The sequence below is a fragment of the Staurois parvus genome, unplaced genomic scaffold (assembly GCF_062004578.1).
Source record: "Staurois parvus isolate SC_StPar_1 unplaced genomic scaffold, SC_StPar_1.0 ptg000458l, whole genome shotgun sequence".
In the NCBI taxonomy this organism is placed as follows: domain Eukaryota; kingdom Metazoa; phylum Chordata; class Amphibia; order Anura; family Ranidae; genus Staurois; species Staurois parvus.
The window spans coordinates 133,688-256,928 of NW_028318254.1; the positions used below are offsets into that span (position 1 = coordinate 133,688).

At 42.3% G+C, this 123,241-nt stretch overlaps 2 protein-coding genes across 2 annotated transcripts; one reads left to right on the forward strand and one right to left on the reverse strand.

Annotated features, from left to right (window-relative positions):
* Positions 1-964: 964 nt before the first annotated feature.
* LOC149452849 (N-acetylaspartylglutamate synthase A-like) lies at positions 965-65,859 on the forward strand. The gene is made up of 5 exons (XM_089688884.1): positions 965-1,398; positions 32,731-32,961; positions 40,646-40,732; positions 55,112-55,315; positions 60,475-65,859. The coding sequence occupies exons 1-5, from the start codon at positions 1,236-1,238 to the stop codon at positions 60,921-60,923; spliced, it is 1,134 nt and encodes a 377-aa protein (XP_089545010.1). The 5' UTR covers positions 965-1,235; the 3' UTR covers positions 60,924-65,859.
* A 12,586-nt stretch (positions 65,860-78,445) lies between these two features.
* Positions 78,446-109,459, reverse strand: ZMYND12 (zinc finger MYND-type containing 12). The gene is made up of 8 exons (XM_089688885.1): positions 109,314-109,459; positions 104,912-105,053; positions 96,715-96,886; positions 91,689-91,858; positions 88,095-88,217; positions 87,451-87,559; positions 85,064-85,209; positions 78,446-80,176 (listed from the first exon to the last, which is right to left on the reverse strand). The coding sequence occupies exons 1-8, from the start codon at positions 109,421-109,423 to the stop codon at positions 80,060-80,062; spliced, it is 1,089 nt and encodes a 362-aa protein (XP_089545011.1). The 5' UTR covers positions 109,424-109,459; the 3' UTR covers positions 78,446-80,059.
* Between the last annotated feature and the right edge of the window lie 13,782 nt (positions 109,460-123,241).

A 123,241-nucleotide genomic window follows, 5' to 3' on the forward strand; every position in this document is an offset into this window, starting at 1 on the left:
GTAGTGATGATCTCCCCCTAGCATTGGTGGTCAGTGGCAGGCTGTAGTGATGATCTCCCCCTAGCATTGGTGGTCAGTGGCAGACTGTAGTGATGATCTCCCCCTAGCATTGGTGGTCAGTGGCAGACTGTAGTGATGATCTCCCCCCAGCATTGGTGGTCAGTGGCAGACTGTAGTGATGATCTCCCTCCAGCATTTGAGGTCAGTGGCAGGCTGTAGTGATGATCTCCCCCCAGCATTGGTGGTCAGTGGCAGACTGTAGTGATGATCTCCCCCCAGCATTGGTGGTCAGTGGCAGACAGTAGTGATGACCTTCCCCCAGTATTGGTGGTCAGTGGCAGACAGTAGTTATGATTTCCCCCTAGCATTGGTGGTCGGTGGTTTACTTACCTGACCACAAGCTCCTGCGTTGCTTCCCCTGTCGGGGTAGGTCCACCTGCCATTCCGTCATTCAGTACCAGGTACACAGACACCCTCCAAGTATTGCAATCCCTCCCCCATCATTACCAGACACCCCACTGCCCCCCTCCTCTGCCCATCTCATTGTGGGGTCATTGCAGAGGAGCGCTCAGCTCTGGTACCCAGCGAGCCTCTCCATCCCCCTCCACTCTCATCCGAGCTCTATGATTGGCTGCCCGCGCAGTCTCAAGACCGCCATCCCTGCAGCCGATTGGCCGCCGCCTTCCCCGAGTCCGCGATTGGCCGCCGCCGCAGCCCGGCTCATCATCAGGAATAACCTTTTCCCTCGTCTGCAGCGCTGGCTTCCCCCGGCTGCAGGTAATCTGCTGATCCCGGTGCTGAGTGCTGGGCGGACGGTGATCCGTGAAGTGCAAACAACTGACAAAGAGCTAGAGCCAGCCAATACACACACAGAGCCTGGGGCTGGGGGGTCACCTCTGTCCCTGCTGCTGGAGTAGGGAGGGGGGGGGGGGGGGGCTGAGATAAATGGGATCTGACATGGATTTTGCAGGGTCCGCCCATATTGATTGCATCAAGGGGTTTGCCCAGTGAATGCTGTATTATGTAGGGGAGTCGATGATCACAGTCCCCTTCTGATGGCGCATGGCTGCTGGAGACTGGTTTAATGCAGCTGATCCTTTATTACAGTGCAAGCAGTTAGCTGCCTGCTGCACCCAGGCCTTCCCAGGTTGGAGGCACCACTGACCTTGTTGTATTTTGCTGCACACTCCTTCTTTTTCTTTTTTTTTTTTTTGTTGCACTTGACTGCTTCCACCATGTGCTCCCAGCTGTGGCTGCTGACAGACAGGAATATCCTGGAGGATTACCCACAGATGCGCATCCTGGAGGCGCTGAGGCAGCGATGTAGAGACCAAGAGGTGGGCTTCAGTCTGGTGTTAATGGATCAGATCGCCCTCACTGTCATTGATGGCAAGCTGGGTAAGACCTGATTTTTTTTTTTTACTAGTTTACTCCCCATCTGCATCCCTGTCATCCTGCCCAGAACACCTTCAACTCACATTCACAGGCAAGTTTGTAGATGAGCAGTCACACTTCAACATCATTTCCAGGGACACTTTTATAATACTGCCTTGGAACACTGAGATGCACAGAGGCAACATCCTTGAATATTAAGCTGAATTATACGTTTTGTAAATTTTAAATGCACTTCTTTAAAAAATACTCAGAAAGGGAACAAAATATAGTCATTGGAGTGGAGCTTTAAAGAAATGAGTTAAAATATATCTAAAAAAAAAAGGGGGGAATTCCCAAAGGCAAACAGTTCTAGGGACAAACCTCTAAGAATTATGGTTGAACTAGGAAATGAGGATAGTTAGTAAACAGGGATAGGTGGAGAATGGGGAATGTTAGGAAATGTGGATATATAAGATATGCATGCTTATAGGAAATGTGAATAGTTAGGAAATGGGGAAAGTTAGGAAATGTGGATATATGTAGATAATGAGGATAGTTGGGAAATGAGGATAGTTAGTAAGTGGGGAAAGTTAGAAAACATGTATATATTTAGATAAGGAGGATATTTGGGAAATGAGGATGGTTAGGAAATGGGAATATACAGGAAATGAGGATGGTTAGGAAATGGGGATAGGTAGAGAATGGGGAATGTTAGGAAATAGGGATATGTAAGAAATGCATACTTATAGGAAATGTGAATAGTTAGGAAATGAGGATATTTAGGAAACGGGGAAAGTTAGGAAACATGGATATATTTAGATAAGGAGGATATCTGGGAAATGAGGATGGCTAGGAAATGGGAATATACAGGAAATGACGATGGTTAGGAAATGGGAATATACATGAAATGAGGATGGCTAGGAAATGGGAATATACAGGAAATGACGATGGTTAGTAAATGGGAATATACAGGAAATGAGGATGGTTAGGAAATGGGAATAGGTAGAGAATGGGGAATGTTAGGAAATGGGGATATATAAGAAATGCATACTTATAGGAAATGTGAATAGTTAGGAAATGGGGAAAGTTAGGAAACATGGATATACTTAGATAATGAGGATAGTTGGGAAATGGGGATATACAGGAAATGAGGATAGGTAGAAAATGAGGATCATCCAGAAATGGGGATACTAGCATATAGAGACAATAACGATAGCTAAGGATTGAGAATAGTTAGGAAATTGGGACAGTTATTGCATAGGGATAGTTAGGGAATTAGCTAAGAAATGATAGTTATCAAATGGAAATAGTTAGGAAATGGGGATAGTTAAGAAATTAGGATGGTTAGGAAACAGGGATAGGTTTGAAAATGGAAATAGTTAGGAAATGGGGATAGTTAAGGAAATATGGTTAGAAAACAGGGATAGGTTGAAAATGGGAACAGTTAGGAAATGTGGAAATATAGGAAATGAGGCTAGTTAGGAAATGGCAAGGAACTCTGTGAAGATGACCTCTAGGAGAGGGATGCACTAGGTGAAACTGCAAATATCAACAGTACTGGTAGAAAGTCTTATATAGAAGGTGTAGTAGATGATTGGAAAGGACTTGCAAATTAAGCGGAAAAATAAACTGCTTTGCACTGCTTGGGTCATCAGTTTGAATCCCAACGACACTAACCGTATAGAGTTTCCATGTTCTCCCTGTGCTTGCATGGGCTTCCTCTAGGTACTCTGATTACCCTCCACACTCCAAAGACATGCTGGTAGCATAATTAGCTCCTGTATAAACTGGCCCCTAGCCAGATGTTAGCTAGGGGTCTTAGATTGTAAGCTCCTTGAGGGCAGGGACTGATGTGAATGTACAAAATATGTAAAGTGCTGCATATATTTTTTGTACTTTAAAAATACCTGTGATAAATCTAAATCCCTTGCTTGATTCAGATTTATTGTTGATGAAACCATTTGTGAAGTATAATAAATATGTGGACTGAATGAATCGTTGGGTCTTTATCTGCAATCAATATTCTAAGCTTAGGTTCTCCACTTTTAACCTTTACAAAACTGTATCCAGATCATCAGAGTCACCCTGTAAGAGAATTTTTATAATGAAAAATAATAATTATTCTGTAGCAAACATAAGGTAAGAAAAGAGCCAGCAAAAGCTATTGGATGTGCTGCAATGTAGCGCTTGTTCCAGGTTAAATGACATAAACAATTACTTTAACAGAAGTGATAACAATGTAGCACTATGTTTCTGTCCTGCCACGAGAAAGCTTAACAGTTTAAAAGCAAACTTAGGTGAGCACCAGAGAATGGAATCGCCAAATTCTCAGCATCTCTCCTGGACTCTGGTAGCGAGATTTCTCCATCTTATTTTGTGTCTCCAGCCCCTCCCACCAGGCCATTATGAAAGTGTCGCCCTTCTGCAGCTAAGCTCTTTTTTTGCTTATTCTACAGTAAAGATAATCCATTTTGGGGAGTGTGAAACCAACATATGGATTTGTGCAGGCTGTACTTGTTGGGCAGGGTCGGGGATATCTTACAACTGTTTGATGTAAGAAGCTCAATGTTTATTCAGCTCACTGATGCATGTTAATAATCTAAAATGTATGTTTTGGGAGGAATTTGCCTTGAAGGGTCAGTCCATTTTATGATTAGTATTTTTATTTTACTTTAATATTGCACCAGTGCTCATTTGTCTCTGGGTTTCTGACATGAAGATCGTAGCACTTGAGATTCCACTTTTACACACCTGCTCCAATTATAACAATGGGATTCCACTCTACATTGTTTAAGAGCCAAACAATATTTGCTGGATCATTCCTTGTGAGATCATAATAGGTGTCAGTCATAGCTCTGTAGACCCTTCATTCATAGCCTTGAGTACCATTCATAGTTCTGTAGAGCATAAATTCATAGCCTTGAGTACCATTCATAGTTCTGTAGAACTACATTCAGAGCCTTGGGTCTCATTCATAGTTCTATAGGCCCTACATTCATAGCTTTGAAGCTTTGAGTACTATTCATAGTTTTGTAGATCCTACATTCCTAGCCTTAGATACTATTCATAGTTCTGGAAACCCTATAATAATAGCCTTAAATACCATTCATAGTCCTGTAAACCCTACATTCATAGCCTTGAGTACCATTCATAGTTCTGTAGACCCTACATTCATAGCCTTGAGTACCATTCATAGTTCTTTAGAGCCTACATTCATAGCCTTGTATAGCATTCATAATTCTCTAGAATCTATATTCATAGCCTTGAGTACCATTCATAGTTCTGAAGAACCTACATTCATAGCCTTGAGTACCATTCATAGTTCTGTAGACCCTGCATTCATAGTCTTGAGTACCTTTCATAGTTCTATAGGCCCTACATTCATAGCCTTTGGTCTCATTCATAGTTCTATAGACCCTACTTTCAGAGTCCTGAGTACCATTTATAGTTCTGTAAACCCTGCATTTAGAGCCTTGAGTACCATTCATAAATCTGTAGACCCTATATTCATAGACTTGGGTCTCATTCATAGTTCTCTAGACCCTACATTCAGAGCTTGGAGTACCCATCATAGTTCTGTAGAACCTACATTCACAGCCTCGGGTACCATATGTAGTTTTGTAAAACCTAAATTCATAGCCTTGTATACCATTCATAGTTCTGTGGGTCTTAACCCAACATGGCAGTTGTCACCTTACCAAGCCTTGCTGATGGAAAAGTTGAAAATAAGCATTTATTGTTTATGGCAATTTGATGAGGTCAGCAAAAGGGGGATCATTTGTGGTTTTAATTTAAAAATATACCTCTCCTTGAAGAAATGCTATCATTGAATCAAGCTCAAGTGAATGTTACAATGTGCTTTATACTTACCTCTTTTCTTCAGTTGAGAGATCCTTGTCCTTCATAGGAAATGTATGCCCTCGGTGCTCCCCACTACAGCCACTAAGAAGTAGTGTGTAGCCATACAGAAGTCTATAGGGATGTCTACTGTAGTACTGTAGTGGGCCAACTGCAGAATAAAGCACAAGGGGTAGGTGTGGCCCAGCACTGCAGCATTCAAGATTTATGGATCCACTACATAGAGGTAAGTGTAAAGCACATCTCATAACCCTGGCTCACTGATCTAGCATTCTTCTTTAATAGGAGACTGTGCCTTGTCCATGCAGGACAAACAGATTCACTTTGATGCTGCATGCTGCAGGTTTTTTACCTTAATGTCGAAAATACATTAAGGTAATAAACCTTCTGCCTTTAGAAACACTTTAAAGCTGATATCCAGAGAAATAGCCAAATATACGTATGTTAAAATACATGTTTTATCTACAAAGGATTTGTATTCCTGTTCATCTAGTTCTGTGATTTACACAGCTCTGCCAGATAGCAAGGGCAGCCTGCAGACCTGACTTTCTTTTAACTGCAGTTAAGCAATGCAGCTTGGTCTTCTCTCCACCCCCAGTCTGTGATTGGACAATGAGGGAACAACAGTACACTGAAAAAGCCATCCTTTTTTTCTCTCCTCCTGGCCCTGTCAGCATACAGTATTTTCTTGTAAACTACCAGAGTCCTTTCCCTTCCTCTCACAGAGTTATTCTGTAAAGATTATTACAGGAATGTAATGCCAAGTCAGATTCAGGTCCTTACGCTAGTAGAGTTTAAAATATTTGTTTTACTGAATAATATTATAACTGCATGAATCTGTGTTTTCTGTTTATCTCCCTGGAGTTCAACTTATGGCCCCATTCATACCTGAGCAACACTGCCATGTTGCGGTTTTTTTTTGCTAGTTTTTGCATGTTTTTGGAGCAGAACCATTCATTTTGAATGGGCCTCCCTCTGCTCCAAAAACAAGTCAAAGAAGAATGCGTTTGGGGTGCTATTAGGAAATAATTGTTTTGCCATAATTGCCATGCAGCTTTCTGCACCCGAAAACATGCCACATTTTCCAAGGCCTGGGGGTGCCTTTAACAATTAATGGTATTCCTTTGTGTCTGCTGAAGAGCACTGTAGCTTGACTGGAGGTGGGGAAACAAATGCAATTATGCACAGTTTCCTGACCCACACAACTGTGAACCTAATGTACATAATCCTATCAACCAGGGTTAATGTTTCCAAACATTGTTTCTGTGTATAGATTGTGCATGTATATGTACACTGGGCCATTTAATTATTTGCTGGTTATACATGCAGGCACTGTGCATCATTGTGATGGGTATAGAGCAGCACCTTGTAACAAAAGATTGTCTCCTTTCAGGGTTTATCTGAGCAGTTTATTAAAGATAATAGGTAACATGTATACCCAACACTTTTTAGGGGAGAAATTGCTTCCCCCTTCTTCAGGGCTGAATATCTTGATGAATTTCAAACAGTGATGAGACTTAAACTGAGCATCTGTGTCTTCTCTCAAAGCACACCAGTAAAGCAACAACACATAAGTTGTCATTCTTGACTTTTTATAGGTGCAGGGCCTGGGCCACTTGTCACTGTTCTGGCTTTCCTTCATAGTAAGCTACTGATCTGAAAGAAACATGTAGCCAAGGAAATCTTAAAAGATCGGAACTCCTACTAAGCATGCTTAGTAGGACAGTGCTCTATGAGGTTGTGCAACAAAGGTCAACACTACAGGCCCAGAGTCTTCACCTATGCTTAATTTATGTAACAGGTTCACTTAAAGCCCAATACCAAGATATTAGGAACCCCCCTTCAGCTAAACGCTAGTCAGGGGTGCTGGGTTGGGCTGTGCCCCCCCAGGTCTCTGATAGTGCATCCATCGATCCCTGGGTCAATCTGATGCAGACAGTTGATATGAGGGGGCACTCTGATGGGGAAATCCATGTAAGAGGGAACTGCGATAGGGACACCTGATGTAAGGGAATAATGGATCATTGTTCATAATGGGCCCAGGGCTCATTGTCTGCAAGATGTTACCAGGTTGCAACTCTCATTATTGCCATACCAGGGGATAGAAGGAACAGGGTGCATACAATAAAGAGACTGGAGAAGAGCACTATGACTGGTCAGGGTGTAGGCTGAGGTAGAGGCGGGCAGAGACCAACAATAGTCAGTTTTCATGCAGGGGTTAAGGCAGGCAACAGGCATGACTAACCAGAAAAGAGCCACCAGCAAAGACAGTAAAAATTCTGAATGAATCCTCTGCACACTACTATACACCCTTTCTACCAAACTTTGCACAAAAACAGGGATTGTTTGTTCAAATACATTGCAATGCTTGTTTAAGCTGGGCAACTGTAGCAAAGTAATCCATCTCTGGTCAGTCCCTACTCTGCTCTGCAAAATGCAAATACTCCAAAGGATTTAGTGCCAATATGGGCATATAGACAGAGGTTGTATAAGAGCTACAAGGTTCAGGTCTGGTCACTGAGCTGCACTGTGAAAGAAATAAGATATGCCTATGCTCAAATCCCCATAGTTTATACACATACTCAGGGCCGGTGCTTTCACTAGGCAAACTAGGCAGCCAACTAGGGCACACTGCCACCTAGGGGTGCCTGGGCGCAGTACAAGCCATCACTCTCTCTCTGTGGCCTATGGACCTCTTGTTTGAATTCTTCATTACTCTGCAGAGTCCCCCTCTCCTTATACATAGGGAATGATGGTATTTTTACTCTGCACAATTGTCTCACAGCCTGTCCACACACATGACCATTTAGTACACGCACACACACACACATATATATATATATTTATATATATATATATCAGTATTCCATGTAGCAGTGACGTGTCAGCTTCCCCTAGGGTGGGAAGTGATGACATTAGCCCAGGTCACTAGGTGGTCAGCAGTCTCTGATCGGAGGATTGGTCCGTACATCTCCAGTACACACACTGGAACACACGATCCTCCAGCTGTAACAGGGAGACGGCATGTCTAGGGCTGGCTCTGCCTTCTTCTACACAGCTGGAGCCAATCAATAGGTGGGGGGTGCTCTGGTTGCAGGGTTAACCCTTTGTGAGTAGGATGATTGGGGCCCGATGTGTATGAGAGGGAAGTGGTGTAGTGCTGGGAGGCCATCTGTCCTCACTGAAAGCCGCAGCCTGGACTCCACACCCCAGCAGGATCTATCAGAGGTGAGCCAAGCCTAGGAGGATGGCGGGTCATGGAGGTGACAAGAGGAGGAGAGGTCAGACAATGGTCGGGGTGAGGAGAGCTGGTGCTGATTGATCATGTGGGATGCCGCCAGATCATGAATGATCCTTCAGCTGAAGGGAGGAAGAAAGGACAGAGGGAGATGCTGGGTGTCTGGGGCCAGTGTAGCAGCTGAGCTGCAGTGCCTTCCAGTGTTCCTCTCAGACTCAGTCCCTTACTGCAAGCTAGCTACTGATCACTGTGGAGTTTTGTTATACTGTCTCCAATTTTTTTTTTTTGTTTCTCTGTCTGCACTTATTTTTGCAAATTAAAAGAAATGTAGCAGTTTCATATTTTGTTGATTTAATATTTTCTACTGTTTTAAAAAAATATATATATTTTTTATGGGGAGGGTGGGGGGCGAAAGTAGCTGGTCTTGCCTAGGGTGCAAAATAGTCTAGCAGTGACCCTGCACATACTGTATATAATCCACCAGGTTCTAAAGGGGTGTGACCACATGTTATCAGAAAAAATTCTGGATGAACCCTCTGCACACTGCTATACATGCTTTGTAGCAAATATTGCACAAAAATGGATATTTAGTTTGCATACATTGCAAATGTTTAAGCTGGCCGACTGCATCAAAGTAATACCTCTCTGGCCAGTCCCTACTCTACTCTGCAAAATACGTACTGTACTTGCCTTTGGCATTCTTCAGTAGATAAGGCTGGCAACAAGGATTGAGCAAAGAAAAAAAAAAAAAAATACTGGTTGTACAGAAGTACAGGCGTTAATTGAGAAATCGACTTCTGTACAGCCAGTCTGCCTACAGATGAATCGAAAATCAGCTAGTCGCTGCTGAACCAGTTAAGTTTCAATCCATCTATGGCCGACTTAAATCTGTAAGAATTCAGCTATTAGGAATAGTCCTATGGTCTACAAAAGAGAAATTGTGATGCCTCCTCGGTGCAATTTCTTCAGCTGTGTTGACATCAGTCCATTCCATCTTCTAATGCAGTGGTCTCCAAACTGCGGCCCTAGGGCAGGATGTGGCCCTTTGCTTGCCTTTATCTGGCCCTTAGGCACTGCTCCTCCCATTGATACAAGACACTGTTCTACCAACTGACACCAACAACGAGGCACCATTTCCCTCTTTGACAGCAGTAATGGGGCACTCTTCCTCCCAATGATAGGACACTCTTCCTCCCTCTAATATCAAATGTGGCAATGTTTACTCCCACTGATGCCAGGATTATTTCCACTCCTGCTGGCCACGGTCCAGCCCCCCTAAAGTTTGAAGGACAATAAACAGGCCCTTTGTTTAGAAAGTATAGAGAGCCTGTTCTAATGCATCAGTGACAGGAGGGAATACACTGGTGTAGAATCCCAGCCATGTCTATTATGTTAGCATGCATTGTTTTTGTTGTCTTTAAAACATTCTGTTCTTTTCTATGGGAGCTTTGGAATTCAGGGCATTAATTCCTCGACCAGAAAATGACACAATGTACCAATCAAATTTCAAGTGGAACAATGTCTTCTAGATACACATAGTTTGAATAGTGATACATGTACGTATCTGAGCTTACTACTGATGCTGGAATTTGTATGAAATGTCTTTAAAAGGAAATAACATTTATTATAATATAAAAAATCATTCAGGCCCTATCTACCACACTGTCATATATACAGTATATGTAATTTAAAATATACCTAAAGACAAAGCTTTTTTTTTTATTAGATAGTGTGGAGAGGGATTACAACACCTGCTAGCTTTTCATTGCTGTCTGTGCCCCTGTTAGATAGATTCACCCTATCTTTTTACCCTGGAGACCATTGTCATTGAGAGTGAAAAACAATACCAAATTTTGAGATGACAACAGAACAGGAATAAAGGGGAAATCTTCAAATGGGGACACTGGTTCTGGTGACAGCCAGGGATTCCCTCACCGTGGGGGGATTTCCTCTGACTTCCTGTTTTGGCTATGGGACAAGAAGTGAAGAGAAATCTCCCTGATGCGATACAGATGGAAAAACAACAACGACCTGACAGTCATTACCCTCCCTTACTCTATCCAAAATAAAAAAAGTTTTAGTCTTTAGTACTAATTTAAAGTGGAACTAAACTCTCAATCATCATCAACTATTTTTAATCATTATGCAGATAGCATTAGTAAATAGATAGCAAGTTATATTAAATACATACTATATTGTTTACATCTCCAGTACCAGAATTCAGGAGGTGTAAATTATCCCACAATGAACCAACAACCAGAGCAAACTTCTGCCATTGCTAGGTCATTTCCAGAAAGTTCCCAGGTATCTCCCTTACGCCTCCAGCTCATGACCCCTGGTAAAGTGAACAGGTGGAACAAGGGCACAGAGTAGCAAGAGTGCCTAAGGCTCCGTTCACACTTGACTTGTCATGTGGCTTTGGACACATAAAGTCACATGACAAAGAGCAGCCTAGTGTTTTCAATGGCACCTGCTCAGATCTATGCAACTTAAAATCTCAGAGACTTTGAAAAGGTTCCTGAACTACTTTGATGTAACTTTGATGTGACTTGAGTGCCAGTGAGTGTAAAGTCGCATCAAAGTCTCACTGGAAATCGTGTGATTTTGGAGTCACACAAGTGTGAGAAGAACGTTGTAGTTCTTACCAAATGCTAGTACAAGAAGAAAGATGTGCTTGGACTGGTCAGAGCTGTGTAGCTTCGCCTCAGGAGATGACGAACAGGAGACTGGAAATAGGAATACAAAACGGGAACACAGGATCAGCGGACATGTGGTAGAGTGATATGTTGGCTGTGGCCTCAGGCAGGTGTGTAGGTAGGAGTGTCACCTGAAACTCAGAGCTGGTGTGAAGTCAGGCAAGAGGGTTGAGAAGTGCTAGCAGAAGCAAGTCGGGGGTTCAGGCCGGAGTCAGTAATGGACAATCAGGGCAGGAACAGAAGTGAGTAGAAGCTTAGTCCAGGTGCAAGCTGGGGTTGGCACAGGCAGATATCAGGAGCAGGTCAAGGCAAGCCAGGCCGGTGACAGGTAGTCAGGCACGAAGTCACAGAACGCAAATAACCATATAGACAAGACCACACTGGCTATCTGCAGCTGACTAGTTTAACCACTTGCTGCCCAAGGACATATTTGTGCATCCTTGAATTTAAGTGGTTATACCAAGACCATGGTGGCAGCTGCAGCCATGACCCTGTTATCAGTCTTTTCAGCTGGCACTGCTGAATAAAGTAAAAATGATCCAATCGGCTAATTAGCCACTGAATCGCTTTTACAGATGGAAGGAGGGGGTCCCCGCTGCCTTCCTGGGCTCTCCTGTCCCACTGGGAAGCCCATAACTGAAACTGGTGGTTCTGGCAACTGACCATAGAGATGACCAAAGACCAGAACATCCCTGATCATCTCTATATCTCATCTATATGTTAGGTATCTATTTACTCAGCATAACATCATCTTTTATATTTTCACAATCAGTGTATTTTCTCAAAAAATTGTGTTTGAAAAAGCACTGCTCAAATACCATGTAACATAAAAAAAATGCAACACCCACCATTTTATTCTCTAGGGCCCATGCTTAAAAAATATATATAACGTTTGGGGGTTCTAGGTAATTTTCGAAGCTGATTTTACATCTATATGAGAAATGTCAGAATAGGCTTGGGAAGTGGTTAAATAGCTGATTGCCTCCAGTATTAGAAACAAACACATGCTTGCACACATTTTCACCATTCTGTGTATTGGCATGAACTTCCTGACATCACCCAAAGCAGATTTCTGCAGTGCCCAGTATCAGCAGGAATAACCAGGACTCATCCAGCTTTGATCATTCACTTTAGATAACATCTGCCACCTGTGTTGTGTGAAGCTCTCCATCCTGACCATCCAACTGATCCTCATGTGTCTTGCTTCACCATTCTTCCTCCTTGGGAGATGACAGAGTTGCCAATTCCCAGCCTGGGCCTGGCCTTTATTAAGGCTTTTATGTCACACAAGACACTCAAAATTAATGACAATAAATAATAGAAGAGCTTTCACTATCTCTGCTAGCTGTGACAAGTACCATGTACTTTCACACATGAACTTTCTTGCAGCATTCATATATTGCTGTAAAATAAAATCTTCTCCATTGTGGCATACACCTCATAAAGTTGGACTCCATGCAGAAGAAAAGGGTAGTATTTAGATGTAATATGGATACTGTTGCTGATCAGGTCTTCTTTTTGGCTTTAGTTGTTCCTGTGCTCCATAAAATGAAAGACAATTTACCTATATTGTACATTCACATCAGTACCTGCCCTCAAGGAGCTTACAATCTAAGCTACTTATTTAGATAGGAGACAATTAACCTACCAGCATGTCTTTGGAGTGTGGGAGGAAACCAGAGTACCCAGAGGAAACCCATACAAGCACAGAGAAAACATGAAAACTCCATGCAGGTAATGTCATTTTTGGATTTGGTGTGCAGGGCAGGTTTTCACTTATCACTCACACAGGCAGGTTTAAAAGTTCCGTGTCCAGGGCTGAGACAAGGGGGGGGGGGGCATGTGCCCCAGGCACAGTAGCTGCATGCCCAAGGTGCCCATGTTTGCCAGGAAGGGGGGGGGGGGGCAGGATATGAAAGAATGTCTGCCTTGGGTGGCATCCACCCCGGCACGGCCCTGGCTACCGTTGTCCCCCTGATCACCCATCCGCCCACAGAGAAGATACAAAGGGATAAATGAAAACCTCACCAGCACGCCACATTCATATCTGCTTGTCAGTGCTCACTAAGAAGGCACTATTGTAACGAGCGATACTGAATAAGTTGAATAAAAAAATTTAAGAAACAGTGTAAAAAAATCATTTAAAAAATTTAAATAATTAAATAATATTTGTAAAGCGCCCCTGTTCTCCCTACCCACAAGCAAATGCGAACACGCACATAGGTCCCGCACACATATGTAAATGGTGATTGCACCACACATGTGAGATATCACTGTGAAGGTCAGAGTGAGAGCAATAATTCTAGCACCAAAGCTCAAGTTCTCCTATAAACTGTTAACTGGGAAAGTCTTTTAAATCATTGCCTATGGAGATTTTTAGGTACTGTAGGCGTGCAAAATTTTAAATCTTGACATGTTTGGTATCTATTTACTCAACACAACCTCAACTTTTATATTTTACAAAAAATGTGTGTATTATATTGAGTTTGTTTGTGATAAAATACATTTAAGTGTGAAATTTTTCATTTGATAAATGACTGCGCAAATATTGTGTATTGTGTTCCCCAGGATCTTTGCTTTCAGAAAATATATAATGTTTTTTGGGTTCTAAGTAAATGTCTAACACAAAAATGCAGATATTTACAAATATGTGAAAAATTTTAAAAACTGCCCTGAGCAGCAAAAATTCTAAGCGCTCCTGTCCCCCCCCCCCCCATGCCAATGCGAATGTGCACATGGTCCCGCATGCACATGGTAATGGTGATCACACCACACATGTGAGGCATGTCAGAACATGAATGTCAGAGTGAGAGTAAAAATTCTTGCACCAGAGCTCATGTTGAGCTCTAAACTGGTAACCTGTAAAGGCTTTTAAAGAATCGTCTATGAAGATTTTTATGTATTGTAGTTTGTCGCCATTTCACGGATGGGTGTGCCAAATTTTAAAATCTTGACAATTGGTATCAATTTATTTGGCACAACATCATCTTTTATATTTTAAAAAAAAGTTGGGCATTATATTGTGTTTGTAGACAGAAATGCAGAAAGTTTGCATTTGATAAGTGGCTGTAAAAATATCATGCAACATAAAAAATTAAAAAATTGCAACATAAAAAATTACAACAACTACTATTTTATTCTCCAAGGCCTCTGCCTTCAAAAAGTATATAATGTTTGGGGGTTCTAAGTAAATGTCTAGTACAAAGTGCTGATTTTTACATATACTACAGTGTGTGAATAATTTCAAAATTGCCCTGGGCAGCAAGCTGTTAAAAGTTGTTAGGGTTCTCTTGTATCAGTAATGCCACCAAGTAAATAATATGCATTGCTTCTAAAAAACAGCCTGTGTTTGTTAAAGCGGAGTTCCACCCAAAACGGAAGTTCCGCTTTAAAGATTTCCCCCCCCCCTCTCCATTAAGGATTGGCACCTATGGTGAGCTGGGGGGGAGCGGGTACCCGAAATTGACAGGTACCCGCTCCCACTTCCGCCGCGATTGCCTAGGTGATCGGAAGTGGAAGTTGTCCTCCTACCCTCCCTCCCCGAAATCTTGTGCGACACGTGACAGGTCCCAGAAGACGACAGGACCATTCAGGAAGCGCAGAGCTACTCGCGCATGCGCAGTGGGCACCCGGCTGTGAAGCTGCAAGCTGTCACAGCTGGGTGCCCACACTGAAGATGCCAGCGCCTGGAATACAGGACGGCCGGTGAAACGGGCTGCGATGGACACACCGCGGGATCGTGGAACAGGTGAATGGCTGTTTTTTAAAGGTCAGCAGCTACAGTTTTTGTAGCTGCTGACTTTTATTTTTTTACAGAGTGAGTGGAACTCCGCTTTAAGATGGAAGAGTGGACTTTGTAACACATTTTTAGGACAAAAGACATTAGTTAAATCACATGACCTACAGTATAATGACCACCTTACAGCTGCTGTAAAATAACATCTACAGGAAAAAGCAACACAAACCTGGTAATAATATTCACAGCACACACATTCAACACAATTAAATTGAAGGAAAGATTATTTGTACAAAAAGATTAGACTCTTAGATTTGAGTCAGAGGTCACACAATGTAGACAGTTTATGGTCTGTCTATGTTTAGAGATATTTTACATATCTTGTTAAGTACACTACACAGAATAACATACAAACCGAAATGACCCCTACAGGGTATATAGCCTCCTGTACGTACAGTATACACTGGAGGTTCCTCAGTGTCACTGTGGATTAGCTTTAAGTATGCTGCGCAGTCATCCCGCACATTGAACTGACAAGTTGCTGCTCAAAGATACATCTAAGCTGCAATGTTTTAAAGTTTTAATGATTTTGCTTGTTCAGTGTTCTTGCATTGATTCCATATGTAAGACAAATGATGTATAATTCATAGACTGATGAGCATTTATATAAAATGCTCTCCTGCAGGTGAGATTACATCATCATGACTGTAACACAATGGCATGTCCACGTTCATTGAGAGGCTTCTGCAGGGGTGTATTTACCACAAGGCAAACAAGACATTTTCCTATGGTGGCATTTTTCAGGGGGGCAGCAGCATTTTTCAGGTGGGCAGAAGGAATGAAAGAAGGGACACATGCAGAACGGGGACCAGGTGGGATCTGAGAGAGGCTGCAGGCTGCTTGACGGTGTATGCAGAGCCCAACTCTTTTTCCTGGGGATGTCCAGAGCTGTGAAGGTGAGTGTCTTATCTCTTGCCAGGGTGTGGGGGGGGTGGGTTGCCAGTGTATGAGGGACGGGGGAAGTGGAAGGCTGTCTTGGGTGGAGGTGGGGGCTGGAGTGTTGTTGGTCAATATCAGGATCTCTTCCTGTGGGAGGGGGTAGTTGGTCGGTGTAAGGGTCCATGGGGGGGGGCAATTTTTGCGTTGCCTAGGGCAGTATGAAACCTAAATACACCACTGAGCTTCTGACTACTCTCCCTTTACATCAGGGGTTTACAAAAGGTTCACCAAGATTAAACATAAAATTGGGGGTGGATGCTTAAGGGCCACATTTAAAGACAGCTAGACACTCTTTGAGCACACTTGCTGCCCTCCCCACTGCCCATTATTGGTACCCTCTTGGAAATAGAAGGGCCCACAGGCACTAGTTTGACTGCTGCAGAATATTTGTTCACAGGAACATAATGACTGTGTAAACATGTGATTCTCACATTCACAGCTTACAGTAATACACATTTGTTAAAAGATGACAGATCTATTGCCTAACTCCTGTATAGTAACTCTACCACTGTTTGTCAAGCTTACGGTATCTAGCAAGTGATAGACATTTGAAGTGTTCTACAACCTAAGAAATAATTGAGAAATCCATTAATTCGATCCATTAAGTAGTATGATTTAATCAACTGCAACTGCGCTTGTTCTATCATTTTCAAACACAATTTTTTACATTCCCAAAAAACAACATTGTAATTCACTAGCTATCTGGAAAGTAATCTCTGGTCTCATGAACTCTTCTACAGCTTAAAAACATTTGCAGCCCCGTGAACTTTTATATAACCTGAAAATTGACAATCCCATCAAGTGTTCTAGAATCTAGAAAGTGACAGTCCCATGAGCTGTTCTATAACTTAAAAAAATTACAGTCACATGAGCTTTTCTAAAACCTGGAATTTGACAGCCATCATGTGTTTAAAAATCTGGAAAGTGACAGTCCTGTGAACTGGCCTAAAATCTGGAAACGGACAGTTCAATTAATTGTTCTAGAATCTGGAAAGTTTCAATATTTTTTATTGGAAATTTCCATTTAAAAAAAGGGCACAGGCCATAACAGGCATAATGGCATTGGACAAAAAGGAAAGCAAGTGATAGTCTGCAAGGCAGTCAAAGTGTGCTACTGATAAACAAATAAGAACAACAAAAATGATATGTAGTCACAATTTTGCATAATCCAACACATGGACGCAGAACAGCGCATGCATAACATATAATGAAGCAAAAGTGAAATGTAAAATGCTACTGCACTCCAGTTGAGGGGAACAACTCCCAAGCAGAAAAAAAGTGCCCACTAAGGCTCAGAAAGCTTGAATGACCTTGTAACCACCAACTAGATGGATGGTTAACATCTTGCAGAAGACGTGTAGAAACACCAACAGAGCAGAAAAGAACAGGAAAGAGAAGAAAAGCAAGTGAAGAAAGAAGAAGGGGGTAAGGGGGGGATGAAAAAGGGGAAGAGAGCTGTAGCCAAGGGGATTGAAGTTAGTTTATCCATGGAGTGCAAACTCTTTCGAATTGCAGTGAGGTATCTCATAGAATGTTAACCAACTTTTCATTGGTCATGATCCAGGTAAGTTTACGCTTTATCACCGACAAGTCAACTCTGTTTTTTCTCCAAGCGGCTGCAATGGCTATCCTATCTAAAGTAAATCTGAGTGTATTTGGGCACCTCTGCTACAGGTTAATTAAGTAAGGCTACTTTGGGATCCTTTACAAGGTATACCATGGTAGCCAAGTATGTTGGGCGTGAACTTGTATCCAGAAACACTTGATGTTACTACAGGACCACCATGTGTGAAACAATTTAGCCACACCCATGAACTGTTCTACAACCTACAACATTTACAATCCCATGAACTTTTCTAAAACCTGGAATTTCACAATCTCATCAAGCGTTTGAGAATCTAGAAAGTGACAGTCCCATGAACTGTTTGACAGCTTAAAAAATGTACAGTCCCATGAACCTGGAAATTGGCAAACACATCAAATGTTTTAGAATCTACAAATTTTAGTTTCATGAACTGTTCTAAAACCTGGAAATTGACAGTCCCATCAAGTGTTCTAAAACCTGGAGATTGACAGTCCCATCAGGTGTTCTAAAACCTGGAAATTGACAGTCCCATCAGGTGTTCTAAAACCTGGAAATTAACAGGTCCATAAAGTATTCTAAAATCTGGAAAGTGATGGTCCCCATAAATTATTCTATGATTTTAAAAAACTTTACAGTCCCGGGAACTTTTCAAAACTCTGGAAATTGATAATCACATCAAGTAATTGATAATCTGCAAAGTGACGGTTCATGAACTGTTCTCTAACTTAAAGTTTTACTAAACCCAGGACCCTGTATTCACTATATCTGTCTCCCACAGGACACACAACATGGAAGTACAATTATTTTAGTAAATATTAACTGCTAAATACATTTTCTCATCAGCAGTTAGAGCAGTCTTGTGACTTTTATCAGTGTCCGGCAGATAACTGGTTAAAGCTTGTAGGAGGAGTCTTCTTTTTTATCTAGGAGGATGCAGAACCCCTGACCTCTTTCTGGACAGTGCTGATTGGCCCTGTGCTGGTCACATGTAGTCTCCCAAGATAAAAAAAACTCTCTAGCAATACCTATCAAACTGAGCATGTGCAGAATTACTCCACACGATATGTCTTACCAGGACAGGGGGGCATTGGAAGACGGGGAGGAGCAGAGAAGTCAGGATCAAACAGCATTTTTAAACAACACAGAGGATTAACCCCTTAGGTTCCACAGTGAGTATAACAAGCATGCTGTACTGCATATGCTGATTTTACTGTTGTGGGTTTAGTAACAATTTAATAAATGTACAATCCCATGAAAGTTTCTAAAACCTGGAAATTAATAGTCCTATCAAGTGCTCTAGAATCTGAAAAATTACAGTCCCATTAACTACTGGTTATCACAACTACACCTGTCCTATAGTTTTCAAACATAATTATTAACATTACTGAACAGGACCATTACAACTGGTTAACTACTCCTAGTTATACAAAGACCTGGATAAATGAAAACGTTTATAGATAGTCCCATTTACTTTTGTACCTCCTGCAAGGTGACAATCCAGTGAAATGTCCTTCAACTTGAAAAGTGACAGCCCCATGAAGTGTTCTACAATTTAAAAAAACAAACAAACAAACCATGAACTTATTAGTCTTGTGAACTGATCTAGAATCTGGAAAGTGACAGTCCTATGATCCTGGAGATTAACTGCCCCATACACTGCAAGGCCCACCTAGCGTTTTTTTTACAGTTTTGACTTCTCTATTGATGTGGGTGGGTGGGAAGTCTGGCAGCATGGATAAATACAGTTGAGCATCTGGAACGCTGTATATTTGCACCCCTCACACTTGGCTGCACATAAGTTCATCTTGAAAGGGAATCCTCCCCCTTGAATAGGATCACCATAACTCCACCAATATGCAGCGCTTGCTGTAATTGACTCTCCTACAACACATACATTCACTTTCATTGCCACTGCTCTGTGCAGTGTACACTTGTCCTTAAAAGTTATATACCGTATTTTCCGGCGTATAAGACGACCCCCTACTTTTCCTGTTAAAATATAGGGTTTGGGCTATACTCGCCGTATAAGACTACCCCTTTTCCAACGCACACCAAATAAAAATTAAAAAACATCAGATTTGATTTCAATATGGTATGGTATTTCAGTATGGTATTCCAATGATGGGGTGCTATTCCTCCCACTGACACCAATGATGGGGCACGATTCCTCCCACTGATACCAATGATGGGACACTATTCCTCCACTGACACCAATGATGGTGCCCCATCATTAGTGTCAGTGTGTGAGGAATAGTGTCCCATCATTAGTGTCAGTGGGAGGAATAGTGCCCCATCATTGGTGTCAGTGGGAGGAATAGTGCCCCATCATTGGTGTCAGTGGGAGGAATAGTGCCCCATCATTGGTATCAGTGGCAGGAATTGCGCCCCATCATTGGTATCAGTGGCAGGAATAGTGCCCCATCATTGGTATCAGTGGCAGGAATAGTGCCCCATCATTGGTATCAGTGGCGAAAATAGTGCCCCATCTTTGGTATCAGTGGCAGGAATAGTGCCCCATCATAGGTATCAGTGGGGGGAATAGTGCCCCATCATTGGTGTCAGTGGGAGGAATAGTACCCCATCATTGGTGTCAGTGGGGGAAGGAATAGTGTTCCATCATTGGTGTCAGTGGGGGGTGGAATACTGCCCCATCAACTTAGTGTCCCTTCCGTTGGAAGGGGGGGACGCGGCACCGCGCCACCCCCCGAAAAAGTGCCGCCCTGACACCGGCTCGCCGTATACCGGCGTATAAGACGACCCCCGACTTTTCAGAAGATTTTCATGGGTTAAAAAGTCGTCTTATACGCCGGAAAATACGGTACTCCTCAGTATGCCTTACCATCCAGTGAGAAACTGGGATGTCTCAGGTGCTTAGCAATGTCTAGACTTTTGTAAAATGGACATTGTCAAAGTGAATGGGACTCTATCAAGCCACAGGTGCTTAGGAATAGGTCAGGTTACTACCACGATAAATTGGAGCATACTGTAAAGTATGGAGAAAATGTGAGGGGAGAGGTAATCTGCTAACAGAGAGGTGTACAATACATTGTACATCAAAAGTCTGCATTCTTCTGGGCTTCCGGGAAACTAAACCTGTGAACCAAAACTTTACCAGTGTGAGTTCTCTGTGCGTTAGAAAACAACATGGCTGTCTGTGCATTCTCCCTAAGGGTGCTGAAGCAGCTGAGGTCAGTCAATTTCACACATCACCTCGAATTTTGCCCTTGCTCTAAGCTTGTGATCTGAGAAAATCTGTGGCCTTGCCTATGTCTGCTGCAGAAGTGCTAGACCTACTCCTAGATGGCTGTGTGCTCCCACTACATTCCGTAGCCCGCAGGTCACAAGCTGCCATCTTGCTGTTGATCTGTTAGACATGCTAGAAGTCTGTGTGTCAGATACACTTGCCATCAGATGCGGCATAGTCTCGCTGTGCTGTTGCAGAGACAGTCTTTGAATGTTATGAAGAATAACAGCTTGGCTGAGAGGGCAGGATGGGGGATAGAGAAGAGCTGAAGTGCCTGAAATACTCACAGTTCTTTCTCAAAGGAGTACTCAACCAAAATAAACTGGCAATAGACACCGCATATCTATATAAAGGCTTTTCTTATTTATTTTTTCTTAGATAGTAATAATTAGAAGAACACATCCCTATTAGCAGCTGAAAGATCATTCCACAATGGAGCACATCAACATGTCTCTTGGGGGTCTCCAGTAGTGGTAGCTCTGTACCAGAGTTCTCTAGCTTCATCCATTTACTATAACCATTTCAAAGAAGCGTAGTTGCCACTTTTCCCACTTTTCATTTTCTGAGATAAAGGGGTACACCTTTTATAAGTACAGTATATAAGCAAATGGACCAACCCCTCCTACATCTTCAGTCATGGACCATGAAGAATTAATATGCAGAAGATCACTGGTTAAAGTAACCACAAGTGCCTTTTTGAACCATCACTTTTCCTTTATATTGGCTTTTCCAAATAATTTAGAGATCGAATGAAAGGTTTATTCTGATAGGAAAATAATACATTTTAATAAGGTTTTACATTAGACCAAAAAGAATGAAAACTGAGGAGGAAAGATTTACAGGAAGACTTAGTTCCAAAGGATGGACAGTTGGGAGCTACTGTATGGCCAAGTATCCATCTTTCTAAAGAACAGTCTAAATTGCCCCCCCCCCCCCATCTGGCAATGGCAGCCTACATATTCTTCTATGCACAGATTTCTTTCAACATAGTAGAGAGGAAAATAGTCATAGTCTGTCATTATAAAAAAGGGCTTTTTTTTACTCTCTTTTAAATCCACATTGCAATGCATGCGGAAAAAGTAACTGTTTGTATAAATCATTAATGTAATATTAAGATAAGATCAAGTTGGGTTTCTGCAAATGAAAATGAATACATTATGCCATTTTTATGCATTTGTAATCTCAATAATCATCAGATTACAAATGATACATACATAAATATACACAAAAAGTGTAAATTTTAATCAGAGTTTTATGTGTTCAATGACCTTGGGGGTGATAGGGAGTTTTCATTATTTTACTTATTTAGTCTTTATTTCTTATATTTATGTTTCTCTCTCTTTTTTTTAAATTCACACTTTTTTCTTCTTGGAAGAGATAAATAAGGTCAAGACAGACCTGATCCAGCAACACCATACACCTCTGCAGGAATGCATCTAGAATGCAGATCTAAGCTTAGCAGCCCTTCCTGACAGTATTTGCATAAATAGTAGTTTTCTTGTAACTTGAAAGACTTTCAGCCAGTGATCGAATGGAAAAGTTAAATGGATCAATGCAAATCACGAACAGCATTTCATTGACTTAATGGTTTCATTAGGAAGTGTTGTTAGCAGGCTACCTTCAACCATTTGGTCATTTGTGCATACCAAAGCAGGCTTAAAGTGGTTGAGAAAATGGATGTGTATGGAAGCTGAAAGTGGAAATGCTGGAAGTGCTCTCACCATTTGACTAACTCTTAAAAAAAAAAACTGGCCTTATGATATGTTTCCTGATAATAGTATTAGTGCCTAGTCCAATTTTTACCAGTCAGCAGGGGTGGACTGACCATTTGGAAAGTCGGGCACTGCCCGAGGGCCCGGGGTCAGTAGGGGGCCCCATGAGATGCCCCTGGTACCTTTCACAGGCTTTTTTGAGTTTGGGCAAGGACACAGAGGCCCCATGATTCCCTATTGGCCGGGCACCCCATGAGTTGTCAGTACACCCCTGCCAGTCAGGCCAATAAAATACCAACCAGGTGGATACCCAGCGTGTGATTGTAGTGGATCACTTGTGAGCTTGTCAGTTTCCTGTTGTGATTTACAGACAGAGAATATAATTCATTTTAGTGGTTGGCTAAAGTGGAACACTGCACACTCATGCTGCTAATGAGACAACTATGAAGAACACATAAATTATATCTGTAACAGAACTTCATGAAGCATGGCTTTTTGAATGACAACATGCACAGAAAAGGGGAAAAATATAAAATTGTCCCAATCAAACCAAATCAGTGGCTGTAATTCAGCTTGTTAAAAACTAAACAAAAAACATTAGCTCTTGAAGAGCAACAGGCAAACTATTCCTGTATACTTGATACAGACAATGTGTACTGTACAATTCTGGATAAGGAAACTTGTGCTGAGGGGTGTGGCTGTTACTCAGCTCTGCCAGCATAGAACACTGAAATGTGAGAAATACTCAGGATGTGGCTGCTTTCTAACTATAAGAATTTGCACATTTTTTGTTTTTATGCACCTAGGATGTATTTAGCTGTGCTTACCAGTGCATGTAGTCCAGGCGCTGTCCTCCTGCAGCCCAATCCTCTCATTGCTCTAGATCCCCGGTGCCGCCATCTTGGATTTGGAAGCTGGCTGTGGCTTTCTGAAGAATTACAGCTTGCTCCCGACTGCACATGAGCAAGATCCTGAGACTGGTTTTGCAGCCTCCTGGGATGTATGATGCTAACTGGGGCCATTGTCATTCTTGCCTAGGCTAGAAATGAGGAAGTGGGTACCTGCTAAAAAAGATACCCACTCCCCATGGGGGTGGGGGTGGAGGTCAATATTGCTTTTAAGCGAAGGTCTTCTATAAGTTATATTGTGCTTTAAAGAATACATTTTTATAAAGCCCATATATTCACTGAGAGAGAAAGAGAACCTGAGGGATTTAGTTCAAAAAGAGGAACAGTCCTCCAAATGAGGGACAAGAGTGAACTATTGGCACACTGGACCTGGGGAAATTGTATGCTCAATTTCTGCACCCAGTGCCTATGCAGCCCTGTAAATGAGCACTCTTTCCTGAGAAAGGACACTGGTGTAGACTTTTGACACACTAGCCTAGTTTGTTATTTCCCTTTTATTGAAGGTGCTAGCGAGAGTGGATGAGTTAGCACATTGGAGGAGCTTTTTACTCTGCATTGTGTGTGCAATGCGCTCTTCTTCTAAGTTATTTAAACTCTTGCAGCTCGGCACATTTCACAAGACATCAGTCATCAATATAAATGCAGCACATTAAACTCCTGAGTGGAAATGGATCCGTGATTATACCTTGTCTCTGCAGTCACTCTGTATGCCTATTATGCTGGTATTTATAGTATGCGAGCCGTAGTGGTTGTTGATGACTGCGCACTGAGCAGTAACAGCTGATGGAAGCATTAAGATTACAGGAGGGAAGTGAGATGGTATGTGTTTGTGTGTAAGGCAGTTCCTCAATGAACACTGCAGAGGAGCCCCTCAGTATAAAAAGGCTAATTCTTATGATTGCATGGCCACTGGATGTCTTATGGTTGCTTGGGCACTGGATGTCTTATGGTTGCTTGGGCACTGGATGTAAACGTGTGGCATGCAATGATCCTGGTCTGGTCAATAGCTTGCAAAATTTTCTCATTTAAGACTAGTGATGGGCCGAACACCCCCCCCCTCCGTTCAGTTCGCGGTTCAACATTCAAACGTAACGAAAGTTCCAACGTGAACTTCGAACAGAGGGGACAATTCACTAAGCGGTAACTGACCGGCAATTAAAACATTTTTCTTTTAAAATGTGCGGGATCCCCTCCCCATCCACACCAAGCCCTACGGGTCTGATATGGATTTTGAGGGGAACCCCCACGCCAAAATTTAGAAAAAAATGGCGTGGGAGTTCCCTCAAAATCCATACCAGAGCAGAACGCAGCCTGCCAGGTCAGGAAAATGAGGGATGAGCGAGTGCCCCCCCCCCCAAACCATACCATGCCACATGTTCTCAACATGGGGGGGTGCTTTGGGTTAGGAGGGGCTCCCCCCCAAATCACCTTGTCCCCATGTTGATGGGGAGAAGGGCTTTTTCCCCACAACCGTGGCCAGTGGTTGTGGGGGTCTGTGGGCAGGGGGCTTATCCGAATCTGGAAGCCCCCTTTAAAAAGGGGGCCTCAAGATCCCCCCCCCCATGTGAATGAGTATAGGGTACTGTAAAAAATGCAAGTAGACTGTCTATGACACGTCCTTTATTAAAAACAAAAATTTAAAAAATGTCCCCTGGAGTAGATCCAATGTCAATCAGGATGCCCGCCGCCACCACTGACCAAAAAAAAAGAAAGAAGAAACCTCTCCACTCTCGATGCTGGCTCCAGCCGTCTGACAGTTACGCTGGGATGACAGTTTTTAAATACTGTGATGATGTCGCAAGGTGGCAGGGCGGGGTGGCCTGCCCCCTTGTGACATCATCATGCGCTGTTGTTGGCCAAAGTATTGTACCTGACCACAGGTCAGGTGCATTGCTTTGGCCAGTCACAATACACTGTGAGGGTGCGGTGGATTGTGGGACGCAGCAGGTGAACAGGCCGCCAAATTCCCTTACTGTTCGTGTGTTAACCAAACACACGAATGGACGACTTTAGGTGCCTCAGAGAGTATCACACAAAACATTTGTAATTAAAATAACAAGGAGGATAACACCCAAAATATACTTTATTTATACAAAAAGTTAAAAACAGCAAGTAAATATATCCACAGTAAAATATCTTAGCAGCAAGTACCACCACATCATATGATTGAATGAAATATCACAGTATTGAGCATTACCTCTTAACAGAATGTAAAGTCCATTCCAGAGTTGGCTGTAATTCCTCAACGTGTTTGGCAGGGAACTATGCCTGCTTCTTCAGGAGGATAGTAGCTGCTACTAAAGAAAAAACAAAAAGAAAGACAGCAAACAAACATCAATACATAAAACATATGCAGTATAGGATATACCGTCAGGTCCATAAATATTGGGACATAGACACAATTCTAACATTTTTGGCTCTATACACCACCACAATGGATTTGAAATGAAATGAACAAGATGTGCTTTAACTGTAGACTGTCAGCTTTAATTTGTCCCATTACTTTTGACCCAATTGTCCCATTACTTTTGATCCCTTAACAAGTGGGAGGCACATATGCAAACTGTGGTAATTCCTACACCGTTCATCTGATTTGTATGTAAATACCCTCAAATTAAAGCTGACAGTCTACAGTTAAAGCACATCTTGTTCGTTCATTTCAAATCCATTCTGGTGGTGTATAGAGCCAAAAATGTTAGAATTGTGTCTATGTCCCAATATTTATGGACCTGACTGTACATGAACAAGGTTACAATATATGGTAGAACCTGATATGAGCTGTATGAAGATGGATGTCACTGCAAGGTGCTCACATGTGGTAAAGATCAAGTTAGGAAAAATGGAAAAGGCTTAAAAGGTCAAGAACCTGAGGGTGCAGGTGTCCCCCATGTGCAGATGTGGGGGGCATACACAAGGACCCTCACTCAGCCCAAAGTTAGCCTACAAAATAATCCAAACAAAATAAAAAAATAACTCCACATTACCATAACATCTTTAAAACAAAAAAAAAATGTACACAGATATTTTATATAATAGTACTGGTGTCCACCTATCTAAATATAGTACACAATATGATATAGGAAGGGGAGAAAAAAAAAGAAAGGAGCAGTTAAGCCGTCAGGTGCTCATCCAAAAGAGGGGAAGGAAGTTTTTTGTACTTCTAGATCATTAGAGGAAGATGACAGCTACTGGATCCTCATCAGATATGTGTTTAAGTAAGCTATCTCTTATGATTAAGTCCCGGATCTGACGAAACGCGTCAGAGAAGTGACGTCGGACACACGAGAGCAGGAACCGGAAGTGGTACGGTGGCCATCTTAGATATTGGAACCGCAGAGATATCCACCTGGGAGCTGCCTGGTAATCCTCAGGAACTTGTGGCACAAGTACTATGTGTTTTTTTTATGTTCTATGTAAGCAGATTGAATTAAAGTTATATATTTTACATGTTGAAATGGAATTACACTATCATCTTTATTTATATATTATCTGGATGGATACCTGGGAGTCCTTGGGAAAAGGCTCACGTGTAACCATGATGGGATGGTAATACAGTGATACGCTTCAGAAGTGGAGGAGAGGAGAGGAAGCGATCTGCTGATTCTTTCTATTGTTACATTAAGGCGTGTTGTCTTGCTATTTTTGGTAAGGGTATATTTGCCTTGCACAGTAGAAGTGTTACACCACTGGAGTTGTTTGCACAGAGTGAAGCACATCACTGATTCTGCACAGTGTTGTTTTCAATTTTTCACGATTTTATATTGTTTTTTTTTTGCACTTTATGTTTTTTTTGCACATTTAAAGTGTCATTGGTATGATTTATATGAGTTATTAAGATAACACACTATTGTGAGTTTCTCTTTACTTTGAGGTACTCTTTGTTTTTGTGGGAGCCACTGGAAGGGCTCAACATCTTAAAGAAATACCGTGTTGGAGTGTGGACACTTATCACTTATTTACTTATATTTTTATATTCTTAATATATTTTTGGACTTGAGAGACACTGGGTTTATTCAAACTTATTTTAAGTGACTTTATATATTTTTAATATTTTTGTGTGGAACTTTTATTTATTTTGAGGGGTATCACGGAATTCTGGATGAATACTGCCTAGGATTCATTTAATTTATTTATTATTGGGTTGGGATATAGTAGTGTGTGGGTTATCTTGATTCATAATAGAATTGTTATATGACTATTAGCACTTTCAAGGGTGAAAGTTTTTTCTATTTTTGATTTTAGTTAACTGTTGAGTTAGATTTAGGAGATACCGTGTTTCATATTTACATAGGTTTAAGTAGGCAGACAAAATCTTCAGGTCTAGAAATTACAGTTGTTCAAGTATATGCCTTCTTGTTATAAAAAGAAAAAAAATGTTCAGAGAAAGTAAACCTTACTGCTGCCTATGAGTCAGAATAGGAAGGTGACCTCCTTCAGTTATGTGTGGACAAAGCTGCTGTCATCCTGGATGGGAAGGGAATCCCTAATATATGCCCCTTCTTGGAGCGTAGCCACCGCTGAACTGTTTATAGCGTGTGATGTCCCTGCCGATCGGGTATTGCAAAAGTGTGCATGAACTTGCGGCCACAATGGCCGCCGTGCAGGTGGGAGATTTGCCAAAATGGCTTTCATTCACATGCTAAAGAGTGCATGTGCGTAGGCCAACAAGATGGCCACCATGCATGTGCCCCGGGGCCACAGGCCCGGACCAAGGAAGAGGACACTAATATGGCCACAGCGCTTGCGCACTGCAATGAGAATGTTCCAAAAATGGAAAAAGGCGTAAGTCAGGTGAGCCACCTGAACGGTAGGCCAAATAAACGCCCCCTGCTCAGCCTGAGAATTAGACATACCAGGGAGGGCCTCCATATGGAAAGAGGATGTCAACAAGGGCCACACATAGGGGCCCAGGTGGACTAAAACATGTACCATCCTTATGGGGGACACCCCAGAACAAAAAACACCTGAACATCCTCAAGGATGAATATGGGGAACCCAAACACCCCCTCAAGTTTGATAACCCACTGTCACGTACCTGACAAAAGTCTGAATTGACAAGGTCGGCCTCTCTTGTATCTCCAGCCCAGGCCCCACTTAAGGTGGAACAGATGATACCAAGGGACAGGAGGAACACAAGTGCCTGCAGATGTTGACTGCAGAACTTGCAGCTGGAGGTGTAAACTTGGTAAATCAGGCAGGGCATCCGGTCAGGAACAGAGGAGATGCAGGAACGTCCAGCTGAGGTTAAAGGAGCACTCCTCCGGAACTGCAAGATCTGGATGCGTGGCTTGCCGGAACTCTAACAAGCGTGACAACTGGAACAGACCATGACAACATATGATAGACAGCCAGGGCAAGCACTCAGCAGGACTGCAGAGCCGAACTGGAGCCAGAAGCATAGTCAGAGTGATATCCAGGGTCAGCTATGAGCAGGCGATGAGATACGAAAACATCAGACAGGAACGTGGTCAGGAGTGAGCCAGGATCAGAACCAATGAGCAGAAGGATAAACAGGATCCAAGAGCAGGTCAATGGCAAGCTCGCTCAGTAACAGATTACACACAGAATACAGCCGGACACAAGGAAATAGCTGAAGACAAGTCAGCACTGTCAGAGAGTAAGAGCCTCCTTTAAATAGTCCGTCTGGTGCCAGAAACCTTGGGCACGGTCCGCATGCATGTGCGCACATTCTTTCACGCATGTGTGAGCCTATGTTCATTTTTGTTAGCAATGCGCCTGCGCTTATTTCTATGCACGATGTTGCGCATAGTCACCATACAGGAATTCCCTTACACCCACCTAGGGGCCAACCAACCACCAGAGTCCGCATTGCCACATAGAGGGGAAAAAAGGGGAGAAAAAAACAGGGAGAGAAAGTAATATTTAATAATTTAAAATATCACTTAAATCAAAACAGTTAAAGCTAGAGGAAAGGTTTTATGAGCGCATTTCATTCAGGCCTGACTTGACTGTAGCTGCCAGTCTCTCAATGCAAAATGTTTCCTTTTGGAGGACCAATTTGTCCCAATCCCCTCCTCTAAGATGCTTCTTAACCCAATACAAATCAATAAATTGCATATATGATTCGTCAAAATTATGTTTCATGCCTATATGGTAGCTGATGGGTGTCAGCATTTTTGCATTTGATGTATAATAGACATGATCTTTGATGTGCTGACAAAAGTGTTGTATGGTTTTGCCAACATAATTGGCTCCACGTTGGCAGACCATCAAATAGACTACCCCCATAGTGTCACATGGGCTACAGAATCTGGAGGTGAAACAGACATTGTTAGATAAATCAAAATTTTGACATTCAAAAACCCATGAGCATTCCGTTTAGCATCCACCCATCGTATGATTATCTTTCCTATTTTAGTGACTATGTACTAATCTATTCTTCATGGACCTAGATCTCCTATAGACAATTTCTCTGTGTGGCTTTATGTGTCTGGAAATAATCTCATCCTCCGTAAGGAGAATACCATCATTTTTGTACTGCATCAAAAATTTGTTGGTGTTGCATAGATTAAATAATAGGTTTCATAGTGTCACTTGTTACAGTTGTTTTGAGGGTATACAAAAGTGATGTTCTAGTCTGCCTTTTGGCCTTTTGATAGGCCTTTTTAAGGCATGCTTTAATGTAGCCCCTCATCACTAGTCTTTCCCTTAGTGCAGTCGGGATGATAAAATCCTCATCAGTGGAACAATTCCTTCGTAAACGTACACATTGTCCATATGGATTACTGTGAACCAGACCCCACAGATGTGAGCTATGGGCGTGGAGGATTGTGTTGAACGAAGAGGACTTACGATATAAGGTTGTGGCCAATGATCCATCCTCCTGGATGTAGATTTCCACATCCAGAAAGGAGGTCCGATAAGGATCTGATTGCATCGTAAACTTAATATTATAGTGATTACATCTATTCTTTTCATTAATTCTTGAAGAAAATCAATTGTTCCATTCCAGGTTATCAGTATATCATCAATATACCGAAACCATCCCAGAATGGATGTCATATATATAGGGCAAAGTGATCATATGTGAATATTTCTTTCTCCAACCTCTCAGGTAGAGGTTGGCATATGAGGGTGCACAACATGTCCCAATTGCCACCCCCTGAATCTGGAGGAAGTGGGTCTCAGAGAAAATGAAATAGTTGTAGATCAAAATAAATCTAAGAATATCCATAATTAATTAATTTAATGGCCAGTTGGCCTGATTTTGTTCACACAGGTAGGTCTCCACCACCCTGATGCCCTGCTCGTGGCGGATGCTGGAGAACAAAGCCTCTACATCAATAACCATGAGTAGGGCACCAGGGGGGACATAGACACCCTCCAGTCGTTTTAGAAGATTAATAGTATCCTTGATGTAAGAAGGCAGTTGACTAACATGCGGTAACAGATAGAAATCCAGAAAGGGGCTAGCCTTTTCAGTAAGAGAGTCAATTCCATATACTATGGGGCGTCCTGTTGGAGAAGTAAGACTTTTATGCATTTTTGGGAGTGAGTAGAAGGTAATTGTCTTTGGAAATTTAACATCTAAATAATCAAAAGTATCTTGGTCAATAAGTGCAATCTCTATGTACAATGTGACCTCTATGTACAATCCCTCTATATTCATCTATGTAATTCTGGATCATGATAGAAGAGAATGTTTCATATTTGCTAGGACTTCAGTGAGTATGAAAGAGTGCCTGGTAACAGATCATCCTCTCTCCATGGTTTAATTTAGAACTTTATTGAAGATGATAAAGGTTACAGATACAGCCAACACATTTCTGGGGATCAGCCTCTCCCTTCATCAGAGCTGTTGATATAACACTTTGTCAAGTGGTCACGCTTCAATAGGTGATTCAATGCTGACAGCAGTACTTGTGGAATGCCAGTGTGTTTTGGATACTAGGCAGCCTTGCATCTAAAACATATCGGCAATCTACAAGCACTGCCGACAGCATTCAGTCACCTCCTATTGAAGTGTGACCACTTGAAAAAGTGTCATATCAAGAGCCCTGATGAAGGGGGAGGCAGTTTCACGGAAATGCGTTGGCTTCATCTGTAACCTTCTTCAATAAAGTTCTAAATGAATTCATCAAAAGAGAGGATCATCTGTTACTGGGTGCCCCAAGATCTCAACTGAGTACACTACCAATGCCTACTATTGGGGATGAATTCCCCAGACATACTCCTACCTCAGTCATTGTTTTGATATCCACCAACAGCCTATTGGTTGGTCACCAGTCCAGCGCAGTCCTCTTTGCACATCAGAGTTTGGAAGGTCTGTTCAGAACCAAAGCCCTCCAATCTACTTTTCTCCTAAGTTGTTCCTCTTTTTGGTCTGATGTATAGCCCTGTATTAAAAATACTCTTTAATACTGATTAATTACCAAAAGAGTTTTCCTGCATTTAAAATGGTTGTAAACATCAGATATGAAATATGAACAAAGCATATCTCTCTGGTTCACACCAATGCGCTTTTAGTGCTTTTTGCAGAGATGCACTGCAGTCCATTTAACATGGTTTCCTATGGGACAGGTTCACATCTATGTTTTTAAGCTGCTGTGTTTTTGGAAAGGGTCAGGGACATTTTTGGTTCAATAGACTTCAATCGAGATGCTGCACAAAATGCATGTAGTGCACTTTTTATGTGATTTTTATGCATTTTTAATGCATTTTGCATTTATAATCTGCCAAGCAAATAGTTGGCCCAAAAAAAAGCATAAAAATGTGTGTGCAAAAAAGCAAAACGTAACAAGCACTGCAGAAAAGGACAAAACGCAAACTGCATTGGTGTGATCCAGGCCTAAGTGTCATTTCTCTCTGTTGCTTCATTCCCCTTATATCAGCATGTCACTTCTAAAATGTTTTCCTGACACCAATAGAAAAAAGGTGACAGGGAAGGGATCTGCAGCAGATTAACAGCTGTGTTCCTGTAAACTGTATGGAGGGGTTGTGTCCCTTCCTTTCAATCAGCAATCAGAGCTCTTCTCACTGATCTCTCCACCCCCTTTTTTCTAAATTCTCAGTAGCTTTATAAAATAAGCACTTTGAATGGATGTAGAGAAAAGAAGACTGCAGATAAGCAGGTACAATTTATGTAGGAGGATTTGTTTCATCTCTGTGTATCACCTGAGGTCAATCACTTGACTGGGTGTATGTAAAGGTTTACTACCACTTTAATCTTTTATCCAACCTCTAATTTACGGCATGCACTATGGCATGGTCATACTAAAAAAAGTTTTGCCTATACATGCTTTTTACATGCATTACTTCCAACAATATTGTCATTTAAATGAAAGCTCACATTAAACAATATTCCATTTTTTTAATTGGATCACGTGTTTTCTTTCATCTGTCCTCTTGTTCTATTTCAGGCTTGCAGATTGATCAGAAGACAGTGACCTCCTACCCTCAGGTGATACTGGTCCGGGTCCCAACTCCTACCGTGCAATCTGATAGTGATATAACTGTTCTGCGACACCTTGAGAAACTGGGCTGTCGTCTAGTGAATCGTCCTCAAGCCATTCTAAATTGCATAAACAAATTCTGGACGTTTCAGGAGTTAGCTGGCAATGGAATTCCGCTGCCTGATACATTTTCTTATGGTGCGTTTCTGCCTCAGCTCCAGATTCTATACACATCTATCACTGGTTTGGACATTTTGGTATGCTGTATGTCACTGTAGAAACAAACACCAATCCCAACCAATTAAAGAACCTACCTGTCTGTGTGTCCACAAAGGGTACCGACAGACATTGGATAGTCATTAATTGCTCTGTCTCCTCCTTATTCCCTAAAAAAACTACATGCTCATGTGTTATAAGCAAACATGCTAGCTCAGGGACAAGTTATAGAAGGAATTATTTGGCAGTCGGAATATCTGACCCTTATATAACTTTTATGGCCATTAGTTTAAGGACAGGATTCTCTGACACTCAAGGCAAAGATGCCAAAATGGGTCCCGCCATTTTGAGATGAGATATATATGTTAGCACTACCCTCTTGAGGGCCGTTGGATTTGTTTTGGGTCTCCCTATGCTTTGTATGGCCAAGCAACATGCATTTTCCACACTTGCACAGTTGTAGTCAGTAAACAATGCTTGAGACGTTTTTTTATTTTTTTTTATTAAGGGGTTAACAACTTGGATGGGGTCTAGTATTTGGGATTCCCAGGGAACTGTAAACTTGAGGACAAACTTCTTAGCAACCTGTACACTGTGCAAAATGATATGAATCCAGAAAATAGCAAATAGAGCACTGTCTCTTTTAGAGAACTCTATGTCCCCTTGGTGTACCCCCTCAGACCCCAAATTAATCTTTCCTTTCTACCCAGCTGCACTGAGGGTAGCCCTGGGCAAGGGATTTCAAGATCTAACAATGAAGCAGTCCCAGATGAGAATTAGTTAGGTATCACACCTGACCACTCTCTCCCTTTATCTGGCCCAGGGGGTTGGTAGCTGCTTTCAGGTCTTTCGCTGGGCTGGCGCCTTCCCTGCTGCTCAAGATGTCCTCCCTAACATCTGGTGGAACAGTAAAGATCCTCCTGTCCAGCAACCAGCCTGTAGGTAGGCTGCACTCCCTGGGGCCCGCTCCCAGGCTCCACACTCCAGCATCTTCCTTCAGTCCATCTTCTACCCTGCTCCCCTGCTGCTCAGGCTCTTCCACATTTAAAGGTTGTCCATGGTCACCATGCCTGGCCTCCTGCCTGGGGATTGGCCAAGTTCCCTTAAAGGAGAAATACAGCCAAAGCTCTTTTGGCTGTACTTCTCCTGTGGATCACAGGAGTGCAGTTGGTTCTGCACTCCTGTGACCTGTTTTCAGCTGACAGCAGGATGAAGTCCGCTGTCAGCTGACATCACTCATACAGTCCAGGCTGGGAAAAGATCCCAACTGTAAAGTCTGGATACACCCCAGAGCCCGGAGCAGCACCTGGCTCAGTAACATGCTGAGAGGCTGAGCCAACCACTCTCTCATCCTCCACAGCCCAGCGCTCAAGTGAGCGTGGGAGGGCAGAGAAGAGAGCGGTAATTGGCAATCACCGCTCTCTGCTTACAGTGGCAGTGAGAACTCAGCAATCAGTGGTTATGTGATCGCTGAGTTCTCACCTTTAGAGCCAGTGGGGGACAGATGCAACATTGGACCAATGCTGCATCCACCTTGGTAAGTATAATTTGGGGAAAAAATCAAACCCACACTTCTCTTTTAAACATGCAGATCTAGGCTTCCACCCATCTTTCACCCCTCTTCCAGGAAGTTCTCTGAGTTTCTAGAAGGGTGGGAGGGTTCCAGAAACACTGACCTGTAGAGCCTCCCAGCCTGTCCTGAGGTGAACTCTTGCCTCACTCCTCAGGCTGACTCATCCCAGGCTGCTACCCAGCCTCTTTCTAACAAAAATCCTACCTAGATAAGCTAGAGGGCGCTACATATAGAACTTGCACATTCATACATACAGTATGGAAAAATGACAGCTGTCAACCAGTCCCAGAGTTACCTCCAAACAAGGATAAGCAAACAAGATGACAGCATTGACAGTGAAGCTCTGGTAATTATATTAGGAGCACCTCTCCCTCAGTGTAATCTGTAGAAATGACCTGTCAGTTTGATGGCTCAGACCTGCACAGACAATCAGTGAACGCAGGTGAGGCTTCCACTCTATGAGGAAACCTGGCCCAAAATCATCATTCCAGTTCATCCCAAAGGTGTTCAGTAAGATGGAGGTCAGGGCTCTGTTTATTCAGATTTATCCATTCCAAACATATAAATCCATATCTTTATTGAGCTGGGCTTGTGCACAGTGACTCAGTCATGATGGAACAGAGAAGGGCCTTCCCAATAGTGCTGCCATATAGTTGAAAGAGAGCAATTGACTAAAATATCTTTGTATTCTGTAGCATTAACAGTACCCGTTGCTGAAAACGAGAAATATTTAGCGCACTGAGAAGAAGAAAAAAAACAGATGTATACTGTGATGGCTAGTATATTAACCACACAAGTAATGTCCTTAAAGTCCAAAGGTGGTTAAGGGATATTCCAACAATGCTTGACTCAGTGGCAGCTGTTTCAAAAAGAACTAGAAGAGACTCAGTGAAGGGTAAAAGAGAGAGAAGCTTGGGAGACTTCTCTGCAGCAGAACCAGCCAGGAGTTGCACAGCGGTTGATACCAGTTTGAAAAACGCTCATTTGACTACTACTATTGTGAGTTGCCAATTTTGTGGAATAAATTATTTGCTTATATTGCTGCACTTAGATGGCGTTGCTTCTCTCTCTTTTACCCTTCACTGTAAACATCTGATTTCGACCAATTCAGGATCTAACAATCTAGAATAGCCATTTTCAACCAAGTTTCCGTGGGACCCTAGGGTTCCTGCAGAGGTTACTAGGGGTTCCTTGAGTTGTTGCTTGTTGACCTCCCATTTGATGGTGCCTGCAGGACACCAATTGTTTTTTTTTAGCTGTCTGTAAAGCTGGGTATTCATGGACTGAAAATCTTTTGGTCCATGTATTCTGCTGTATGTTCAACAGAAGCCGGTCTCATGATGAGCTTCTGTTGAACAGTCATGCTAGAAAACCAGTGTTCGATCAACTCTTGAAGCCAATGGCTGCAAGCACTGATCTGTGTATTCTGGCAGGGGGAGTCCCCCATTCAAAATACAACAGTGCTGCAGGGCCCTGCAGATCCCTGAACCACACATTGTAATTTTTTTTTCTTGTTCAGCATGCTGGTTGAATGAAAAAAACCTGTCTGTGTATACCCTGCTTAAGAGTGGCATTCTGGTCCCCACTGTAAGGGTTGCATTCTTTCCACTTACCACCAATGTAAGGGGCATTTTGCCCATTGATTTTCAATGAATTAGTTTTCCAAAAGGCTTGTTTATATCATGTCTTTTGAGCTGCATTTTTCTGCACACCATTGCACATGTATGGTGTGAATAGAGCACATACAAAACAACTGTTTGTATTTATATTCACCATAGATATGTGGTGCTGTGGACATGGTGGGAAAAGACCCTAAACCTAGCCATATAGTACACGGGTCAGTTGTATGAAAAACATTATCTGATTCCCCAATTCACACATTCGATGTGGATGGGTGAATCCTCCTTACTGTGTCATTGTATTCTGATCGCAGGTAGACTCCTTTACCGTCAGAATATGCAGATCAGCACTAGAACCTATTGTCCGCTTTGCTGATCGAGCAAGAAAACACCGACAGGGCAGTTGAACAGAAGTAGATCAGCAGAATGACTCCTGTTCAACTTCAGTGGCTACACTTGGATTGAAATTCAGAAGGTCCCTGCTGAAATGACTGAATTTGGATTGATGTATGGCCAGCTTAGGGTTCCCCAAGACCTGGAAATTATTTTAAGGGTTCCTCTGGATTAAAAAGGTTGAGAAAGGCTTATGTACTGTAGCTATTTGTATTGATTACCCCAACAAAATTTGTGTTTTCCCTGGAAATTGGCATTAAAGCTGAACTCTAGGAAATACACAGATGAAATACATCTATTGGAGTTGACTTCTGTGCCAAATAATTGGTATCCATGCCTATTCTGTCCTGAAATTTACAGAGCTCCATAACAAAGCACATCCGGGAACATAACAACACTGAGACTGGAAAAGGGATACAATGGTGTCCTCTCTCTGTGGGGCAAGGCGTGGACAGGAGGGGCAGCCGCCCACTTACCTTTCACACTGTGTTGCAATATACCCAATCTCTACCTGATGTGCCCACATCTGATGGAAAAAGGAACAACAGGAGACTGATGAGGTCTTCTTTATGCTCCCTCTGCTCTATCCTTCTGTAACGGAACCGACCCAGACTGCGCTTGAGTACTTCCGTTAGAATACTGCTTCCCCATCCGAACACCGACAACAGACACAACAGCTGACCATACAAGACTAGACGACACCAGTCTTGAAGTAAACCAAGAGGTAGACTAGTTTATTTGAACACAGATACAAGATATATACACTTAGGGGACAATCCCCCCACCCTGCATAATGACACAGGGTGGGGCAATATACATTTAGTAACAAGAGACACACAGATATTCAAACTTCACACCAGCAGACAGTCCCATCAGGAGGGAGGGCTGCTGGAGACACCCCCCCCAAGCTAATACACATAAACATATACATCCCATAATAGTTTGCTCCCAAGCCAAACAACAGAACAATGGGATGCAGCTACATAACATTAAACAACAACAATCCCCTGCCCCCCACCTATCTCCTAAACATGTCTACAGTCTGAAACAAAGCCCACACAATATTAGGACAGATCACCCTGTACCCCTAACAGGCACAGGGTGATTTACACATAAGAGGGATATGGGGAGCTGAGGCAGGGGTCTCCCCACCTCTCCAAAGTGAGCTGGGTTCTATGGGCCCCTCACACAAAGTGACTCCCGTCACACCCTCTATTAACTTGTTCCTTGACAATACATTTGTATGCAGCACACCTGATTGGTTCCAAGCCCTGCCCCTCCCTCTCCCAGTCTGAGTGCTGCTGTATAGGAGATTGCAAGAGCCCGATAACAAGTCAAATTCAGGCTCTTACAATAGTTGCATTTAAAATATTTCTTTAATGTGTCTGTTATACTTGCCTGTAGTTCAGCATCAATGAGCCTTTGTGTGCAGATGACAGGTCCACTTTTATGTAAACATGCTGGTGCAGAAGGAAAATGTCTTCCAAGGTGTCATGTTTTATGTAATGGCTGTATGGCTTGGAGGCAGAGGGGCCAGCGAGGTGGTTTGCATTTCACACTTTGATCTTGTGAGGAGAGCCATCAGATAATGTTTCTAAAGTGCTGAGTGAACAGAAAAATGCATGGAAACACTTACGACCTTTTATACGTTTATTTATTCTGTCTCTGGGCTGTTCTGGGCCTCCCGTCCTTGTCTTTCTCATGAGAACACACAGGCAGGTCCACTCTGCTCTAGTATGTGACAGATCTCCTGAACGTATGGAACCTTCTGAACACAGTTGAAAAGGTACTGGACTGAGCAACCAATGAGATTTCAAGTTCCATCTCCCAGGTGTAGGTTATGCAGTGAAAGATAAAACCTGATTGGTTGCTATGAGCTGTAGTTCAGTGTTCCTATAAATCCATTTGTTGTAATATTTTTGACTTTGCCAACCAGCTGTGCTTACGGCATACTGTACATCTACATTTGCTGAATGACGTCCTGTTGACAGCCACTAATTCACTGAACAACCTACTGTTTAAAGCTAAACACCTGGAACATTACATTGGTCCATCTTAGCACAATGCATATCTTATACTTGATGGGCCACTGGAAATCACTGTAGTAGTCAGGGCTACTACAAGGATAGCCGCGATCATCCTGTGTGAGCAGCTTCCCCTCTGCAGACTGACCACAGGGGGTGCTCACTTGGAATTGCTGCCATTTATAGAGTATTTTTTCCACTGAATACAAGGCGTTTTCTGAATGGACAATGTAGAGATCACTCGCTGCTCCTCCTCTCTACATTATTCAATCAAAGAATACCTTGTAGTCACTGAAAAAACAAACAAAAAACAAGGCGTTCCATAAATGAATGTCAGCAGTGCCGCACAATCAATTCCCTGTGATTGGTGTAGTGTACTGCAGTAGTGCCAACTACTATAGTGGTGGTCAACTTCCAAAGAGCCCCCCTCCAGGTATGAGATATGCATACGTATGCCAAGCTTTCCCAATGTACTGTGACTAGGTAATATAGATCGTACCTTGGGTTTGGCTTTAAAAGGGCGGTGGTAACTAAATGCACATTTTTTTATGGCTCTGATGCCATAAACAGCAATAACGTAGTAGCAGATACAATCCAAGGAGATAATGATTTACCCTAAATACTGAAGGCATGGTGAGATCTATTGTTTTATGGTCTCAAATGCAATCAAATGTGAAAGACTAAAGCTGGCCAGACACTGGTAGAATTTTATTTGAAATTTTTAGTTTTAACATTCATTCAATTTTCTGCTCATTAATGGGGTCAAATCAACGTTCATTTTCGACCACAGTGTTGAGAAAGTTCAGAGGAGCAGGATGAAAAATTTTTCTCGAGCAAATGAATTTATATGAGTGTAGTCATTTTTTTTGTTGCACTATTTCCTACAGTCAGCAGGGGGGAGCTATAGCCAGGAAAGCATATGGACTTCTATGCAGAACGCTGGGGATCATGGGAATTGAAGTCTGCAACATCAACTATAGAATGAGACTCATGGACCCTTACACTACAGTTCGCAGAGGGAGAGGGGGAGTGGTGGAATGGCTGTGTGCACACATCTCTGCAGTAGACCGCACTGGTGGGGACTGGAGCTTTAGGCTTGTTAGCAGTGACACTGGAGCGGTGCTGCTCAGTCTGCAGTGATTAAATCATCACGCCCTTTGTGCCAGGAGACTGGAGTGATCTCTCACTCTCTTCTCCTTCTCCTCTGATAGCTGGAGCCATCTGCGCAGAGGCAAAGGGGCCCATTTCCTACAGTGGGAGACTACAGCTGCACCTCTGGGACTGGCGAGAGGGCACACGGCCCAAAACTTGCACACTGATAGCAGAGACTGAGTCACTGGAAGCAGGACACTTAGTACACAAAACGTACACTGTATGCTCGTTCACCAAGACTGTCCTTAGGCGCACCAATGCTGCTTACAGGCCCCAACAATAGCCAGCAGAGGAACACAGCAAAGGACTGCCCCCTATAAAGACATTCTACAAACCCCCTATCTACTAATTATATAAAGGGCCCCTATGTCTAGTTAGTCCAGGCCTAGCACAGTCACCCTTAATGCACTTTGGCAGAATTGTCTCCTGAATACAGTAAATTTACACACATTACTGTCCATTGCTACACTTATGGTGATCTTACTACTGTTTATGCTGATCCTGATGCATGTGTTATCCAATACCTACTACTGACTACTGATCACACCATATGTTGAATTGTACTATTACTATTTCGAGTCCACTTTTTTGACTTCATTGTTATCAATCATAGTGTGTGACATTATATTAGGACTGGCTTTCACTAATTCGTTTGGTGTCTGTTTCCTGACACAACATCATTATTGTGTACCTGGTATTGCCTTTAGTTTTTTCTGTTATATTGCAAGCTGTGTTCATTTACCTAGTGTGCCATAGGTGAGGAGGTTGAGGCAAAAAACCCATCCTATCCAGCGGCTCCTGCGGGGTAGCGTTACACTAATTTATCTTTCTTTTGTATAGTCATTGATGTGATTTGTTTTTTTAACAAAATTTGTAATACAAATTTTCTTTTTCTGATGTTTTAGGTGGCCATGATGAATTTTCAAAAATGATAGATGCTGCAGAGCCTCTTGGGTACCCTGTGGTTGTGAAGAATACTCGAGGGCATCAAGGTATTTCTGCCTTTTTAATTTAGAATAATGGAGGATCGTTTATTGTACAACTGTAGGGGTATTTAATGCAGACATCCAAATAAAAATAAGACAAAACCAGCATTAGCTGTAGTTTTCAGCTTCAATCGAGATATTTTCCCCTGCAGTCCTTTTTTTTCTGATATTAGATGTTCTCAGCCTGATGGCCAGCATTATTCAACCCACTTCCTCTGAGATCAAGCCATCCTGAACCCAGTAATAACACACTTCTTGTCCTAGGGTGTCTCCACTCTGGATGAAGGAGCAACAGAGACACCTTTGGACAGCAGCATTGTCAGTCTGGGGAGAGTGTTAGATGCACTAGCAGATTTAGATAGACTTGACTAACAAATTAATACTCCAGCCAACACCTTATAAAGTATATGTAGTCTCTCACCTTGTAAAACAACCCATTCAGTTTAAAATAGAAATGAAAGGCAAAACATTTGTGTATGAATATAAAAACATTATAAATACTTTTTCATAATGCATAACGAGAGTTGATGGTATTGATGCCAGGTCGTTAAGGCAATTGTCGATGTAATACCCAAACCCTATAGCTGAAGCCCATTGTCAGAACCCACAATAGGAACCAATTATAAAAAACACAATTGTAAAAAACATCATTTTTTAAAAGAAAATATGCAATATCGTAAATTGAATGGATGGTTGAGTAAAATTGATATGAATTATGAAATAAAAATAAATATGACATAATAATAAATATGAAATATTAAATAAGAAATATGAAATAATAAATATGCAATATGATATATGAATGTACACAGACGCACACACATATGCACGCCCATAGACAATCAACACCTACACACACCTGTTTATAAATGCATACACTCTTATATATATATATGTGTGCATATGCATACACGTATGCACACCACCTGCGCCACAATCATGAAACATATCCAAGGCTGATGAATATCCAATAGACCTATACGCATATATATATATATATATATATATATATATATATATATATATACACATACATACACATACACACATACATGCATAAAAATAACCACACAAACGTACGCATACATGCCCATACGCACATGCACACATATACAAACGTACTAGACCTATCTATATAAATATATGTACACACCACAGTGGCAAGGTCATAGGTACTTGAATGGGACATGAACCCAATAAGATACACTAGATATGTCTGTCGCTAACGGTAAATTAGATGAGTGTATGAATTTCAAGGTCATCATTTAGTCCTCTAGGGGACAAAGTACCCAATGTAAAAATCCAAAAACTCTCCCTTTTGGACAGTTCGTGGTGTCTCCTCCCACTATCCAAATCCCTAGTGATGGCCTCAATCCCAAAAACTCTCATACCAAGATAGTTGCTCGAATGCTTTTCTTTAAAATGGTGGGGGACTGAGTATTTATCTCTCCCTAGTTTGATACTGCTCTTGTGCTCACTGATCCTGATCCTAAGGCAACGTGAGGTACGGCCTACATATAGTAAGCCACATGGACAAATTATGCCATAAATGACAAATGAGGAGCCGCAATTTATAAATTGTTTAATAGGATACCTTTTCCCGTCCGTACTTGTGAACTCTCGTTTTCGATGGCATATGATCCCACAGGTGCCACAGTTCGAGATGCCACATCTATAACTACCCTTTTGATCGAATAAAATTGACCATGGGCCCGGGTTGGCTGTCGTGGCTTTACGCACTCTACTTGGCGCTATTTGACTCCTCAGATCTCTCGGTTTTCTGAAGATAAGCGTAGGCTTCTCTGGAAGTGCCTTACCAAGCGTGGGGTCATTCTTAAGAATAGTCCAATTTTTGGACAGTATTTGTTTAATGTCCCAGGGCTTACTACTGAATCTGGTACTGAAGCGAACTTCCTTGTTGTTAAAAGTATTGAACAGAGCCATATCCTTAAACAGAAATTTAAAGAAAAAGGTTACAAGGAAAGTCATATAGAGACGGCCTTTCAAAAATACTTAGGGATGTTTGATCCCACCGTCTCCACAGAAATCGAACATAACTCTAAAAAACCTACGGTTACTTTTAACAACAAGGAATAATTTGTCCATGTGGCTTACTATATGTAGGCCGTACCTCACGTTACCTTAGGATCAGGATCAGTGAGCACAAGAGCAGTATCAAACTAGGGAGAGATAAATACTCAGTCCCCCGCCATTTTAAAGAAAAGCATTCGAGCAACTATCTTGGTATGAGAGTTTTTGGGATTGAGGCCATCACTAGGGATTTGGATAGTGGGAGGAGACACCACGAACTGTCCAAAAGGGAGAGTTTTTGGATTTTTACATTGGGTACTTTGTCCCCTAGAGGACTAAATGATGACCTTGAAATTCATACACTCATCTAATTTACCGTTAGCGACAGACATATCTAGTGTATCTTATTGGGTTCATGTCCCACTCAAGTACCTATGACCTTGCCACTGTGGTGTGTACATATATTTATATAGATAGGTCTAGTACGTTTGTATATGTGTGCATGTGCGTATGGGCATGTATGCGTACGTTTGTGTGGTTATTTTTATGCATGTATGTGTGTATGTGTATGTATGTGTATATATATATATATATATATATATATATATATATATATATATATGCGTATAGGTCTATTGGATATTCATCAGCTTTGGATATGTTTCATGATTGTGGCGCAGGTGGTGTGCATGCGTGTATGCATATGCACACATATATATATATAAGAGTGTATGCATTTATAAACAGGTGTGTGTAGGTGTTGATTGTCTATGGGCGTGCATATGTGTGTGCGTCTGTGTACATTCATATATCATATTGCATATTTATTATTTCATATTTCTTATTTCATATTTATTATTATGTCATATTTATTTTTATTTCATAATTCATATCAATTTTACTCAACCATCCATTCAATTTACGATATTGCATATTTTCTTTTAAAAAATGATGTTTTTTACAATTGTGTTTTTTATAATTGGTTCCTATTGTGGGTTCTGACGATGGGCTTCAGCTATAGGGTTTGGGTATTACATCGACAATTGCCTTAACGACCTGGCATCAATACCATCAACTCTCGTTATGCATCCATAACCCCTTAACATACATCTCAGTGGGGTGCCAGTCAGTGGGGAGACAGAGAAGCTAGGACCCTGTGGAGATCGAGCAGCGCCGCCTCATCTATGCGCGCGCATCATCTGCTGTGATCGTGAGAATGCCGCTCGTTGTGCGCAGGCGCGGATTTGTTCACGCATGCGCACCAGGTACCACGCCGCGGCGTGCGTTCCACAGCGGCGTGCGTTCCACAGGTTGTTCCTGTTTCTGTTTATAGCCATGTTAGGCTTACAGAGTCTCCCTCTGCTGCCGAGTAGACACAAAAAAACACAGAGATCCACAGGCGGATCATGTCTGCCTCTGCATTATGGTCACAAGCTCTCACTCTGCTGCCGACTAATAACTACACTTGGAATATACCATCCTCTCCCTCCAATCCTCCAATGAGACATCCCCTAGCTTGGTAATAAGAATGGATGTTATATTTTTCCTTCTACACACATGTGCTCATATACAACATTACACTAATGAATGCTATTACTACCATTAATTCAATTCTATTAATGTTATTAGTTTTATGAATTCTGCCATTTCTAATAGACTCTCTAGCTGAATTGCTTATTGTGTATGAACTAACAGACAATGTATGGTTCATGCAATGGTGCGGGTTCCTCTGTGTCTATGGATGTATGTATATATATTTTATATATTTTATATATTTTCCATATACATAATATACAGCTTTTATGTATGTGTATTTATAGTTTATATACATTGTATGCATCCGACGATCAGTTTAATGTTAATAACACACCAATTTAAAATTGTTTCTACTATTGTATTTATAAGTTGCACTTTTTAAGGTATAATGTATCATTTACCATCTATACACATTTTATATTCATTGATTTTAATTTTATTATTTTTATTCATCTGGATGACCATTGATTATTTATTGTACTTTGTTGACACCCGGGCCCCTCCCCCCGGCCCCGGACAGCCCAACTCATTTGGGAGGGTCCTATTTTAGTCTGTGGGCATAAATGGGAGCATACACTCTCAGTCCAGTCAGCTCTGAGGAAGAAGGCATGACCTTTGAAATGCGTCAGCTGGACTGAGTACCTACACCCATGATGGGATTCGCGCTGGCCTCTTACCTTTGAAGTCCCTTGGTGGACTTACATGCCTATTTTTTATTCGCTGTTTGTGAGTACCTTTCCTTCATTTAATAAATTTTTGTTACTGAGGTAATGCACAAGGTTGGTGCGCTTCTTGTTGTTTCACTTCGCAGTTTGTTCGGGCTTCCCCAGCCTTGGTTTGGAGCTGCACGACCTTGGATACTCCGGTGGTTGCTTCTCTGGAGCTTTTAATTCCATCTACTCGCCACCGGCCTGGGTCCCGGAGCGCAGGAGAAATCTTTTTTGGTACATTTGAATATATTGTGCTGTTACAATGAAAGAAAGCCTATGTGTATAAGCCCTCACAATGGCTGAACACTCTTTGCTTCTAAATTGGCCATATTATACATCAATAGGATCTCTTTGTTGGAATATAAAAGATACATTAGAAGCCCGGGGCTGACGCAGTCCTCCAGAATCCACTTATCAATGAAATATCACTTTTCCAATGACACTAAACTCTGATTTAAAAAGAAATCATTTCTGTTCTATGTATTCCAAACTCAAAAAAAGTCCATTCTATTGCTCTCAGCCTCCTCCATATCTCCAAAATTGTTTTTTCTGCTGTGATCTCACTTCCTGTTAGAGGGTGGCTACGTTCATTCTCCTTTTTCTCACTGTAGGAACGTAGCCTCCATCTCCTGCTCGTTCCCAAGATGGACTATAGACTGTGGACTATAGGATGCATAGTGTGCATAGAGTCAGGGTTGAGATAAGGGGTGGGCAGGAGAGGCAGCTGCCCTGGGTGCAGCAGAGCAAAGGGGCACAGAATGAACATTCATCCATTCTACAACATGCATTAGTAGTGGGGGAGGGGCAGAGTTACTCATCCTTGCCCTGGGCGCAGGATGGACCTGTTCCGGTACTGCATATGACCGCAACTAACGTACACTGATTGTTCCGAACAAAAAAAAGTGTGGGGGGGGGGAGATGTTTGGGAGCTCACAGAGGACATTACAAGGAGACAGAAGAACACAACTTAGTTAAAAATAAATTGGGCCAATAAAGTGGTTATAACGGTAAAAAATTTGTTTTTAAACTTAATACATTCTCTGCATTAAAGTAAAAAAAAACCTTTCAAATGTTGCTCCTCCAGACCCCCTTTAACCCCTTGGCACCGGCGCCTCCCGGCCCTTTAAGGGTTTCAGAAGCCGGGAGGCGGGGCAGGCTTTTAGGGTCATGTGACTGCCATGATTTGCTGTCACAGTGGTCACATGATCAGGAAAGGTCCTGATCGCAAGAGGAGATCGGGACCTTTCAATGAGTACTGGACATGTGTGCTGGGAGAGCGCAAGGCGCGCTCTCAGCACCTATGTTTTTCTTAATTGCACGCAAATCTGCGGCCGCTCGGTGTCAAAGCCCACATGCCGGGAGGCCGCATATTTGCGTGCGGCCGGCGCCAAGAGGTTAAACACTTATCTGAGCCTGAACTCTATCCAGCACTGTCCCATCTGCAGCAGCTCTTCTCTCTCTTCTCACAGGAGGCTCAACAGCCATTGGCTCCCACTGCTGTCAATCAGTTTCTGTGAGGAGGGAGCTGGGGGCAAGGCCGAGTTATGCTGTGTGTGTCTATAGGCGCACACAGCCTGGCTCAAGATTGGGCCCGCACATCTGCGCCCATGGAAAGCAGTTTTCTATGGAGGCAGACGGAGAACAGGAGGATCAGGCAGCTCTGCAGGAGAACCCTAGAAGAGGAGGCTCGGGCTGCTCTGTGCTAAACAGCTGAACAGGTAAGTATAACATGTTTGTTTAAAAAACAAAAAGATTTACAATTATTATAAAGAGGATCTTCACCCTGAAAACAAAAATTCAGCAAATACTGTGGCTGCTGACTTTTAAAAACCAGACACTCCTCTGCCCAAGGATCCAGCGCTGTCCTCACCTGGGCCAGTTCTTCACCAGTCTTCGAGTCCCTGGCACCGGCATGTTAACTGTGGGAAGCCGAGTGACTCTATGTGGCTTCAAGTCCAGCTGCCCGCTGTGCATGCATGAGCTGTGCTGCAAACTGTGAATGGTCCCTCAGCTTCCTGGGACCTGTGAGTTGTCCCAGAAAGCTGTGGGCAAAAAGATGGAGTGGAGGGGCAAATTTCCTCTCCAATTGCCTAGGTACTTGGAGCAGAAGTGGGAGGGGGTACCTCTCAAAAACTACAAACCACTCCCCTCTCTCAAAGCAAATATTCCAAATATTGCAGGGGGAGGGGAGGAGGAGGAAGTTTTGCTTTAAGAAGAGGATGTGTATGGATTATTTTTGGAAAAGAAACACATCATTTTGGGATGGTTCACACCCCAAGATCAGGTTTCTGGATGCATTTTTGCATTAGCATTTAGATGTTTTTGATGTGTTTTTTAAATATTTTCACTGCGTCCCAGGGCGCTTTTTTCTCTCGTTTATATTTAAAAAAATCTTGGGACACTGGTTTCTTATGTGCGTTGTGGTGCGTTTACACATGTTTTGACATGTTATGGACAAAAAAACCCACAGCAGGTTGTAATTTTGTTGAAAGCACTAGAACTGACCACACTGATGTGAACAAGGGCCATTGGATTACATGGCAATTACTCTACATGCATTCTGGATGCATTTTAAATATACCCTGGAGGGCATCTGGTGTGAACCAGCCCTTAGTGTCACTTCAGGTGGACTGATCCTTTCATAGGAAAGGTCATGTAGATGAGTATTGTTTTCCTACATTTAGTATGAGACACACATCAAACGCTCTGCACATTCTCAATGACTTCTACAAAGCAGCGCAGATGTCAGTTCAAAGGCTGCATTTGAGCCACGTTGCATTTTTTTCAGAGGCAGCAGGTCCTATTAAGGTGTGTATGAATTGCAGGCAAAGCAGATCAGACTCAGACCTTTTCTCGTCAGTCACCGCATCTTGCCTTTAAGCAGAACTGCGTTCAAATGGAACAGACTGCGTTTGACAAGAACATTTTTCTACATGTGCATTTTGCAATCTCCTATACATACATTGTTTTAACCACTTCAGGACCGCCCTCAATGTACTGCTGACGGACGGCCCGTACAGGCACAGTGACATACACGTACTTTGTGTATACAGCGACGTACCTGTGGCTGTGCTTGTATGGGCCGCCCTTCGGCAGTACATTACCTCACTGGCCTCTTCCAGGTACAGGGCGCACGTGCGCTCCCGCCCGCTGACTCCTGCTGTGATTAGAACAAGCAGGACTTTGTCAGCAGGTTCCAAGCCAATGATTCATGGTCATGTCCAATCACAGCTCAGAGCCCTGTGTTGACAATCAACACAGGGCTCTGTGCAGAATGAACAATGTCTTTGTTTCTTCTCCCTGCTTTACACAGGGCTCTGTGCAGAATGAACAATGTCTTTGTTTCTTCTCCCTGCAAAGCAGGGAGAAGGAACAAAGAGATTTTTCAGTGAAAATCAGCACACAATACACACATTAAGTGTCCTGTTGCACTGGGTGGCTTGTATGCCATGCAACTTGCAAATTGTATGCCAAGCTGCATCCTATTGTCTGCAATTATAGCAGTCACATCAATGGCTTGGTTGGAGCCGCACCAATTTTTAAAGTAGTGCATGCACGACTTTTAGTGCTATTTGCATAGAGATTTGTGTCAGATGTCTTAAAAATTGCACCTCAAATCATAATGACATCCTGACTTGTGCAGTGAAGTCGCACGATTTCAAAGTCAGGATTGATGTGACCGGGGTGTAACACTTACATAGTTACATAGTTAGTCTGGCTGAAAAAAGACAAAAGTCCATCCAGTTCAACCATTAAAAAAAAAAAGTTATCATCCTATACTCACAGTTGATCCAGAGGAAGGCAAAAAACCCAGCAAAGCATGATCCAATTTGCTCCTGCAGGGAAAAAAATTCCTTCCTGATCCCCCGAGAGGCAATCGGATATTCCCTGGAAATGTTGTTAGGCTGGCCATACACTATACAATTTTCTGTCCAATTTCTGCCCAATTTCCTTTAGATTTACCTTCAACTATGTAGTGCAAGAGCCTGCCTAATTGGATACAACTGAAAGTGTTGTTAGGTTTGACCTCCTATTATATGGTTTTTGGCAGGGGCAGACTGACCATTTGAGCACTTGGGCACTGCCCAAGGGACAGGGGTCAGTAGGGGGCCCCATGAGATGCCCCTGGTACCTTTCATAGGCTTTTTTGGGTGTGGTTTGAATGTGAGCAAGGACACAGGGGCCCCATGAGTTGTTAGTCTGCCTCTGGTTTTTGGTAAATCTAAACCACAAATCTCAAGAAAATTGTATAATGTATGGCCAGCCTAAGGCACACACTTAATCCTTTGATTACCCCAAGATGTTAACCCCTTCCCAGCCCGTGTCATTAGTATAGCGACAGTGTATAGTATTATCACCAGGGACAGACTGACCATTCGAGCACTTTGGTGCTGCCCGAGGGCCCGGGGTCAGTAGGGGGCCCCATGAAATGCCCCTGGTACCTTTTATAGGCTTTTTTTGGGTGTACTTTGAGTGTGGGCAAGGACACAGGGGCCCCATGATCCCCTATTGCCTGGGGGCCCCATGAGTTGTCAGTCCGCCACTGATTATCACTGATCACTGTATTAGTGTCACTAGTGATGTCAGTGTCAGTCAGTTCCCGCCTAGTGTCCGATTGCCTTCAGTACAGTCCCACTATAAGTCGCTGATCACCGCCATTAGTAGTATAAAAACAATTCCCTTATATACACCATAGTTTGTAGATGCTATAACTTTCATGCAAACCAATCAATATACATTTATTTGGATTTTTTCGTAGCAGAATACTTTTTGGCCTGAATTTATGAAAAAAATTATTTCAAATTTTTTTATTGGATATGTTTTATAGCAGGAAGTAAAAAATAGGTATTTTTTTCAAAATTTTATAAAAAATAAAAAAGCCCACTGTTGATCAAATACCACCAAAAGACAGCTCTGTCTGTGTGAAAATAAATGATATAAAAGGTTAGCACTTCCACCTGGCAGTACTCGGGTTGTTGGTTCGAATCCCAGCCACGGCACCACATGCCTGGAGTTTGCATGTTCTCCCTGTGACTGCGTGGGTTTCCTCCGGATACTCCGGTTTCCTCCCGCACTCCAAAGACATGCTGGTAGGTTAATTCGCTCCTGTCTAAAAAATTGTCCCTAGTATGTGTATGTATGAATGCGATTTTAGATTGTACTCCCCTTGAGGGTTAGGGACTGATGTGAATGTACAATATATATGTATAAGTACCTGAAATAAATCAATATAAATTTTGTTTGGTTACAGTGTTGCATGACAGCACAATTACCAGTTAAAAGAGCTGAAGTGGTTAATTTTAATTTTATTCTACTAGTTAACCAGGTTAACAAAAATTGTAAGGGAAGCTTGAAGTGCTGATAATATGTCATGATGGACATTGTTATTTTAAGATTTACCATGGAGATGAGTCATGGAGAGATAAGTTATTTTCAACAAGCATGAGTCACCAGCCATACAATAACAGGAGATATCATCTCATTCCGCTCCGTCATGGCTGCTCCTACAGCGCCCAGCACTAGAAAAACATGGACTCCGAATACAGAACAATTCCCCACTGATACAATTATAACCAACAGTGCCAGGTAGTTGTCACAAAACAGAACTAAATGTCCACTTTTCTACGTATATTCCACAAGGCCTCACATCTTTTCTTTGTTGATCCTGGTCATCGGTATCATTTATCATGTGGTGAACGTCAGGCTTCGCCTATGTTAAAGAGACTGTATTACAATTTACAAACAAGAATATTCGGGTATTTTATTCACTGAACATTTTGTTTTAAAGCAGAACTCCAGCCAAAAATAAGAAGATAAAGACGATGAGCCCTTTACCACTTCAAGTCTGGACTCTTCCCCCCCCCCCCCCTTCCCTTCCTGTCCAGGCCAATGTTCAGCTTTCAGCGCTATCACTCTTTAAATGACAATTGCGCGGTCATGCAACATTGTACCCATATGAATTTTTTAGCTTTTGTTTTTTAGAAAGATAAAGCTTTATTTTGGTGGTATTTATTCACCACTGGGATTTTTTATTTTTTTGCTATAACATTTTGAAAAAAATGTGTTTTTCTTATAAAATTTTGCAAATAAATAATCTTTCTTCATAAATCTTGGCCAAAATGTATTCAGCTATCTTTTTAGTAAAAAAAAAAAATAACCCAAATTAGTTTAGAACCAAAAATTATAATTTTTCAAAATTTATTTTTACATTTTTATTTTTTTTATTATTATTTATCTTTTTTTTTTTTTTTTAACATACCGTCACCCTAGCAGTACAGTGTTATCATGGTGACACTGTACTACTTGTGGGGGGTGAAGAAGATTTTTTTTTTCTTTACATTGATTGCTTTTACACCCATAAAGTCTGTAAAAGCAAACATTTCTCCTTCTCTCTGGCTGCATTCTTGCAACCATTGAGAAATACTGTGTGAGCTGTGATTAATCACAGCTTGTCACATGGTACAAGGCTGTTGTGAATAGCCTTGTACCATGTGACTTCTGTGATCATTCACAGATTTCACACGTAGTAAGCAATGATGTCAGCAAGTGACATCTTGTTTACTACTATGCATGTGATCACTGATTGGCCAATCAGTGATCACATGATTGGGACCTCACACAGCGATCAGTGTTCCACTGTGTCCGGTCGCTTCGGCACTGCTTCCATCCGGCCGTTTATGTTCTTGGGCCGGATGGGAAATGGTTAAAGATAAAATAACATAACCAGTTTTTGCTATAAAATTCACCTTCAGTTCAGGGGCTGTCCTGGACCCACTCCGGTCTGTGACTGGACAGTGAAAGGAGAAGCAGCATAGTGATGAGCTCATCTCCCTGTCACACTGCTTTCTCCACCTGCCAGCATACCTCTTGTTAGCATATGAACTGATAGGCTCCTTGTGCTGCTTCTTCCTTTTACACTCCAGCCCTGCTGTTCAGAGACTGCAAGCGAAATTCAAGTACATACACATCTTGCCTTTACAAATGCATATAATGGTGTATTAAAGCTGAACTCCAGGAATTATTTGTACTGCATACTTACATTGGTCCAGCTTGGTCCAATGTAAGTATGCATTACCCTAGATTCACACCTAAGCGTTTTTTTTGCAGTGTTTTGCAGAAACGCAATACAGTGCATTTGACATGATTTCTTATGGGACACGTTCACATCTCTGCGTTTTCACCCGGTGCATTTTTTGGAAAGGGTCAGGAACTTTTTTTAACGTGAAAAGTTGCGGTTTTGGGTCTATAGACTTCAATGGAAACACTGCAGAAAAGCATGTAGTGCATTTTTTCTGTGTTTTTGTTGCTTTTCTGATGCGTTTTGTGTTTTAAATCTGCCTAGCAACAAGAAAAGAAAGAAGAAAAAAAAGCAAAATGCATTAAAAACGCATCAAAGGTGCAAAAACTCAAAACGCAATGCAGAAACGGCTCAAATGCAAACTGCATAGGTGTGAAGCTAGCCTTACTCATACTTGCTGGACTACAGGGTAAGCAGGAAATCACTGTAATAGTCGGCACTACTACAGTGATAGCCGTGATCTTCCAGGTCCTGACCAGAGTACTGTGCAAGTGGCCTCACCTCTGCACACTGACCGCAGTGGATTGTTTGCTGGGCACCACCTCTATTCATAGAACGTATTTTTTTTTCAATGAATAAAAGCTTTTTCTGATTGAAAAGGGTAGAGAAGATGGGTGGTGACTTCACGGAACACTTTTTTCTCAATGAATACAAGATGTTCTTTGATTGGATGAGGTGGGGAGGAGGGGCAGTAATGTCATGGTTTCCACCTTGTCCAATCAAAGAACACCTTTTTCACTGAAAAAAATATAAGGTGTTTTTATGAATAGTGGATGGTGAATGTTTACAAGAAAATGATGGTTTGTGCGCAATCACTGATGATGTAAAGGTGTGAGAGCTCATCTATATGTGCATGTGACGTTTAGGAACGAATCAAACTGTTTAAAAGGAATCTGAAAAGAGAAAAATATGGAAGCTACCAATGCTAATTGGGTTCTTAAAGGTATAGGTCCTGGGGCTGGTATTCTCATCTCGGCTTCAATGACCTGGAACAACAATGATGTTAAAGTGTATCAAACACTAATCATTACAATCTCATATAGGCTTTAACAGGTTAAAGTGGTTGCAAACCTCAGACATGAAATAGGAACAAAGCATAGCCCTCTATAGTGTGTACTTGTCTCAATCCAGGGCACTAAGTGCCATTTCTGTCTACTGCCTCATTCCTCTGCTATCAGCATGAGTCATTTCTGACAAGTTTTCCTGACACCAAGAGAAAAATGGTGACGGGGAGGGAGGTTCAGCAGATTGACAGCCTCAGCTCTTTTCCCCTGTGCAGGGGATGTGTCCCTTACCTCCAATCAACTGTCAGAGCTCTCCTCCCGGATGTAAATCCAGCTCCCCTCCCCCTGCTTTTCAGAGATGAGAGAATCTGTGTAAATTCTTCACTTTTAATGCACTTTGAATGGATATAGGGTAAAGATGACTGTAGATAAACAGATTCAACTTGTCTAGGAGGATTTGTTCCTTCTCTGTGTATCACCAGTCACTTCACTCGGTATATATAAGGGTTTACAACCACTTTAATGAAATAGTTGTTTTCACTTTCTTTTAAATTTGCAGCTTTCCCTAAAATAATACCTGGTGATCCTGACATGAAGATGCTTAATATGTAGAGAGGTTCAGTCGTTGTCACCATCGAGAAGCCCACCTTAAGTTTTAACATGGGGCTGCGGCTGGAGTCGGCGCATGTAGAAAGAAACTAACTGCTGAGTTGCTTTAATTCCAGATAATAAAATAGAAACAACCTATCGAGACTATTTATACTTCGCTGTTCCTCTGTCCATGTCTCAGAAGAACTATGCTGACACAGCATGCTTCAGGGCAGTCCCAGGACAAGATCGTTCAGCACCTGAGGTGAAAAGACCAGTGTCCCCCCCCATGAGCTATGAACTACTTCAATGCCATAGGTTGCAGGTCCTGCCCTTTTTGCGCCCAGCCTTGCTGAAGCGCCCAAGGTCACCATCTCTTCTGTCCACCCTCTCGAACTGGCCCTGCTTCATCTGGGTTTGTTGAATACCTGATCCTCCCCATTGCACACTGTGATTCCATCTATCAGTCCCTACCAGGGGCGGACTGAAAACTCATGGGGCCCCCGGGCAATAGGGGATCATGGGGCCCCTGTGTCCTTGCCCAAACTCAAAAAAGCCTATGAAAAAGGTACCAGGGGCATCTCATGGGGCCCTCTACTGATCTTGGGCCCTCGGGCAGTGCTTGAGTTTCCAAATGGTCAGTCCGCCCCTGGTCCCTACATCAATACAGCACACAGAAGGGATGTAGTGGCTGGCAGGTGAAACCACACTACATGGCAGGAGGGTCATCCAGCAAAACTGGAAGTTTCCAGATGCTGAAGATTCTGCTGGAAGCTGTAATTCTTTAATAGAGTGAATATACAAAGAATAGGCTTCTGGGCAGCTGCGTATTAATACTCTTCATCAGGGGCAGACTGACAACTCATGGGGCCCCCAGGCAATAGGGGATCATGGAGCCCCTATGTCCTTGCCCAAACTCAAAAAAGCCTATGAAAAAGGTACCAGAGGCATCTCATGGGGCCCCCTACTGACCCCGGGCCCTTGGGCAGTGCCCGAGTTTCCAAATTGTCAATCTGCCCCTGCTTTTCATGTGCATGTTTGGTTTCATGTGCATGTTTGGTTTGGGCAACCACGATGTAGCCATCAATTGGCTATAGCGCGGTTGCCAAGTGGTTAAAAATGGAGACATAGTCACTTTCACTATCTAATGAGTCAAGCATGCTTGTTTCAGGTCAGAGATCCATGATGCCACAGAGACTGTACATTTTATTATGACTGCTTACATTCATTTGTCCTCAAAAAGTTTTGATAAGCCCAAGCATGTTAATACAGTATTGGTCATGTATAGGTGTTTTGAGTCAACATATTTTAGCTGATCCTTTAAATACCATTGGGATGACACATTCAGGCCCGCCATGTAGAAATTTGTGCTTCTTTTATTTACACTTGCATTTATCCTTATTTGTTAATATAACACTCCATTTTGTTCATTTTGCAGGTAAAGCTGTGTTTCTTGCTCGGGATAAACATCATCTTCTAGACATATCTCATCTGGTACGCCACGATGCTCCATATCTGTTTCAGAAGTATGTGAAGGAATCACATGGGAAAGATGTACGTGTGGTCATTATTGGTGGGCAGGTGATCGGATCCATGCTTCGATGTTCTACAGATGGCAGAATGCAGAGCAACTGCTGCTTAGGTAAGTGCACCTATAGAGTCCATTACAACTGCTATTCTTAACTGGTGGGATCTTTTACCGCCACTAGACCCTCATCTCTAGAACCATCCTTGGGGGAGAAGTTGGGTGTTTTTACTTGAAGTAGATGTAAACCCAAACAATAAAGCCTGGTTTACATTTGTGCTGTAACATATGCAAATTATGTAGAGCATTAGTACACATTGTGTTACGGCAACTTATTTATTTTGAATGGACTGCCAACGCACCTAACTGTGGCAAAAAACGCATCTGACCATTTTTTTGGGAATGCAGCAAAGATGTGTTGCAGTTACAAAAGAAAGGCATCTCAGCACACCTAATTATGACAAAATCCACCTGACCATTTTTTGGGGACACGATGCAGTACAGGTGTGTTACTTTAGTATAAGGGAGTGCTTCCCAACACACCATTAAGAAAAAACCTACCTGACCCTTTACCTGGGCATTACCCCAGCACCATATTTGAAAGGGCCCGGAAATCTAATACAAGATTTAAAGTGTTAATGGAATTTCAAAATTAATTGTCGATATGTTAAAAGTAATACCTGCCATGAAGGGCCTTGCTCAGTAACTTCCTGTTAGTGGTGACAACGCTATGTCCTTGTTGCTTAATTGTGCTCCTGCATTGTCACCCTGCCACACAGGTTTCTGATGGAGACTGCTAGTGGCCGTTTCAACACACTTTACGCAGGTATGGTACACTGTTGTCACCATCATGAAACCTGCCCTGAGAAGTGCCATTCAGCTGTCACTGGAAAGCATGTAAGAAGTGGCTGCATGAGATCAGCAGCACTGAGAAGAAACAATGGATTAGAAAAGGTATTTTGTTTGAAAAAGGCAAATGTTTATGATATGCTTTAGCAAACTAAATGTCATTCAGTTAAGGTTTACTGCACATCCACTTTAAAATAGACCAATATATAGACATATCTGCAAATCTTGACTTTTTCCTTGAATAGATCAAGCTGAGCACCACCTTCTTCTTCCCAAAAAGCCCCCTGTTGACCAGCGGTACAGACCATCGCATTAATGGTGGCCATATACGTTTCCGTTTTATCCTCCGATTGATGTGCAATTCAATCAAAAGGAATGAATTGGCAAACAATTGGATAGTCTTAACTTGCCTTCTGTTCAGTTTAAGTTAGTTTTGGATTGGGGTTGATCGGCCAGAACATTTGCTGATTTATAGGCATCGATTGGCAGCACTGAGATGCTTTGGTCATGAATTTGAACGTGTTTTGATCATACTATAATTGTATCTTCCAACTATTGATCAAAATCCATTTTCCAGTATGTGGTAAAATGATCAAATGGGTTTCCAACCATAGATCGATTATGCCAATCAAAAAAGAAATCAATCATTATCAAAGTGTGTATGGCTACCAAAAAGAACCAGTAGATAGGCTTTTATCAGGGAAGGGGTATGCCGGGCTTGACTTGTCAGAAACAGTCAATATGATTTCAGCTACCTATATCTCTGTATCTTATGATTGTTTTAATGTAGGACATTCACTGAAGGTGGCCTTGTTTATGTATTTCTTAAATATATGCTCACTTTGAAGTGTCCAGGTATGCGATAGGTTTACTTTTAATAAAAATACCCAGTATTCACTAGTAATATAATTAAAGTATGTGGCTTTCACAGTTGGATTTGAAGTTGTGTGGAAGGCACTCCAAGATTGTGCTTAATGGGATGGCCTCGCTAGTGGCAACCTGTTACTAGATAGGCCAAGGTAGATTTCCAATCGTTAAGCAAGGGGTCAGATGAAACCAGGTGTACATGGTGCCAAAGAGACAGAAAAGTAGTTCAGAGTATATCCAAAGCTTAATCAGGGGTTAAGCAGAGCTGAATGTTAAAGCCATATTTGAGAGAAACCATGTAGTTAGGAAACACAGCAAGGTCATGTAGCACTACCCCCAAAGGAGTCACTGGATTTCAGGTCTGTTCCCCTGACACACAACCCACAGGGAGGCAAACGGAATTTTCCACACTCTCTCTGATGGCTCAATAAACAGTCTAGGGGTTTGGTTCCTGAAGTTTATTTTGCTAACATAGACTTGGACAGGAATTTGGGGTGCATGGGATGCCCAGAACTGTAGAAAATGGCAAACTCCAAACAAAAGGTTGAGGACCTGCTAAAGTCTCTGTCTGCTATAATCCAAACTGAACTGTGCAGCACAACCGTGGGAGTAACAGTGCAGTTAAAACAGGTTGTAAAAGTCCCAAAAAGTAGTGTTGAAGACACAGCTCCTGGCTGTATTGTATTGCACTTAAGCTACCCCTGGTCCCAGGCACGTGAGGTATTCCACTTCTCTGTCCTCTCCTTCCTTTGGGTCTATGGCTGGCCTGCACTCACTCAGTCACTGTAAGTAGGTCCCGGAATGCGGAAGGCGGCTGAACTGGCCTTTTGCTGAACAGGCTGCCTCTGGCTTGACTTGATGTCTGCAGCTAGGCTTAGCTGAGACTGTAGCTGAATGATGTTCTGGAGCTTCCTTCCTCTCTCTCTATTGTGCTTTTTTTCTTTCTTGTCTGCCCTAGGGGCAGAGCCCCCAGCACAGGGCCCCCTCCAAGTGGCTGAACCCCAGACTCCACTCCCAGACTGCCAGGCTTCAGAATAATTATGGGCAGCTTCCCTACCTTCTAGGCCCATCTACCCAGGGATTGATGGAAGATCCATGAATATTCAGGATGCAGCATCTGTCCCTACTATGTTCTGGAAAGATCCAGTGAATTCCAGAAGACAGAGGGAGGCAACACAGCCACAGCCTTTGAAACACTGCCCAGTCTCCTAAACACAATTAACACATGCTCCTCTGCCTACAGGGGAGCCAAACTAAATTTACCTACATTAGAACCTGTAGGGGTGCTATAGTCGGATAGCTTTAACAAGGATTGGAAAAGTAAAGCTTTGACCAGCCTGTTGGCTGAATGGAAAAAAATACTAACGAATTCCTCCAACCTTGCTGTACAGTGTGGATGGACAAATCTCTTACTATGGCTATTGTATTTTGACAACAAGCCCCTCCAGCTATGGCTCTTATATTTAGACACCCGCTATCAAAATACCCTAACAGTGCCTGCATCTGAATTTTCTGAATGTTCTGCCCGGATCCTTTGAATTTTCATTTGGAGGATGTCGGGCAGGAGGTGGCCAGCGGGGCCACCCTGTGAGCAAATTTCAGCAGGTTCATCAAGAACTGAATTAAATTTGCATCATGTATATTGAACTTTAGTCAGCAGCTAAGGTAATTCCAAGAAATAGCAAAAAGTCACACCCATGAGTTAACAGACTCCTAGGTGGTCAGTGGTCTCCAAACTGGTACCATGGGCCAGATGCAGCCCTTTGCTTGCCTTTATCCGGCCCTTGGAGCACTATTCCTCTCATGTACACATGGCACGTTCCTCCCACTGACACCAAAAATGGAATACAATTTCTCTCACTGATGTCAACAATGGGGCACTATTCCTCCCACTAATACTAATGAAAGGCACTATTCCTCCTCCAAATGACCACCAAGCCTGAGACAATAGTTTATTCCCACTGACATGTTCTACGACTACCAGCCACTGTCTGGCCCTCTTGAAGTCTGAAAGGCAGTAAACTGGCCCTTAGTTTAGACAGTTTGGAGACCCTTGCTCTGAGTGGTGGAACAAGGAAAAAAGGTGGTCTTAAAAATTTTAAATTTTAAATGAATTTGTTGATCATAGGATGTAGGGAGATTTTCCCAATGGGGACATAGATAGCTATAGAATAATATTAAAGAATATGCCCAGCCAAAGCTTAATTTTCTGTCTGTGTTGCATATTTTCCACTCACTTTGTCCACTGGAACCACTGTAACCAGGGCAGAGAGAACAAATCTGTCTAATGGAGCAGTAACTACTCCCCACTCAATCCAAAGTAAAGAAAAAAAAGCACTGTCAATGCTGAGCTAGCACAGTCAACAGCAGTGCTCACCCCCGCCCCCCTTCCAAGTCATCATTATTTGTGATTGACAGCTCCTGAGACCAACACCATCACTACTCATGCAGGGGGAAGGGGATGTGTCAGCATGGATGTCCTGCTCCCATTGGAACACATACAAAGGACTATCCATAGCATGGCAGACAGGCACACTCACAGCAGAGGGGGTGGTAGCAGATGAGCTCCAATAGGAATACCAACAAATTGGGCTGCATACAGGGTGGAGCTCACAGGCAATAATATCATACAGAAATGTATGTTTTACTAAAGAATCCTTCAGCATTTCTTTTCTCAAACAAAGATAACTATTTAAACGTGAAACAATAGACCAACGGGTAATATTTAGTCCCTATGAGACTTTTTAAAATCTAAGTAAAAAAGATTTTCTAGTACTGAATTTTCTAGTTCATATGAAGTATAATAGTTAGGCGTGCTACATTTTCTTTAGGTATGTATGTGCTTCTTAAGAGACATCTTTGCAACTCTTACTGTTTCACAACAGTTGATAAACTCCTATATGTAGCCTGTAGTGGAGAAGGTAAAATCTGTGGTCGAGCGGAAGAAAGAAATGAAGATTTTATTCTTTTCTGTGAAATGCAAAATATTCTTCGATTATCATAAAGCAGGGAAGGCAGATTTATTTTTAGCAGAGTCTGACTCATTATGAGCTGACTCAGCTCTGCATTTTGCATCATGGGATTCCCCTTATTATAAGTGTCTATATCTTTACAACAAAGCTTTGGTTATTAAAGAATTAGAGAATTAGTTCAATTGAGAAGTGAAATCCATGACTGAAAGCTGTCCAGTATATCACCGAAAGTTGGAAATTTACTTCAGTTACCTTTCTTCAAAGTTCTACATAACACCATGTACATACAGTAAGTCTGAAGCCTTTTGTCACATGACTCTGTGCTATGCAACATTCCCCTGATACTTCAGTTTTTGGGTGAGAATACAAAGGGGTCATCAGAGAGAGAGGATGGTGATAGAACCATGGAACACCATGACCATTTTAGCAAATTGCATTGCAGGCAGTATAGAAGTTAACATTTGGGGATTTTATGTGTGCAGTGGGCTTCTGAAGATTATGTAAGTTGCATACAACTATCCTGGATCTGTTGTTATAAAAAAACGGCCATCAAAAAATTTAACTTTCTCTTTTTTTTCACTTCTACAGGAGGTGTGGGTGCCACCTTCCCTCTCAGTGAACAAGGAAAAGTATTAGCTATGCAAGTGTCCAGCATCCTGGGTATGGATATATGTGGCATCGACCTTCTCTTGAATGACAACGGGTCCTTTGTGGTTTGCGAAGCTAATGCAAATGTCGGTTTCACAGAATTCGACCAGGCCTGCCATTTAGATCTTGGCGGCATTATTGCAGATTACGCAATATCTCTCCTCCCTTGCTTACCATCCAAAGAGGCACCTGGGCTTCCCACTGCATCCAGCCCTCCAGAGATTGCTGAGATGCAACCAAGCATGTCTACCAGCACGCTCAATGGCAGCGATGGATCGATCTGTAGCCACGGTGTCTGTGATGTCAAGGATATCAGGGATTCAAATCATGTGCCAAAGCCATGCAAATCTGCACTGACAGATCACGTCTGCGATGGTGTCACAGAGTAAACTAACTACCTCTTTATTTTCAGTATAATCGAAATGCAATCATCAGTCAAGTTGGCCCGCTAGGCTCAATGGGGGGCTTGTAGAAAATCAATGGATGTATGTTCTGAGCCGCTATGGAGATGAAAATATGTAAAATTAATGCTGCTTCCTTGTGTCTCAACAGTATTAGTATTACTGATTGATCACATTTGTTTTATTTGCACCTGTAGAACAGCTGGGGGCTTATTTCATAGGGATGCACAAAGCAGAATAGCTCTTTTTGTTTTCAATGCAACAATGCAGCAACCAATCAAATCTCAGTGTTCATGTAATCATCTGAATGGTAGCAGTAGTATAACCATAGGCCTTCCAAATTCATAAATGTATATAGGACTGTGTCATAAGGTGATGCACACTATCAATGGTGTTCTGCCGATGGTGCTTTATCACAGAGCCTGGTATTCCACAAGGAGACAAGAGCCTAGGGCCTGGTGGATGTCTAGAGAGCTCTGCTACAACCTTCATTGTCTTGCAGTAAACCAATGCAATTGGACAAAGCTGTGCACCTGGCTATCATTTCATGAAGTAGAATGCACTTGTTGGCAGTGAATGCTTTATGGGCCATTCCAGTAAAGCAGATGGGGAGGCTTCTCTATACCTATTGCAATCCTTATCAATACCAATCAAACAATTGGGGGTGGGGGGGGTTAAAGATACTACCTATTCTCCTTTACTTCAGCTCTGCTTCTCTGGTCAGCTGCAGGAAGGCCCTCATTGCTTCCTAGGTGGTCATTGTAATTATGTTACATTTTAAAATTCAATCCCTTTTATGGAATTGAGAAGTGAATGTGTTGGGCCTGGCAATAGTGCCATACTGTACTTCTCATTGGTCATTACAGCTAACATTCTTGGCACTGTTGGTGCTGTCTGTCGCTGGCATCTAACGAAAAGGACTGTATAATACTATTATTCAGCCTAAAAATGCAACCGAAGTTAATAATAAAACTGAAACAATGCTCTTGCCTTTATTGCTAAGCAAAATTATACATGATATAATGCCTAATATTTCAACAGAGTTAAAATGTATCCTCAGCCATTTATGGTAGGGGTGGTACCCCTGTTGGGTTTTAAATTGTGTTTGTATGCCCACTTGGGAGATTCATCCTCTCTGTTTGTCCTGATGACCACTGTGACTAGGACAGAAAGTAATGGGAAATCCAAAATGTTGCAGTTGTCATCAGAACAAAGGGTGAAGAGAAACCTTCCACTGGGAACAGCTGATCTGGTGGCAGCTGGGGTTAGCCTCTCACCTCCTATTATGTCTTCAGGAAAGATTTAAATAAATGTCTCCCCTGTAGAGACACAAGACAGCCATAAAAAAAGGGGTTCTAACCATTCCCAAAACTGAAATGAAAGGTTTGGGTATGGAGATCCACCGTAGGGTGCCTACAGACATTAGAGATTGTTGGCTATACATCAATTTAATAAATGCTGTTTTCAGGATCCAATACAGCGCTCCTCTTTTCCTTGGCACAGATCTGTATACTCACCCAATGCCATCTAATATCTGTAGATGACTTTAAGTGATGCCTTTGAATGGATCAGTTACATCTCTTCTAGACATTTTTGTGTGGGTGGTTTTTGCTGCAATAATGTTTATCCTTGACATATTACAATATGGTTTTGTTTGGGCACGTTCAATATTTGTCTTGGTGATATTATTAGCACTGCTATTAACAGCATCATTTTCATTGTGATAATATTAGTGGTGCTAGAGTTATGGGACTAGGGATAAGTGACATTGAGAATTTAAATTTTCTGAAAATCAGGAGATTTGGGCCATATTTCAGAATTTGGTAAAATACTTTGGAGTCAATGGTGAAGGTAAAATCATATATTTTTTTTTTTAAAGCACAGTGGGTTTTAAAAGGCTCCTGTAAAGTACAAATGTTGCTTCCATCTATCCTGAACCTGTGCCAAAAAATGTACATGTATTAGCCTCATTATTTAACATTTTTTTTCACAGAAAAAAGATTGTGAAAAAAGTAAATAAAACGTATAAATGACAGAACAAAAATAATAATCAAACAGGCAAAATGCAAAAATAGAAGAATAAATCAGAAGATTTTTTTTCTTTTCAAAGAAATTTTACTACACAGCTTTAGCTAGAAAAAATAATAATAACACCTGCACAAGGGAATTTACTTCATAGCAGTGTGATGTGTCCCTTGTGCTTCCGGCTCCTAATCTAGTAGAAATTGTCTTCCTCCGTTTTCCTGCCTACCCCCTACTACTGCCGCTGTAAAGCCAAAGGTGTTGTGACAGGCTGTCATTAAGAATACCCTCACTTTCCACCCCCCTCCTTCATTAATAGAAGCCATAATATCACTTCTATGACTGAAACATGACCTATGAATGGGGGAGGCAGGCCTTTCAATCATCCACTTGTCCTCCAGTCACTTATCACATTTCATTCATAGAAGCTATAGTACCAGATTCTTTGAAGGAGGAGGTGGATGGAAAGGGCTGCATAGCTGGGCACATTTGATGACAGCCTGCACAGCTTCCTTAGCTCTATTAATCCCTGCCATATTGGATGTTTATAGCATCATGGGTGGGGGCAATTGGAGGAGGAAGATTTCTACCAAATCAGCAGACAACAGCACAAGGAATACATCACACTGATTGTAAAGTCCCTTGTGCTGATTTTTTTAAACTTAGTCTTTAATAAGTGAAATTGAGAGTTTACAGTTTGCTCATTCTTATGTATAAATAATGTTCGGGTTGTGTGTAATCCACAGCTGGAGGTTAGGGTGAGACTGAGGGTCCAGTTTTCTTACTTCCCATTGTACTCTACAGCTGTTTCCACCAGAGACTGTAGAACTCAAAAACACCTCCTACTGTTCTTCAAAACACACAAAAACACTTTGAAAGATGCTTCAGAAAATCTATCAATCTATCACTCACCAAAGACTACAAAATGCTTTGAAATATGCTAATAAATGTCATTAGATAACCACCTGCCAGGCATTTTTAAGAGATTCTGGTGTAAATGGGGTATATGTTTAGGTGTTTGGTTGAGGTACTGTATGTGTTTGTAGTTTGGTTCAGGTAAGGGGTAGGTCCAGGCATAGCATGTACACTGCCATTGCTGACCTTGTTTTAAAATGTTCAGGTGTCTGGCTGTCATGCTGATCCAAAGGCTTCAGTGCTTTCTGAGTTACTGATGAGGAACAAGTATGCGACTTAGGAATTCTGAACTCTCCATTTGCTTAACACTTGTTCTGAGTAGAAGGTCAGCTTACACATTCCACTTAGTACAGGTTGAAGGTTACTGCATTGGGTGAGCATTAGGCTGATTGTTATACTTGGGAATTAGATTGAGGGTTAGAGGTTAGGTTGATCAGGTCGGGGTTGGTTTTAGGTTGAAGGTTTTGTTGATGGTCATGATTGAGAGTTAGATTAAGGGTTAGGAGTTAAGGTTGATGGCTATGGTTGGCAGTTAGTTTGGGATTTAGGGGTTTGGTCAGAATAAGCTTACACAGAGTAGTATTTATTTATGAGATAAATGAACACCAAAATATGTGTTGAAAGTGTCAGTGCCAATTACATACAGACAGTGCAAAATAACTAATAATACATTTTTTTGGTGCTGAAAATTTAGAGAACAGCCATGCCATTACTCAAGTACTGGAAAATAACGTACCAGCCTTTGAGGCTCATAAATCTGAACAGATGACTATGCAATCTACTGCAGGAAAATACCTGTCTTTTCTGGATCAACACTTACTACTATTGTATAAAAAGTGTATAAAAGTCAATGTAAAATGTATCCTTAGGAGAAGTAAAACAAAACTTTTATTATAACTATAAACTCATAGTCAGGGGCCCTCTCTTACACTTACAGGAACATGAAGGATTTGGGTATGGAAACTGCTTATGCAATGGCGTTCTGTTTGAAGAACCTAATGAATGCAGTTAATAGTATGTTTACTACTAGAAGTATTTAACCCAGTACTTCAGCATACCACATTCAGAATCTTGAGACTCCAGTGGAAATTACTTAAGGGTTGCCTTCTCCTCCTAACAGTGCATCTAATGTAAAGGCAGGTAAAGTAGTAACATCCTACCCCCTTATTTTCTTTCTCTGTTATGTAAACCAAATCAGTTAATATACCATCCAGCAAGGGTGAGGCCTTCTTGCAAAGAGTGGGACTGGGACCTCTGGTGAAGACCTATTTCTGCAGGAGTCCTTAAGGAATATACAAAATAAGGTTATAGGAACCAGTTCAGGATGGACTGAAGCAAAGTTCAAAAATATTATCGATCAACCAGAATGAGGGCCTGTGTAGATGGGCTTTGAGCTTCTGTCAATGGAACCAGTTTGACATCAGTTTGGGATGCTTCTGAGGTTATTTAGAAAATAATAACAGGTGCATTTGACCTGCAGTTGGCCTCCTTCCGACTTGCAGTTGACCCACATCAAGTGGATTTTGGTTTCTCAAAGACTTGTAAAATGATGCAAAACCCCCTTGAAGCAAAAACCAGTCAACACAGGCCCTTATTCACTTTTCATTGTTCTGATAAACTGTTAGAATGTCAAACTCCATCACTGGACTTCAAGTCGTCCTATTTAATGAAGATCGCTGGACATACACAAATAGGACACTGAGTCCAGTAATGTATTAATTAAACAAAATCTTTGCTTGTATGTTAAAATAGTGGATATATAACTGAATTATATTTCTCTGTATGTTATCTCCCCATAATTCATTGCATAGAACACATCAGATTGTAACAGGTTTTGCATTGTGGTTCAACCAGTCTTTACTGCTTTGCACATGATATCAGTATAACATGTGCAACAATAAGCAAAGAAAACTGTCTCTGACCATTACATGTAATCAAATGTAAGCTTTTCTTTCCTGCTTTGCCCTATAAAAAAACAGCTTTGAAACTGACTTTTTCTTAATGGCATCTCCTCCACTTTCCATATCATGGCATTCTTCTGTTCATTGTAATGCTGGCCTAGAAAATGTCTACTTCTATTTCCATGTGGCTGGTGACAGGTACTGTAGACTTTAAAGTCAAAATATGTGCAATATGTTTCTTGCTTGAAGGATTTTAAAAGGGAATTTTCATTTATGATACAAAGTAGAGACCAAGCCCTACTTAAAAAGTACCCCAACAGTTGTGATCTCAGCTCTCCATGTTTCATAGTTCAGAATGTCTCCAGTCTGATGCTTATTATCCTTCGGATAAGGAAAGGGGCGGTAAAAGCAGGCTCAGGGCTGTACTGCAACATAGCCCAATGTAGCCCAACAGGGTTGGTGTGAACAAGCCTTAGGGTGGATTTACATTTTCTGTTTTCATGTCCTATTACATGAGTGATCAATGTGCGTTGAGACATTTTTGTAATGCATATTCACCTGCGCTGCTTTTGGCCTTTAATTGGCATTATAGCTCACGTTGATGCATCCAAAAATTGACATGGGGGATGCCACCTTTAAATTTGTACGTTGGAAAATGGAAATGATTTTCTTTAAAAGAGAAGTGTTTTATGATTCATTAGACTAGAAGCAGAAGTGATGCAATATACATTATGTCACAATGGTGTGCTTTGCTAATGTCAGTAACGTTTTGAAATGTTTTTATAATAAAAATTGCAGAGCTTATCTTATGGTGATGCGTGGATATGCAGGGAGGGATAGCAAGCAATAACCAATAGGACTGAACCCCCTGTGGGCCCCTGCTGTCCCACCAATGCATAGACACACAACCAGCTGGGGAGAAACTACAAATACCAGCAGGAAAATGTGAATATGCTACACTATTAAATTCACTTAGTGAGATATAACAGTCATTGAGCACAAATATCCATGTGTAAATCCGTGATCAAGTACACCAAAATACTGTATCCAGTGAAAAAGATGTGCAGTAGTAGAAACGTTCATCCTTGTTCCTCTTTGGGCACACCCTCAGCTTGTGAAAATGACCCCCATTACAAAGGTCATATTGTGCATCTATATTTATCAACAAGGTCTGTATTGGCCAAACTCGACTTTTCTTGAAGCTCTCACTATTCTTTACAGAACTGTGTCTTGACCAATCCAGCAGCTATCAGTGGCTCAGGTGGTGCAAAATAAGTCAATGCTCAAAAGAAACAAAACTGGCATAGTGCTTACTGTGGTGTGTTATTGGTAAAAAAAAATAAAATGCACTCTAATGAAAGAAAGAAGTAAATTGCATGCGTCACTTTAAAATCTTAAAGGCTCTGTTGCTAGGAAGGACAGCTGTATTTGTCTCAATGCTCGTGCAGCTTAGCTAGCCTGCAAATACCTCTCTTCTCAGGATCGCCATAAAACCACTCCCAAATCACGCCCTACGCATTTCATCACTCTTACAGCAACAAGGGCAGTGCCCCGGATGACATCAGAGCGCCGAAATGCGTAGGACATGGCTTCAGCATAGCGTTTTTTTTTATTTCGAGCATTGACCTATTTGCACCACCCGAGCAACTGATGACTGCTGGATTGGTCAAGAAGGGAGTTCTGTGAAGGATAGTGAGGGCTCTGAGTAAAGTCCAGCTGGGCTAATACAGACCTTGTTGATATATATGGAAGCACAATCTGATCTTTGTGATACGGGTTATTTTCATAATGTGAGGGTGTGCCCAAAGGGGAACAATGGTGGAGGTTTCTACTGCTGCACATCTCTTTCCCTGAATACAGTATTTTGGTAGACATGATCATGGAATTACACATGGATATTTGTATCCAATTACTGGTCTAATGCACTTATTGATTTTTATCACGTTTTATGCAGATGAATATGTGACACAGTTTGTTGATACATTTATTATGTAGCCATTTATGTATATAATTTAACAGCGCAGCATATTCACATATTGATTGTGGGGTGAGTTGATTTACTTTTTTTCTTGCAGCTTGGAATTACACAAATGGCATGTGGAGTTATTTTATACATAAATACCAGCATGCATTGCCATCCAGCTGGGGTTTATAGCTCAATGAAAAAAATTCAAAATTCAGTCAAAACCCCTAACAGAGATGAAGCTGGGTTTTTTTTCTATTTCGGCACACTTTCCAAAGTAAAGAGTAATGCTCTAATAGGCTGACATTTTAAAAAGCAGGTATTTTAAACACTTGCTACAATATTATGTTAATTTACTTTTGACTTCTTTTTTTTTATTTTGTTTGGAGTTTTCCTTGAAAAGCATCAGGATTCAATATGTCCAAGCATGGGCTACATTGATGCTACCATGTCCATGATAAAACAATAGGCAGAGCTCCACTATAGTCAACAAACTAAATCAATTCGGACAGATATAAGGAAACACACTATTTAGTCTGATAATGTATTTCTTTCAAAATAATTTAATGTATTTTTAAATGCTGCTGACATATTTACCCAAAATCTGTATTAACATTAACTTCCCGTTATAATTTTCTCACCCAAAGCCAGGCTGAGTATTAACTATCATTGTATTAACTATGAATGTATTTCAGGCACTGGGAACTGGAGGGGCAGTTTTTTAAGCAGCCTATAGGAGTAAAGGGAAGCTCTCAGCAGGGTGGTGATGTTCATTTATAGTCCAGTATGAGGAATGTTAACACAAGACGTCTCAGTGCTTTTATTCTGAACATTGGTGTTACCATCATGTAGGATCACAGTGGGATTACCGTCAGCAGATGGACAGATCTTCAAAGGTTTTGGCAATAACAGTCCTCATGAACAAGGGACGTTTTGATAATGCTGGTAATGTTAGCTGTGCAAAGTCGTATTAAAAACGTGAATTTTTCAGCCTTTTTTAGTGTTTTTGCATCAGCGTTTAGCGGCGTTTTCCTGCGTTTGCGTTTTTAGCATTTTGCGGCTTTTAGTTTGCAGCTTTTTACCGCATTTAGCTGTGTTTTTCAACATTTTTACAGCTAAAAAACTCCTCTAGAAACCCACTAGTCCTGGGTGTATTTTCCAGCCAAAAAACCACCCCAGCCAAAAAACATTGATTACAGTCTGTGTGCATGGACACATAGGATAACATGCTGGGGAGTTTACTAGTTGTAGAAAAAAACGTCAAAAGCCAAAAACAGCCGCTGTAAAAACGTCAAGTGTGCATGAGTTTTGTTTCAAGTTCCTTAAAATGGGATTGCTTGCAATTACAAGGCAGCTACAGTGCCAGGCTTGGGCAGAGCTTGTTCATAACATACATCATGCGTTACTGTGCGCACAGCACGTGTGCTGGTGTGGGGTGTGATTGCACATTGGAGTGCATTTCAGTGGTTTTTTTCCCCTTCCTTTTTTTAAAACATGTATGTAATTTGCACTGCAGCCCGTTGTGATACATTACAGAGCATCGGAATGCACTGTGCAAGAAATGGAACATGTCCCATTTTTTCCAATACCATACACTGATGTAAACAGAAGCCATAAAACATAAGGCTAATTGCCTTGTTCTTGCCTTGAGACTGCGTGGGTCATGTGAACGAGCCCTAGGAAAACATATCCATATCAAATAAGGGAAGCTATCAAATTATGAGGTTGTCAAACTCATTCCATGAGTATTTTGTGGTTTTATTGTATGTTTGGGATTTTGATATCACTGAAAATGATTAAGAGTCTAATAGGATTGTATAAAATGTAGACAATCATTAAAAACTTAGCAAAGAAGTGCTGTGGACTTTTTAGTTGTACAGGGCGGGGCTTAGAGAATGAAAGCGCATATTTTTCCAAATATGGTCAGGTAAAGCCTTAAAGTAAATCTAAAGCCAAATTTTGTTTAATTGTTCTGAATAGAGTAGGAAATAGTTTAAACCCCTTTTACTTTTTTTTCCTGCCCGTGTCCCACTGAGATGTTTTCTTACTTTCTATTTTTATGGTTTACATTCACAATTCACAATGTGGCAGGAAACAACATAGCTTATGATAAATTGGCAAAAAATGTTAATAGACAGGCAACTGAGAGGTGTAATATGAAGGCACATATAAGTAGGCATTCTGAAAACTGGGAAGTACAGGTGGAAATAATCAGGTCTCCCAGGTTATATAACAAATTTCACATTAAACAAAGTACCAAAGACAATTGCTATAACATAAAGCTTGGCATGAGTTTCTTGCATAAGGAATTATTATTATTATACAGGATTTATATAGCACCAACAGTTTGCTCAGCACTTTCCAATATAATGGGAGACAATACAGCAACAATACAGTTCAATACAAGAGGGTTAGGAGGGCCTGATTCTTGGAGCTTACAATCTAAGAGGAATAAGAGGAACAATCTAAGGAATGTTCTTCACTTCCTGTTTTCGACAGTTGTCACCAGAACCCATGTCCCTATTTTAAGCTGAAGTTTAGGAGTGGCAATTTTTACATAGTTATAATGGTCCAGCAATATATGTATGTGTCTGTGCCATACCTGTGGGGTCTCTGTGGAAGCTGGAAATCACACCACTACACTAGGGATCTCCACTAGCTTCCAGGTTCTCTGCCGACTGGTTTTTCTGCTGCTTACTGAACACAAAAGGTGGCTCTGTTAGCATGGGTGCCACTCAGAAAACACTTTGGATATTTTCTCAATGAATGCAAAGTATTCTTTGATTGGACAAGCTGGAGATTGTGACATCACTAGCCCACGTCTCTGCCTTGTAAACAAAGAAAGTTTTGTTGTCATTCAGAGCATGCAACATGTTCCTTGTCATGCAAGCAACAGCCTATGTTCACAATGCAGCAGGGCCGCAGCTTGGTGCTAGACCTGGAAGCTAATGGAGATTACTGTAGTAGCTGTGGCTACTACAGTAATATCTATATTCCACGGCATCCAACAGGTATAACAAGCTGGACCAATGTAATTATGTAAAACTGTAATAAAACGTCAACTCTAAAGATTTCCTCTCCATTTCTGTTCTGGTGACAACTAAAAATTTAGAATTGTATCTAAATTTAAATCCCTGACAATGCTCAGTGGGACAATTGGGAGAGTGGAACAGACAGTAAAACAAACCTCTAGAAACATAGGTACTGCAAGAGAGTGTTTCAGGGGTGCAGAGGTGTCCCCTTCATCAGGGCTGAATCATTTTGCACTGAAAAAGGTTCTGGACAACAAGTGGCATACTGTGAGGAACACAGTTTATTATTGTAGGAGCATGGATGCCAATCCCTACAATAAAAACACAGGTGACAACTCTTCCCCATGTCTGAAACTAAAAAATGTTTTGGCTTCAGTTACACTCTAAACTTATTTTTTATTTATTTGGAAATATATTAGAATTACACATACTAGATTTAGACAATGTTAACAGATCAAAGCTATGCATTAATTTATTGCTAAATTCTTGACTTGAAGAATGTGTATGTAGGGATTTGTGGGAATTTGTGCTCATAGTTACTACCATTAAAATTGTATTGTTCTAGGTAGAAAATACATTTGCATGTGATTTGCTATTAAATAATTTACATTTTTATGCAAAAAAGGATTCTTGTTGAATATATGTTGATATGGAAAGTGCCAAAGATATGAGACATACTGAGTGTCATGTACTGGAGTAGGAATGTGTCATTTGGCTTATACTGTATGAGACAGCCATGTCCTCAAGGTTCTCCAGTACTGCTAAGAGTACTTAGCTTCAGGGCAGACACCATTAGTGGAATTTGAGGGCTATGGGTATGAAGCATTGGATCTTTGGTTGCTTTGGTTGTTGTGTCCACTGTCAAAGGAAATGTCTTGGCTCATGTAATATAATAACACAAACAGAGAGGGCGCAAACGCTTTAACACTTTATTAAAAGTAAAGGAAGAATTAAATTATACTCACAAGTCAAGTAGACTGATGATTTATGCCAGCCAACATGTTTTAGGGAGCAGGCCCCCTTCCTCAGAGCTATGGATGGTGGCACCCTCACCTCCACCCTCCTAAATAGTGATGTAGCAAACCACACCCCTTCAATGAGGTTGGAACTGGGATGGAAGGGAAGGAAGGAGTGAGGAGTTACGGGACATCAGTCATTAGGCAGGTCTCTAAGCATAGATCACACACTCTCAGTGACCTTTTATCAGCGCTCTAAAAGCATAAATGACATAACAACATCAATATACAACTAAACAACAATATGTCCAATAATAACATAATTTCAATTTCAGAAAAAGATAACAAATATATAAAATAATAAATATGATACAGTAGGCACCATTCAATAACATGTAACTTAATAGTGTACTGTAGTATACCTTATTCACATGCTCCCATCTTCTGCCACATGTTGTATCTAGAGGCTCCTCTAAAGAATCAATATGAGAACGGGAAACAATAGGAGACCAACAACTGGTACACTCTTAGAGTGCCAATCTTCTCATAGATAAACAATAAAAGAATCTCTCCCACCCCAATTCCAGCCTCATTGAAGGGGAGTGGTTTGTTACATAACTATTTAGGAGGGTGGAGGTGAGGGTACCAACAGCCATAGCTCTGAGGAAGGGGGCCAGTTCCCTGAAATGCATTAGCAGAAATAATCTATTCACCAGTTGGAGCTGGATGTTTTTATCCTGTGCCTTGAGTATTTTATATGCTATCAGCCTATTTGGCTTGTGAGTATCAATTAATTCTACCTTTACTTTTAATGCTTAAGTGCTAAAGATAATGCACCAGGCATTTGCGCCCTCTCTGTTTATGTTTCTATAGCATTGGATCTCTCCAATTTGAAGAGGGCTGCATGCCTACCCATCCAATTTGAGTTGCTCGACTCTGGCAAAACTCTGTAGCAATATGATGGGTGCCTCTTCCATTTAGGAGCGCGGAAGTGTCAAGTTCACTTGTTTACATTTGGTTTATGCAATATAATGCTTGGGCTAAGAAGCTCCCATACACTACGGAGCCAGGAAAAAAATCCAAATTTTCTAGGAGCTACAACAATTATTATAAAGTCCATAGATATAAGTCCTTAAGCTAGATAAAACAATATGTAATAATTAGCACATTTTTAGGGTTGGAAATGTCCTCCTACATTAGGCCTTTGGAAGATGTGGTGCTCACTTTTTCCTCCTAAACGTTTTTAATACTATTTGTGGACACTGTGCAGTTGCACAAGGGCCCTCCAAAACTTAAAGATGAACTAAACCCATCGATTTAACAGTTTCAAAAAACAGTTACATTCCCAGCATGCCAGGAATTCTAACTGTCACATTTGCTTGTGGTGTATACCAAACTGTCAAACCATCAAATGGCTGGTGTTGTAACTGATCACATGTGCAGTTGCAGATCAAAGAGAGGCTGCAACAGCAGCTTCCTTAGCTGAAAAGGAGTGGAGGGTTAATATCACTTTATGTTCCTATTTGTACTAGATGTGCTGGGACCCTTTCCACTGTCAATTGACCTGGATATAGCTCACTTCAATGTAGATGTCAATTAATACATAGTGAATATTTTACTTGGTAATCAGTTAAGTAGTGGGGCCCAAAAATTGACTTTGCATGGGACCCTTTGGTAAGTCTGCCACTGCTTAGCTATCATATTTTTCATAATCATAATTTTTAGGTTTTGTATAGGACTAATATAAGTGCTGAATTTAATGTAAAACCTCATGATAGAGGTTGGTGAGGATGACCCCAAGATTCTGTATAAGACCCTGTGGTTTGTGTCCCAATTGGGAGGATTTCCCCTTGCTTTCTTTTAGGACAGAATGTTAAAAAGGGAAGGACTTATTGTATGTGACTTCCTTTCCCAGTGATGGCCACTCCCTTCATTTTTTTGTCCTGGTGTTATAGGGACAGGAAGTGAGCTGGACCTTCCAAATGGGGTCACAGACTAATTTTACAAAAAGGTTTGATTATACTTAAGCTTTAAATACCTGCCATTGGTTAATAAAAAATATTTTGTGTGAAAGACACCTCTTTTTCTTGCCTAAATTACAATTTACTGCTCCTGAGCTTGCTGTTGCCAAAATCCTAAGCAACCTAGATCACTGGCGGGGCAGGAGCACTGGGGTGTTTCAAATCATTAGAGGCTGCAAGAAAGTCTATTGTTTCCAATCAGAAAGACTCCTCAAGTCTGACACAATCAGTGTGCAGCACTAATAAGCAGACACTACGAGGTTTATTTACTAAAGCTGGAGAGTCCAAAATCAGACTCCCTTCTGCATAGAAACCAATCAGCTTCTAACCTCAGCTTGTTCAATGAAGCTTTGGCAATGAAACCTGGAAGCTGATTGGTTTCTATGCAGAAGTGAGTCTGATTTTGGACTCTCCAGCTTTAGTAAATAAACCCCTACATATCTAAAGAGCAAATATGGTTGCCACTGGGCACTTAAAAAATTGCAATTAGCCTGTTAGATTACCGTATATATTTGAAAGTTCTTTATTATATATGTTCAGTAAGTGCAAAGAAAACTTGTTAATACTTTCGGAGTTACCTGTGTGCTTTTTACTTGGTATGTGTTGTCTCAAGAAGTCCAATCAACCCTTCCAGTTCTTATCTGAGACTACGAAATTAATTTGAAGCTGCAATGATGGGGAGAGGGGGAAAGATTTTGTAGTTTAGCAAAAGACAACTGGGTAGGGCTGAAATTAGGAGCTGAGTGCATTTCTGGCATAGCAACAGGTATTCTGCACTTGCGTGATCTTTGATGGGATAAAACATGGGGAAATGCACAAGTATTGCGGAGATGTACTGCATTTCTCAGCCAGAAATGGGCAATAACAATTTTAATTACTTGCATTTAGCCATGCATTAAATAATTCAAGGCATATTTTTCAAACAATAATGCTAGGTTATTTATTTTTAAAAAAAGATCCGTGTTCACTTTTTAGGGATTTATTTATTACTAATGGCAAAATGTGGGCCATGGCACCCAATGAGCTTATGGCTTGTGTGTCAATGAAAGTTGATTTTTGGTTCCTACCCTGCACTTAGTGAATAAGCCCCATAATGTGTAGGTTTACTGACCACGTCAAGGTGCATTTGTAACAAACACGCAGCAATGACTTTCTGTAGAGTATGAACACTTTGTCACAAAGGGTATTGCATATGGTTTTATGAGCATGACAGCATACAGTATTTAACAGACAATGAAGTATTGGCTAATGAGTCATTTAAGTCCTTGAAGTACTGTATTATGATGTCTTATAAAACAGATTTACAGTTGTTCATAAATGTAAGTCACTGTGCTAACAAAACTCTTCCAGGAAATGTAAAAAGACCGGTTATCCCATTGAAGTGATTGCACCCTGTAGTAATTGGAGTGAAAACAGGCCAAGAGCAATCAAATTTAATGATTTATTACCTTAGAAAAAAAGCATAACATTAGATTGCAACAGCTCTAATGTTTATTTGTTTTTAATGATGCAGATAACCCTTTTTATACTCAGTTATTGTACTCAGCATACATAATGTACAATTTTACCTAAATGCACAGTTGTTCTGTAATAGGTTCCCCCTACCCCTGAGTGCTGCCCACTAGGTCACAAACTCTACATACCTTGCACTGAGTCTTGCTCGGAGCTGTACAACATTTCTACTAAAAGAGACCACTTTGCACTGTGCATGCACATGTTGGCCCCATTTGTTCCTATAGGAAAGCCATACTCCAATGGACTGATTAAGACTGCCATGAGTACGGCTTTCCAACAGGTATACAATGGTCTGAGATGCACATGTGCAGTATGTAGCAGCTATTTTCAAGAGAAGAGTTTTACATCTGAAAGATCACTAGATCGGGGGTTGAAGGTAAGTATTTTGCCTAGTGGGATGCACTCAAGGGGGACTTGAGAGTACTGTATAAAGGTACAGTTGTACTTTAGGCTGGCCATATGCCTAGCATTCACATTGTACAATCTTTTTAGTCTTCATATGCAATTATGTAATAGTAGAGTACATAATCCTCTTACTCAACTATGTAGAGACCCTCATACACAAACTATGTAAGAATGAGAGCCTAACCAAATGGATACAAACTGAATGTATTGTTTGTGAAGAGTTTCTACATAATGCTTTGGCAGATTGTTGAGAATTTGTACACTCAGATTGTAACATGTGTGGCTAGTTTTACGGGTGGAGACAATGTTCACTCAACTTGGTCATACCTTGCCCAAATATAGGTATTAGGTAGCACCTGTACTGAATGGGACAAGCCTTAACTCCTTACTAATATCTCATGGTGGCCCTTTAAGTGGATTTTAATGCCAGGAGGTGGAGGCAAACTGCTGATTGTGTGACCACTGCGATTGGCTGTCTCATGATCAAAAGCCTATCCTACTGGCTATTGTTTGTAAACAGTGACTGGGATCTGTTAGTGACAGCTTAGTCAGTGTACTGGGAGCGCATAGTGAGTGTACAATCAGCACACAACAGCAGCGCTCTATGGACACATAAATGTGGCAGCCAGGCATTAAGGCAACCTGCCATGCTGCTGCATATATGAATTTGGCCAATGGGAAGAGGCTAAATTGTATTTTAAGTATTAAATTGTTGGAGATACTGTATGCACAGGGAATGATTCTGCACACAAACCAACATAGTTGGCCTTAGCTACATGCAAACTGTACAGCTGCACAGGGCCACCAACATGTGAGGGACACCCCCATGAGTACTTTCACCTCATTATAATGTATACATTAGGCACTACGTACTACTACTATGTCCTCCGATGTTTGTAATAAACAACAGCTGCTTCCTCACCCCCACAGCTCCAAATTCTGATTTTCAAAAGCCACCTCAGCATCCTGGAACCTTGCTGAAGCCAGACAGCCAGACAGTAATGTCAAAACTTAAATATCTGAAAAGTGAAGCTCTATTCAATTGGCGCAATGTGTACTGTCAAGGGGCACTTGATTGAATCGCCCTACATGACAGAGTAAACTATTATAGAGTAACGTGACCAGATTTTCAAAACTAAGTCTGGGGACACACTACTGACCATGCCCATTTTTATTGTGGCACAGGAGCAGAGCAGAGAGTGGGGATAACGGCACCCCAAATGTTGGGTGTGGCCAAATTGTGATAACAGTGGGAGGAGCTTAAATGGGGTATGGCCTAATAACACCTGAGCCTACTTTGCTCTGGGGCAAGAGTGCAGGCCCAGTTGTGCACTGCAGGTCACTATCGCAAGCAAGGGCATGTCTACAAATATTCTACATCCTTACCTCCCGCAACAAAGTCTGCACAAGCTAAGGGGGGGGGGGGGGACTTGGAAGACCACATAATATCGCATGTGAAATCATCAATAACCCGTCCTGTTCCAGGCCAATCACAGAAATGTTGCTAAGATGAATTACCCTGCAGCCACCTGGGCCAGGGGTGCCAATATTAAAACTGGGCAGCACTGTGGCTAAATAGTTAGCACTAGGGTCGTTGGTTCGAATCCCAACCATGGCACCACCTGCCTGGAGTTTGCATGTTCTGCCTGTGTGGGTTTCCTCTGGGTACTCCAGTTTCCTCCCACACTCCAAAGACATGCTGGTAGGTTAATTGGCTCCTGTCTAAATTGGCCCTAGTATGTGTATGTATGAATGTAAGTTAGGGACCTGAGATTGAACACCCCTTAGGGGTTAGGGACTGATGTGAATGTACAATATATATATATGTAATGTGCTGAAGAAATCGATGGCGCTATATAAGCACCTGTAATAATAAAGAAATCAGGGACATATTTGTTCAACGAAGGACATTTTGTTTCCCACAGACAGCCCCCTAAAATCAGGGACTGCCCCTGGAAACCAGGGATGTCTAGCCACCCTAATATACAGAGATGTTTGCTTGGCTGCCCCACTGCTTAACAAGCTTCTATGGTGCTGAGGTAGTCTTCACAAATCAAAAATGCAAACCAATTACAAGGAAAGTGAACAAGGTTTTTTGTTATCACTGGGACAGGACTAATCTAAAACATCACACAGGGTGCCATAGGCCCTAAGGCCTAATCCCTGCACAAACAAACCACAAAGGTGTTTACTGAATAACTTTAGATGGCTGTACTGCTTTGTGCTGGATTTAGCATGAAACTGAAGCATGTTTTACCTAGTTTAGAATAAAAAAGGTTATTTCACTACTTATTAAGTGTCTACACAATAAACCACAGTAGTACGGCCTAGTACAGCCAACAACGAGGAAGCCTGAGATGATCAAAATGGCTGACTGTTTACGTACAGTCCTTACCTTCTCCCGGCTGCGTTGCCACAAATTGTGTGTGACTAAAACCTGTCTTGTTTAAAAAAACAACAGAGTTTTGGATTGCAGACACTGTGAAATTGTTATGCACAAGTGAAAATAATCTTAAGAATAAAACAAATCACTACTTCAAGCCTTACTTCACCAGAAATGTACCCTTACATTCGAGCATTGTGAGTGCACTGTATGTATCACAAGGCATGAGCAAACCAACGTGTACAAATAGATTTAGGTATAGAAATATCCAACTGTAGGTAAGCTATAATGTAAAATGTAAGTGTGCTAATTGCTTGTATCTCACAATGCTTATTAGTGTGTCAATAAAGATGTTCACACATGTAAATAAATGTAAAAAGATGAAAAAAAAGCAATGTTAAGTAAAATTTATTTATTAAAAGCCAGTTAATGTATCATATTTTTAATGTTTTTTTTTTTTTTGGTTTGCAGGGAGGGGGGTCACATAGTGGACTCCCAATCTCTATTTCTGTTTTATATAATTCTTTAAATTCACAATGGCAATGGAACACCAAAATGACTGTTTTGCGCTAAATACAATGGAAAAAAATAATTTCTTAATAAACTTGCTGGTCCAAGATACAATGTTGTTTTTTTTTTATTTTTAACTGCTAATTTAGATACAAAAGCAACAACTGAATTAAAAATGAAACTAGGCTGATTAAAAATATATTGAACATTATGTATCATTGTGTTCCTAAACACAAAAGAAATTATTTTCCCATACCCACCAATCAGATTCAGACTTTTAGAGCAGGTCTGATGCTGATTGGTGGGTATGGAAACGTAAATCCAGTTCTTAGTAAGAATATGTTGATATGTAAGACCCAGCTTACATGGAATTGGATTACTGCCTGGGAGTTGTGTTCATTGACAAATTGTCAATAAAGTTTATTTTAAACTACGTTCTTTTAGTGAAAATGATTTGGTTTTCATTTACCAGTGTATCATAAGTCTACTCCCTAACACAACCCCTTTAGTTGCCTACATGACAAACACTCACCAGCCCTGGTCCCTAGCTGTCTACTTGAGGGTGACTCATCTCCTATATCATTGGAAGCTTGCGCTAAGGCCAGTCCCCAGCTGGTTTACCATTGCTTGCCCATCCCTCAACATGGAGCAGATACAACCCATGCTGGGAGTTGTAGTTTGAAAGCAGCCATATAGTCAGCGACAGTGAAAATGCAACTGCAACTCATTCACTAGTTGCACTGCTACACACTATGAGTTTTCTTTCTCTAGTATCCTTTGTAAATTATGGCTTTGAAATATAGTAATGGAAAGCAGTAAAAATTGCTTTATTTATGAGTTGGATGCAAGGAATGAAACTGAAAAAGGAGATGAAAAAGGGCAACCTCTTTCCAAAAAGGTCCCCATATGGTACAACCAGTAAGATTAAATTTCACCACACATAATATTCAATATACGTAATCCGTCAAGGCACTGTCAGAAACTGCAGACCTAATAGAGGAAACAAGGGTCAGAGAGTGTGGATATGCTACATTTTTGGTTGGAGATGTGCTTCAGAAAACAGTATGAAACTGGGAACATGTTCCATCAATGAGATCAATGCTGTTACCCTAATCAATGTTCTCACTACAAATTGCTGAGGTCTGAGGGCCTCACATCACATAACAAATGGCCGCACTGTTATGAACACCTGTTCCAGTGACAACTGTCTATTCAAGGATTTCCTTCACTTTGGAGAGATTTCCTCCTACTTCCTGTTTATCCTGTGTATCTCCCCAATGGAAATAAATAGCAAAAAAAAATCTGACACAGGTTTTAACCCTTCCAAAATGAAAATATAAAATTGTGACTTTAGAAATACATATACAGATGTTGGGACCCTCAAAATGGAGGGTAATACTCAAAATTTCAGGTTGCACATTAACAATGACAATTCCCATCTTGAGTCTGTTGCAATTTAAAAAGGTTTAGCAATTTGGATATGAGTATCATGGAAAAGGACCTATCTTTCAGACATTTTTCTTTTAATGCTCTCTATAAAGAGTTGTATGCTGTCAGGTTTATCATCCTTTGGCAGCTGCTCTGTAAGTTGAAGGAGTTTTTGGCCCAACTCAAGTGCCTAAAATGTGACAAAAAACAAAGTCATATATATGTTAGTTCAAGCTAAATCACATTTTTATTTCTTTAACTGCTTCATCTCCAGTATGGTAGCCCTCATCTAACCAAGCTGGCTCTTCCCAAATAAAGTCCTAATATTTTCATTAAAACTAGTCAGATTCAGGTTAAAGAATAACTAAAGACATTTTTTAGTTATCGATAGAGTGGAGAGGAATTAGAACACCTGTCTTTTTTTATTGCTAGCTGTACCCCCATTAGGGAGATTCACCCTTTCTATTTGTCCTGTTTACCATTCTCATTGAAAGTGAAAGTAAAGGAAAATATCAAATTTTGGGTTGTGCCCAGAAAAGTAATAGAGGGGGAATCTTCCACTGGTAACATGGGGGTCTCCAATGGATTCCGTTAATTTGTATGGATTTCTTATCACTTCCTGTTTTGGCCATGGGACAGGAAGTGATGGGAAATCCTCCCAATAGGACACGGCAAAAAAAATAAGGATTATAACCCTCCCTTCCAAAATGGAAAAAAACATTTTGCCTATAGTTCTACTTTAAACTATCCTGGAGTAAGCAAGTGGCTTCTATCTAGGGTTGTCTTCTGAACCAAGCAATCAGGTGTCCAGTTCTAAAACTGCTTTGCAGAGTCTCAGGTTTGGGCTTGCTATACAGCAAATTTGTCTGCCTTCCCCATGCATCAATGTAATTGCTTTCAGTTTAAGAGGTGTCCCAGTTCTGTGTATCCTGTGTAAATTAAAGTGTTACTAAACCTAGGACCCTGCATTCACTATATCTGATCTCCCATAGTACACTGAACACAGAAATTCAATTATTTTAGTAAATATAAACTGCTAAATGCCTTTTCTCATCAGCAGTATATAGCAGTCTTGTGACTTCTATCTGTGTCCAGCCAAGCACTGGTTAAAGCTTGTAGGAGGAGTTTTCATTCTCCTCTGACTGTCCTACGAGGCTGCATGACCCCTGACCCTCTTTCTGGACAGTGCTGACTGGCTCTGTGCCGATCACATGCACACTCCAAAAAAAAAAAAAATATGTCTAGCAATCCACACCAAACTGAGCATGTGCAGAGTGTCTCATTGGGCTCTGTTCTATCAGCAGATGGATGGGGGACAGTAGAAGAAGCAGAGGATCAGAGAAGACAGGATCAAACAGCCTTTTTATACAACGTGGAGGATTAACCCCTTAGGAGTCACAGTGAGTATAACAAGCATGCTTTACTGCATATACAGACTGATTTTACGGTTGTGGGTTTAGTAACACTTTAAACCTGCAAACATTGTTTGCAAACTTTATTCATAAATATACTGTATCTATATTGTAAAATGTTACATTGTATTTTTCTTAGTATTTAGGTGCAGAACCAAGTTCTTTAATCTGTACATGTTAGGTCCTATCAACTACAAACATAAAAAAAACAATATTTGTTTTTAAACAAGTTGTTCCTTATTAATTCTTCTAATTTTGTTTCATTTGCTTTGCTAGTTTTTGTAGTATCACATTTAAAAATTCATATTTGAAAAAAAGCCTTGTTAATTGTAAAAAACCTTTACCAGAAACATGATTTTTTTTCAAAGCAGGACAAATTTCACAGTTATTGCATTTGCAAAAGAAAACTGATGAGTTATGAACTACTTTAGTTTCCAGACTGAAGAAAATAAATTGTGAATCATATTGTTAAAGTGAAAATAAAGGTTCTGATGTTTTTAAAAAAATATAACATGTCATACTCACCTGCTCTGTTCAATGGTTTGCACAGAGCAGCCCGATCCTCCTTTTCCCGGGTCCTATGCCGGTGCTCTTGGCTCCTCCTCCTGCTGAGTGCCCCAGAGCAAGTTGCTTGCTCTGGGGGCACTCATGTGTGCTTGCTCCTAAGCCTCTTCTGGGTGTCCCCACGCCGTTCTCACTGGCTGTGATTGACAGTCAAAAGCTCCTACTGCTGTGTCTAAGCCAATGAGGAGGGAGAGAAACATGAAAGCTGCTGCTCTCTTGCACATCGTTGGATCGAGATGGGGCTCCAGTAAGTATTAGGAGTGGCTGAGGGGGGATCTGCACACTGAAGGTGTTTTACCTTCTGTAGCAATTGTACATACAGAGATGGATGCGAACCACCTCCATTTTGCCAAAGGCCCTCCATCTTGTATCATTTCTACTCCAAATCAGCTTCCCCTCTCCCTCTCTGTTTAGTGACATGTGATCCCTGTGTGCTGGGTTCAGAAGTGCACAGGCAATCAGGCACAGCGGGACAGCTTCATGGTTATAAATCCCAAATTAGCTGGTGCCTGGGTGTCTGTTAGCTTCTCAATCTGAGATAATCATAAAGCCATAAACCAGTCCTTCACTGGACATCAAACGCCTAAAACACCCCTCCCCAAATTAGGCGATTGGTTCTCTGCTGGAAGGAGACACCCTGTTGAGTTCCTAGAAAAAGGCTGTCAGGTTGGGAGAAGGGAGTTGAAGAATTCTCCCTTTTAACATCGGAACCAACTTGGGTGACGGTACCCTTTTGCTCTGAAACTTGATCTGCTTAACCCAGGACTTTTGGCAAGTACTCTACCTCTCTAAACTTCTTTATGTTATCCCTTTGCTCTGTTATTGCTCTCTGTATTTAAATATATATATTGGCTACATCTTTTTCTGTAAATATGTTTATTGCACCATTTTGACCTTTTTAGTAATAAATCTTATTTTCTGAAAAGTGTTGAACTGTTTCTAAAGCTCTTTAATGCAAACTAAGAATCCCTTTCTCTGAAGAGCGCTACTGTGTGTTTTTAAACCTCTATATACCTCTGCCTGCAGTGACAGTGATATACAGACGATTATTCAAACATCATAGTGTTATTGCTAATATTGGTGAGTTTCCTCCTTTTCTCTACAAAAAGGCGGTGGTGGCAGTGTGAAGGGTTAATTGTGTAATTAACCTGACCCAGTAACAATTGCTCTCAGGCTGCAGGTACATAGATTGTGGTCCATTAGCTGGAAAATCTTTGCGCAGGGTGCAGCTGAGCGTGGCATTGTTACGCACATGACAGCGCGGTTTTAGATTAGCTAGTCTTTCAGTCATGAGTTGGTGAGAAAGGCTGGGGGTCTGACGCCGCGATCGTCACACCTTCATGCATAAAATGCATGAAAGTAAAATACTTTTAGCCTTTAGAACCACTTTAATGAAAACCTGGTTTTGTTTTACAGTGGTATTGTGCTCATTAAAACAAAGCTGCACTGGTTTAACCACACCTTTTGAGCCATGTCCACTTTAGATATACTACACCCACTTTTACTTATCCACTGTCATGGTCATGGGTCAGGCTCAAAGACCAGAAGCTATAGCAGTAGAGATACTCCCACCGACCAGCAGGATAGATATACAAGCAATTCACCCTGCTGGATGAAGCAGGCTCACACAAGGTCTAAGCACTAACTGGTATTCACCAGAGCTCCTGATGATGGAGATGGGTTTTGCTGCATGTTAGTACCTGTTTGCGGTTCTCAGGATCATCCTACCATGAGGTGAGCAAGCCGTGGTCCAGTAGCAGATAGCAGGTTGGGATCAAACAGAAGTGTAGTCAAGGAGCAAGCCAAAGGTTGGCAACAAGTGGCAAGATAATGGCTAGAGAGAGCACAACAATCTAGAAAGCAGGAAGTGCAAAGGCATGGCTTTAATAGGCATGGGTAGAGCAAAAGGTTCAAGGTTGAAGAAAAACAAGACACAAAGCAAGGGTGTCCTAAGGGTTCAGACAGGGTACCATCCAACATCTCAGGTGACTCAGCAAGAAGAGTTACTGCCAGACACAGAAGAAGTCCTTAGTTCACATCCTCATTCCCATTAGGTTTTTCGTGGACTGAGAGGTGGCAACCCTACTTCTAACCCAGTAGATATAAATCCTAAATGAATGCCAGTTGGTGTGCTAAAGCACTCTGCATCATAAATAACTGTCATTTTAAATAAACTACTTGTTTACAACTTCTTTTACATCCTTTGTTGTATCTCAGTTCTGGTGATCTCCTGCAGTCTCTATGCAGCCGATTTCCATCTAAGAGCTCTCCAGCAGTGGCTGCATGGCATTTCTAAGGGAGAATATCCTGATGATGAGAACAGTGGGCCATGTCTTTATAATGTGTTGGAATGACTGCTTGTAGTCCCCATTAGAAGCCTGTGTGACAACACAGAAGCACATTTGGGAGACAAAGAGCATTCTCACCATAAAACAGGAAGTGCCTGAAGAAGGTATTTCATAGTGGGATCACCAGTTTAATTTTCAAGCCCCACTCCATGATTAAAAAAATGGCTATTTTTACTTACCCTAACCTGAGGTCACATGATGCCATAGCACCAGGTCTTCTTCTCTTCTGTTTACTTCTTGCTTGGGGTTCTTCTTTAGATGTCCACATCACTGCCTTTGTGAAGTGGATACTTCCTATTGGATGGCTGCTTGTGGGGTCCTCTTAGATGAAAGAAGAGGATTGCCATCATCACAGGGGGATGGTAGGGGACTCTTGATCTCAGAGAACCATTGAACTGCCAGCTTAGAATTCCAGTGTGCTGGAACTGGTGGCCATAAGGGACTTGGATGGAGAACTTAGGTAAGCCTTGCAGGCTTCACCAGATAAGGGAAAAGAGACTGTTGGCATAGGTTGGTAAAAAAATGAGTTATATCCTGGAGGGGGGCTTTACGTTATTACTGAAAGATGCAAACACAAATACTGAAAATTATATTTAACATGACTTTAACATGCTAAAGCTTATATGAGATTTTAGCGATTGGGTTTACATAGAGAACATAGATATACTGTATACAAATTTAGGAATATTTTATTTGGAAAGACAATCTATAGGCCAATAGTTTAAATAACAAATCTTTAGGGGGAAGACTTACCACCTTAAAATCCACTCTGAGATAGTGCAACATAGCCAGGGCATGTAGAACCTTGGCTATCTTGGCTGGCTCTTTCTTTGCAGCCTGTTCTCTGATGTCATAGATAGCACTGAGTATCTGAAGAGCTTCTGCCTCTTGGTTTTCATCTATGGCAAGGACATTGCAACAAATCAGAATAAACTGATCAGTGACATAGATGTATTCTAATAACTTCAAATAGCTGCTGCTAATAATCTGACAAAGTCTATCTAAAGCAAAGAAAAAACATTTTGGCTGCAGTTTTGCTTTAAGGAGAACTATTTCTCTTAAATGAAAGTATATCTAAAGCCCAATTTTGTTTCTAGTGTTGGATACAGTAGATTAAGTACAGATTTATAGTAAACTGCTGTAAAGCTGTAATTGGCTGGAGGTACTGGTTAGGCTGCACATGCACAAAAAGGGCAAAGGAAAATGCTTTAGACATAATCCATGACAGATATTAGAGAGGAAGAACCAAAGAACCATACAAATGGGTGTAGTCTGAATGTTAATATTGCATCATAGTATAAAAACCAAACCAGTGCATTTTGGGGTTCTATAGGACCCTCTCATCAGAGTTCAATATACTGGTAAAAACTGGACTGGAGCAATGTCAAAGTGGAAAATGTTAAAAGGTAAAAAAGTAAAATATGAGTCTCTGTGAGAAGGCAGGCTTCAGGTGTAAATGAGCTGTCAAAGCTTGCTTTCTAACAAATACTCATACTCAATTTTTATACCTTTTAATCTTTTCCAGTCTGGAATCTCTCCAGTCCAATTTTCACCAACATATTAAGCCATGATGAAGAGGGTCCTTTAGAGTCCTAAAACAAGTTAGCTTGTTTTTTTTTTGGATATGCCTTAAAGAAACAAAAATATTTGTTGTATAGCTTCTTCTCTTTTAATTCTCTTTGGTTCATATTTCTGTCTGCGTCCCAGTAGGGAGATGCCTTCATTGGTCCGGATACACACCAAGAAGTTCAAATGAGGTGAAAGTCTCTCTTAGCTGTCACTGGAACAGGAGTCTCCATTAGAACATTAAACAGTAAAAACTGTAAAGTTTTAGATTTCCAAGGACCACTGTCAGTAGAGAGGGTGAACCTTCCCAACAGGGACACAGATAGCAATAAAAACTTTTAACCCTTCCTTATGAAAAAAGTTTTGGCTTTGGATACTTTACAGGACGCACCAAGTTTGTTCTTTTTCTAAGGGTGTCCATTGACATTAGACAACGGTTTTATGCAATAATTTAGTAGCTATGTGTCCTCCACATGTGATGGTTAGGAAACTCTTTACTGGTCTCTCCTCCTCCATTGCCAAAACAGGAACTATTGTTTGATCAGAGCATTCCAGTTCAGAGCATAAATAAGACCAAGAGACAAGACAATTCGTCTCTGGCTGTTCCATGAAGTTCATGACCAGCTTTACCCTGGTTTGGGTTACTAAGCTTGGGAACCAAGCTTGGAAATTCCTTCAGGAAGGAATCTTGTACTTACTAACTGTACAACCTACGTTTGTTACCCCTAAGCCCCCCATACTAGTTCCCAGGTGTAATTCTGAGGCAGTAGCTTCAGTCCTTTCTCTACCAACTTTACCTTCAGTACCTTTTGGTCACCAGCTTGGAAAAAGTAGATCTGGAGCTCTGGCTTCAAATTAACTTTCATAATTTGTATCTCAAAAGGCATTAGAGCCACAACCACACAAGTGCCTAGCATTTTTAGGAACAGGTCAATATTATCAGCCTTCATATTCCTTTCATGAACAGGTTTCCTTTAAGGCTGAACGCTGGGCATAGCCCCCACCTCTAACTAATTGCTAGGTTCTTTTTTTTTATATATTAAATTCCTATTCAAAATGCCAGAAATTCATGGTCACTTGATATGTTGGGTCCTGAGTCTTCCATCTTTTTCCCTCAGAGCAGGGTTTTTCTTTGAGTGTCTGGGTGACATGGATGCTTCCTTTTTCTTTTCCTTTCACCAGGGTCTTTCAGGATCCAGAAGAGTGCAGTGGTGAGAGGACATCACTAACAGGCAACTGGTTGACAGCAGAGCTGGATCTACCAGTCACTACTCATGGAATCGGTGTCAGCCTGGGACACGGATGGCAGGGTTGAGTACATAAAAGTCTACTAGGCATTTATTGCTATAATATCTGCTGCATGGGTGGAATAGGAGAAGGAGCTTTCCCCAGAGATGGGCTTTAATTGCACTCCTGAGTGCTTGGGGAAGTATATTAGCACCTTTCACTCCCCATGATAGAAAAATTCTGCAGCAAAATCTTACCACAAACTAATACTTATTGTCATCACATACATACAGATTGTTTTGGAAAGCTATGTACACATTTTTGACTCCTATGGCAAGGATTATTACCAATGCCTTCTTGATCGCTGTTATCAAACCAAACAGAACCACTTCTCATTGAAGACCTTATCTGAACGTCAACCAATCTGTACAGGTGAGTGTGCCATATATCCGTCACCTGGAATAAAAACAATCCAGGGTCATGATGATGATGATGATTAATATACAGTATATACAGTACATTCAACAGCTTAGAGCAGACCTCCAACTTCAATATTAATAATTAAAGTGGTATAAAAGTAATTTCCTTCCAAACCAGATGCTAATATTATATTTGATTTTTTTGAGGGATTGCGGTAATGAACTGTGGTGGTGGAAGCGGCGTGTGGGGGTATGGGGATGGTATTATGGTGATGAGCTGTGGTAGTGGCAGAGGAGGGGGCTGCTGGTGGGTTGGTGGTGCTCCTAATTTTAGTGTTGCCTAGGGCAGCATATGAAATAAATACACCAATATGTGTATTCAAACATTGAGCAGTTACATGCAGGTAGGGACATATCATTGGCCCTGGACACACATAGATTTATAGGAATAACACTGCAACATCATTCAGTTTTCAACATTAATTTCAACTATCATGAACCACACAAATGAACCATACAAATGAAATAGATTTTAAATATGTAGGAGTTTCTGACATGCAAAGCTGACCTACCTCAGAATACAGAGAATCAGCGATGTCCATTTTATTCTGCCGGAAAAAAACATTGGCCATATGGAAGTATCCTCCTGCAGTGCTGATGTCACTAGGTCCTGAGACTGTGCTCGCATAGTAAATCTGAGATGGATAAAATGCTTATATTCATGATTATGTAAATACAGTCAGGCTTCTTTAATAGGATGAAAATCAAAAATACTCACCGTACTGCTTAACATACAAAATGTATATGTCAGATATAATACAGATTTCTAGAAGTATTAGGAAGAGTTTGGGGGAGATTTATTAAAACTGGAGCACTCAGAATCTGGTGTAGCTGTGCATGGTAGTCAATCAGCTTCTAACTTCAGCTTGTTCAATTAAGTTTTGGAAATAAAACCTGGAAGCTGATTGGTTTCTAAGCAGAGATTCTATGCAGATTCTGCACATTTCATTTTTAGTAAATGTCCCCCTTTGGGTGAGGGTTACGATGAGGGATAGTATAAGGGTTGTAAAAAAGGATTAGCATATTACAGGTATGGCTACATTGAGGGTTAGTGTGCAGGTTACAGAGAGGGTTAGTGTTAGGATTGCAGGGAGGCATAGTGTTGGGATTAAAGGGAGGGGTTGTGTTGGGATTACAGGGAGGGTTAGTGTTAGGATTAAAGGGAGGGGTAGTGTTGGGATTACAGGGAGGGGTAGTGTTAGGTTTACATGGAGGGTTAATATTAGGTTTACAGGAAGGGTTAGTTATAGGATTACAAGGAGTGTTAGTGGTAGGATTACAGGGAGGGTTAGTGGTGATTTTATAGGAGAGTTAGGATTACAGGGAGGGTTAGTGGTAGTTTTACAGGACTGTTAGGATTACAGGTAGGGTTAGTGGTAGAATTCCATGAAGGATTACAGCAAATTAAAAAACCTCCCCTGCTAGTTTATGTAGCATCCCTCTAGATAGCCAAGGGGAGCTAGCTAGTTTTTTTTTGTTAGGAAGGCTGCGTAACAGCCTTGGCAATAGTCAGCTGGGTCACCTTTAGGTCAGGGCTGAGAGGCTCTGCAGATCAGTTCCCTGACACCTCCCCCTGCTCTAGAATCTTGGACAAAAGTCTAGAAGCAGTGAACAGGGGAGAAGAGGAGCTGGCCTGCACACTTGAAGGACTTTGGTCAATCCCCAAGCAAGAGGCTTTGCATGGGGCCAAGGCAGCCTTTATGTGTGACTGGGCCTGCTCAGCAGCAGGAGAGTTTGGGTGGAATATGTGAGGAAAACTGAGATGTAGGAGCCTGGGAGGGGGCCCAGTGGGAAGGAGTCTACCTACAGGCCGAGACCTGGAAAGGAGGATCACTCAGCCTCATCGCTTCCTGGAGGGAGGACCACCCATGGAGCCAGGGAAGGAGCCAGCCCAGAAGAAGGCCTGAAGGCAGCCACCAACCCAACCAGCTCACAGGAAAGGACTGAGTTAGTAATCCAATACCCCCTGGGCCAGACAAGGGGAGAGGGCATTCTGGTGGGAAACCTGACTAGCTCTACACCTGGGACTGTTACATTTAAAGTGTCAGCTTTGGATCCCCTTGCCCAGGGTTTTCACCCAGTACAGCTGGATGAGAAGAGGATTCATCTTGGGTCTGGGGTGGTACACCAGAAGAGGCTCTCCAAGAAGAACCTTTTTTGCTGTACAGAGCTTCAAGGACGTTGTCCTCAGTTACAGTTCCCTTGGTCATCCCATACACCCCTCAACCCCATCCAAGTTCAACACCCCTAATAAAACTTAAAATCCAGCTCAAGGACTGTTTACTTTCTTCATAGTGCAAGTCTGTGGAAAATATGTGTTGCCTGGCTATGCAGGACTATAGGGGACCCAAATCTTCAGAGACTCCTAAGGGGGTAGTGCTACATTTATATATTAGATTTAAAAAAAACAACTAGGGGCCAGGGCCCTCCCTGGTGATGTGAAGGCTTCCTAATGGCTGTCCATCAGCATATTTCTCATAGGGTTCTGAAGACTCCTGCGATAGCATGATGATGTCAGGACAAGATTGGTTGGTTGAAGGCTTAAACTGTAAAGATCAATCATAATTTTGCCTTGTGGGTGATCCAACTCTGCCTCCAGCAGCTGGAGACTCATGTTATTGCACAGGGATTTAAGTATGCATGCTTTATGTATCAGCATGGACTTTAGAGTAAGACCCCCAAAACTACGAGCCTAGTATAAGCATAAAGATCATGGTGTCAGGACATATATGTGCCACTGGTATCGTCTGGTACCAATCATAATTGGGCCTGGGCACTATCTGCCCATTTATGCTCAAACTTAAAGTGAAGGTGTCATAGAGCAATTGACTACAAATGTTAGCTCTGTGCCTGTTTTGTTTACTGTCTGGCTTCAATAGAATGTAGATAAAACCTTCTCATTTTTCTCTGACTCTTTGGATCTGCATATTGTTCTAGGTATATACCCCAAAGTAATAATGGTAGAAGGTCAGCATATTGGAGGTCAATTTGCATTTTTAGAGGGAGGACACCTGCATATTTCCCTATGACAGGCTTATCTTAGAATTGGTAAAATCTTACCTTAAGGATCATATCATACTGGCAATTCTGTCACTGGAAAATACTCATCCACAGCAGAATATCTTTAGAGGACACAGCAATGAGTGAAAAAACTCACCTTCTTGTAGACGTCACTACTTTACAAACTGCAGGAGCGAAGTGGCACTTTCTAGCTGACAGTTTTTCAGCATTTTTTGCAGCAAGGAAGCACTCCCAAAGCCAGCAAGGGAACACCATCTACAAAGCAGGTATGTGTCCTCCCTGTATTTTCAAGCAAACCTGTTGCCAGTGAATACTCACTAGAGACAGGCTCATTAGTGTGACATTTGCCTTACCTCGATTAATAATAATAATAATAAGTAATAATTATAAATACTAATTATTATTATTAATATTCATTAGTAATAATTGTCAAATTCACGTGCTGAGTAGAAGACTGATCCACAGAATTTTATTGTAAAATTAAATTAAAATAGCAAGTTTAATTTCAAAATTAAACATTTCAGTGACAGGTTAAACGTGGAAATTTAATAAAGATTTAAAAAAGAAGACACTTTTATAATCCACAGCCATGAACAGTCAGTCCTCCGAAGCGTTCAATGTCATGTTTACAATAGTAAGAACACAACAGATGAAATCAGCAACTGACCTTCACTATGTTGCCGCATTAAAAGCCATAACACTTTAATAATTTACCCTTAATTACCTTTGCTATCCCAGAATTGCTGCTGAAAGTGACTTACTGATGGCTCGCTGTGCCTTGTTAGCATGACGTTTTGGCTAAGGTATGCTGGTGTGACATTGTTGAATACTGAGGGCAGTATTCAAAATTCTATGCTCTTGCATGTATTAAAGTAAAACATCAGGTTATTTATTTATAACACTGCAGGGGTTCTCAGCAAAGGATACTTGGAACTCTTGGAGTACATTCAGATATACTGTACCAGGGAGTATTTACATCTAATACGGCTGCCTTATTATCTGCTCCCCAATTAGTGAGATTGGTGTTTGAGGTTAACTTGTAAATTCAGTGTGTAGCTTTGCAAACAAAACCTAATTACACTAACGTCATTAGAGAGGTGGCGCAGTGATTCCTCAAACTCTCCCTTGGCAGAGTACAGAAGGCCGAGATTCCGGTGCAGTTTGGATCGGATGAGATTGCTGCAGTCTGTAGTTTTTAGTACAGTCCAGTAAGCATGAGACAGGTACTCCTCGGCCTGTGTTAAATTTCCCAGACCTACATAATGAAAGAAGGTAAGAAAATTATTTGCAGAAGACTTCTGGTTTACCAATCAGTCTATGGGGTCAATTAACTAGCGGTTACTGCAGGTGATAACATGGTCACGTGGCTAATTTGCATGAGTTATTGCATGTGGTAAAAAATGTCCAATTCGCAAAAAAAAATAATGATTATGCGTTATTTAACACATGTGCTGGTAAATATCACAAAAAAATCATGCGGTAAGCTGTTAAGTCCAATTCAAAAATGATTGAACTAAGCCCTAGTAGTAAACGGGCAGACTGACCATTCGAGCACTCGGGCACTGCCTGAGGGCCCGAGGTCAGTAGGGGGCCCCATGAAATGCCAAAATAACAAATCTATTCTGGACAAGGGTGCGTGTCCCTACGCACCATCTGGCCAATTGATGAATCTAAAATATAACCTTTATTCAGATCAATATAAAATGTATGCTAAGTTACACCATTCTTTTATCAAGCTGTACTTAATGCCTATTGAAGTGGAATGTACTGCGAGCAGTATGACTGGATACCATTACAATTATTTACCTTACATCCAAATGGTTAATAACACCATACCAGATCAAATACCATACCGCTTTAGATTAAGTTGTGGCATAAAGAAGACACGGTAGTTTGATCATAAATTTATCAGATGGAATATATAATCTCTATTAAGGAGATAAAGTTACCCCATGGACAGAACTAATTGGATAGTATAATCTGTCTTGCTACAGATATGCTGCTAGCGGAAGCTGCCAGTCTAATTGATCAGTCCTTTGTGCAGGTTATACTCACATACACTCATCCATGGGCCTTAATGTCAACCTCTCATGGACAAGCCCCATATATTACTATATCCAGTCAAAAATACCTCATTATCTTGAGGAATACAATTGATGCACTATAAAGCCTAGTACAGACCACTCCAAAAACGGAAGGGGGAGAGGAGTAAATACCATGTGCATTCAAAAAGTGCTCCCAAAGAAAGACCCAAAGAAAAGAAAAAAAGAGAAACTCTTCATGTTTCGCTCCAAAAAACAGAGCTTCGTCAGGAGCATAAAGAATTAAAATAGGTCACATAGTGGCTGGAAGTTGTTCTCAGTTTCACATGGTGGCAAAATGGCACCTATCGTTTGTTTCACACACACACACACACACATATATCTATCAATTGGCCAGGTGACAATTGATATATATATCCCGAAGGGACATGCTCCCTCGTTCAGCATTGACCAGGGGTCTCCAAACTTTCTAAACAAAGGGCCAGGGGCCAGTTTACTGTCCTTCAGACTTTACAAGGGCTGGACTGCGGCCAGTGAGAGTAGAAAAGGTCCCAACGTCAGTGGGAAAAAAATAATGCCCCATTGTTTGGTGCCAGTGGGAGGAATTTTGTCCCATAATAAATGTCATTGGACCCTATCATTTGTGCGACTGGGAGGAATTGTGCCTTATCGTTGGTGCCATTGGAAGGAGTTGTGCCCCCTTTATTGGTGTAAGTGGGAGGAATTATACCAGATTGTTGGTATCAGTAGGTGAAATAGTGTCCCAAGGGCCAGATAGAAGCAAGCAAAGGGCCGCATCTGGCCCCTGGGCCGCAGTTTGGAGACCACTGGCATAGACCAATTCACAAAAGAAAAGTAAAAAAAATGCAATATTTACCAACAGGGTACCACCAGGCAATATTACATGTGGTATTATTTCAGAGCTGGTTGTTAAGGGAGTCGGCAGCTGAGCCCTTAACAACAGATGACTCAGCAGCTGTCAGTGGGAAACCTTATCTGAGCATGCAGCCCAGCAGAACAAGAAAGGGGGGGATGAACAAGCACCCCCCTCCTGAACCATACCAGGCCATGTGCCCTCAACATGGGGGGTGCATTGGGGCAGGGGGGGGGCTCCCCACAACCTTGGCCAGTGGTTGTGGGGGTCTGCAAGCGAGTTGCTTATCAGAATCTGGAAGGGGGACCCCAGATCCCGCCCCCACCATGTGAAATGTGAATTAGTATGGGGTACATGGTACCGCTACTCATTCATCCAAAAAAAGTTACATAGTTAGTCTGGCTGAAAAAAGACAAAAGTCCATCCAAAAGTGTAGTGTAAAAAACCACAGTAGGCAGTCTTTGACAAGTCCTACAAAAATGAAAAAAAAAAACTGTCTCCCGGTGTAGATCCATCGTCAATCACAATGCCCGCCGCAAACCCTCCCCCGCAAAAAAAGGCTCAGCTCTTGACATTGGCTCCTGCCATTTGACAGCTCCGCCAGCCCTTAAATATCTAAGGGGTGGGGACACCCAGTGACATCACCGGTTGACCCCCCCACCCCCTCGTGACGCCATCTACCCAGCATGCCCTGGTCGATGACATCAAAAGGGGGGTCACCCAGCCCCATCACCGGATGCCTCCACCCGTTAGATATTTATGAACTGTCAGGCCAGCAAAGCTGTCAGACGGCAGGAGCCAGTGTTGAGATCGGAGCCTTTTTTTTTTCTTTTTTCGGGTCGGCAGTGGCGAGCATCATGATTGATGATGGATCTACACAGGAGAACAGTTTTTTATTTTGAGTTTTTTTAAATCCTCCCCCATTGTCATGAACTATGTATAATAACGCATCTGTTAGAGCATATCTAAATTTTCCACTAACCCTCAATGCAAGGGGCCAGTTCTCCACAGACCACTAATCACACAGCACACTAATCTTAGAGGACATCACAATATTCACTATCTAACTTACTTTTCTGTAGTTATTATTCATTTGAAGAATGATTCGTAACAAAATTACTGCCCTGGGTGTCAAATACACTAGATAAACCACATTTTTTAATATTTTATTTAAAGCTTTCTTCTGCTTAGTAATCACGCTACCATGTAGCTGTAGGTATAATCCTTTTTAGCAGGGGTTGCCCAAGAAGCTAAAATTATTACATAGGTTCCTCACGGGTTAAAAGGGATGAGAAAGGCTGCTCTACAGGGTTTCTGAACTTATTCTCTTGGACAGGAGTGTCTTGTAATTGGGTCTCTTAATCTCCTCTTAATGATGAGATACTGGTGGAGGTGGTTTGGCACATCAACTGAAAGGAAGCCCCAGGATCAAATCAGGTATTATATCTCCTAGCTGGTCTAGAAATGCCCTTAAAAGAACTGGAAGTAGCTGAGTACTAAGACCAGACCAGAAGTCAATTCCGGTATACACAAGTAGCCTCTGACGCTGCTACTACAAGATTAAATGGGCAAAATCTAAAACAGGGAGAAAGGTTCTATCACCCATATAATATGGATGTGATTATAGCTCCAAGGGTTACAAGAGGTTGTTGATGGTAATGTTCTTGCAAAAGTGATACAACAATTTACCAAAAATGGAATTGCAACCATCTCACAGAGACATCCAGGCTGCCCACGGAAGTTAATACCTCAACAGGAGCATCTTCTGATGAGAAGGGTTGAAGTAAATCACCATGCAAGTTCACTGCAGTTAGCTAAAGAAGTAGAAAGCCAATCTTGTTTCCCGTGAGACATACAGCGTACACTGCATAGGAATGGCATGCATGCGTGTTGTCCATGAAGGAAGCTTCAGCTAAAGCCCATGCACAAAAAAGCCCACCTAGAATTTTCCAGGGCCCATGCTGAAAAAGAAGAAGACTTCTGGGACTCTGTACTCTGGAGTAATGAGACCAAGATAACTGTTTTCAGAATTGATGACTTCAAAGCTGTATGGCTTTGCAAAGATGAGGAGTACAAAGAAAAATGCATGGTGCCTACAGTGAAACATGGTGGTGGGAGTGTCCTTCTGTGGGGCTGCATGAGTGCTGCTGGTGTTGAGGAGCTGCATTTCATTCATTGATGGTATCATGAATTCACAGATGTACTGCTCCATATTGAAAGAGAAGATGCTACCATCACTCCATGCACTTGGTCATTGTGCACTTTTCCAAAATGACAATGATCCAAAACACACACGTAAGGCCACTGTTGAATTCGGAAGAACAGCGTGAAAGTGATTCAGTGACAAAGTATATCTCCTGATCTGAACCCAATCGAACACCTATGGGGAATTCTGAAGAGACAGGTTGAGCATCACTCTCCATCCAGCATCCAGGCTCTAAAAGAGGTCATTCTTGAAGAATGGAAAAAGATAGATGTTGCAATATGTCGCCAACTTGTTAATTCCATGCCTAGAAGACTTAGTGCTGTTCTTACAATTCCTGGCAGTCACACAAGATACTAGATGGAGTAGTTTTTGTTGTGGGGTGTATTCATTTTTGCATCAACTAATTTGAGTAAACCTGAAGATTTTGTAATCTAAGTTATATTATTAACCTTACTTTCATGTAATGAGCTAAACAAATGTTCTAAAGAACTCAGTTTTGTCAAAATTTTGAAAATTGTTCTTGTGTTCATTGAGATATTGATTAAAATCTTACTTTTCAAAAGGGCTGTACTCGTTTATGCTGAGCACTGTATATGCATATATATACACGCACAATAAAAACTACCACACCTTGCCCTTCCCATTTTAACTATGGCCCCATCAAACCTCAGACCAGCAGGCGACCACTTTCAAGGAATGTGGCCTACATTGGGAGATGCCATCATTCTTCACTGACCCAATGGGCCATAGAGTAAAATGCATATGTTGCTTTATCTCCATAAGCTGAAATGGAGAATTTAGCCAGGAAACTAAGGAAAGGAAGCCAAAGTGAAACTAAATCAGAGAGGGGCACATACATTAAGAATCTTTTCAGTTTCTGAAAGTAATAGGCTCTTAGGCTGGACTTTTTCTTTTAAGAGTTTGAAATGCAATACAATTTATTTTTAAAAACATAATTAATCTTCACCAGCCATATGACTTTAACTTACCAATGTTGGCTTCTGCTAGAATAAGGTATACGGGCACTAGTTCTACTGATGTCAGCCCGTATACATCTATACTAAAAGACAGAGCATGGGTGGCTGCTGGAATTACATCCACATGGCGCCCTTCATACAAGAGTCTCTGAGCTTCCTTTGTGGTCAGGTCAATCAAGTGTTTCTGCAAAGAGAAGATTTACTGAGTTTACCGTCTATTAGTCTATGTATATAAGTCATATCAATTCCCCTGTCAAACAGCTAGAAAACTAGATGAAATACATATATAGGAACAGTTTTTTTTATGTCAAGGGATATAAACTTACTGTATATCAAGTATACACTATCATTGCTAGCCATAAGAAGATTGGAAACACTGCCTAAAACTCTGCAGACCCCGTACAAGGCTCTAACTCTTCTTCTACTACTAATGCACATGTTCACTCCACCTTCTCTTCATACTGTAAGCTATTGAACCATCTCTCACTCTGAGTTTCAAGGAACACACTGGTGAATTAAAGGGGGTTTATTTATTGACCTGGAGCTGTGTTTATATATGATTTCGCTCATAGCCACTTGACCCCCAGGCCAATTCTGTAATTCCTCTCCTACATGCAAACATCTGCTTTTTTTTCTAGAAAATTATTTAGAACCCCGAAACATTATATATTTTTAAGCAGAAGCCCTAGAGAATAAAATGGTGGGTTTTGCAATTTCTTTATGTCACATAGTATTTGCACAGCAGTTTTTCAAAAGCAATTTTTTGGGGAAAAAATACACTATAATGAATTTTATGCACATAAACATAGTATAATATCCAATTGTTTGGTAAAATAGAAAAGATGATGTTATGCCAAGTAAATAGATACCTAACATGTCAAGCTTTAAAATTGTGCATGCTCGTGAAATGGCGACTAATTATGGTACTTTAAAATCTCGATAGGTGAAGCTTTAAAAGCCTTTATAGGTTATCAGTGTAGATGGTGTGAGCACCATTTACATATGTGTGCATGACCTATGTATGCATTCACCTTTGCGCAAGAGCATGAGGGGGACAAGGGCGGTTTTAAATTCTTTATATATTATTTATTTATTTTTAATTAAAACACGGTCTCTTTATTTTTTTATCACTTTTATGGCTATAACAAGGGATAAACAATACCCCTTGTGGTAGCTGGAGCTACCAGCAAGTCCTCTTTATAGAGAGATCTGAGGTCTATTAGACCTCAGATCTCTCCTCTGCCCTTCAGAGCATCAGATCAAACCCAGTCCAGTTTGTTCTAATGCTTTCACAGGCCAGGCAACAGTCTGATTACATTAGACCGATACTGGAAGTGACGGAATACTGCTTGCTTCTGGTTTCTTAGACCAGGTGTCACCAAACTTGAACTAGGGTTAGTGGGAGTATAAAATGTCCTGGCGTCCAGTGGGAGTAAACAATGCCATATCTTTGGTGTCAGTAGGAGGACTAGTGCACCATCATTGGTGTCAATGAAAAGAATTCTGCCCCATCTTTGGTGTCAGTGGGAGGAATAGTGCTCCACTGTTGGTGTCAATGGGAAGAATAGTGGCTTATCATTGGTATTAATAGAAGGAATTATGTCCCATCTTTGGTGTCAATGGAAGGAATTGTGCCCCATCGTTTGTGTCAGTGTCCCCTTTTTTTGGTGACAGTGGGAGAAATAGTGCCTCATTTTTTAGTGTCAGCAACAGGAATGATGCCCCATTGTTGGTGTCAGTGGATGAAATAATGCCCCAAGGGCCAGATAAGGCCAAGCAAAGGGCCACAGCTTGGAGGCTGCTCTCTTAGACCATAGAGATGATTGGGGACATTCTGGCCCTCTGTCATTCAGTCTCAGGCTCCTCTATTCTACCAGAGACCCCATCCCACCGCATGTAAAAGCAATTGCTTTTACCTTCTTCAGCATGGCTGGCTGAAAAAAAAGGACTCAAATAAAAAAAAAGGACACCAGGGTCATGACTGCAGCTGCAGCCACAACCCTGTTATAACCTTGGATATATTAAACTATTCGTGATCCTTCCTTACCAGGGGCGAACTGACAACTCATGGGGTCCCCAAGCAATAGGAGATCATGGGGCCCCTGCGTCCTCGCCTACACTCAAACCACTCCCAAAAAAGCCTATGAAAGGTACCAGCGGCATCTCATGGGGTCCCCTACTGACCCCGGGCCCTCAGGCAGTGCCCGAGTTCTCAAATGGTCAGTCCGCCCCTGTTCCTTACATCAACTTTCTGTCAACCTTTGTACACCAGTGAACATTTCAACCTAGCCTGAGGTCAGTAAAATTAGTAAGCGGAAGCAACTTTATGTGCTGAAATAGGAACGGTAGATTTAGAGTGAAGGACACAAATCCTATTTGCAATGTCATTCTATAGCCTATGGTGTTGGGCAGGGCAGGAGTTTATACAGCACAAAGAGATCAGGCCGAGATCACACTTGTGAGGAGGTATAGCTGAGACATCCCTAGAAAAATAATTGCAAGCTTAGAAAATAGAGGTCCCATTTTTCAGGATATAGATATACTGTACATGTAGAATGGGGCACTTTGCAGAATGAAGAAATGGCTGCAATTAGTCTGAAATGTTCATGGGTAGGCAGTGCTTGAAAAAAAAAAGATTTCTATCCTTTAGCTCTTCTTATAGGACATTTTTCAGAATAGAGGTAAGGGAGCTGCCATTGCTGCCCTATTTTTGAAGATTTAGTGGCTGCTATCTTTACAGATGCATGTAAAACCACTTGTAGTCATCCTGCCTTAAAGCAGAGCTTTACCCATATTAACTTGATAAAAAATAATGTTCTTTAGCAAGGAACATACATTCCACATTAATAATGACGCTACCAAAATTAGTGTGTGCTGTAAATTGCCTCCAGCATTGTTCCTGTTTCTGCTTACTGGAGGCTGCCATTTAGCTGATGCCCAGAGCCCCTGAGCAACAGTAAATCTTTAGGCTGTCTGCAGATCGACCTCTACATTTTCAGCACAATGCTGAAAAATAGAGAGCAGCATGTGCAGAGCAGGGTGAGTATTACTGCATTGTTAACAGTATAGGCACTTATTTTTAATGTTTTACATAGTTATACCTGCAAACGTGGCCAGCCTGAACTGATCTAGCGGGACTGGATTTTCTTACTGAAGTTCCACTTTAACCGCTTGCCGCCCTGCCACTGTGTATATACGTGTGCAGGGCGGCAGTGGAGCGCAAAACCACGTTTAAAAACGGGTTCCACGCTCCCGACACTTTCGCCGGCAGGGGGCGCGCGCGCGCGCGCTCCCGCCGACCCGCGGGTGACACTATTTGATCCAGGAGGGATCAATCATTAGATTTCAGCCAGTGATTTCTGGCTGAAATCACATGATCGGTCCCTGTCCTATCCTGTCCTGTGTTGACATACACAGGGCAGGATATGATGTCATTCTTCTCTGCCTGGACACATTCCGTTCCAGACAGAGAAGAAGACATCCAAAAAGTGAGTACACAAGCACTACACTACAGTTAGAACACTCTAGGACACATTTAACCCTCTGATCGCCCCCCTCCCCCCTCCAGTTAACCCTTCACTGCCCTGTCACCAGTGTTACTGATCAGTGAAGCGATTTTTACTGATCAGTGTCGCTGGCGACTTCCGATAGAGTTAGCGCCCCTCCCAGATAGCGCCAGATTGCCCGCCAGTACACCAGTAATCCCGTTTAACCCCCTGATCGCCCCCCCCCTCCAGTTAACCCCTTCACTGCCCTGTCACCCAGTGTCACTGATCAGTGAACCAATTTTTACTGATCACTGTATCAGTGTCGCTGGCGACTTCCGATAGAGTTAGCGCCCCTCCCAGATAGCGCCAGTTTGCCCGCCAGTACACCAGTAATCCCGTTTAACCCCTTGATCGCCCCCCCCCCTCCAGTTAACCCCTTCACTGCCCTGTCACCCAGTGTCACTGATCAGTGAACCAATTTTTACAGATCACTGTATCAGTGTCGCTGGCGACTTCCGATAGAGTTAGCGCCCCTCCCAGATAGCGCCAGATTGCCCGCCAGTACACCAGTAATCCCGTTTAACCCCTTGATCACCCCCCCCCCAGTTAAACCCTTCACTGCCCTGTCACCAGTGTCACTGATCAGTGAACCAATTTTTACTGATCACTGTATCAGTGTCGCTGGCGACTTCCGATAGAGTTAGCGCCCCTCCCAGATAGCGCCAGATTGCCCGCCAGTACACCAGTAATCCCGTTTAACCCCTTGATTGCCCCCCCCCAGTTAAACCCTTCACTGCCCTGTCACCCAGTGTCACTGATCAGTGAACCAATTTTTACTGATCACTGTATCAGTGTCGCTGGCGACTTCCGATAGAGTTAGCGCCCCTCCCAGATAGCGCCAGTTTGCCCGCCAGTACACCAGTAATCCCGTTTAACCCCTTGATCGCCCCCCCCCTCCAGTTAACCCCTTCACTGCCCTGTCACCCAGTGTCACTGATCAGTGAACCAATTTTTACAGATCACTGTATCAGTGTCGCTGGCGACTTCCGATAGAGTTAGCGCCCCTCCCAGATAGCGCCAGATTGCCCGCCAGTACACCAGTAATCCCGTTTAACCCCTTGATCACCCCCCCCCCCAGTTAAACCCTTCACTGCCCTGTCACCAGTGTCACTGATCAGTGAACCAATTTTTACTGATCACTGTATCAGTGTCGCTGGCGACTTCCGATAGAGTTAGCGCCCCTCCCAGATAGCGCCAGATTGCCCGCCAGTACACCAGTAATCCCGTTTAACCCCTTGATTGCCCCCCCCCAGTTAAACCCTTCACTGCCCTGTCACCCAGTGTCACTGATCAGTGAACCAATTTTTACTGATCACTGTATCAGTGTCGCTGGCGACTTCCGATAGAGTTAGCGCCCCTCCCAGATAGCGCCAGTTTGCCCGCCAGTACACCAGTAATCCCGTTTAACCCCTTGATCGCCCCCCCCCCAGTTAACCCCTGCACTGCCCTGTCACCAGTGTCACTGATCAGTGAACCAATTTTTACTGATCACTGTATCAGTGTCGCTGGCGACTTCCGATAGTGTTAGCGCCCCTCCTAGATAGCGCCAGTTTGCCCGCTAATGCACGGGATTTTTTTTACCAAAAACATGTAGCAGAATACATTTTGGCTTAAATTTATGACTAACTTTGAGTTTACGATATATTTTTTATAGCTGAAAGTAGAAAATATTGTTTTTTTTCAAAATTTTTGTGTTTTTTTTGTTTATAGAGCAAAAAATAAAAAGTGCACAGGTGATCAAATACCACCAAAAGAAAGCTCTATTTGTGTGAAAAAACGGACGTAATTTTCGTTTGGGTGCAGCATTGCATGACCGCGCAATTATCATTTGAGTTAGTGCAGCGCTGTATAGCAAAAAAAGGCATAAATTACAGTATCTATACCATAGTTTGTAGACGCTATAACTTTCACACAAAGCAATCAATATACACTTATTGGGATTTTTTTTACCAAAAACATGTAGCAGAATACATTTTGGCTTAAATTTATGACTAACTTTAAGTTTACGATATATTTTTTATAGCTGAAAGTAGAAAATATTGTTTTTTTTCAAAATTTTTGTGGTTTTTTTGTTTATAGCGCAAAAAATAAAAAGCGCACAGGTGATCAAATACCACCAAAAGAAAGCTCTATTTGTGTGAAAAAAAGGACGTAATTTTCGTTTGGGTGCAGCATTGCATGACCGCGCAATTATCATTTGAGTTAGTGCAGCGCTGTATAGCAAAAAAAGGCATAAATTACAGTATCTATACCATAGTTTGTAGACGCTATAACTTTCACACAAAGCAATCAATATACACTTATTGGGATTTTTTTTGCCAAAAACATGTAGCAGAATACATTTTGGCTTAAATTTATGACTAACTTTGAGTTTACGATATATTTTTTATAGCTGAAAGTAGAAAATATTGTTTTTTTTCAAAATTTTCGTGGTTTTTTTGTTTATAGCGCAAAAAATAAAAAGCGCACAGGTGATCAAATACCACCAAAAGAAACCTCTATTTGTGTGAAAAAAAGGACGTAAATTTTGTTTGGGTATAGCATTGCATGACCGCGCAATTATCATTTGAATTAGTGCAGCGCCAAACAGCAAAAAAAGGCCTGGTCATTAAGGGGGGTAAATCCTCTGGGGCTCAAGTGGTTAAGCTGAAGTGACCCTCACTAAATTTAGTGCTGTATGCAGCTAGGTTGTATTCAGCCTGAGCTTTGCTTATAGTTTCTGTGCTTGCTAGGTTTCCCCTAAGTTTAGGATATTGATTATTCCGGCCTACTGTTGTTGAGTTGTTTCCAGTAGTTAGTGTGAGAGGTAACAGTAAAAATTATGCTGAGACACACAATCCACAACTATGAAGATAGGAAAGGATAAACAAATAAAAAGTAATGTAGCAATTGGGAAATAATGATCTGTCAGATGGGTAATAAAGTAACCATAGATTGCCTACAAAATTATCTAGAATGAGGGGTAACAATGTAATACCAAAATTCAAAGTGTAGCTGGTTACATAAACAAAACAGAAAGAGAGGGGCACCAACAGCCTCACTGTGCAGTTAAGTCTTTTATTAAAGAGTGAAATAAAAACAATGTATAGTGCAATCACAATTGGAGGGGTGGTAGAAGGCTTTGAGATTGAGAATTCTCTAGCTTTAGTAAATAATCCCCATTCTTTTTACTCCACTTTATAATATTAGACATGTCTATGCTATGAGGCTGTTGGTCCCACTCTCTTTCTTTTATCTGAAAGGTAACAATGTATTGAGTTGTGAATATGTATCTGTCTTGGCTAATCATTGAGGGGTTTGGTCCAGAAATGTGAGTTGAGGGAAGATGATACATTTTTGGTGCCACTTTTTAGAAGGGTCATCCCTGCTGGGTGTTTGCCAGGTGAAGATGCTGATGTAAGGAGGCCTTGCTAAAGCCTAAGGAACTCAGGTTGCTTTGCTGGAGGGTAATTCAGGAAAAAGATATAATATGAAAGATGACTATCTGGAGCATTTTAGGGAAAATCTACTCTGGAAGATGGTTACTTACATGGACAATCTTACAAACAAAAAAAAACAACTCTGGAAGATGATTATATGTATGGACAATCTTAGGAAAAAATCTACTCTGGATGATGGTTACCTGTATGGACAATCTTAGGAAAAATCAGCTCTGGAAAATGGCTACCTGTATTGACAATCTTAGGAAACGTTTGCTCTGAGTGATGGTTACCTGTATGGACTATCTTAGGATAAATCTACTCTGGAAGATGGTAGATGGTTACCTTTATGGACAAACTTAGGAAAATCTGCCACAGATCATAGCTACTTGTATGGGGCATATTAGGATAAATCTACTCTGGATGATGGCTAACTATATGGGGCATTTTAGAAAGAAAATCTGCTCTGGAAGATTGCTACCTCTATGGAAGCTCTTAGTCAAATCTGCTCTGAATAATGGCTACCTGTATAACACAGAGAAAATCTACTTTGGAACATATCTACTTGTATGGAGTATCTTAGGGAAAATCTGCTCTGGACAATGGCTACCTGCATGGAGCATCTTAGGGAAAATCTGGTATATACCATAACTACTTGTATTGAGTATCTTAGATAATATCTACTCTGCTGCTCTGGAAGATGGCTACTGTTGGAACATCTTAGGGAAAATCTACTATAGAAGATAACTACCTTTATGGAGCACCTTCAGACAAGTCTGCTGTGTTAAAGAGTGTCCTGGAGAGCTTGGCAGATGCTGCTACTAGGGGGATATTGTGCAGAGACCACATTGCTCAACATTTTAAGGTGCCTATGACTGCTCACATAGGCTCAAGGCCAATTGCAATTAGCAGTCTATTTTAAACAGCCAGTAAAAATTTTGCTGCCACTAGAAGGTCTGAGATATTTTGCTAGATTTTGGGAATCCTATTCCCCTAACCTTTAGTCCAGCATTTAAGGAGTAACAATCTTTAAAAAATACCAAAATGAAAGCAGTCCATCTGTTTGTTTTACCCTACAATAATCCAACTACCCACCCCGAGATGGTAAATCCTAGCCTGCCACACTACTTTGGAGGCCATTCTACATTTCCCTGGAGAGAAACGTGCTGCACACTCGCAGTGAGAATAATAGATAGTTCCTGTATAATCAGACACATAAATTGATTGACCCATCTCTGTTACCTTCCTCTGTAATAACTGCTCTGCAGAATGAGCCCTCTCTTCCGCTGAGGTCAGGAATGGGAAGGCTGCCCGTACAGGGATCAGAAGTTGGCATATCTTCTCATGAATACTGGTCCAGTCTGCCCGCTGGTGGTCTGCATCGCTGGAGAATAAAGTGTTCAGCTTTAAATCTGGACTCCAATAAGTATCACTTGAATCTAAACCAAATGAACAACATAATCCCTAATACCATTTTAGGGAAAATGGCATTGCCCTGCCAACCAACTACCCCTTCTCAAAAAAAAGACAACATATAAGAAACAAAGCATGAGGCCATTTCATACTAGTAATCCTGGCACTGATGACAACCTCCTAGCAGAGATTGCTAGAAGACCACTTACCTTCTCTTATGTTGCCCTTCCCTCTCTGGATGAACCAGAGATGTTGCTCCAATGCTCCTCCTTCCCTTGTAAAGGGAAGGCATTTTGGCCTGTGAGTGAGCAATTTTAATTAGGAAAGGGGTTATCTGTTCTTCTGTGATGCTGCTTCTGGTCTCAGGCTCACCAGTGTGACATGACCCATGCAATGCTTAATACCTACAGAAATATCCACTGTATTCTGTCTGCCTTTATTATAGTGAATTTCAAGATGTTGTCATTTGCAAGGGTCTTTTCTGGTGTTTTTCAATGTTTTTCAACTAATAGCATCCTTTGAGAATATACAAAAAAAGGACACATCTGATTTTTAGGGTGTGCTGGTGGCCCATTAATTTTAATGTACTGCTTCAGTGCAATGCATTTGAACATGCAACATGCGATAACACACTACAAAAATGTCAATGAACCATCTTTAGCTATGATGATTGGCAAGGACCGAAAAGTATAAAAGTTCTGGCCAAAAGGTCCAGCCCAGGAGGCAGGTGTGAAAAAAGCATGTATGGGTGCTGTGACCAAGGTGCCATACTAAACAAAAAGTGATTTGCCCTCACCGTGAATTTCTGGCATCCTGGAACACAGGGGCACAAGCACCACGGGTGAGGCACCAGTATTGGCGTATCAGCACTGATTTCTCCCAGCGCACACCAGCAGCTGTGCAATTAGCGTGTCTTGCTGGTGTGAATGAGCCCAGACAGGAGAGCAGTATAGCGAAAGCTATAGAAGTCACCATTGATCAGCACTTGAAAATGCTAGCTACCAATGAATGCAAAAATAAAAATGCCTGTGGTGCTCAATTAACTTCAAGCAGGACCAGAGTAAGAGCATCGTGGGCCTGATGCTAAGGATTTTGGTGGGCCTTTTTATGGAAATAAAAAAAAAGAAAACTCAAACTATTTATTGTTAAAATAAAGGGGGGTGAATAAGAGAGGGGGTGAGACAGAGAGGTTGGGTGAAAGAGAAAGGGGGTGAGAGAGAAGGGGGGAAAGGGAGAGAGGGGTGAGAGAGAAGGGAGACAAGAGAGAGGGGGTGAGAGAGAGGGGGGGGGTGAGACAGAGGGGGGGATGAAAGAGAAAGGGGGTGAGAGAGAAGGGGGATAAGAGAGAGGGGGTGAGAGAGGGGGGGTGAGACAGATAGGGGGGGTGAGACAGAGGGGGGGGATGAAAGAGAAACGGGGTGAGAGAGAAGGGGGATAAGAGAGAGGGGGTGAGAGAGGGGGGGTGAGACAGATAGGGGGGGTGAGACAGAGGGTGGGGATGAAAGAGAAACGGGGTGAGAGAGAAGGGGGATAAGAATTAATCTGGCCCTGCCTCCAAGAATCACACAGCAACAACAAAAGCCCAGTGTAACAATGAATTCTGGGAGCTGACATAAACTCTAGCAGAACAGAAAGAGGATATTGTGTAACAAATTGTAACACCAAACACTCTGCACAGAGACAATAATAACCGTGTATCCAAATGGCTCAGAAAGGAAAATAGAAAGTAATAGGATAAACAAATAATACAAAATGATTGGAAAATACAAATATATTTATGTAAGAGAGTAAATGGAAATGTGAAACAATTTCTGGAGGTATAGCTAGGTCTAGACATAGATAACTAATCAGTCTGAATCCATGCGGCCTTCTCAGATCAGGATGGGGACCCGGATTCTGTGAAGACACAAAGGGAAAGGAGAGGCCATGCTACACTATATAGCTGCTTGGCACCCCTCTCCTTTTCCCTTTGTGTTCTTGAAAATACTAGTTGCCTGGCTGTCCTCTGTCTTTAATACTGAGTACCTGACCTGGAACAGTCCTGCGGCTTAAGAAGCGTGAAGTCAGAACTCCTGATCTGCATACTAAGGTTTGGATCACAGTTGTGCGCCCCATGTTCTATGGGTAGGACAGCCCATTTCTGCACGCTTTTTTTTTGTGTTTTTCACACAACGTGTAAAACACACATACAAACCTTTTTAGTGCATTTTTGTCAGAGTTTTGTGTAAAAATCCAGCCAAAAATGCACAAAGTTGCACTACAAAAACGTACTAAGGCTGGCATCATCATGCAGCAGCACTAAAGTGAACCTAGACTTTGGCTACATTCACACATGTGCGGGTCAGGAACACTTACAAAATCGCAGGCATTCCCGACCCACAGGCAAACAACGCTGCTCTTTTTATTGGACACAAAGGGGTGACATTATTTCTTAAGGCTGCATTCACATCTGTGTATTCAAGGAATGCGCTCAGAAATGTGCTTTTCCATGTGAGTTCCCAGAATGAAAAATGTGCGCAAAACACCAGTTGTGCTTGCAGTGCCATTAATTCCTAATGGCACCCCAAACTCGTGAAGCTCTATGCCAGAAAGGTGTAGAATCTGCCAAAAACACACTACAAATGTGCATACATGCATTTCAGATGCACTTTACATGCATTCCCATTGAAGTCTATGGGGCAAAAAAGTGCACAGCATTGCACCACAAGAAGCACTTGCACCTTTTCAAAACCTGCACTGTACTGTGCAAACAGGCACCATAGAGAATGATGTAACTTCCATTGTTCTGCATGCACAGTGATGGCAAACGCAGGAGGAAATGCACTGGTGTGAGTGTGGGCTAAGCCCAGGTTCACATATGTGTGGGTCAGGTGGATGCACATGATGATCGCACACTTTCCCAACTCACAGGTAAAAAGTGCTCTCTTTATTAGATGTGTGGATTGCCATTCATTCTTAATCCCCCTGCCCGGCACATTGGAAAATTTAGCATTTTCATGTGTATAGTGTTCTGTGTGGCACGATCTTAGAAAAGGTTCAGGGACATTTTTTACCTGCGTTTCTTATGGATACAGAAGCCTGCTCCTATGAAGGGGCAGCTGTAGCAGTGATGTGCGTGCGCAAACATGTACGCAATAGTGTGATCCTAGAGCGTGAGTGTACTGAAGCATCATGGGGTTGGGAAGGACAACCAGAATCAGTCTGCTGGCATCACAATCATACAGATTCAGTTCTCTACCTGCCCACGCTGTCCAGTCTTGCCTGTCCTGCCTTGCCCTTCCGTGTCATGTCCTACCCTGTCCTGTCCTACCCTGCCCTGTCCTACCCTGCCCTGTCCTGTCCTGCCTTGCCCTTCCCTGTCATGTCCTACTCTGCCCTGTCCTCTCCTACCCTGTCCTACGCTGCCCTGTCCTCTCCTACCCTACCCTACCCTGCCCTGTCCTGCCCTCCCCTACCCTGTCCTGTCCTCTTCTACCCTACCCTACCCTGCCCTGTCCTGCCCTCCCCTACCCTACCCTGGCCTGTCCTACGCTGCCCTGCCCTGTCCTCTCCTACCCTACCCTGCCCTGTCCTTCCCTGTCCTACGCTGCCCTGTCCTCTCCTACCCTACCCTGCCCTGTCCTGCCCTCCCCTACCCTGTCCTGTCCTCTCCTACCCTACCCTGCCCTGTCCTACGCTGCCCTGTCCTACCCTGCCCTGTCCTGCCCTCCCCTACCCTACCCTGCCCTGTCCTGCCCTCCCCTACCCTACCCTGGCCTGTCCTACACTGCCCTGCCCTGTCCTCTCCTACCCTACCCTGCCCTGTCCTGCCCTGTCCTACGCTGCCCTGTCCTCTCCTACCCTACCCTGCCCTGTCCTGCCCTCCCCTACCCTGTCCTGTCCTCTCCTACCCTACCCTGCCCTGTCCTACGCTGCCCTGTCCTACGCTGCCCTGTCCTACCCTGCCCTGTCCTGCCCTCCCCTACCCTGCCCTGTCCTGCCCTCCCCTACCCTGCCCTGTCCTGTCCTCTCCTACCCTACCCTGCCCTGTCCTACCCTGCCCTGTCCTACGCTGCCCTGTCCTACCCTACCCTGTCCTCTCCTACCCTACCCTACCCTGTCCTCTCCTACCCTACCCTGCCCTGTTCTCTGTTACCCTACCCTGTCCTGTCCTCTCCAACCCTTCCCTGTCCACTCCTACCCTGCCCACACACTGATTATATGGCTGCACATGTGCCTGCTCTGTACATACCAGTAATAAGTGACCTTACAGCCCGGGCATTGAATGTAGGCGGGGCTGTGGCACAGCTCACACACCAGCTTCACCCCCTTGGCGTTGGATAGGGGGTTCACACTCGCCATCTGAGGTCCAGGAGTCACACTGTCACCCGGAGGTACCGTTGCTATGGACTGACAGGTCAACAGATCGGTTGTTAGGGAGTGTGGTCACATGCGCCCTCTGCTGGACGTACGAGGAATGGCATGCTGATGAATGGAGGGTGTTCAGTTACGCTCTCCCTTGTTTACCAGCACAGCAATGTACACATCACCCATAGAAATCACCCGGCGCAGCAATGTACACATCATCCATAGAAATCACCAGGCGCAGCAATGTACACATCATCCATAGAAATCACCCGGCGCAGCAATGTACACATCATCCATAGAAATCACCAGGCGCAGCAATGCACACACCACCCACAGAAATCACCCGGCGCAGGAATCAGGGGCTTGTGTCTCACATACACACATTCTCTATTTGTTTTTAGATTAAATCTAAATTTCCAACTACTGTGCTGTTTGATTGTGATGACATCACGTATACAAATGAAGCTTGTTAGAAACTTTTCTGTGTTCACACTTGTGCGTCTGTGTTTTTATTATTATTATACAGTATTTATTAAGCGCCAATAGTTCTCTCAGCGCTGTACATTACAAAGGGGGACAGAACAATACCAATACAATGCAAAACATGAGGGGATTGAGGGCCCTGCTCTTTCATGGGGTTTTCTTGTGTGCTTTTCTAACCCCTTCTCACTGCTACAAACCCCCCATCCCAGCCTTTTAAAAGGATATAAGGCTGCATTCACACTTCAGCGTAGCAAATCTGAGAGGTTTTCACGTTTTTTTTGTGATTTTTTGCTGCCATTTTGCACATTTTCAGAATGTTTTTATGCGTTTTTGAGCTTTGGCATTTTTTATTAGTCAATAGAGAAAAATACATCTGTAGTGAATAAATGTAAAATAAAAACACAAACAAATAAAAATAATCATAAATAATAAATAAACAAATACAATAAATGAATACTATGTAAAAATACATAGATAATTAAACCCTGACCTTAACCCCCTAACCGCTAAAAATAAATAAAATAAGAATAATAATAATAAACACCCTAACCCCAACACAAAATAAATTATTATTATTAATATTATTATTATTATTATTATTATTAATATTCATTTATTTTGGTTTGGGTTATTATTACTAATAATTTATTTCTTCTCAGAAAACACTGTATTCATGTAATGTACCCAATCACAACTGAAAGTGGAACAATACTCACCTCAGCTCTAGAGATGTGGAGTCCCCGAGCTCCCCACCCGACCGCTGACATTGGCTGGGTGGGGATGACATCACTTTCATGCACGCAGTCAGATTCGGTATGACTGAATTTGCACAGCGAGCTGCGTGTGCGTGGCTCACTGTACGAGGCGGACAGGCAGGTAAGTAGCTTTAATGCAGAAAAGACAAAGCAAGTCTCTTCTGTATTAAAAATCCTGCCTGTCTGCCAATTCTATTTCACTAGCCTAAAGTTCCACTTTAAAGTCCTTTGAAAAAGTCCAGGTTCCCATTGCAGTTTGTCTCTTAAAAGCTCATCTTTTTTCAGCTGTCAGTTTGTATAAACTTTTGGTGCAACCAGGGGTGGACTGACTACTCATGGGGCCCCTGGGCAATAGGGGATCATAGGGCCCCTGTGCCCTCTCCCACAATGAAACCACACCCAAAAAAGCCTATGAAAAGGTACCAGGGGCATCTCATGTGGCCCCCTACTGACCCAGGGCCCTCGGGCAGTGCCCGAGTTCCCAAATGGTCAGTCCGCCCCTGGGTGCAACTTACATCGGCATAATGTACAGTAGAGACGGTCTTCTCCATTTAGCAGCTAAGGGTTGCCATCCCATCCCTTTAAAACCGAACACCAAATCTGTGGCTGATTAAGGTGCTAATGAAACTCACTTAGTGCCTTGTTTGGATTATATTAGCTTCAGAACCTGCGGAATTAATATGTGTTTGGATTTCAAGGGATGAGGTGGCAATCCTACTAGCTGCCAATGTGCAAACTACTTAGTTCAATGTTATCCCACTAGAGGGCGCGCACGAGAAACTCCCAGAAACCTGGGAGGGGGGCCCCAAAGTTTCGACTGCCTAGGGGCAGGATTTCCAATCATGTGACCACTATGATTGGCTGTGGCAGGTAACAACGATCAATATTCCCATTGCACGCATGTAGGCGGAGCCTAAGTTACGCACCTTTCTACCTCTCTTGGGAGGAATCACATGCACACAGTTTATAGTGGACAGTCGCAATGTCCTTGACAACAATGAGTCACCAGCTGTCAGCAGATTCCCTGCTGACAGCTGCATGTAAACAAAACAATTGATGGCAATGAAAAATTACACGAAAAACAACGTGGGGGTCCCACCCCAATCCTTACCCCAGGTCTGGTATGGATTTTAAGTGAAACCCATCATCATTTAAAAAAAAAGGTGTGGGGTTCCCCCCAAATCCATACCAGACCCTTAGGCTTAGTATGGATTTTGAGTGCAACCCCCCATCCCAAAATATAGAAAAAATGTCATGGGGGTCCCCCCAAAACCCATGCCAGACCTTTATCTGAGCATGCAGCCTGGCAGGCCAGGAAAGGGGGATGATGAGTGAGTACCCCCGAACCCTCTCCTGAATCATAACAGGCCACATGCCCTCAACATGGGGAGGGTGCTTTGGGGCAGGGGGCTCCCCCCAAAGCACCTTGGTTGGTGGTTGTGAGGGTCTGTGGGCAAGGTGCTTATCAGAATCTGGAAGCCCCTTTAACAAGGGGGCCCCCAGATTTCGTCCCCTCATGTGTATGAGTAGGGGTGTATATAGGACCCCTACTCATTCACAAAAAAAAGTGTAGTGTAAACAAACATAGGAGGCAGGTAGGTAGCTGGCATTCATCTTGACTGACGCTGGATCTACTCCGGGGGAAATTTTTTTTCATTTTTGTTTTTTTAACAAAGGACTTGTCAAAAACTGCCTCCTATGTTTACTGTATTTACACTACACTTTTTTGGTGAATGAGTAGGGATACCCCATACTCATTCACATGGGGGGTGGGATTTGGGGGCCCCCTTGTTAAAGAAGGCTTCCAAATTCCATTAAGTCCTCCACCCGCAGACCCCCACAACTACATGCCAGGGTTGTGGGTAAGAGACCAACATGAGGGCATGTGGCCTAGAATAGTCTGGGAGAGGGAGGGGGCGCTCTTTTCCAGGCTTCATGATCGGATAAGATTCTGGTATAGATTTTGGGGATGACCCCCCACACTCATTTTTTTTTAAATTTGATATATGGTTGCCCTCAAAATCTTACCAGACCTAAGGGTCTAGTATGGGTTGGGGGGGGGCATGCCATTTTTTTTTTTTTTGTAATTTTGGCATGGATTCCCTTTAAAATCCATACCAGACCCAAGGGGTCTGATATGGATTGGGAGGGGACCCCCGTGCTGTTTTTTCCCATCATTTTTAATTGCCAGCAATTGCTTTGTTTAAATTTAGCTGGAACCCCGCTGATAGCTGATGACTCATCGGTTGTTAAGGAGCCGTCCGCTCCTTAACAACCATGACAGATACTGGTTGTTAAGGATGCCGACAGCCGCCCACTCCTTAACAACGTGGTATTTACTACTGTTAATAAATATGCCGGCTACCGCCAGCTTTAAATTACCCCATGTTTTCACTACTAACATACTGCATGACTTCATAAAATAACTCATACGGTATTTTAGAAGCGTTTTTTAGTGAATGCCAAAAACTTTTTGAAAAACGCTATACAGTATTTCACCAAAAATTTTAATGAAGAAAATGCCGCTTTGTGAATGGAGCCCTAATTCCCTTATGAGAACCTGCTTCCCATGTTGTGATGACACAAGGTGGGAATACTACCTGCACCTGCCTACGCACATTTTTAGATTGGGCTGAGAAGTAAATGTAAGATCAGGGGCGGACTGATCATTTGAAAACTCGGGCACTGCCCGAGGGCCCGGGGTCAGTAGGGGGCCCCATGAGATGTCCTGGTACCTTTTTCATAGGCTTTTTTGAGTTTGGGCAAGGACACAGGGGCCCCATGATCCCCTATTGCTTGGGGGCCCCATGAGTTGTCAGTCCACCCCTGTGCAAGACCCTTTTGGCTGCACATGTAGGGATTTGATTCCCTGTACTGCCAACTGCCCATAGCTTCCTGAGTGTATTGCTGAATCCTTGGGACAAACAAATTATCTCTCTCCTATTACTATCTCACATGCAAAGTACCACACAACTAAGACTGTGTTCCAGGCTGGTTGGGTAACAGTTGGAGAGTCTCCTCATCATCACAGATCTTGTCTTCAGGTCTCTGACATAAAGACAGATGCTGCCTCATCCTCAGGGACCCATGCAACATTCATCTGGGGGTATCTTTATTAATGACAATATATACTCTGGCATATGTGCACAAATCTACCAGGGCTCCTATCAGGGCCTTTGCTGATAATACATGTGTGTACATTAGATGTATGTACTGTTATTAATCTCTTCTTATATAAAGCTTGTATTATTTTCATATTGGTGTGTATCTGTATACTTGTGGTTAATGTTATATGCTGGGTGCAGTCATTCTTCTGCTGTTTACTTTGATTACATTACTGATTCATTTCCCAGGAAGGGAATTCCCTCTGTTCACAGAGGCCCTGTCCTGGGTGGAGGCACTGCCAACTTTATTATCAAATTCACTCTTTCACTTAGCGAAGGTTCTGGTTCTCTTATCTGCCGACAGGTTTAGCGCAATATCCTGATTGGGGAGGGCCCCCCAGAAGAGGACCACACACTCTTCCATTGTGATATGATCACTTAGAATAAAAACTATTGGACATAATTTGAAGATCCATGGTGTGATGTTGCAGTGCAATGGTGTGAGCTGAAACAATAGGGCATAATACAAATTGCTTTGCCTATGCAATGGGACTATGCCAAGCTACAATGCCCAAAGAGGCAGGTGTGGAAATTCTTATATAGTGACATTGTTTCATCTTGGACCACTGTAACTATGTATATACCATACCTGAAGGATCCCTGTAATAGGCACAGCTACTCCAATGATTTCCACTAGCTTCTGCGTCCTGTCCTGCAAGGGAATGGGTAGGTTGTCTTGAGTCAAAGGGCTGCTACATCCCTATTTGTAGAATTGTGAATTTATCAGCATGCCACATCCTAAGACCCCAACATTTTACAGCTTGCCAAAGCTACAAAAAGACCCTATTAACCCCATCAGGCAGGCCAATTATTCCTGGCAATGGCAGCCTAATGGAGAGTATCACTCATGTAATTGATACACATCTTCACCCACATGTTGCTTTTTTACCCTCTTTTGTGAAAGACACCATTCATTTTTGCAACTGATTGAAAATGTATTAATGTCTGATGATGCATTCTTAGTTACCACCAACGTTGAGGCACTATACAGTTCCATAACCCACAATTTAGGGCTAGCCTCTATATGTAGAGTTCTAGCAGAGAGGTACGCATGAATTGGTTCATACTCTCGGTCCTGGATTTTATTTTGCATCACAATTTATTCCTCTTCGACAGCTCCCACTACCTCTAGGTGTAGGATGGGGACATGTTGTGCACCATCCTATGCCAATCTGTACATGGGGGAGTGGGAGCAGTCCTTCTGCTCAGGTGAGGGCCTCTCAATGTACTCCTGCCACATTTCCATGTGGTAGCGGTACATTGATGATGTTTCTCTCATCTGGGAGGGGCTGAAGGATCTATTGCCTGAGAGTAATGAATGAAATAGACCTAAATTTAAAGTTCACCATGTCATACAGTCGAAATTCAGTCATAATTCTTGACACCTTTATTACAAAACATTCAGACCTCTCGAGCAGTCTGTTTTGCAAGAGCACAGTGGGCAACAAATTATTGCATGCAGCAAGTCAATCTATACCATAGAGCCAATATTTAATACTGTTCATCAAAAGCCTTATTTAAAATGGAGGCTGATGCATTGAGGGACAGGCTACTTGAGAGAGGTTATTCCAAAACATGTCTCCGCAAGGCTGATAACAGACTCTCGAGATCAACTTCTTCCAAGTCCACCTATGGGGCAAGCACCAATGCAGGTGATTATATGTTATACTAACCAACATGTGGAAATTAAACCAATTTTAGGTAACACTGGTCCATTCAACAAATGACTCTACTATAAAACAATTAATTACTCCCACATCTGCAGTCACTTTTAGGAGGGCTACCTCTCTGAGGGATAAATTGGTTAAAAGTGAATTGTTGGAGGCTAATCGCAGGGACCCATGTCGATACCCAGGGACTTAACCCTGTGGAGATCATTCATATTGTATGTTCATGTTGGGGAAGTCTTCTGTTAGATTACCGAATAGAGAGAATTTTCATTTGCAACATTTTGCTAACTGCCACACCAAAGGTGTTGTTTATATGTTATCTTGTGAATGCGGTACATTTTATATCGGTAAGATTAAACAGGAATTCTGGAAACGCGTGTATAAACACATACAAAGTATGAGGATCGGCAAATTGTATCTCCCCGTAGGGAGTCATGCTGCCTATACACATAGTTATACATTTCCCAGAATTAAATTCACAGCATTGGATCGTGGACACATTCCAATAAGACAGGAGATTGGAACAAATCTTCGTTACAGCTAGAACACAAGAGGATATATAGACTTAGAGCTAATCAACCCCCTGCCTTGAATGTTTGTGTCACACTCAAACCATTCCTCAAAGGGTTTTCATCAGGAAAGAAAGATTAGAATTTGCACCAGCATGCTGGCGATTTATATGGCCTATGCACATTTGGTCCACCTTGGGGAATAGTGCTTATTGTGTACTTATGATAAGTAAGGTTCTACTTTAATATATTCCGATAAAAATGTGGGTATTTGGTTGTTTATTTTTTCAGTTTTATTGTTCATAGAATTATGTATAACTTGCAATTTGTATACAGCTGTGTAAGACAAGTTACAAAAAAATAGTTTTTTTAATTTTGTTTTAGGTACTTCCGCTGACTCGAGGTGACTGACTGCTGCTGTGGTCTCATGTGTCTTTTTTTCCCCCTGCCACAGGTAGGGAGGTTGCCATAAATGGGCTTCAGCCTGATGGCGATGTTCCTTTTGTTTAAGTCTCTCTGGTGTCCCCTAGCAGATTGGTTCTTCCAGTTGCTGGGAATGCATGGGAGTGGAGTGGACTGTTTCGGCGGGGCCCAGAGTCGTGGCCGAGTGCTGGCCTTGTGCACATGTGGGCATGTGGCGCTGCATGTATGCGCAATAATGTCATCCCATTGAGATTTGCAGTGGCATGGCTGTCCAATAGGAAAGGTGGGCATTCCTGTGCCCTCCATGAGGACGCTAAGGAAGCCATTATACCAGTGCCTTTAGCGGGGATTACCGCCCCCTGCTGGGGGGTGAGGTTTGACGACCCACAACCAATCTTTACCAGTTACACAATATATAATAGGAAGTTTCTTTACCAATGTCCCTTGCTTGGTGCTGGGAGCAGAAGTATTGTGACCACTCTGATATTTCTATGTAAGTTGACCACGGATTACCCATTATGTCATTTTGTATCCTTTAAATTACACATTCCCTATTTAGGCTTTTATATTGAACACTGTGCTTTTTGAATACCTTTACAGGTTTTCCATTTGTCCTTGCTTTATGCTTAACATCTAAGTGCATGCCTTGTGATTATTCAAGTCAAGTGGCCTTCTTTATTACCTCCTACACCCATCTACACAAAGATCTAATACCTCACGAATAACTTGAACAATAAAAACTCTGGCAGGTGTATATATATATCTTTTTGTAATGTATGACACATATTTATATGGAATTTTTTATGGTTTCTTCCCCTCATTTTAGTTGTGTGTTGTGGTTCCCCCACCCGGCCATCGGTAGCTATTTTTGCTCCTTGGGGGTTTTCTGGTGCTGGACCATGTAGACCCTGTGGGAGTTCAAGTCGATATTGAACAACCTTTTTATGTTCTCAAAAATGTACAAAAAGAACATTGGGGAACTGGAGAAAGTACAGAGAAGGGCAACCAAACTGAATAAAGGCATTGAGGAGCTCAGCTATGAGAAAGATTAGAGGAACTGAATGTATTCTCTCTTGAGAAGAGGAGATTAAGGGGGGATATGATCAACATGTATTATACATAAGGGGGGATATGATCAACATGTATTATACATAAGGGGGGATATGATCTCCATGTATAAATACATCAGTGGTCCATATAATGAACTCGGTGTAGAATTATTCACCCTGGGGTCATCACAGAGGACAAGGGGGCATTCTGTATGTCTGGAGGAAAAGAGATTTAATCTCCAAATACGGAAAGGTGTCTTCATAGTAAGAGCTGTGAAAATATGGAATAGACTCCCTGTAGAGCTGGTTCTGGTCAGCTCAGTGGATTGCTTTAAAAAAAGGCCTGGATTATTTCCTAAATGTGCATATTATTATTTATTTAATATACTGATAAAGCACCATCAGTTTATACAGCGCCTTACATATTGTGTACATTCCCATTGGTCGCTAACCCTCAAGGGGCATACAATCTAAGGTCCCTAACTTACATTCATACACATACTAGGGACAATTTACACAGGACCCAATTAACCTACCAGCATGCCTTTGGAGTGGGGGAGGAAACTGGAGTAAACCCACAAAGGCACAGGGACAACATGCAAACTCCAGGCAGGTGGTGCTGTGGTTGGGATTTGAATCAACGACCCTAGTGCTGCCAAGCAGAAGTGCTAACCATTTAGCCACTGTGCTGCCTTTACTGGCTATTAACATAGGTAGAGTTGATCCAGGGAATATCAGATTGCTTTTTGGGGGATCAGGAAAGAATATTTTTCCCCTGCTGGAGCAAATTGGCCCAGCTGTAGGTATAGGATTGTGTATATAGAATTGTACACATTTTCATTTTTATTGGTTGAACTAGATGGACTTGTGTCTTTTTTCAACCAGGCTAACTATGCAGTCTCCATTGTGATGAGGGATAGGTACAGAGCACTGTCACCCCATAACAGGGTATGCCTGTACAAGGATCGGTATGATAGGATCTCCAAGTATGATTTACATAAAAGCTGTCGATTTTTAATAGATTGGAAATAACAGATTATATGATATTTTGTGATTGGGTTTTCATCTATTTCGAAGTCATTTTTTAAATGTGACTGTTTATATTTGCCTCCTGTGCTGTATTTTCAGGACTGAATTTCATGTACAGATTGCTCACGTCACATGTTACTTGCTGCAGGTCTTCAGCACATGACACCATTTGAGGGCAAAGTCATTATACAGGGCACCAATTTAAAGCATGGGACACTTTGCACAGGCTCTGTTTTGTTCAGTTCCACAGTTCCCGCATTTACGTTTCTATAAAAATCACACTTTTTATAATTTTTTTTTTACATTTCTTGAAATAGAAAAACATGTGCATTTATATGTACTTTTTACAACCACATCAAAAACTAACGACATTTTCCAATCTTAAAAAAATGAGGGCAGTAAAAAATTACCAAGTTGTACTTTAATATTATTTTTGGAAATTAACTTTTATCCTACTTAGGAAAATACTACCCTTGAAGTGGGGTTCCCTATACGGCAAGGGTTAAATGCTCATTTTTGCCTGCGGGGGTAGAGGAAAAAGGAGACATATCCTTTGTTCCACCTGGGTCCCTCTAGCAGTGTAACCAGTCCCCCTCAGCCTCCCTAAGGCACTCCCAGCCGTGGTCACACTCCTACTTTTTTCATGTCCATTGTAGGGTTAATAGCCCCACATTTTACATGATGATGAAAAGAGACCACCTGCAGACAGGAGCATGGGAGGCCAGCTCTGATGCCAGCTAAAGCAGGGGTAAAATAAATAATATTGTCTTTATACAGTATATTCCCCTAGATGTAATTATTATTATTATTATTATTATACAGTATTTATAAAGCACCAATAGTTCGCTCAGCGCTGTACATTACAAAGGGAGACAGAACATGTGACAGAACAATACCAATACAATGCAAAACATGAGGGGATCGAGGGCCCTGCTCTTTCGAGCTTACAATCTAGGAGGGAGGGGGTGGTGGCACAGGAGGAGATAGCTGTGGGGGATGGAGTGGTAGGAAGAGTGGAGGAGGTCGGCAAGTTAGCAGGGGGTGGGGTAGGCTTCCCTGAAGAGATGGGTTTTCAGGGTGCGCCTAAAGGGGAGGAGAGTAGGTGATAATCTGATGGGTTGGGGCAGGGAGTTCCAGAGGATGGGTGACACCCTGGAGAAGTCCTGGAGGCGGGCATGGGAGGAGGAGACCAGGGAACTAGAGAGAAGGAGGTCTTGTGAGGAGCGGAGTGTGCGTGTTGGGCGGTACTTGGATATTAGGTCAGAGATGTAGTACGGGGCAGTATGGTGGACAGCTTTGTACGTCAGCGTTAGGATTTTGAATTTGATCCGTTGCGCAATCGGAAGCCAGTGGAGGGATTGGCAGAGGGGGGTGGCGGAGACAGAGCGGTTGGAAAGGTGAATGAGTCTGGCAGCCGTGTTCAGGATGGACTGAAGAGGGGATAGCCAGCGGCGAGGCAGGCCAGTGAGGAGGGAGTTGCAGTAGTCGAGTCGTGATATGATGAGGGAGTGGATGAGCTGTTTAGTGGTTTCTGGGGTTAGGAACGTGCGGATTTTGGCGATGTTGCGGAGGTGGAGTCTGCACGAGTTTGTTAAAGATTGGACTTGGGGCTGGAAGGATAGGTTGGAGTCCAGAATGACACCCAGTACTCTGGCCTGCGGGGCGGGTTTGATGGTAGCGTTGTTGGATGTGATGGAGAAATCAATGGGGGGTGGTGTCCGGGCTGGGGGGAAGACAAGAAACTCGGTTTTGGAGAGGTTCAATTTAAGGAAGTGGAGCGACATCCAGTCTGATATGTCGCTCAGTAGGTGTGTGATTCGGGCTGAGACCAAGGGGGTGAGGTGGGGGGTTGAGAGATAGATTTGTGTGTCGTCGGCATAGAGGTGGTAGTTGAAGCCGTGAGAGTGTATGAGTTGGCCAAGGGAGGAGGTATAGATGGAGAAGAGAAGGGGCCCGAGGACAGAGCCTTGAGGGACCCCAACAGAGAGGGGGAGTGAGGGGGAGGTGGTAGCATTATAGGTAACGCTGAAGGAGCGTTGTGACAGGTAGGATGAGAGCCAGGAGAGAGCAGAATCTCTGAGGCCGAGGGAGTGTAGTTTTTTGAGGAGGAGGGGGTGGTCGACTGTGTCGAAGGCCGCAGAGAGGTCAAGGAGTAAGAGCACTGAATAGTGTCCATTAGCTTTGGCGGTTAGCAGGTCGTTGGAGAGTTTGAGTAAGGCAGTTTCGGTGGAGTGTAGGGGACGGAAGCCGGACTGTAGGGGATCGAGGAGGTTGTTGTCGTTGAGGTGAGAGCATAGGCGGGTGTAGACTAGGCGCTCGAGGAGTTTAGATGTAAATGGGAGCAGGGAGATGGGTCTGAGGTTGTTCGGGTCATTGGGGTCCAGGGAGGGCTTTTTAAGTATGGGGGTGATGTGTGCATGTTTCAGAGGGGAGGGGAAAGTGCCTGAGGAGAGGGAGAGATTGAAGATGTGGGTGAGGGAGCGTAGGATGGAGGGGGAGGGAGGTCGTAGGAGTTGTGAGGGGATAGGGTCGAGGGGGCAGGTGGTGAGGCGGGCATCAGAGAGGATCTTGGAGACTTCCTCGATGGTAGTAAGGTCAAAGGTGTGGAGTGTTGGGGGAGCTTCAGTATGAGGAATGTAGGGTGGGGTGGAAGAGGAGGTCAGAGCAGTGGTGGGGCCGTGGGAGAGGGGTGATGAGGGGGTAGCTGAGTGAGGGTGAAGGGGGTTGGAGAGAGTTTGAGCAGCGACGAAGTCCCTGCGGGTTATGTCGAGGGGGAGTGGGGATAAGGGGGTAGCTGTGTGAGAGGGGACAGGTTGAGAGGGCGTGTGAGTTGCGGCAATGTCCTTGCGAATTGTGTCAATTTTGTTTTTGAAGTGATTGGCAATCTCAAGGGCAGTGAGTGAGGTGCTGGGTGGAGGTGGGGGTGGAGAGAGTAGAGAGTTGAAGGCAGAGAAGAGTCGGCGAGGATTGGAGGAGAGGGCCTTGATGAGGGTCAAGAAGTAGGCCTGTTTGGCAGCATGGAGGGAGGAGGTGTAGGTGCGGAAGGCAGATTTGTAGCGGGTGAAGGCTTGTTTGGATTTGGTTTTGCGCCATAGTCGCTCCAGGGCACGACTTTGTCGTTTGAGGGTTTTGGTGTGATCAGTCTGCCAGGGCTGGAGCGGTCGGGGTCTGATGTTGCGTGTGGTTAAAGGCGCTAGTGAGTCAAGGGTTGTTGAGAGCGCATTGTTGTAGGCGGTCAAAGCCAAGTCGGGGCAGGACAGGGGGAGGATGCGGTCGTGGAGTTGATCAGCTGCAGAGTGGAGGGGGGCAGGGTTAAGGTTGCGGAGGTTACGGCTGGTAGTAGTGTGACATTTGGAGGGGTAGGCGTTGGAGGACGAGGAGATAGAGAAGGTGATCAGGTTGTGGTCAGAGAGAGGGAAGGGGGTGTTAGTGAGGTCGTGGGGAGCGCATCGGTTGGAGAAGACAAGATCAAGGATATTTCCGTCGGAGTGGGTGGTGGATTGTATGCACTGTGCAAGTGCAAAGGAGGAGGTTAGGTGGAGGAGACGGGCTGTGTCCGGGTTGTCGAGGTTGACAGGGATGTTGAAATCCCCAAGAATTATGGTGGGTAGCTCAGAGGAGAGGAAGAAGGGTAGCCAGGAGGAGAAGTCATCTAGGAAGCGGGGTATGGATCCAGGAGGCCGGTATATCACAGCAATCTTCAGGGGGGTTGGGGAGAATAGTCGGAGGCAGTGGGCCTCGAAGGAGGAGAAGGATAGGGAGGGGGGGTTTGGGAGGACTCGGAAGGTGCTCTGCGGTGACAGGAGCAGACCAACCCCACCACCTTTACGACCGTTAGGCCTGGGTGAGTGGGTCCAGGTGAGACCTCCGTAGGAGAGTGCAGCAGGGGAGGTAGAATCAGTGGGCTGGATCCAGGTTTCCGTAATCGCTAAGAGGTTGAGGGAGCGGGAAACAAAGAGGTCGTGGATGGCGGTAAGCTTGTTGCACACCGAACGGGCGTTCAGGAGTGCACATGAAAATGGGGGGGAGATTTTAGGGAGCAGGGGGACAGATACTAGGTTGCGGGGGTTGCAGTAGAATTATGGTGGGTAATGAACATTTAACCCTGGCAGTGTGGGGGAGCCCATTGCAAGTTTTTTTTCCCTTCCAGTGTGGATTTGGGCTTTAATAGAAGAGAAGGATCAAGAGGACAGCCCCAGAGTCTGCACTTTCAAAGAGACTAATTTTAAAACAGGTAATCCATGCATCCCTGCAAAGCAGACAAATAATACTTACCTGTCTCAAGTTTTCTGGCTTTAGGAGTAACGCTAGCTAAAAATTTTCCTGGTCTGTTAGATGCCTAGCCTTGTGTTGTGTGTTGCAGTTCTGGTCACCAACCTCTATGTAACAACTGTGCAGCTCCTGCTTCCGACACTCATGGAAGTGTCAAAAGCAGATGATCTTTGAGCAAGCTTCTCTCTTCAACCCAGAGGAGTTGTAAATATTACTTTCCTGCTTAGCAGGGATGCCTTTATTACAGGTTTTGAGACTAGAGTCAGCATATGCAGTTTCCATATTTCACTCCTCACTGGTAGACATAGAACAGCTGCATACAGTGATGTGAGACAGATGTGTGCATTGTCGCCATCTAGTGACCATTAGAAAGTATTTCATTTTTAATACAGTTCAGGGAAAGCACGCACTTAACTTTTATGGTACTTGTTTCCCTAAAAACAATTATTCATGTGGCT

Bases quoted from the DNA above. Each gene is read 5' to 3' on its own strand.
- ZMYND12 (XM_089688885.1), bottom strand. From the start codon at position 109,423: ATGGCGAGTGTGAACCCCCTATCCAACGCCAAGGGGGTGAAGCTGGTG. The intron at 105,054-109,313 runs GTATGTACAGAG...TTTATTCTCCAG, and splicing joins TGTAAGGTCACTTATTACTG to CGATGCAGACCACCAGCGGG. The intron at 96,887-104,911 runs GTAACAGAGATG...TTCTCTTTGCAG, and splicing joins AGCAGTTATTACAGAGGAAG to AAACACTTGATTGACCTGAC.
- LOC149452849 (XM_089688884.1), top strand. From the start codon at position 1,236: ATGTGCTCCCAGCTGTGGCTGCTGACAGACAGGAATATCCTGGAGGAT. The intron at 32,962-40,645 runs GTGCGTTTCTGC...CTGATGTTTTAG, and splicing joins GCCTGATACATTTTCTTATG to GTGGCCATGATGAATTTTCA. The intron at 55,316-60,474 runs GTAAGTGCACCT...TCACTTCTACAG, and splicing joins GCAGAGCAACTGCTGCTTAG to GAGGTGTGGGTGCCACCTTC.